Source organism: Dermacentor variabilis, chromosome 1, assembly GCF_050947875.1.
Source record: "Dermacentor variabilis isolate Ectoservices chromosome 1, ASM5094787v1, whole genome shotgun sequence".
Lineage (NCBI taxonomy): Eukaryota > Metazoa > Arthropoda > Arachnida > Ixodida > Ixodidae > Dermacentor > Dermacentor variabilis.
In genome coordinates this window covers 192,970,466-193,084,416 of record NC_134568.1, presented here as the reverse complement: position 1 = coordinate 193,084,416, position 113,951 = coordinate 192,970,466, and the positions used below count along the sequence as shown (strand labels likewise).

The 113,951-nt window shown below is 46.8% G+C and overlaps 1 protein-coding gene across 1 annotated transcript; it reads right to left on the bottom strand.

Annotated features, from left to right (window-relative positions):
- Window positions 1–9,849: 9,849 nt before the first annotated feature.
- Window positions 9,850–113,495, bottom strand: LOC142590393 (uncharacterized). The gene is made up of 10 exons (XM_075702481.1): window positions 113,392–113,495; window positions 68,193–68,318; window positions 59,451–59,652; window positions 56,544–56,647; window positions 54,302–54,504; window positions 50,731–50,899; window positions 36,807–37,079; window positions 24,692–24,836; window positions 16,643–16,900; window positions 9,850–14,326 (listed from the first exon to the last, which is right to left on the bottom strand). The coding sequence occupies exons 2-10, from the start codon at window positions 68,313–68,315 to the stop codon at window positions 14,151–14,153; spliced, it is 1,653 nt and encodes a 550-aa protein (XP_075558596.1). The 5' UTR covers window positions 68,316–68,318; window positions 113,392–113,495; the 3' UTR covers window positions 9,850–14,150.
- Between the last annotated feature and the right edge of the window lie 456 nt (window positions 113,496–113,951).

The window sequence follows — 113,951 nt, the reverse complement described above, 5'->3', positions numbered from 1 at the left end:
CTATTGCCTTCGTTTATCCATATACCAAGGTGTTTATATTCTGTTACCCGAGGTATTTCCTGGCCCTGTATCACCACTGTCCGTTCACTGTTTTCATTGAATACCATAACACCTGATTTTATAACACTAAATTTCAAACCTAAACTGTTGCCTTCCTGTCCACAGATATTAGCCAGACGTTGCAAATCACTTTGCTTGTTAGCTAGCAACACAATATCGTCCGCATAAAATAAACCTGGAAGCTGCTGCTCTACTACCATACCTGCATGTCTGTATGAGATTAAAACCGATATTATTTCCTTCTAGCGCCCTCTCCATCCTCACCATGTACTTCATAAACAGCAGTGGGGATAGAGGGCACCCCTGCCTCAGTCCCTTGTTGATATGAACTTTTTCCTCGCTCCTCATCCCTTCTCATTGAACGCAAATGGTATTTTCTAGGTAAATCTCTCTCAAAAGCTGTAAACAATCGTCACCTAAGCCTTCCCCTTCCAGAATATCCAACAAATGTTGCGGTCTACGTTGTCATAGGCTCCTGTAATGTCTAAAAAGCCCACATATAACGGTCTGCTTTCTACTTTTGATATTTCAATACATTGAGTAAGAACAAATAAGTTATCGCCTAAACGCCTATATGCCTATTCTGAAGCCATTCTGAAGTTCTCCCAAAATGCCATTATTCTCTGCCCATGCTTGAAGCTTTATTTTAGATTACCTGCATTGCTAGCCAGTATATTACAGATGTAATGCTCAACGGTCTATACGAGTTAATTCTATCTCCCCCTCCCCCCCCCACCTTACCTTTATAAATTAAAGTCATTCTACTATGTCGCCAACTGTCTGCTATTCGTCTATCTTTTAAAGTTTATTCCACTGCTTTCACCAGAGCTTCCTTACTTTTTGGTCCGAGTTCATTCATCAGCCTAACGGGAACCTCGTCTAGCCCTGTGACTGTGCGCTGAGGAATTTTCTCTTCGGCTTTCTTCCAGTTGAAATTTCTCAGCACCAGCTCCTTTTCCACCTGGGTTTCTTCCATGCTATATTATTTTTTTTTTGCTTCAAATACAACCTCGTTACTTCCTGGGAAAGATTCGGCTGTAATTTATTGCCGCTTCTCCTTCCAGTGTGTTTCCATTTTTGTGTAGGATATGTTGTTGTATTGTTGTTGACTTCCTTCCTAATAATTTTATGTGGTTCCAAAATATTCTAGGTGCGGCCTTCTTTTTCTCACGTGTTTCTGACAACCAACGTTCACTTTCACCTTTTAATTTTGCTTGCACCAGTATTTGAACCACAGACTTTTTCTCCCGGTATATTTCACATTTACTGGCTATTTCATCCTGCGGCAACTGCGCCTTCTTTGCCTGCCTGTGCTCTCGGGATGCTTTCTGTCGTTCGGCGATCGCTTCTTGTCGAACAGGGAGACGATCGCAGAAGCGATCGTCTCCCTGTTCCACCAGCTTTTCGGTTTCTTTTTTCCTTTCCAACAAACATGTTGTTTCTCTCTCCGTATTTCTGTCGTTATTACACTTAGAAGCTCAATATATTCCCACTCTTTATTTGGCAATTTGCCCAAGTTCTTCCGCGACCCTAGTGACAATATTTGTTATTTGTTCAGTGTTAAAATTTGTACTGGACATTTTGCACTCTTTGCTATCTTTTTCAACTACATATCCCATTTTCAAGATGAAGCGTTTATGTGACGTCACTACGTTCACTGTTTTCATTGAATACCATACCTTCCTCATCAGTGACCATTTCTCTGAACTTATCATGAATTCCTTCTGTCATCAGACAGTAATCAATGGTCGATTGCCGGTTTCACACTTCCCACGTGATCTGCCCTTCACACTTAGGCCCTGTGTTCACGATAACGAGGTTATGTTGCTCACAAAGGTCTAGCATTAACTTCCCGTTGTTGTCCGTATAGCCATCCAAATCCTGTATGTGGGCATTCATGTCACCTAATAGGATAATTTCAGCACCATTCCCGAATCCCTTAAAGGAGCACTGACACAAAAATTTGAAGTCGAGATAACTTGTGAGATCGATTTAGTTGGTCCTACACGCATCGTCTATAAAATATCAGCGGCGAATATCGCTTAGAACATATTTAAAATCAATTTTAAAGTACGTGCGCGCAGCCAACCGCAAGACAGAGCACCTTGCGACATTGACATCAACCGGGATTGTAAATAGCCAAGAAAACGCTCCGTCATGTGGCTACGTCCCGAATTTTCGTTGGCTGCCATGCGGCTTACATGTGGTCTTCTCCTCTGTTGTTGCTTGTTCTAGCTGTTGTAGTGGGACGCTCTCCGTATCGCTGCAACTGCAGTTTTTGTCGTGTCCATCGGGATATTTCCCGCACTATCAGCTTGACTGCGCTGCCACAACGTTCAACGCCGATTTGTTTTGTCTTACCATTGATGGTGGCCGATGCGAGGGTTTTGTTGAGGTTCGTCCTCGCCATCGCCTGCCGCAATATCTGACTCGCTAAGTGATTGGCCACGTCTAAAGCGCGAGACACATGGCGCGATTTTCCGTGCGATCTGTAGTACGGCGCGTTGTGCGCGACTTGCCGCATGCGGCGATTCGGGACACATGGTACGAATGAGCGAGCGACGGCCCAGAACCGGCGCCCCTGCGTGGAAGTTCGGAATGCTGCGTAACTTCGAACAGAAAGTGAAAGCAACCGTATTTGCGCAGCTATCTTGTTTGAAACAAACGATGACAATATAAACACGTCTATGCGAGCACTGCAGACGTGTTTTCTCTAGGCCGCGCTAGCAGTATCGGATCCGTTGACAGCCGCCGATGGCCAAGAGCCGGCAGGTATAGCTCGCTGGGCCATCGAATCCGACACCGGTTGCGCTTGTGACACGATCGCTTGCAGCTCGTAAAACGAAGCGCCTATGTTAGTCGGCACAACGTGTACACAGTTATGTCACGCTTAAATTGCAGCACATTTGATTTCATTGGCGCCGACAGAAGCGAACGAGCCTGCCAAGCGAGCTTGCGATCGCTGGGAGACTATGTAGGCCTAGCTCGCCGGCCGTCTATCCGGGGCCGAGTGTGCTTGCGATGCGTCCGCAGCTCGTAATAAAGCGCCTAAATTCGTCAGCACAATCAATGTCTGAACATTTATGTTTCTCTTAAGTGAAAATACGGTCAGTTTTCCCGGTGCCGTTAGTAGCGATGAGTAAACAGGCCAGTCAGGCGAGCCGCTTCGTATACAGACGATTGCTGGCGCGTCTGCGCTTACCGCGTCCGAGTAGAAATCACGCCAACGATTTACTATTTCGCACAACGTTTTATAACTCGCACTCTTTCGAGGTCACTTTATTCTAGAAGTTATTTCGTGTCAGAAACAAATTATAGCCCGTTTATGTGCCGCCGTCAGCGGCGAAAGAGGCCTTCGTTTCGACCAGGGAGAGAAAAAAAAAGAGACATGATCGGAGCGGCGAGGCGCCCGCTCGCCGGCCCCACCCCGCCGGGTCTACCAAGTGGCCATGACGTTCACGCTACCGGCGCTGTCATTGGCTGGGGTCGTCCGACCGATGCGTCAGTCGCACGACAATATTCAGAAAGTTGGTCGCGCACGCTGGTTGCGTGTCACAGCATACGTCATGGATTTTTGCGAACACGTGACAACTTTGTTTACATTCCCGTTGGTCCCGTCTCGTTGCTCTCTGGAACCGAAACTTCAACTGGTCGCTACGAAAAGGACTGCAAATAATTACCTGTCGCGCTCTGAAGTAAATGAGGTTTCGTGCCGTGATTACTGGGTCATTAACTACTTATTAAAGCAAAAAAAAAACACGTGGATTTTTTTGTGTCAGTACTCCTTTAATATCAGCTTTTATGCATTCCACTAGCTCTTTATTCTTCTCTGTGCAATTATTTCCGGTCTACAAATACGTAACGCCCAGCCAAGTTTTTTTCCCACTCATTGTTCCTGATAACCAAAGATGATCTTGACATTTCGAATTTAGTCTTTTCCATTTGGCTCCCTGATGGACGAGCATTCCGACTCCCCCTCCCTTTCTTTCTGACTTAGTTCTGTTGCACCCTTCCCAACATAATTCTCAATCACTGGCGGCTCTTCTGAGTCTCTTAGGTGCGTTTCTGTCACCGCATACACCTCTATTTGTTCTCTATTTAACTGCTCCTCAATCTCTGCCCACATTTCCTTTCTTCTGCTGCCCTGCATGTTTATGTAACGTATTGCATGGGGAGCTCTCCTTCTTGATTTCCTCCTTTTTCTGTTATCGACGGCGATGCGCTTCTGAGGTTCCCCTAGGCGACCTTCTTCATTGTTACCTACTCTGGCCTCCTGAGCGCCCTTGGACCCCCTAAAGAAACAGCAGCGCGACCACCAAGTCGCCAGCCCACTTCTCGTGCCAGCCTGTAATTGAAGTGGATCCCCTCTCGTTAAAAGCCCCCACACCTCCTCACTTCCCTGTTTACTTCGACAACCTCGAAGCCTTTCTCTCGGCTCATTTTCCATATCGCCTCATTTGCAGCCACTACAGCTCTTTGTACGTGACTGTCACGTACAGGCGCCTCAGGCACCGTGCACACCACAATCTGCATCTGAGGGGATAGCTCGCGCAAGTTGTCCACCCCCTTCGCCAAGCGCTGGGCTAGCCCTGTCCCTTTCCTGTTTAAGACGTCATTTAGCCCACCTGCTACTATGACAAGGTTGCGCACGTGGACATTTTCCGCGAGCTTTTCTTTTGCTCGCTCCATGACAGCACCCAGTGTCCGCCCTGGAAAGGTCCCTACCGCCACTCTTTTATCGCCTTTCACCCTCTCCACAATTGCTTCCGAGCACCCAGCCAGGTTTGAGTTGCCGGCGATAATCACCCTTTCACTCTCTCCTACCTCTCCCTGCTTCCCTTTGTCCTTTTCCGCGTGATTCGGACTTTACAAGGGGCATTGTCCCATGTGCCCCTGCTTTTTCCGCGTGGTGGCTTCAAGGTAGGTGCCGCTATTTTCAGCTAACCCCTCACCACGTTGCACGCATTCCACGTACTTTGCTGATATTCCCTCGCCTGTCACGTCGGGGGACTGCGTTCCATTGTCACGCACATACTCATTCACCGTGGCGGCCCTGTTCAGCTTTTCCTCGGCTGCTTCAAGTCTTTCTTCCGCTACCTTCCGTGCATCACGCTCCCTATTTAGCTCATTTTTGAGCTCTTGCATCTGTTTGAGAAGCTCTTCCTGGAAAGCCTCCATTTTCTGCTGCCTAGTATCGACATCAAATTGTGCGCCGATTGATTCGATGCCCTCTCCATTCTCATCCGTCCCCTCATCTGCCTTGTGGGACCCCCCGCGCACTGCCTGCTTTCCCGGCTTTCTTGCCATGTATTGCACGGCTTTTTCTCATGCAAATGTTATAATAATATAATAATGCAGAGCACGTGCCTTTTAGCAAACACCGATACGCACAGGATCCAAATCCTCAAAATGTCGCAAAGCAACTCTCACCACTGTTTCAAAAGCAATCAATGCTGCGGAGAACCAAGATATGACACGCTCTCGCACGCGCTCAACCACGCTGCCAGGCTCTCACTTTCCTACCAAAACACGCATAGTAAAACCACTAATAGCTGTTAGTCTCAACTATTAGTCAATTATTAGTAGTCTGTTATAGTAGTCAACTCAACTGTTAGTAGTCTCGACTATTACTAATAGCTATTAATCTCCCTAATAACTCAACTTCCCACTTGGCTGCATGTGTTGAAGCACGTGGTGCGAAAGAGCGCTCTAACCATCCTAAACGTACACGTAACGCGCCCGCGCACACGAAATACGAGAGTCAAAAAAAGGAAAAAAGAAAACGTGTAAACGTCAGCTCGTGTAACGTCAGCGCGTTTCCCCTCCCGGCTCCCCCGTCGGCGGCTTCAATGCACCCCTTATTGCGTTGGCTCCGTGCTGCTCGCCACACTTCCCTATTCTAACCACTGTAGTGCGAGTAACCAGTGAACTGAACAAGAGATGGCAGCGCCGGCGCTTGCGTCGCGCAAGCGGATACCTCTGGCGCGCGCAACGCTATCGATGATATTCGGCCGTTTCTCAGCCAGCCTAGTCGGGCTGAGTCACTTTCGTTTCGCGAGATAGCGATAACGTGGCCTAGAACGCGCGCTCATCACCACTGGTAGGTCACGTATGTTGTTTCAAGGAAGAAAACAAGCGCGTTGGCGCCAGCGTACGATGACTCATTCCGTTTGCCGGGTGCACGCATCATAGTTAATAAATCAGACGACGGCTTGTACGCAGCAGACGACGGAAGCGAGAAGCGTTTTCGACGGAGTAATCGTATGCTTTGAGATAGATTTTGAGATTTTGAATGCGTCGCGTCTACGTCACGCCTCAAAGAAAATGGCGGAATGTCCAGAATAGCGCCCCGTGTCGAGAATAGCACCCTAGCACCCCAGGGGCGCTATTATGGAGATTCCGCCATTTTCTTCGATGCGTGACGTAGACCCGACGCAAATAAAATGGCGCTGGTGGCCCCATTTTGCTTTCGTAACGTGACGCAAACTTGACGTTTTTCCTAAGAAACTGAAATGAAGGCGCTGAACGTAAGGTTCTCGGTAAAGCAAAACAGTTTTCCTCCGCAGTAAAAATAAAGCAGCTAGCTCAAAGCGCATGATTATTCCATCGAAAACACTTCTTGCTTCCCTCGTCTGCTGCGTACGAGCCGTCGTCTGCTTCAATAGCTAGGATGCGTGTCCCCGAGAAATGGAATGAGTCATCGTATGTTGGCGCCAACGCGCTTGTTTTCTTCCTTGAGACAACATACGCGACCTACCAGTGGTGAGGCGCGCACGTTCTAGACCACATTATCGCTATCTCGTGAAGCGCAAGTGACTCAGCACGACTCGGCTGGCTGAGAAACGGCCGACTATCACCGATAGCGTTGCGCGCGCCAAAGATATCCACTAGCGCGACGCAAGCGCCGGCGCTGCCATCTCTTATTCACTTCGCTGGCTACACCGCCGGAGGAAACTCCAAGGCGCCGCCTTACGTACGTTCGTTTCTATAAATAAAAAAAAAACGCCGTTGTCATAACTCTGTACCGACGTGGGAGCGGCCGCATCAGTCCCAGACAGATCCCTCACGACCTAAATAAAGTTCTTCATACCATACCATAACTTTTGATTGTCCGAAAAGGCATTAATCTTGATTACAATACAAACGCAGCAGTGAAGAGTGGACAACGTTGCAGAAGGTTTGCTAAGTTTAACCAATATTATTTCGTACAAACGCGTCCTTTTAAAAAACGATGGCCCCGAACACAAATGCCAACATCACCCGAAAGCGGTGCAAATACTATGAGCACGCGTTATGAATAAAAGATTTTCATTGCGCCAAACGGCGGGGAAAATGTGGCGATACGCATTCCTCTCGCCTGCCATTGCATATGGCTGCTCATTAGCATAATTCGCGCGGCTCGGCGCACCACAAATTATGGCGGAAAATCTCAGCAATGGTGGCCCAGTGCAACGTCACGCATCGTCAAAATGACGTTTGCGAAACAGCCCTTCATGTCACGCTCCTGACGGGATATTCCTTCAGACAATCAGCAAGCTGGCATGGCGTATATCTTGGATCGCCACCATATATTCGCGAAATTGCAGATGCATTGCACTGGCTTCTGTACGCTACCGCTCACATTCTTATTGAAGCGCTAACGTCGCAATATAGCTGGCAAGGACCAAAAAAATGTATTAGTCCATAAAATTTGCAGCTCGACGTCACGTTTCGTCATCTTGATGAAAACGCAAAATTGCATTTTGCAAAACTTCCGCTTCCCGGCACAAATTTCAAAGCACGTGACCTCTAGACAGCCAATCAGGGAGTTAACATGGCGGATAATGGCGGCCGTGCAGCCGCCATGCGGGTCGAGAATAGCGCTCCAGGGGCGCTAATATGACGATTATTGTTGTGGGAGAGATATACACTCCAAAGGGTGTAACTGTTTTAACCCCCTCTACACTCTTAGAAAACTCTACACCCTTTGGGACTTATCCCACAACAATAATCGTCATCTGTCTTGCTCGCGTTTCTTTCCTTTAACACTGCGAGCCCGGTACTTCCCAGTCACGAACGGCATGCGCGTTATCAGTGTGACGCAGCATTCTCGACAGGAAAGTAGCGAGCGCCGAGTTTTCGAGAAAGGAAACGCAAGCAATACAGATGACGATTATCGTTGTGGGACAAATATACACCCCAAAGGGTGCAACCGTTTTAAGAGTGTACACTCTTAGAAAAATGTACACCCTTTGGGGTGTATCTTGTCCCACAACAATAATCGTCATCCGTGCTGCCCGCGTTTCCTTTCTTTAACGCTGCGAGCCCGGTACTTTCCAGTCACGAACGGCATGCGCTTTATCAGTGTGACGCAGCATTCTCGACAGGAAAGTAGCGAGCGCCGAGTTTTCAGGAAAGGAAACGCAAGCAAGGCAGATGACGATTATTGTTGTGGGACAAATATACACCCCAAAGGGTGCGAACTGTTGTTAGAGTGTATTATCCCAGAACAATAATCGTCATCTGTCTTGCCCGCGTTTCTTTCCTTTAACGCTGCGAGCCCGGTACTTCCCAGTCACGAACGACATGCGCGTTATCAGCATGACATAGCATTCCCGACCAGAAAGTAACGGGTGCGGTGTTTTCAAGAAAGGAAACGCAAGCAAGGCAGATCACGATTATCGTTGTGTTGCAGAGATACACCCCAAAGGGTGTAACATTGTCTAAGAGTGTAAACCAAAAATTACACCCTTTGGGTCGTATCTTACCGCACAACAATAAACGTCATCTGTATTGTCGGCATTCCCTTTCTTTAACGCCGCGAGCCCCGTAATTCCCAGTAACGAACGGCATGCGCGTTATCACCATGACATAGCATTCCCGACCGGAAAGTAGCGGGCGCGGCGTTTTCAAGAAAGGATGCGGGCAAGACAGATGACGATTATCGTTGTGGGACAAATATACACTCCAAAAGATGTAATTGTTTTAAGCACTCTAAGAAAAGTTTACACCCTTTGAGCCGTACACTCTTAAAACGGTTGCACCCTTTGGAGTGTGTATTTGTCCCACAAGAATAATCGTCATCTGCCTTGCTGGCGTTTCCTTTCTTGAAAACTCGGCGCCCGCTACTTTCCTGTCGAGAATGCTGCGTCACACTGATAACGCGCATGCCGTTCGTGACTGGGAAGTACCGGGCTCGCAGCGTTAAAGAAAGGAAACGCGGGCAAGACAGATGACGATTATTGTTTTGGGACAAGATACGCCCCAAAGGGTGTAAATTTTTCTAAGAGTGTATCTTGCCACACGACAATAAACGTCATCTGTCTTGTCCGCATTTCTTCCTTTAACGCCGCGAGCCCGGTACATCCCAGTAACGAACGGCATGCGCGTTATCAGCATGACATAGCACTCCCGACCGGAATGTAGAGTGCAAGGTGTTTTCAAGAAAGGAGACGCAAGTAAGGCAGATGACGATTTTGTTGTGGGACAGATATACACTCCAAAGGGTGTACCTTTGTCTAAGAGTGCACTCTAAGAAAAGTTTACACCATTTGGGGTGCATATTGCCACGCAACAGTAATCGTCATCTGTCTTGCCCGCATTTCCTTTCTTGAAAACGCTGCGGTCGTTACTAGCTTTCCTGTCGGCAATGCTATGTCATGCTGATAACGCGGATGCCGTTCGTTACTGTAAAGTACCGGGTTCGCGGTGTTAAAGAAAGCAAATGCGAAAATCATTCCACTGCTGAGCCCATTTTACTCATGAAAGTTGACTGCCAACTGGCGTGAGACTTGACAATAAATAGTTGCAGCGAAGCAAGCGCTTTATTTCAGTTCAATAAAGAATTAGGCTTTCGCCATTCCACTATAATAGATGAGTGAAAATGTATAAAATTACGCGCTTATAATTTTATTGTTGTGGTTACTGCCTTATTTAGGTTACAGGGAAAGGTTGAAGTACGAACTATTTGCAGCCTCTCGGAGGAATAGTAACTGGCGGTTATGAGGGCGTGGGCGGGGCTTCACTGCAGACTTAGGTGGAAGCTTTAGCTCGGGCTCAACCCGTACGTGGCCTATTCAAGTACATGTAAAACGCAAAAAAAAAGTTTTTCTGATATAACCCCTGGACCGATTTTAATGAAATGTGTTGCTTTTGAGAGAGAAAGTTAAATTCTAGTGACAGTTGGAAGCATAATTTCGATTTAGGGCCTGAATATTGTTAAAAAGATTTTCGAAAATTCGAAAGTTTAAAAAAAAAGTAGAAGCATGAAGTTTACAAATTAATAGCTCTGAATCAAGAACAGATATCGCGGTTCTGTGGACGGCATCTATTAGAACATTCAAAGCGGACAAATTTGATGTACAATTTAATATCTTACGTGAATTTGTTACGTTGTGTACAACGGTTCTGCAAAAGCTATATTTCCATGTTACTAAATTTTTTCAGATTCATGTGTAACATATCAGCTTTGTTTGCTTTAGATGTACTATTATATGCAATTCACATAATTGTGATATCACTTATCATTGCTGAGTTACAGAGCTGTAAACTTGATAGTTTTGTTCTCTGAAAATTTTCAATTTTTGCCACTTTAAAAAAAATTGACGACCTAAATCGGAAATTCGAAACCGACTGCCCCTAGATTTTACGTTTTTTTTCTAACTGCAAGAAACCTCGCCAAATTTGGTGCAGTGGTTGCCGAGAAAAACGAATTCTCCTTTTACATGTATTTAGAAAGGAGCACCCGAGCTAAAGCTCCCTCTTTAGTCGTATCCGACTGTAGCAACCGTTCAGCATGCGCGAAACATGCGACAGTTGAACGGGATGCATAAAACCAACAAAATCAGTCCTTGCAAGCCTCAGCCGCTCTAACACACAACGTACAGCCGTGCACTCTAGCTAGAGCATCACGGTTAAAGAAACGACAAGTGGCATTCAGAACTTAAGCGAAATGCCTTTAACCCGAATGCAGCACTGCGGCCAAACCGAACCAAAACATGGGTAGGCCGTGATCAACTGCGTCGCTTACCCGTGGAAACATGACTGAATGCAGCAAACATCAGCATGACAAAATAAAGTGTAAGAACGAGAAAGTTCCTGCGGGACGGCGGCGGTCCATTCCTGCCGCTGCTCCTGCTAATGTGAGGTCTCGCGAGGAGTGATTGGAACTGTTTTGCCGGCAATTTTTTACATGTATTTGAGCATCCCAGAGCACAACAATTGCTCTTCGACGTGCCTTGAAGCGTTAGCCCCCACACAGATGCGATGGGTCTTGCTTATTTCGCTCCGAAAGCGCGAATCAAGCAGATAAGTACAAACAATGATTCAGGAAGCTATGGACGGCTGCCTCCTTTCCCGAGCGCACTTAGCGATGCCGCCACCAGTGCCGCGCACGTCGGCGCAGCAGAGTTGCGTATACTTCCGCCATTTTGTTCCAACGCTATGCGGTAAAGCCACTCATTGCGCGCGTAGGAGCCGAACTAGGAACGTCTGCGCGCTCCCGCCGCCATGCTATATTAATGCGAAACAATTTTGCCTTCTTTCAGCAGGTTGAGTCCGTCCGTCCCTCCATCCGTCCGTCCGTCCGTCCGTCTGTCTGTCTGTCTGTCTGTCTGTCTGTCTGTCTGTCTGTCTGTCTGTCTGTCTGTCTGTCTGTCTGTCTGTCTGTCTGTCTGTCTGTCCTCTTACGCCGTCATGATGCCGTAGTGGTTGTTTAACTAAATCACCCTTAACTGGATTTAATCGTTAAATGCGTCACATGACTGCCTGGCATGGCATATTACATCAATGACATGAATGTCATGACCAAGTTTCTTACGTCGTTGTGATGCCATCGTGGTCATTTCTTTAACAATATCATATCAAGATATGCATGACATACATGCATGACATGCATGACATCTTATGACGTCAGGCATGACATATAGCGTGCATATTATGACAGGAATGACATGAAATGCGTGTCATGACATGAATATTAAGACATGAATGACATGGGAACATGTTATAATTTTCATTAACGACGACAATAATGACATGACATGCACTTTTATCATGGTATTTCAGTCACGTCATTCATATCATGGCATGCATTGCTAGATTAGGCCCAAAATGTATGTGCTCATGACGTGTCATTCGTGTCTTGCATGTGATGTCACTCTTAATTGTCATGACATGCCATTTCATTCATGTCATGTATGCCATGCCCTGTTACGTAGCCATCACATGAATCATATGTGTATGCAATTCATGTTATGTATGTCCTGTTATGCGTGCATTACATACATGTCACGTCTACATTTAATGTCATCCATGCAATGTCGTTCTTGTCATGTCACGCGTGTCATGTGATGCATTACATTTTGTATCATTTACACCATGGCTTTCGTTATGTCATGCATGCGATTCATGATGTCATGTCACTCATGCCATGTCATGCGCGCATGCCATTCATCTCACGCCACGCGTGTTACGGAAGCAGCGCATTTTTGCGTGTGGCAGATATACACCCCAAAAGGTGTTAACTTTGTTTAGAGTGAGGGACACCATTCGGCCGCATGGCTCTATGACAGTGTCCTAGTCTTTTAGAGCGCGGCTCTCAGGCACCCGTTAAACGTTCCTACTGCGAGCGTCGGCGTCGGCGGCGTAACCGAGCGAACGAGCACAGCGAAAGATGAACGAGCGAACGCGGAGCGGAAGATGAAAGACGCGAGCCGCGAACGGCGGACCTTCATTGGCGTGCGCGCGGGAAACTGATGCCATGCGGACTCGTCCGTCCGCTCTTTAAAAAAAATTAAATTATGGGTTTTTACGTGCCAAAACCACTTCCTGATTATGAGGCACGCCGTAGTGGGGGACTCCGGAAATTTCGACCACCCGGGGTTCCTTAACGTGCACCTAAATTTAAGTACCACGGGTGTTTTTGCATTTCGCCCCCATCAAGATGCGGCCGCCGTGGCCGGGATTCGGTCCCGCGACCTCCGTGCTCAGCAGCCCAACACCATAGTTTGCTCGCGTCAGCTCTCGCTCGCGCTTGTTTGGTTTGCTTGGTTTGGTATCGTTCGAGCTTATTTTGATTGTCATGGTTCGTAATTTTTGTAATCTTATTGTATGCGCGACGCGGATTGATTGGTACTTCCTGGAAGCCACGTGGGCACCAGCGATTACACTGGAACCTTCGACGAGTCATGCATAAGAGCCGATGCGCTTGACCCGCAGATCGGATTTCCGACGATCGCCGACTCTGCTCGCCGCTATATATGGTTGTGCTTGAGTGTTACTTGTTTTGCTGGGTACAGGTTCGCCCAATGAAGCGTTAAATTTGTAACTCACACTTTCGACACTGTGTCGTTCTTCACTGTTACTACCATGGCACATGGCAATATAATCACAATACAAAATAGTGTCAGCCAGTTCTTTCTGAACAATGAGCTACGCAACCGGTGGAAGTGCTTCGTCTGCCGCAGCTGATAACTAGCTGCCAGAGCAGAGGCTCTGCGCCGCCATCGAGAGGACCCTGCCGTTCAGAATCAAATTCTTTGCGACAATATATCTCAAATTCCAAACACCTAAACAGCTGCACTCAAAATTCGCATTACTGAGCATCTACTCATCGGCGATTTTTTTTTCTCCATGCTGGCGCTTTCGGCGTTTTGAAGCATCAGCATCAGATATATATATATATTCGTTGTCCGAATGATAGCTTGAAGCACTTGGTGTCATTTCTCATCGCGTGACACGAATGTTCGTCCCGGAGGCGAGCCGTGGCGCCGCCAACGCTTAGTCCTGCCTCCCCACCCCCTCTTTTCCCGCGGAGCACTCCATCCAACATATTTGTAAGCAAGCCTGATACATTTATTTCGCGTTCCCCAAATACCCTTTCTTGCTACGGTGTCTGTCGCCTATAAGCGTAATGAAGCATGGATGCCTCAAAATGAAGCGCTAGCAGAACCAAGCATTACTTGTTTGCTATAACACTTTTAGTTCGCCAGTGCGTCATATCAGCATGTTAATTGCGTGGTTTGGGGGTCTATAGTGTCCTGGTAACTACATGCCAAGAAAATGGTCACGCAAGTCTGCGTTCCGTTCGCGGACAACGCAGTAGTCAAGTTTCATTCGGCCACAGTAGCGCAGAATGAAATCACCGGCCAGTCCATCTTGTTTCCCGTGGAGGCGGCGGTGCATATTTCACGGAGAAGTCTCTTGTCTACCTTTCCACTGGCAGCGCGGGGTATCTGGCCGAGGAAAACAACGCCGCCGTGCAGATGCATATGTGCCGGAAACCTCGCTGCAATACGGAAAGAGCAGACTTCAGTCAGTTGTACACGAGTCATGTGCAGTGGACGCACTTCGCCATCTGCAGGTAAATGTGTACGTGTGGACACTTTTAAATTAAATTCTGGAGCTTTACGTGCCAAAACTACGATATGATTATGAGGCACGCCGTAGTGGGGGCTTCGGATTAATTTTGACCGCTTGAGGCTCTTTAACGTGCACCTATACTGCACGGTACACGAGCGTTTCTGCATTCAGCCACTATCGGAACGTGGCCGTCCCGGCAGGGATCGAACCCGTGACCTCCAGCTCTGCAGCGCATTCCCATAACCATAAAGTTTCGTACAATAATTACCAGAGGGAACTCTGGCGCTGCAATCGTTCAGCCACCATGGGAATGATGGGAAGTACATAGATTTGTTTGATCTTCGTATACTTGTGAATTCAGACGTTCTTGTGACCTTGTTTATTACGCTTTATCAGTACTAAATTTCAAATCGATTTATACTTTTCTAAGTGCAGAAAGCTTTGTGAACACGCACGATCGCTACTTAATGCAGCGGCTCAACCTATCGAAGTGGCCAAATTGAAACGCATCAAGCGTCTCAACACGCTGGCTTGCCCACAATATGCAATACGCCCGGGGCGTAATAGTTTCAATATGTGGCTTCTGTGCTATATGTCCTGTGTTCGAATCCTGCCGTCGAACAATTTTAATAATGTTTATTTAGTTATTTATTAAGCACTACTTTGATAAAAATTACGAATTTACAAAGGCGCGGAGCCGTTTGAAGCCAGAAGGACGAAGTTTAGGCAAACCCATACTGGCTAAACCACCCCCATTGCAGCTCCCGTAGACACTAGAGCCAGAGCTCCTTCTAGTAATTATTGTGCGAAACTATATGCCCATAACCGCTTGGTTATCACGGCAGGTCAAAAAATACAAATAAGAAAAGAAAGAAAACGCGGACCCATTAAAGTATTCGACATCCGTTCCCGCTTCATCACTTACGGCGCTGCGCCGGATGAGGGCAAAGTAAGGTTCTGATAAGATAGCTGCCAGACTCTCCTGACATTTGGCGACTGCATTAAAAAAAAATCAAATTATGGGGTTTTACGTGCCAAAACCCAGATATGATTATGACGCACGTCACGGTGCAGGGGACTCCGGAAATTGGGACCACCTGAGGTTCTTTAGCGTTCACCTAAATCTAAGTACATGGGTGCTTTCGCCTCCACCGATAAGCGGCCGCCGTGGCCGGGATTCAATACCCCGACTTCGTGCTTAGCAGTCCAACACCATAGCCACTAAGCAACCACGGTGGGTGGCGACTGCATTCCGACGGATGTAAAGTGATGAAAGCAAGCAAATCAGATGGCGCATGGTTCGAGATTTCAGTGCGACGTTAAACAACTAAAGATTCTGTGGTAGCGGCACCCGAGTTCCGTTTCTCTGGGCTGCCTCCGCAGATTATGGCGACATATGACTTTCCCCCGTCTGTCCTGCCGCTTTTTTTTTTTTATTTAGACTATACTGAATTTTAAAAAAAAATCACCTGTCACGTATTGCTCAATTGTAATTCGTGAACTTAGTTATACAGACAGGCGGACATTAATTGCACGATAAACCAAATGCGTAATTCGCTAATTCGTAAAGTTGAATTAATTAAGCTTAACTAATTACTTTAAGGTGCATATTGCAGTTTACGAATTGGAGCGGGTGAGTTTGCAAGGCACATGGAACGAATTCTCAGGATGACACCAGTTTCGATATATTAATTGCCGCAGTTTGCGACGCAGTACAATAGCGATCCAGTTATATTTAAGCTTAAATGCACAAAACGGCCTTTTGCTTAAAAAGTAGGTGGAACAAGCGTGCATTTTTACCGCACGTTTGACGGCGCATATCTCTCTCTCATACGGTTTTCTCAGAAAGCAAGTTTCGCAGTTAAGGTATACCGTTGTTTTTTCAGGGGTAAATTTTCATTATGTTCAAGCACCGAGCAACAAGGCGGGCAGTAAAAAATACGGACCAGCGATGCTGCTTTCGCCCAATTGCTTCTTCTCTTATGTCTTGTCCTCCATGCTCCTCAGTGCTTAGCACTAGTAAACTACTTAGTGCTCAGTAGTACTAGCACCACACGGTAGTACTGTAGTATTCGGGAAAGTAACGCATTACGAACTTTTCTTGTTACCCATCCTCCTGAGAACTCCGGATGCGGTCTAAATAACTATTTCATACCTCTCGCGGACAACGGTTCCGTCGCTGCTGTAATTCAACCGACACTTCAACCACCACGGGTGAAAGAAATGTTCGGCGAACGCTTACCGGCCACCATATCCCGCAGTTGGCGAGCGTAGTCGGCGGTAGCGTCGGCGTCGTCCCTCACTACCACCGCGGCCACGGGCGACTCGCCATAGGCTGCGTGCGGCCGACCCACCACGGCTGCGTCGAGCACCCCGCAAGAGGCGCGGAGCGCTTCTTCCAGCTCCGCCGTGGCGACGTGTGTGCCGCCGCACTTGACCAGGTCCTTGAGCCGCTCCACCAGGTAAAATTGGCCTCGCTCGTCGTAGTAGCCGAGATCTCCTGCACGCATGCGGTCGCGCGCGCAGAAGGGATCACGCAGAACCACGAAAAAATAAGAACGAAACAGCTCTGAGAGTGTTTTATGTGCAAACGCACACGCTTGCTAAAGAGAGACAATGAAAATGAATTTTTTTTGTTGATTAGTTGAATATGTGTCTTTCTTTATTTCTTGCGCTAATTATGTCCGCCCCTTCGAATAATTCAGCTCAAGGACAAGAATTATGCCTCTCTGCCACCCGATACATATAAAATTTCCGTAAAACTTAAAAATTATCACCCTGTGTTTTATGGTTTCACACCTACTTACTTTCAAAAGTGCACATAATACATGCGTCTTTGGCAAATAACAACACTCATAATGCACAACTAAACGAGCGTAAATTAACTGGTAACCTAACGAAACCAAGGTGAGCCTTCACTAATTCACGAGCAGGTAGCTTTACGCTCAGCTGGCTTAAGAAACAGTAGGCTGTGCCAAGAACATTAGTCGAAAAACGGTGGTGAACGTCATTTGCAGAGCCTCGGGGAAATGCATGCATGCAATACTACGACAATACCTGCTTTGCTGCTTTTGCTCGTGCCACATAAACCGATTAATCGCGATTAAATCATTAATCGAAGAATTCGAGAGTTAGGATTGCCCCGCACAAGGCACTACTGGTAACAAAATCACCTCCAGCGCTTGTCGAATGGCTGCCGCAGTGCTTCAGTTGATCTGCCGAGGGAGGGCCCAGTCCCTCCTTAAAAACGGAGGGAGAGGGGGGCTTCAGTCTCCACCGAAGGGAGACTTTAACCCCTGGATTTAGGTGCACGGTAAAGAACTCCAGGTGGTCGAAATTAAACGGGAGTAACCCACTACGAGTAACCCACTACCCTCATAATGAAATTGTGGTTTTGGCATGTACGCGTAAAACCCCAGAATTTAATTTTTAGCACAGACGTCAGCAGGGGCGCTATAACGTAAAACTATTCCAAACTTTTCTATTCCAATTCTGTAATCAGCCCTCCGCGATTGGTCACAAACTTTCTTGGACCACCCCCCCCTTCACCTGTCTGTCACGCGACGTCACGAAAACCGCGATAGCTGCCCATCTGATATGACGTGTACACACTGATTATGCATGATTTGACCGAAAAAAGAAAAAAAAAGAGTTATTTCTTCAAAAGTTTCAAAAGTCAAACGTTTTCGGGCTGCACCTATTTCACCTTCCTGTCACGCGACGTCACAAAATCGCAAAAACTCACCGCTTCAAAGTCAGTATACTCATTAAAGGTGCATTATTACGCCGAACAAAACTGAATTTGCTTCTGAATAGTCGCAGGCTGCCCCGTTCCGAAAGGAATAAAAGATGACTGCCGCCGATCGCTCAGGCACTGGGTACTCGCACCTGCCGGAGAGCATGGGTTTATTTGCGTATTATAAAACTTCTTGCGTGGCCGTGTAACGTTTACGAGCACTTTCGGCACGTTTACGGCATCGTTCTGCCAACTCTTCTTTGCTGGGGATCCGTTTTAGCGTCATTCTTAAGCTTCCGTTGCATGCCACCGCAATTTTCGGCCAGCCACCGCAAGCTAAGTAAGGGAAAGCGGACCAATCGCAGACTCCGGCGCCGCCTTCTTCACCCAGTTATGGACATTTAGTGCAGCGGCTCGGCACCATCGAATTCCTCTCCACTTGAGCGTGCTCCTCGCCTCTTGTCAGCCAATTAGATAAGACAAGCCGCTCAGTGTAGGCAATGTTATTCGTTTTTCATGCAAACAAAAGTGACCTCCTATGAACGAGAGGAGCATTTGATTGGTTTGTTGGTTGCTTGCGTCGGCGGTTACGCAAATTTGATGTCAGGATATTGGAACAAAAACATATTGGAATAGTTTTACGTTATAGGGCCCAAGCTGCGGTGGTGGCCGCCATCTTCAATGTGGCGCGAAGCTTAGTTTAACGAATTCTTTGCACGCACTCTCAAAGAGATCTGGTGTCTGTTTACAGCAAAAGTCATTTCGCTATCGGATAAGCACATACCCCGACGTATCATCTCGGGCAGGTAGCGATCCCCCTGGTTTAACAACTCCTTAACACAACTTCTAAATAAGAAGAAGTGATTGTTTCGCAAGGTAAAGCGTAGCAGTATTGCCTACTGCTACGCTTCGGTCACTGGGTTGCTTATCATGCATGTAGCAAGCTCTATATATAAATGCGCACTGAAAAGTACTAAACACGTTTTGTTGCACAAGGCATTGCCTTCTTTACTGTTTACGGATACTAAAAAGTCCTGGAACATTATTGTAGGCTCTAAATCCAACATGATAACTTTGGCTGATAAAAACGGCGCCGTTATTCCTAGAGAGAAATGCTGTGATGCATTCAATGAGGTATTTTCAAAGAGCTTGCGAACGCATCATGTTTCCCTGCGTAATATATGCAACATGAACTTTCCTGCAATAGACGTTTATAATTATTGACTCAGTCGGTGTGCGGAACCTAATTAAAAATTTAAAACTATCATTTTGTTTAGGTGTAGACGGCATTAATTCGAAATTTTTTAAGAGCAGCGATGTGCATTCATCCGTAATTATGTCTAAACTATTTATAGAATCTTTGCATTCCTCAGTGTTAGTAAGCGATTGGAAGGTGGGCAAGGTGTTACCGTTATATAAGTCCGGTGACTCGCATTCGCTCACTAATTATAGACCAATTTCCTTAACTAGCATTCCGTGCAGACTCTTTGAGCATATAATCTATTCCAATCTGGTTAAATTTCTTGAAAATAACTTTTTCTTTACACCACATCAGCATGACTTTCGGAAATGTTTTTCATGTGAGTCACAGCTCATCTTTTTCACTGACGACCTTTTTGCCGCCATAGACTTTGGATTCTACATCGACTGCATATTCCTTGATTTCTCCAAGGCAACTGATCTTGTTAACCATCAACTACTTTGTCTGGAGCTAAGCAAATTAAACACTGATCCCAACCTTTTAGTGTGCATCAAAAACTTTCTTCTTAACAGGACACAGTTTGTATACACGAATAACTCTAACTCTTCTCCTTCCCGTGTTTACTCCGTAGTACCCCAGGTTTCTGTGCTGGGACCATTACTCTTCCTTATCTACATTAATGACTTGCCTGATCACATTAACTCATCTATTAGGTTGCTTGCCGATGACTGCATAATTTACAAAATAATCTGTTCAATCTATGACTCCGCTCAACTGTCTCGCATAAACAATATATCACAGTGGTGTAACACCTGGAAAATGCATGTTAGCCCTAATAAGTGCAAAGCATTGAGAATTTCCCGGAAAACGCCTCCTGTTTCCACTGGTGCCTTTGATTATCAGATCGAACGTCTTTCACCAGAATACGTAACATCTTATAAATACCTTGGTGTTTACATAACCAATAATATGTCCTGGTATACACATATTAACTTTGTTTTCAACAATGCCAATCGCATGTTTGGTTATTTAAGGCGCAATTTCGCCGTGGCACCATCTTTTACTCTATAAATCGCTCGTAGGCCCAAAATTGGAATATGCATGCTCGGTGTGGGATCCCGGTCTTGCGTGTCTCATTCAAACTTTGGAATCGGTGCAAAATCACAGCTCAATATTCATACTTCGCAACTACTCCCGTCTATCTAGTGTGTCCATCATGAAAGCTGCTTTGAAGCTTCCTCTTCTTTCCTTACGAAGGAAATTGTCTCAGTTATCACTCTTTCACAAAATTTATCATCATCACCATCTTACAGAAGTCTTCTGTCTGAGCCAGAGTACATTTCATCCCGTATACAGGATGAAATAGTCTGAAGGTGATCTCTATAGAGATCACCTTCATAAAGTAGGCGTCCCGTTTTCTCGAACTAACTCATTTTTTTACACAGTCATTCCTAACACAATTAACGATTGGAACCACCTGCCCGCCTCAATTGCCGCAGTTACCGACACTGACTTGTTTAAATCTGCTATTGAAGATTTTGTTTATTTTCAGTAATCTGCATTTTGCTGCAACATAGTAACTGCTGCTTCTGCTTTTGTTTTCTGTATTGCCGCATTTCTGTGTTATATACATTTGTTTTTCATGTATTCCACTCCCTTCTGTAATGCCCTCGGCCCTTGAAGGTATTCAAATAAATAAATAAATAAATAAATAAATAAATAAATAAATAAATACACAGAGCTACGACTGCACTGACCAACGGCATGTTCTTAGCAGCCGGTATAAAGCGTCCGCAGCGACGGTATCGCCAACATGCGGTTCTTTGTTTATCTTTTCTTCGACAAGAACACCCTGAGAACACGCATGGGTAGCGTAAAATCGGTCACAATGATTTGTTGCTGAACAAACGTTGCAAAACCTTGCTGCCAGCCTCGTTACCTCCACCCACGCCTCCAGTAACCCAGCACTCCGCGATTAATTGCGATTTTAGCTACTCCTTTGTTGTGACGGTCTTGCGCTTGGCGGTCACCAAGCGAACGTCAGTAGAGTACGGGAACAGCGGCGCTGTTCCCCCCCCCCCTCCCAAAAAAAAAAGCAGCTATATTTGGCTCGGCAAGCTTCCAATGAGCTATATTGCTCGGCTACATCACGGCGCATCCGTACTCCGCTCCGAACAATCATCCTGCAACAGCCGGGCTATCGCAGCGCTGAGTGTTGCAGCGTCCTGTCAGCACAGCATATGCGAAGAGAATACGAATATCCTGTGTGTCAGACGTTTCCACACACTTTTCATTTCTCTGCCAGGTTAGATTTTTGGTTTTGCGCTGACCTCGATTTCACACACTTCAAATGATATTCAGTCTCTTCGACCCGTTGAACGTTGGTATTTGTGAAGCACGTCCTGTTTTCTGCGATTTAATTTCGTTCAGATCCAGTTCGACAACATTTTCAAGTAACGCCGGACTTGTATCGTATACAGTATGCTAAATTGCGCCTTTACAAGGTTACTACATATAAACCTACCGACTAATGTTATTGCGCCTGACTCCTCGCAAAGCGAAGAGTGTGCTTATTCTCCCCAATTCTAGACTGCTCGTCTTCGCTTCGCCTTCCTGACTTTGTACCCTTCTTTCTTGCAAATAATATGACAGTAGTTCTGGCCCCCTGAAAATTAAATCAATTAGCGGATTTGAAGTCACTGTCTCTAGGCTACGCTGTCGGTATGCCAGCAGCAGGCTGCTGTAAATTGTACTTATATGGGGCTGGTCTGGCACCTACCCCACTATTGTTCATTTGTGAAGATAAAACTATAGCCCCCCTCCGACCCCTCATTTTTTTTTCTTTTTTTGTGGATGATATTATAGTTTGCAAAAAATGACCGTTGAAAGAGCGCTTCCTCGATTCGCACTTCATTTAACCATTCCTGTTCTCCTATCAATAAGAACCTTCACTCTTTGGCAAAGTAACGGAAATGGTTAGCTCAGCCATTCAACACTTTCTTTCGAGTTTCATGCAGTTTCAATGCTAAATTCAAAAGGCATTGTTTTTTTTTTTCATTTGATATGTTAGGTCTGACTTATTTCTTTCTTTAAATTTTCCATATTCATTTAATTTCGTCAGCGCTCTATTTTGTCAGCCCAGAAGTGCGGCATGTTTCCGAGGTGGGGTCCCGCCGGGCGTGGCAGGACCCCCGTTTGAATACGCCACTGCAGCGCAGAGCTTTGCCTTGATGCTGTGAAGTTGGGCAGCGCTCGATAAAAGCAGGATGCTTGCATATCGTTCTTTAGCTATTTTACTGCCATGATGCAAGTCATGCCATGGGCAAAAGCTATGCTACCGTCATTATTAATTTTTTACTTTATTTTTTCGCCAACCTTGCCAATTTTTTACATGTAAAACAAAAAAGCTGATGCGATGCCCATATGTGCGCTAGTTCATTGCGAATAAGGCTGTTAATGACACGGTGCATTTGAAGGAGAATTAATCAGTTGTGTATGCAGTGTGGCACTATTTTATTTTATTGTCTTTTTCCACCTTTCCATCACTCTATCATAACAGATGGTTTCTCTACGCCTCAGCAGGCATTCTGCCCGTCACGTTTGCAGATGACAACCAGAGTTTTGTTACTTTTTCTCCCTGGTATTGTTACAACATAACAGTTATGGCTGTTATGGAATGGGGGGGGGGGGAGCTTTAGCGGCTGGTTCATAAATCCACCCCTGCCTCAGAACAAAGCCGTGGGGCGCTCTAACGTTACGCTATTCCAATATCTTTCTGTCCCATTTCCTTCGTTAGCCCTCCGCGATTGATCAAAAATTTTCGTGGCCACATGTACTTCGCCTGTCAGTCACAAGACGTCACAAAAATCGCGAAAACTCTCCGTCTCAACATGACGCACACACACTGGTTATGTATGATTAGGCTGAAGAAAACCAAAACATTTCGATTCTACGCCTTTGTCACCATTAGTATCCCACATTTGGTCGAAATATTTTTGGGCCACGTCTACTTCGCCTGTCCGTCACGCGACGTCACAAAACTGCGTGTGCGTGTACGCACTACATGATGCATTAATATGGCGAACGAAACTGAACTTCTTTCTTGTAATCGATTATTGTTGAAGTTTGGGCTTTTTGTACGTCATTTTGTAGGTTTTTCAGTGTAGCGCTACGTGTACAAGGACGCAGAGAAGAACCTAAACACACACACACAGCGCTGACTTCCAGCTACAAATTGTTGTTGGAAGTCAGCGCTGTGTGTGTGTTTTAAATGCCTGAGCATTTCTATGCCTGCCAAACGAGGAAACCCGTCCCTCCGTCCGTTTGTCACGTAAGACAATCGCTTCCAAGATTGGGCCCACAGCAGCGAGCGAATTGACCTCAGTGCTGCCTCTCGCTTCAACGCGAACTGAGCGACGAGAACACACCGCACACGAAGCTATCAGCGCTGGGCGCACTGTGTCCCTGTCGCAGATCGCTTTCAAGACAGGGCCCGCGCGGCCGCGCCATACACAGCCTACGCCGGAGTACGGTTGATCAGGGTTGATAATGGTTCGATGCGGATGGATAAGGCGCTAAAGAGCGATAACGGCTTGTAATGATCGGAACGTCATCAGCACGCCTGGCGCCGACACCTGCAGTACTTCGCTTGCGTCATCAATTCACCTTGCGCCGCCGTCCGCAGCAGTTCGTATCGCCGAACCGCTGTCGTTTATACTGGCCGGATCAAGTTTAATAACATTGATAATGACACCGAGCTGTGTGTAGATGAGCAAGTGGCACAATGCTTGCGCATACTTAGACAACTCCCAGAGGAGTTTCTGCGTGATTTTTTATCTTCTCTACGTACTTGTACTGGTTGCGCTACACTGAAAAACCTGGCATTTCAAACGTCTAACCGTTTGAAATTGCCGCCTTGCCGGCATCGTACGCGTCGCAAATACGCGCCAAATGCGAAACGCATAAACCGCGAGAACGACGACGTTGTCAGCGCACTTGTCTTAATTACTTCGTGTGCGACGCCTTATTTACACGAACGCTATCCGCGTCTGTTCTTGACCAGCCATGCTTCCTCCCAATCACCAATCGCTCCACCCACAGAACGCCAGCAAACGCAATTAGGTTAGGTCACAGTACGGGAATAAATACTTTGGTCACTAAGCCGCTAAATCTGCAGCTATTGATGTGCTGTGGATTGCGCAGCACTGGTGTTCATTAATGTCTACATCCAGACAAGAATGCCGGCCTATATATTGCGAGCCTTGCCTGAATTAGAAGCATACCGGCGCGATTTCGTGGAGTCCCGTTCGAATACGTGTACCCTTCTGTGCACGTGTGCGGGTGTGCGTACGTACCGGTTCGAAGCCAGCCTTCCTTATCAATCGCCTCCGCAGTTCTTGTTGGCATGTTGAGGTAGCCCTTCATCATGGATGGAATCCTGACGACGATCTCGCCGGGCCGTCGAGGTGGAAGCCGCTCGTTTGACTCCAAGTCTAAGACCTGCGCGAATGCGCATTTGCTGAGCTGTCTCCGTTTCTGTCCACCAATCGCCCAGCTAGTACGATCGCTTTTGAAACATCTGCTAACAATTGAGTAATCCCGCTTCACCAGAAAACATTTACACAATTAGGTGAAAGTTCGAATCGAGGATATAACAGCTCTGTTTCAGTTCATTTATTCGAATCATCTTCGCCCTTAAGAAAGGCACAGGACACTGCCCTGCTGCCGTTAACGCCAGCGTCAGGTTAGTCAGCGCGGATGACCATAGGGATGGAATAAATCATTGTGTTATACCGACTCAGGTATCAAGAATCTTGAACATGATTGTGGCAAAATTACTAGGTTTTAAATGAATAATTTTGCAAAGTGTATAATTTTGAAGTGACAATCATATAAGTTTTTCTAAGAATATTTTAGTCATATAAGGAAATACAGAAAGTTACAGGCGCAAGCAGCATCAGAAGCAGGGGAAACTGGGGGCAACGTTTTGCGATGCTGTGTTTATAAATAAAGCTCCCAGAACTTTTACAGTATATTGACTAGCCGTATTTCATTTACCTGCTGGTGTAAACGCATCGGCAGCGTCAAAATTATCACGCATATACTTTTGTATCCGCCTGACTTCGAAGACAGAGCCGCACAGCACACGGACGTTTCTAGCTCGTTATGTCCGAGAAAATCGTCACAGAATGTCACCAGGGTTGTTGTTTCTACGTCCCGGTTAACCTCCCTGCCTTTCCCACCTCATTGCTCTCTCTCCCTCTCTACGCCTTCTACGTCCAGCGTTGGTACACATTTACATTTCAGCTATACCAAAGTTATCTATTAATCGAGTGTTTTAGAAATACTACCCGCAAACCGCTTGCGCATGTTAAAGGAAGAGCAAAAGGCGCCCTAGAAATAAAGTCGACGGCGCAGTGAATGCACAAAACGCATATCCAACCCTGGGCTTTTTGCATCATTGTATGCGGCTGATGTACATTAACTATGCGTGCGTTCTCTCTAAAGCTACCTCTCTTCCTCAAACAATAACCACATTGAACAGGTATGCAGCAATGAGCCTGATAAGCAGTACAAGAATGTTCTCAAAATTAATGGCACTTCAAGTTAGCCTTTAATATTGTTTTTCCAGGCATGCATACCTGAAATGCATAAATAAATTTGTGAGTCGACCTTCGTGCCTTTTCGTGGGTTCATGTTAGCATTCGCCCATCGCAGGGCAGTTATATTGACATATTCTAAAGGTGACTTTTTTTTTTTCCGTTTCGTGTCACCAGAAATGGGTGCTCTCACTTCACGGTGAATGCTGTCAACGCTAAGCACCACGCGGAATTTCTAAAGCAATGTAAAGGTACTGGAAAGGAAGATAAATTGTAGTATAAGTCAAATGCTCAAATTACGTACTTCTACACAGTTACAAACAGGGGGAGGAAGAGGATGTCGTCAGCTACGGGAGCACGTTGTAGAGTTCCCCGCCTAAATGTATACCTTCATAGGTTTGGTTTATCGATAACTAAACTCTGCGCTTTTCGTATTGAACCAAGAATGATTGACCATTTCTTTATTTCTTGCCGCTGTTTCTCCCCCCTCCACAGAATGTTCTTCATATTTCCACCTGGTAATCTAGGTTTAGCTCTACAACACCAAACATTTAGTCCTTTGGTGCCTGTCAATTAGCCACAAGTCATCGGTCGATGCATGATTGCTGCTCTGCACAAGTTCATTGAAGCGTCCGGAAGGTTACGCTGCTAGAGTACCGGCCGTGGGACATTTCACTTTATTTTTATTTTTTTTCTTAAGATTATATATAGGCCCTCTCAAAATTTATGTTATCATTTAGTTGCCGAATGCTTCATTTTCAACGTTTGCCTTTACCCTTTTGGTAGCTTGTTGGGTGTACTTTTCAATCAGTCTAGTGTGGTCAGTCCCCCTCGTAGGTACGAGCCATGTTTTGAGGCAACAACAACAACATAGGTCTAATTACTGAGGCATGCCAGACATATTACTGAGGCGTATTCTGTGTAGCGACGCCAGTCATATAGTGTTTTTTTAGACAATAGAGATTTTTTGTTTAATGTAATGAGCGCAGTGAGCATGGCGTCTTTGCGGACAAGTTACTAGGTGAGGCGGACATACTTTGCCGCCAATAACGTGAGCTTCAGAAGATTAATTAACAAAAATTTCTTAACTTACTTTAACTTTAACTTAACTACTTTACTTACCTTAACTTTACTTTACTTTAACTTAACTTTAACTTACTTAACTAAGTTTTATTAGTGCCTTGTGAGCAGTTGTCTGAATGGCTAATTTGGAGGCAGTGACATTTTCATGCACAGCTATCTTTCAAAAATCTTGAAAATCGCACCTAATTCGAGATATTCATCATTAAATTGCGAACCTCAAACGAGTCAATAGTCGAGCCTGAGCGCGTCCCGCTGCGCGTCAGACGGCAACGCCCCGTAAAGAAGTGTGGGGCGAAGTTTGAAGGACGGCATGCCGCGACAAATCATGACCCGACACACAGCCGCACACGCAAGCAAAGCGTGCCGCACCAGTTGTCACAGGGCGTTTCGGTCTGATATGGTAGCGGGGCCGCCTTTACTGAGCTCCCGCACCGCTCGGTTTCGATGTCGCCTAGCTTTACTGTTGATATTCGATGAGAAATATCTCGAATGAGGTACGACTTTCAAGATGTTTTAGGAAATGAGGGTACATTAAAATGTGACTGCTTTCAATTTCGCCATTTAAACAAGTGCGCCTAATTAAGGCACTAATAAAAGAAGTTTATTATTACATTTTTGCTAATTAGTCTTCTGAAGCTCACGTTATTAGCGGCAAAGTATATCCGCCTCGCCTAAGAATTCGTCTGCAAAAAAAAAAAAATACGTCACGTACACTGCGCTTACATGCTTTTTATAAAAAAAATCTGTATTATCGAAAGAAAACCACACTGTATACATACGGACAGTGAAACTAAAGGCAGCTGGCAAAGCATGCGCCCCCATACCCCCCCCCCCTCCTGATTGAGCACTGGACGCAGCTTGACGACACAAGTTGGAAGTGGTTTCCATAATGCTGCAAACCTCGCAGTCCCACAGGACGAGTGCTCAAAAGATAAGAGTGCAGAGCGCGCCGCCACTACATCCTGCGGAGCCCAGTGCGACGCCAAGAAATCGCACTCGTCGGTGTGTTTTTGAGACCGAGCCAATGGCTCGTTAACCTCAGACGTAATCCTGAAAACTAAATAACGCGGCACTTTTTCATAGAGGCTTCTCATTTGAACGAGGTGAAGTAAGTATGCAAACATGCAAACGGAACGGTCAATGTCGCTATTCCTGCCAGGAGTGTGTACAACAGCTGAACCGATCGCAAGAATGGCCTGCAAGTACACTGACATGCTGCCATTCGTACTATCTTGAAGGCGTCCGGTATACCAGCCACGACAACATTAAACAAGTGTTGCAGAATACTCTGTTGCAGCATACCCCGCGAAACTGCCAATTTGTCTCATATATAGTGTTAGGGCTCACCTCGGGACACACAGGGGTACGACGACGAAGTGTTTTTTGATACAGCGCTGTTATTTCTAGCTCCAGTTTATTTCTGTGAAAATCTAAGTTCATCCGCTTCCTCGCTCCCTATACTCGGTCGTGATGGAAGTGGACGACCCCGCACGTATGCCGGCGACGGCGGGGTCAGCGGCGCCGCCTCCAGGAAGCAGATCGGTCAGCAGAGCGACAGCGACAGCGAGGACACCCATGTCTACTCTCTCAGCAGTGAGGACACTTCCGATAACGACTTCCAGCTTGTGCAGAGCCGCAGAGCGAAGATAAGAAACACCAGGACGTCCTCATCGTCAAGCACGCAAACAGTAAGACACACGCAGAGGCCGGACGCCAATGCCATATATATTGTGCCCTTGCTTCCCACCGTCAACATGAAGCTACTCAACAGGCAATCTGTGTCGATGTCACTGGAAGCCCTGGTGCCAAATGAAATATCAGACATTTGAGTCAACACCCGAAAAAATCTACTGGCGGTTGATGTCCAGCATGCGACTGCTCTGACCACTCTACGCAGTGTAACGGACATCGATGGCATTCAGGTGCGCCCTTACATCCCTCTGGGATCTGACCTAGTCACTGGCGTTATCTACGACGTAGACGTCGCCATCCTTAATAACGACTTGCCGATTCTTATCAAGCCAGCCAATGATGAGGTCATTGTTGATGTTAAGCGGCTAGGCAGTTCACGCTGCGTGAAGACTGCGTTCAAGGGTAAATATATACACTCGCATGTTAAGGTGGGACACTTCAGACATGCAGTGCGGCCTTTCATTGCAAAACCTCTTCAGTGCCGCAAATGCATGAAACTGGGGCACGTGAGCAGCGTCTGCGAAAATCAGGCAGCATGCCCCCGTTGCGCCGAGCCCCACGCTGCAGATAAATGTGGCGCGACTGTAATGAAGTGTTCAAACTGCGGAGGGTCACACGAAGCTTCCTCGAAGAAATGCCCACATATTAAGAAGGAAATGGCTATCTTGAAAGAGATGGCGAGAGATCATTCATCTTATCGCGAAGCCACCGATAAAATCAGGAAGCGACGTTCCCGTCGCCGGCGATCCTCAAGGTAGGGTGTTGTCTCTGCGACGCGCATGCCACTTCCTACAACACCACCTCCTCCTCTGCCGCCCAGGCCAGACACTGTGGAAAGGACCGCGAAGAACAAGGCCACTGAGAAGACCACACCTGCAGAATCTTGGGCGGCTCTACCGAAACGACAGCATCAATCGACAGAATCACAGCAAAATTTTGCTGGACAACCCCCGACGTCTACTGTCAGTGATTTGTGCGACCAAGACAGGCAGGTGGCTGATATGCTGCAATCGCTAATTAATACAATGCGCATCATACTGAACAAGCTGCAAACCCCAGCAGCTCGAAGTGCTCTGCAAATACTGGATGCACTAAATCCTGTGCTTGCTAGCATCGTTTAAGCATCATGGCTCGACCAATAGTCCCCTTCCGCACTGAAGTTAAAAGAGCGTCGATCTTTCAGTGTAATGCTAGGAGTCTAAGGACCCGTATAGCAGACTTTCGCCAATTCATTTTTACAAATCGCTTTCCCATACTGGTCATTTGCGAACCAAATACATCAGCTCCACTCAGACTGTCCGGTTACGAATCTTTCGTCTCGTCCACGTGCGGTGCGAGCACGAAAGTAATCATCTACATCCGCACGGACTTTACATATGTCACTAACGCGGTAGAGCCTCATGACGACAACCAATATGTCTGCCTAAATATCCAAAAGAAGGATGTGTCATTTACACTAATTGGAGCCTACATATCCCCAGCAGGTCACTTTGACAAACGACTCAAGAAAATATTACTGATGAACAATGGCCCCTGGGTTATCACAGGTGACTTCAACGCGCATCACCAGCTATGGGGAAGCACTAAAATTGATTCCAAAGGCAGGAGTCTCGCCTCCTTTGCTGCCGACCATGATTTGTGCTGTGTGAATGACGGCAGCCCTACGTTTTTGCGAGGTACGACCTATAGTAGCTGCTTGGACTTAACTTTGGTGTCACGGCGCTTTTCCTCGAGCGTCCACTGGTTTACGGACATTGAAACACATGGAAGTGACCATATTCCAACATACATAAAGATTAGAGGAGTTGAGCAACGCTCCTCTACTGTCTTGCGTACAGTTGATTGGACAAAGTTTAAGAAGGATATGGATGACGCATGTCGGGAAGGCCTTTCACACACTATCGAAGATGCAATCGCAGAGACATTGAAAACATCCATCTGCTCGCTTACAAAATCAGCAAGGCGAACAGACTTGGATATAGAGCTAGAGAGGCTGCTTCCGGCACGCCGACAGGCGGAGAGGAGGTATCGGCGCACGAAGTGCGTCTTGGATCTGAGGGCTTCACGACGCATACAGAAGAAAGTCCAGCGTCGTATAGATAAATTGGAAGACAAGCGATGGAAAGCTTTCTGTCAGTCGTTTGATCCCTGAAAATCACTCTCGCACATATGGAGAACGGTAAGGGGTCTTCGCTCATCTCCGCATCAAAGGAAGCCCTTTGCTGCTCTGGCCCTCTACCAATTCCGCTCGGAACTTCAAGTGGCTGAAGAGTTCTGTGCACGGGTTGCTGGGTCCGTGGCCATCATTACTGACGCAGCATTGAATGACATCCCTGAGGCACGTGTACCAGAAATGAACGTGCTCTTTTCACTCGAAGAGCTCGATGCTGCGATGGCGACCTGCAGGCGTTCTTCGTCACCAGGACCTGATGGCATCACGTATACTGCCCTATGCTACCTTGGACATGACGCACGTGATGAGCTGCTCAGCTACTACAATGAGTCTTGGCAGAACGGCGCCGTTCCTAGACAATGGAAATCGAGCCGCTTGATCCCCATTCTGAAACCTGGAAAGTCTCCGCTTGAGCTCTCATCATATCGTCCGATTGCGCTTTCGAGCTGCGTCGGTAAAGTGATGGAAAGAATGATTTTTGCTCGCTTGGAATGCTACCTAGAGCGATTCAACATCTATCCGGACGCTATGACGGGCTTTCGTCGAGGTCGCTCGTCCATTGACAACGTCATTGACATCGTAACCTGGGTCCAAAATCAAAAAAAGCCTCAAGCGCCTATCAGTGGCACTTTTTCTATATATAAAAGGAGCATACGACAACGTCGCCCATGAGGCCATACTGAACTCAATTGAGGCTGTTGGAGTTGGTGGCCGGATGTATCAATGGATTCGGGACTATTTGACTGAGAGGTGCTTTTTCTTACAGACTGAAGACGGCCCAACTTCGGAACATTACATCTGCCGTGGTGTGCCGCAGGGTGGAGTGTTGAGCCCCACTCTGTTCAACCTCGTCTTGGTAGGACTAGCGGAGTACCTACCGCGGTCAGTTCACGTCTCAATATACGCCGACGACATTTGCATCTGGGCTTCTGCGGTGACTCGCCCTCAGGTAAGAGCCAGGCTTCAGCGGGCGGCAACCATGACGAGAACAAGGCATCAGCGTGTCTACTGAAAAGTGCGCATTGGTTGGCTTTACGCGCAAACAACTGTCATCGTATCCTGTTTCAATCAATGGTCAAGCTGTATCCTATGCTAAGATACATCGCATTCTGGGCGTCATCATTGACCGCAACCTCTCGTGGAGCCCTCACTGTGTTTATCTAAAGAATAAATTAGTTGCCATTGCTCAAGTCTTTAAGTTTCTCTGCAGGAAAAACAGGGGTACACCAGTCCGTTCTATGATGCAGCTCTACAGGGTACTGTTTCTCGGATTCCTACGTTACAGTCTACCAGTGTTGTCAAATGCATGCAAGACGAACTTTCGCGCTTTGGAGAGCATACAAAGTCAAGCCCTACGCACGTGTTTAGGGCTGCCTCGGTGCACGTCAATAGCAGCAACAATTGCCATCGCTGGGGACCATATGATCCAGACACACGTAGCTGTCGACTCTCTCAGAGCGCACATTCGCCATTTGTCAAGGATCCCCGACCATCATTTGGCCTCCCTACCAGCCGAGAGACCTCAACCGACCTTTTCAAGAGTGATTAACGCTCATCAAGAGTGCATACCGTCATATTTTACACCGGCGACGAAGCCTTCATCTCCCCTGTGGTGCCTACGACAGCCTCAAGTGAATTTTGCTATTCCTGGAATTGCAAAAAAGTCCAATCATCCATCGACTGCTCTGAAGCAACTTACACTCCTATTACTGCGCCAGACGTATCATGACCGCATGCATATATGTACCGATGGTTCGACCTCACATACCAGCTCAACTGCCGCATTCGTCGTTCCAGCCAAGAAGGTTACAGTTAAATTCAAATTGTCGCACACGACTACATCTACATCGGCAGAACTTGCAGCTCTCCATGCCGCTATGATGTACGTCACCGAAGAGCCAACAGAGAAATGGGTCGTATTTTGTGACTCTAAGGCAGTCCTTCACAGCATCAAGTCTGCATTACGTCATAGAACTTACGAGCAGATGACATCTGACATCAGGGAACTGCACCACCATGCTCTGGAAAGAGGACACCACATTATATTTCAGTGGATTCCTGCTCACTGTGGCATCGCCGGCAACAACCTAACTGACAAGGCTGCCCGGTGTGCCCAGGAAGATACCAAGACGCGTCCAACACCTTTGGCGAGGTCGGACGCAGCCAGAGAACTTCGCCTACTTGCACGCAAGAAGTCACAAGATCTCTGGATTTCAAGTGGGTTCAATTGCAGATTACGTAAACTGGACCCCACGCTACGGCTACAACTGCCATCTAGCCTTTCCCGCGGCGAAACAACCTTGTTGTGTCGCTTGTGGCTGGGAGTGGCGTTCACGAACTCATACTCCTATCGTTTGGGAATGGCCGAGAGCCCGATGTGCGATTCCTGTGGCTGCGAGGAGACCATCGAGCACCTATTGTGTACCTGCCCCCGCTACGATGTACAACGCCTCTCTCTGCGGAAAACTTTACGCCGACTGGACTTAAGACTGTTCACCGAGTCAAAGATACTCGGAACGTGGCCACACCCGTCACTGGCACGAAAAGTGAATCGTGCATTAGTGCAATACTTGAAGTGCACCGGCTTAAGAGACCGTTTATAGTGTCCCTATGCATAGTATCCCGCCCACATGCACTCAGTCCTCACTCAATCCCTTTTTCCTCTTTCTATTCCCCTTTCCTCCACCCCCAGTCTAGGGTAGCAAAGCGGATGCTCTTCTGGTTGACCTCCCTGCCTTTCCTGTCCTTGCTTTCTCTCTTTCTCTCTCTCGGGACACACAAACGCGTATTGGCGCCTGTGTATGCGTTTGTGCCAGTGCGGAACCAAGGAGGTTACATAAAGCTTCTGGACTGGCAATCCCTGCCGCCACTTACGGGAGCAGGTGAAGCCACTGCGGCTAAATAGGAAGACGCGAGAGAAATCGGGTCTAGCATAGGCAACCACGGAATACGCGCGGCGCTCGCTTGAGTTTGCGGTTCCACGATGAAAAATGGATAAGAAACCTCTTTAAGATCTTTATTAGTGCACAATTTTCTGCCGTTATTGCCAGAAAATTCGTCTATTCTTTCCCAAAAGCTTCGAGAAAGCCTACCGGCGGGACGCTTGGCTGATGATGCTTGCTCGCTTGGTCATCCTACGAGCGGTTTCTTCATAGAGACTATGGGCTCGTGTGATGTGACTCCGTAATCCATATTCACACCTGTCTAACTTTTCGTGGAATTGGAAGCCTTTCCGCCCCCTTAATTATGTACAGGTTGAGGGCACTTTCCGGTGTTCCCGCCCACCAACGTTTGGCTTTACGGCGCGACTACTGTCTTCCTTTATTGGTTTGTTGTATTTTTCGTTAGCAATATCTTGTGGCTGAATATATGTAGAGAAACTGCGCCTCATTTTTTTTTCTGATGGTTTTAGATAGTTCCAAAAAGACCCTCACGCCACCTATAGATCTTATTTCTTTCGCGATATTATATGAATTGCTTTTTTATTCTATATGATACAAAACATTGCCGAGCTAGTTTAATAAAGAAAGGCACCTCAGACTATGCAAGTATATTCTACAACGGAAACATATCAGTATGAAATGGTACACAGGCATGAGAACAGCAGAAAACACTTCCAAGAGACATCTGAACTTTTCAAAATGCATATTCATTCACTACAAGCTCAGTTTAGAATATACGTTTTGTGTGCGGTAAACAATCAGCTAAACAACTTTCCAACAGCGCACAATCAATAAACACGACTAACGCACTCCGTGTTCGGCTATGACGGCTACAGTGGTTCGGACTGTTTTGCCTCCAGGAACATGACGTCGACAGGCTTCACTTTTGGAGAGCTGCCTCCATTTTAGAAGTTTACGTGTATAAACTCCGTGTGCGGAACATCCTCCTCTTCGCACTGCGTGTGGGAAAGCGAGCGACTCCACGTCGCATCTGCGCCAGCTTTTGTCTGTGAAAGCACTTCGTGCCCGGACACGACTAGAGCGCCTCCTGGCGAGAGCGTTGGTTCCCACTAGTAGGGCGCGCATGTAAAGCTTCACACCTCGATGGCGGGACGGCCTTTCTTTCACGAGCAGCTCGTTCAGCTGACCGCGCTCTTAATGTAACGATGTCTAGGTCGCCTCGTCTCTGCCCGGGTTCTCCCCGCTAGTTGACCTGGTCTTGCTCCAGGCCGACACGAGAGCTCATTGAAACAACCGCCATCTCTAATTTGAGTTGCACCGACTGATCATAGAGGAACGTGTCCAGCAAGAGAAGAAAGTTATTTTTAATTACCATGTCTTGTAGACAAACGACGGTACTTCTAAATTGCGAAATCAGCAATCATATGCCTTCAGAAACGTGAAGACCACTTTCAGGAAGCCCAAGACAGGCTAATGTATATATGTGTGGAACACTATCCATAAATGAGCTGCTTGTGGAAACTATTCATACACGTTTCAAGGGCCTTCATGGTGTTCCAGCCAATATGTTAGCCTCTTTACATTCAAGTTTCTCCGTAAACATTGAAACTCAATAGATCAGGGAAACAGGTCTTTGTATCAGGTGAGATTGGTCATTTCATTTTTTTCAAAGCACTACTGCTAGTAACCCAGGACAGCTACCATAATGCGAGTACCCAGTGCGGGCCGTGGCACGTCACGCGTCGCGCGCCACGCTATAAAACTTTCTATCGCAAGACGTTTGGGGCGCTATAACGTAAAACTATTCCAAACTTTTCTATTCCAACTCTGCAATCAGCCCTCCGCGATTGGTTAAAAACTTTTTTGGACCACCCCCACTTCACCTGTCTATCACGCGACGTCACGAAAACCGCGGTAGCTCCCCATCTGATATGACGTGTACACACTGATTATGCATAATTTGACCGAACAAAACAAAAGCAGTTATTTCTGATTCGACGCCTTTTTGCCATTAGCCCTCGGCTATTGGTCAAAACTTTTCGGGCTGCACCCACTTCACCTGCCTCTCACGCAACGTCACAAAACGGCAAAATCTTACCGCGTCAAAGTGACGTGTACGCGTTAAAGATGCATTAATATGCCGAACAAAACCGAATTTTCTTCTGAATAGCCGCAGGCTGCCCCGTTCCAAAAGGAATAAAAGATGGCTGCCGCCGATCGCTCCTGCACTGGCTACTCGCCCCTGCCGGAGAGCATGGGTTGATCCGTGTTAGCATAATTCTTAAGCTTCCGTTGCATGCCGCCGCGATTGTCGACGAGCCACCGCAAGCTAAGTAAGAGAAAGCGGACCAATCGCAGACGCCGGCACCACCCTCTTCATCCGGTTATCGATATTCAGTGCAGTGGCTCGGCCCCAGCTATTTCAGCTATTAAAACTGTGAAGAGCGTGGCATGCTGCTGAGGTCCGGCGCTGCCGGCATGGCATTCTCTGCTACTTGCAGTTTGTGCGAGTTTCGCGTGCTAGCAAAACCAGCGCAGCACTACATGATAGTGAAACCACTGAAACGCGAATGCGTTGGCGGAAACGAAACCATTCGACCCCCCCGCACCGTTGTCGAAGGCAGCGTCAAAAAGTTCTCATTTTCTAAGAATAGAATAGAAGTAGGTAAGTAGCATTTTCTTCCGTCTTAGAATACAATGCAGTGCTATTTTTATTATGAATCGTTAAGTACAAGTGACAGAATTATAACGAGGGGTTTCTATGTCATCGGGCTAGTACTTGAATGGTCGGGGGAGTCTCAAATCGTGTCCTGCGTTTACTTGAATTTGTCGCTTACTAAATTTCTGCTCGCGATGATATTGACGTCTTCGACGTTTGTTAGCATTATTATATCAATTTGGCTATGTTGGCTTAATATTCGCCCTCAGTGTCCTTTTGAGCTGTTGACTGCAAAGTCAACATTACGCCCACGACGAATGAGAATCTTTCCGACCTAAAGTGCGGACGGAGAGCGCGCACCTTCATCTGCACCATGGGCCCTGGATAGCCCAGAACGTTGGAGGAGAAGTGGCCGTCGATGAAGCCGGCAACAATACCGCAGGCCTCGGTCAGCCCGTAGCACGGCCGCAGCCAGGTGGGCGTGAAGGCGCGCTGCACAGCGTCCCGTGTGCTTGCCGGAAGGCAGTAGCCCACCGAGGCTATCTTCCGCAGCGACGGCACAGCAGTGCCATTGCGATGGGCGTAGTTCGCCAGCTGCTGCAGCAGCTGCGGCGTCCCTATGACGATGGACACCTGCAGTGTACCGAAGACCGAACGCTGCGGCGTATTACGAGAACGCTACATGCATGGGTTCACACGACGGGCCGGGTATCGCCCATTGCGGCGTCCTCGTGTGTGGCGTGACTCAGCACTACTGAGCCACGTCCTGCTCGCCCGTGGAATTGGGGGTCCGTCGTGTGAACCTAGCTTTACTAACAAAGGCGAGCTCCGCATTCCGTAAGTGCAATTGTTGTTGGGCAAAATTTATAGAAGTGGCAGATGTCAGAAAATGTGTGATAGACGCATTCTTTAATTAACTCCACTATAATGAGTTCTTTAAGTAACAATATAGCTCATGTGGTTATTTCGATATCGAAAGCGATCAGTGCTGAAGGCATGCAACTCATGAGACTAAATGGCACCAGTTACGGAATATCCGTCCCCAAATTTGCGGCGCTAAGCAATGGCGCTCGTCTCGCCTCTTTCTCGCAGAGCCGCGAGCCTCCAGAGCACAGGCTCAACCGTTTTGATTCCTGTTTTCGTTTTGTAGAGCGCTGCCAAAAACCGTCGCGGTATGAAGCCTTGATTTATTCAGCGCACAAAAATTAAGGGGTACCCGAAAAACAATCGGGAGCTTTTCTCCCGCATGGACGATTTAAAGTGTTTCATACGCGACGGTAACTATAGGCGAGCGTGCTTGCGGCAGCAGTGCGCCAAGCACCGTATACCTCTACAAGAGTAGCCTGGGCTCGTTGGTACATAACGAAATAAGTTACTGAAGCGTGCACGTTCTCCCAAACTTTATAAGTGGCACTTTTTGTCGCAATAACGCAGGAGCTGCGCAGTCTTTGATGTTCTATGCCCATATTGACACAAAAAAATGCGCTAGAACTGCTCATGACACACTCTAAGAAAAAAGAGAGTAAAAAGTGAGTCACGGCAACTTGACTCTCTTTTTTCTTACGAAGACCCATTTTCGCGCGGGTAGAGTCACAAAACAAGAGTCAACATTTGTGTGTGGGTCGTTTGACTCTTAATAGCACGCGAAGAGTCGTCGTGCAAGATCGCGACTCCTCTGATATTCGAGATGAGTCTGGCGAGAGAAAGATTAAAATGCAGGAGAAGAAATACCGGAGAACGTCTTATGTTTTAGGCAGGCCCTCGGTTTCCTGTCCTGGTTGTAATGCGGTGTATCATTCTTTCGTCAAGCTTGTCATGTTCTGCAATTACATCGAACTCTAAATATCGATTTTCCTTGAACATGTTTGTTAATATCTCACACGCTGGCATCCTATGCTAAGGAATACCCAGATTTGTCAAACTGGATTCTGACCATAAGTAAATCTAAAAAATATAGCATTGGCTACTACAGAGAGCACAGCAACGAGATAACAAGTTCAGTATAGGCGCACTCAACAGTGTCGATTGTAAATGTAATTGCACTACGTAAAGTTACATTTTGAGGATTTAGGTTCCAAAATCAAGATCTTGTTATGAGGCGCACGGTAATGGAAAACTGCAGATTTATTTTCAGCAGCTCGGGTTATTTAACGCGCACGGAATGCACAATATACGCGCGTTTTCGCATTCTGCCCCCATTGGAACGCGACTGCTGCGGGTGTGATTGTTCCCGTTACCTCGAGCTCAGCAGCGCAACCCCAAAGCCACTGGGCTACCGGAGTGCGTTGCGTTCCGCGACCAGAAACAAACATTAACGAACGCAGCACTGCTTTTGAACCCCCTAGAAATTTAAAAAGAAAAATGTAGCAGTTTCCCCCCAATGCTGCATGAACCACTGCACGAACAACTGCACGAACCAAGGTTCGTAGTTTCATCACCTGAATAAACTGCAGTAAACAATCGCTTACTCCGTAAATTAGCAAGCACGGGGTCGCACGCGCACGTGCAAACATGCACAGATTTCACTCAATGACCGCGAACACTCGCTGTCACAGCCTCGGCGTGATGAAGGGCGCGAACAGAGCGGACAGAACACTGCTGCTGCCTCATCCTTTGAAGCGCCTCCGAAACTTGAAATGGCGCAATAAAAGCGCCCTTCCCCTCACCCCCCTCCCCTCGCCGCTTTGCACCCATCGGAAATTATCTCCAAGACAGAGCGAGAGTGGCGCCAGACCGGGCTAGAGCAACGGCCAGAGGAGAAGCGTGCTAAATAAGCGCCTCCTTTCCCCGGCTTGCGCGCGTTTTATCACGTGACCACCTATAGATACTTGGGGCACCCATCCAGACACTATACATCTCGGCTCGCACTCGTACACTTCTTTTAACGCGCACAGCTAACGGCGCAGGATAGGATCTTATCGCACTTGACTTTATGCGTAAGGTCACGGCAACACCGACAGATATATTTCGACGGTTGTGTCCATATAATTGTTATCGCAAAATTCGCAATAAATAGAAAATTTCACTAAGGACCAACCCCGCTGCTTCTCCATGTCGTGATATAGCGGTGAACGATAGCTCTAGAAAATGTGTTGCTAAATCTCCGCCAAATGACTACGCTCCCATTTGGTGATCGCGGCACACAGTCGCAAGAACTTGTGGAGGAAATACCGGAGTTCTGGCAGCTTCAGGTGCACTAGATCATTCAGTAACATGGGTGGCTTTGTAGTTCTACCTTACATCAGAGCAAACTGCACTCGACAGAAATCAAGGGCAGCCGCACCATTATAGCTAAGCAAATTAAGGACAATTACGCCGCGTCTTCACACTTCGAGCACGCTCCGACAGCCCAGCGATAGATATTTCAAACACAACCACACTCGGACGAGCAAATTTTGCTTCTGCCAAGTGAACGTAGCGAGTATTTCAAGACGCGTGTTAAATTCATGGCTGTTTCATTCGTGAACATTACTTAAGTAACGTAAAATTATCAGTGAGTAAAACAGTTTTTATTTCAACGCAAGGAAACAAAACCGAAACTAGCGCAACTGTTTTGCCCAGTTGTGCAGACACAAAATGATCCAAAGCCGAAGCCGTCAGTAGCATGACGCCATTTTACAGTTGCGCTGCATCACGCGCGGGTACGTTGTCGTTGAGTGGTTCTGAAATCGCTGCGTTAGGGGCGACTGCAACCAGGCGTTGCGGCAAGTTACGGTGGGAGCTTCTGTCCGTGCTGTGTGATTGCGACGAGGGGGACCGCCGCCAGTAGCAGCGTGTCGCCTATTTCGTCTTTGCCGACATCGCGCAAGTGCAGCTCGCCGGACCGTCACAAGCGCCCGAAGTGCTGCGGTTTGCACAGCATCTTTTATTGTGATATGGGAGATCGCAACGGACAGAGACGACCAGATGCATACGAACGACTACCAGCGGGGAGTGACCTGTGCCATATTTCTCTTAACGTCTCAGGTAAGCATATCAGCTTTTGTTCCGAGTTTACAAACGGCGCGTACTCGGCCCTTCCGGTAGGGCTACATTTTGCGCCACGTTTCTCTTGGCAGTTCACAGACGTTTCTTAGGCATGCGTGCGCGTATGTATGCGAAAATACTACTGACCGACGGAAGCCTCAGGAGAGCATCTGAAATTATTGCAAAGCTGTACTGCCAGGAGAAACACCGTTCTTAAGGACTTTAGTGACGAGTGGCCTGTCGCATCGAAAAATACGTAGAATATCAAGTACTGCGTAACTTGAAGTGTAGATACAATACTAGCGCCAGTGTGACTTTCGCATGGCGAAGACAGGTAGTCGAAAAGGCAGCTTGTGTATTCTGAAGATTTACTAGCGCTTTAGGTATATTACCGCGAATAATAAAAGCGCTACAACGCTGTACGGCAGTGTCAGGCGATGTGGCAGCACAGAAATTTTAAGAGCGGTAAAGCGGCTGCATGCACAAGCCAACAGACACAGCGCTTTAAAAGCGCTGAAAAAGAACAAATTTTTTGTGCATTTGGCTGTAAGTAGAAAACACATTAGCTCACAATCTAAGCCTATATATAATGTATTATTTTTACTTAATCTTTATTTTCACGGTTGTAAATATTTGAAAGCATGAATATGCTGCAACACTTATATAGTAAATCCTACTAGGCTTACAAAACCTGGCTTTGTTATGTGGTCAAATTGTAATATTGCTACTGGATTTTCTATTTTGAGTCCGGTGTTTTATGAAAAAGAGGGTCTTTTTATTTGTAGTCTTATGTTAGTGCAGATATTTGGCAAGCAGAAATGAGTTGATTGCAAAGTTGTATCTCCCGGTGAGCTGCATATGAACCCAAATTTATCCTGTCTTGGCTATTGCAATGTGCATATAACAATTTTAAGTATATACAGCCGTAGTTGGCTTAGTCGCTGTAGCGTATTTTGTAAAAGTAGAAGGCTATGATTATTTTACTGTTTTCATGCAGAAATACCTTTTTTTCTTCTACCAAGAAACGCTCACAGCATTGAATGAGATGAGGTGTGGTGTATTTTTCTACTAATTTAATAAAGGAAATTTCGTCTGCGGTGTATCAGAGATTAGTTTACTTTCTTTTACTAAACAATGCATTGTCTCTTCTGCTACTGCTGTTGTTCTGTGTATTTTTGTAATTTTGAAATGTACTTTACTTTAGGTATTCAAGAAATGCCAACATCCAGAAGAAGACGCCATCTTATCCAGCACGTTATGGGTGAGACAGATCGTAGCAGGCACTTTTGCATATCTCATTAGCATATGATGCCATTTGTTGTAATTTTTGTGTCCACTTTCCTGTCTTTATGCATTTTACTATTATTGTGCAAAGGGTAACAGTTTTACATTTAGACAGAGTAATCGCCCAAAGGGGAGACATGGCTGGAAGAGACAACACACACAAGCGTCCTTTGTCCGTATCTCTACGTTGCGCAGTTACTCTGTTGTTATCTACCAACAAGCCCAAGTTCCTTATCAGCTACATTTACTAATGATCCGTTATTACAGTTTTATTGACATAACATTGAAAGTACAGAGGTACACAGGAAGACAGAGACGTGAACTGATGAAGAGCCGTTGAACAAGAATCGCTGGAGCCAATATTTCGACAGAAGATTTTTCTTCTCAAAACGTTGGCTCCAATAAATTTTCTTGTTCTATCACTATTTACAGTTAAAAGAAAGCATCATTGCTCTTGCTGAAGTATTATGCATTATGGCATAAAAATTAGCAGGGTGAAATATCAGGAATGTCAAAATTCTTGTATATTCCAGTGCTAGAGCGAAAACCAGGAAAACAAGATGTAGAGAATCACATTGTTATTTTTCACTGCCCAGTTTGGCCAGCTTCATTCCGAGCTTGCACTTTGTTGCATTAACGACCACTGGAATTCGTTAATTGAATTACCTTGGTGATTTACTTATATTAAAAGATTTTGAACTTGTATTAATGAAGCTTAACATAATGCATGTAAAAGAATTTACAATGACATTTTAAGGTGGCAGGCTTACAGTTGACTAGCAGGTCACTTGATGGTATGAGCTCAGGTTTAAACCGAGCTTCCATGCACAAACCAGTTACACATTTTTGTTTCATTGTTTGGATTTTCATAAACATAAGTACTGTTTCTTTTTGTCGGGCTTCTAGTTGTGTCGTAGGACCTAACTGTTTATCTTTATTTGTATTGGTAGCCATGTTACACAGACAGCTCAATTTTTATTGTAAATCGTGACATGGTAGGACTAAGAACATTTGTGCAAATTTGTTGCAGGTGCACTCTGGCGGCTCCTACCCCTGCGTCCTGCCACCATCCTGTCCTGACTACGTCCACTAGGTAGTTGGGAGCCTTTGGCGGCTTCTGTTACTGCATCCTGCCGCCACCATGTCCCGACTATGTCCACTAGGGAGTTGGCAGCCTTAGTGATGATGCCAGCAGGCTGACAGCCGACAGAAAAATTCAGGTAAATACCTGTAATTAAGCGGCGTCTTTTTGAGTGAAATGGCTTGTAGTCACTCAGCAATAACAGAAGTAACTTCGAAGCAGTTTAGACTCCCTGCTATCCGTGCAGGGATGCTCAAGTCCATGCATTTTGTCTTAGCCGCCAAGAGGCTATGTGTATTAGGCGAAATGCGATGCAAATTTTGAAACTACAAGAGACCACTTGTACAATTTTTTTCTTGCTTAACACAAAAACTACTTTGATAAAGCTTTACCAATTTAAAAACAATACAATGTACTCTCATACATGGTATTTGGCATAAATTTACTAGGGCTGCCTCAATGGTAAGTAGGCCGATAAACGTACGCCAAAACTGACTTCTTTTCCAAGTTCATCCTCCTCTCTCTGCACTGCTGCATAATGTATCTTTCTGATACCATTCTTGCACATAGGCCAAGTCCTAAACACATAGATTGCATAAATTTGCAGCTTTTGCTGTAGGTCACTTCTATGAAAATAAAGTTAATAAGCCATTTTGTCCATTTTTAATCAGCCATAATAAACTGAGTCGTGGCTAATAAGCAGTCAAGTTTTTGGTGTAAGGCCTCTCTTCATTGTCGTTAAAGATTCGGCCCTCTTAATGAAGGAACCATATTTTTGGCTATGCCATTTTATGATGCATTCTTTGGGGCGTTACACAAAATTTGACATAATGTTTATGCCACTAAAAATTTTTTTTGCTTTAAGTATTGCGTGAAATTGAGATTTGTTCTATATTGAAGGGCCCTCAGTGTTCAAAATAAAATTCCAAGTGGTCGTGTGCCAGGTTGGAACAGCTGGCATGGAATAGCCTACCTGCACAAATAGGGAGGGTCATGTACACTTTATGTTAATATACTATTATTGATCCACAAAAGACAAAATGAAGGATTCCATCCTATAAGCAGCTCTTTGCATTCATTTCCACTTTTGCACATTTATATACCTTGAGTCTGGTGACTTGTGTCTGTTTTCATCATCTGCTATGTGCAGAGGGTAAACTTCAGATTTGCCCTATGGTACAGAATATTTTGGGGCTAAATATATGGATCTGTGTTTTTCAGGTTGCCTCGAAATTCTACCCAAGCCATGCCGCACACTCGGGCCAGGCCTCGTGCAAACGACGTATAACCAGGTTCAACGCATCAGGGTCGAGGGAGTCCGGAGATCATGGCAACCTGCTGTGCAACCAGCGTGCAACCTTTGGTGACCCCTCTACATGTGCTACCTATTTGACAGCTGTGCCTCACTTTCATCTATCCAAACAGCATCACCGACTGTGATCACTTATCGAACCATGGATGAGTGTTGGGGTGGAGTGATTTGAACAGACATTCTATTTGTCTCTTCAAATTCTTTGCAAATATTTCTGTTATTATAATTCATATGTGTCTTTAGTATCTAGTTTTTAATAGTTCCTTTCTCTTAGAATTCTCACCATCAGCTCCTGCTATTCTAATGTATACCTGCCTTTAAGCCCCGTTTCTCGTAGTTCTTTTGTACTTGTGGATGTAATTGATAGGTTCTTCATTCTTGTTGTACAGAAGGCTAAAATGCGAACTTACTGCATTTTTTCTTCCTTTGATAATCTACAGCACTGCAATGTGTTCAAGAAATGTAACATAACACAGGCTCTGGTGCAGGATAAATTTGAGAGCAATATAGAGCACTTATTTCAAGCACCCGTTATTTTTGAAAAACTCAAGGATATAGGAGCACAAGAAAGAATATATTGAACTAGAGAAACGTAAATTCCCCTCATGAGTCTGGTAATAATGTGACTTCCTTTCACTGCAAAGATACTGGTACTCGCATACAAGGTTTGAAACATGAAAGCTATGATACCCTTGGCATTTCTCAGTGCTTATTTGCCACACTGACGAATGTCAAAGGCAGCTGCATAGGTTTCATGCACACATTGGTTGTATTACACCTTTTGAGTATTGCATTTCTCAAAAACACGGGTTTGCAACAGTGCTTTAAATAGCAGATGTATTTCCTAATTTTCAGAATTTGTTAGTGCAAGAGTAACGCTACAGATCATGTAAAAATAATTTTACAGACTATATGTCCATGGATGCATGCTTCTTCTGATGACGTAGCAGTGCCATGTGGTCGGGGAATGAATGTCTATTTCAGATTTAAATATTGGCTTCCAGGCCTGGGTTAGTCTCCTACACTTAGTATTCTAGGTCAGAGCCCAGTTAATATAGGAAAGTGAATTAAACTAGGAATTATAAACATCAAAAGATCTTGTTCGGGACACTAATGTAACAATCGGCAAGGTTCTTCGTGCATTCATTTCCACATTTGCGAGATTATATTTTGACTGGTTTCATTAATGCGAGAACAAATATTTCTTTATTCTCATGCTAGAGTTGGCTGCCCCCATTCGCATACAACCCCTTTACAGCCTAAAGATTCAGTGTGTTAATAGGCTGTTTTTTTGGGGTTTGCGCCGTCAGTGTTAAGGGATGCAAATGGTGACATACAACAGAACGCAGAAAAATGTCTAAGGAATGCAAGCAGGGCATGGGGCTTTTTAGGCAGATGCGTGTGTGTGCTATATATAAAACTCCCTATGGTATGCCTCAAGGTATTTTGTAACCCTTTGGTAGAAACACTGACACCCACTTAAGGGGAAATGCTCCTCGAAACAACTTTTTAAATTATTTGTGCTAGAAATTTGAATGTACGGCCATTCATAGGGAGTTTTATGTAGATTTGAATTGTCATTGGTTTTTGTGTAGCTGGTGTTCTTTAGTTATGTCCTACATGGTGGCAATATATTTTTATGGGCACTTGTTTATAAAAGTTTCACAAATAGTTTCATGCTGTATCTTATTTAGCTAGTTGTATACCGCAAAGTGGCGATACCTATCCAAACAGCTTGTACAATTTCTGGAACTATGCAAAAAATATTAGGCCACTTTAAATAATTTTTGCAGATTGCAATTTCAATTAGATATTGGTGTTCTGCTTATCTTGAAGAGTATGTACGCGAAATTTAATTTGTGTAGGACAATTATAAGTGCACAAGCTCATTCTCATGCTATTGTGTGAAAAAATTATTGAAGTATTCTCAATAATTTTTTTTCAGAGTACATGAGAGGTATGCAAGATTAGTATGCAGGCCTGCCTGCCTACTAATCTTGCATACTTCTAGTAACTTTACGTGCTGTTTGAATAGATATCGGCACCTTGCAGTCTACAGGGAGTTGAGTTAACTGCAGCACACTGCTTTTTGTGAAAATTTAATACACAAGAAAGTGCCTGCAAATATGACTATATTTTGCTGTTGTGTAGGACATAACTCAAGAAGCAGCTAAACAGAAGCTAATGGAATCTATGAAATCTGCATGAAGCACTCTACAATTGGGTCTCTTTTCAAACCTCTAGTACAAATAATAAAAATATTTCGAGTAATATTCAATCAGCAAAACGTTCCCGTTGCTACAGTGACCTACAACATAGCGATGCAAAGCTTAAGGCAAGTCCTCTTGTCGAAGTGATTCTGGGCTGTCTTCCCAAGGGCTTCTGTTAAAGACGGTGAATTTTCCTGCATTTACCAGAAGTGCAATACTAAAATGTTTGTGAATGTGCGATTGGTATTGGCACACTAAGAGAAAAAAAGACAGCTCTGTGAAATGTAGACTTGAGACGTGACCTTGTTGGACATTTATATTTTGACTCCATGTATTTATGTTGTGTTTTGTACTGAGTGTTTCAGCGGTGACTGCCACTAATTATTGAACATAGCTGCTTCATGAAATTGCGACAATTTTCACTACCAGAAATTTATAGCAGTGGCAGGCATTAAAATTACAGTACTCCATAACGTCTACTTTGTAAGAACTCGGACTAGCACCAGTTCTGAGATACATATACCCAAAAAGTAATGATCAAATAGATTTGTCTTCCACACAGAATTGTCACACAAGGCTTACAGAAGGCTTTTTGGCAAAGTAATATCTGAAAGAGCAAAGCATGTTCCACCAAGTATGGTGACAAATATTTCAGAGCTGCCAGTCTGAGGACTCCTACAAGCTAACAATACCTTCAGCACTGACTAGCTTCAATAATGGGATGTCAGCGTTTTGCTGAAGTTAATGAAACTTCAAATATTGTGATCTTGTTTAAGAAGACATTTGAAATTAACGTGCAGTTCTAATCCCTGTCGCTTTTGTAAATATTTGCCAATTATTTTTTCAGGCTACAATTTTTGATAATAATGGTATTCATTGCAGAAAGAGCTATTACATGGCATTTAATCAAAAAGGTACTGGTCGTTGTAGATTTTCGGTCTTCAGCATTTGTTCTGTTCCAGAGCTGTTTCTTGAAATCTGAAATGATGTACCCATCTCTTTGTTAGCGATAAACAGGGAAATCTGTCAGTATGTTTTGTTTAAAATGGAGCTGATCAACCCAATAGTTAGGCTATTCGCTAATTATAAATTACAACGATAATAGTACAGGTCCATAAAAACAGACTGATGCTGAATAACAGCTGTGCCCAGCTACATCCACGCAGCTGTGCCACACAATGTGCATGTGTTCAGAAGAGCCAAATTCCCCAGAGAGAAAGCAGCAGTAACTCATTTTTCGTCATCTTGTACAAGCAGATTATGCGCTAGATGTAATTTATGCTCAGTAAATACATAAGTCAGTCATGTGAGGTGTCTCACTTTAGGTTGCAAGTTGGAACTTCTTGCAATCTTGCTTGTTTTTATTTTGTTTCCTTTGTGAGCATGAGTGACTTAGTTGCCTTGGCACATATTGTCAAAAGTGTTTCTTCATCAATGGGAATTACAAAATTTCAATTACACATAATATTCCCAGTTACTGATATGGTAGACTTCGAGCTTAATTCTCTTATTTTTCATATGTTTATCTACCACGTAGTTTTATCATTCATTGAAACATATCCATGCAATGCACAGTGGCAACCCAAATTATAAATATCTGTTGCTTTCTACCTTGCTCTACAACATTATGAAGATACAAAGCAAAACTAAGTTTGCAATTGTCCCCCATAACCAGAGTTTCGCTTAGAATTTGAAAAACAATATTGACATCCTGCTATGGTGTGAGAGTTGCTTTGGGCACCAAGTGAACTGCGTAGCACCTGTGCTAGAGTGCACAACAAAGCAGAAAATCGCACCAGATTGGAATGGCAGTGGTAAGTTAAGAACAGATGTTTTATTTCACGCACCATTAGTGTGGCTTATCATCTGCTCCTGTTTTGTTTTGTGGGAACGCATACATTGAGAAGACAATTTTTTGCACCAATCTTACCTTAACGGGACACCAGAGAAAGGTAGAAATCAAGAACAGGTATTCACACTTTGTTGCCCACAGTGTATTATCTGGATGTGTTTCACTCTACAAAAGACTACTGTGGTAGATAATCATAAAGACAAAAGAATTAAAAGAGGTATGTGTCAGTCATCCTTCCATGACTTCCAGTGTTTACAGAAACACTTCTTTCTGTATATGTGCCAAGCCGTAGGGAGGCTTTATGTTACTCAGTCATGCTTTCCAAGTTAAAAATCTGAATAAGGACAATCACAAGAACATTGTATGAGTGATATGTAAATGTGGCACCTAATGTAACTTATTTACGTGTGTGCTGAGGGTAGATTACAGCCAGTGCATAATCTGCTCTTACAGGATAGCTTGTGATGAGTAAAAGAAGCCTTCCTCACATCTTCCTCTTTCTTTTGGACATTGGTGCACCATGTGTATTGCTACAGCTGCATGCATGCAGCTGGGTATAGTTTGTTTATGTGTTCTGCTTCCTCCCTTGTCCTCATTATTCATGTGCAATCTTTGCCGTAACAAAATACAGCTACCTGTGCTACATATTTTGTCAGCGTGTTTGCAATATGGCAGGTTTTGTATTAGTGGGTATTGCAATCTGTGAAATTGTCTGTGTCAGCTATTATACTTCGTCTTGCAAAAGTATGTTTGTCAACATAAATAAACAATTAGTATAAATTTTGCTGTATTTATTTTTGTAATATCTGTTGTGAAGCTTTTATACACTGTTGCACGTTGTATGACAGAATAAAATTGATGCACAACTTTTTAATGTGGTATTTTTCAGATCAATTTTCAACTGCCACTAACACGCACAAGTTGTGGGGGAAAAGTGCCAACAAGAGTACCATAAGGTAAGACAGCTGTTCTTACTGTTAGATTGGATTATCAATTGCCGACCAGTTGTTTTCAGCAAGCATAGTGTAACGCATAGATTATGTAATCTAAGTTGGAATGTTGTTTATTGCACTTGATTATCTGGGTCTCCTTTGTACATAAGTGCGGCCTTTTTTATTTGTTATGTGTAGCTTACTTGCTTAATATGTTAAATCGTAAGTTCTAAATAAAAACACGTCTCGAAGAACAGTGAAATAGGTTTGACTTATAAATGTTTTGACATTAGAGACTTGTGCAGTGCTTAATTGAACTTCTACATGAGTTACCTAATATTTTGGGGTCTCATTATGGTTCTGAGTTGCATTGCAGTGTCATGCATATGCACCTGCAGGCTACATATTGGATGTTTATTTAAGGCTGTTTTGCTTGGTTGGCTATTGATTCCAGTTTAATAGTAATGAGAACTGTCTTGCTTTCATGGTGATTCTGTGCTGACTAATACATTTGAATTTTCCAGAAGACAACAAAGGGTGATGAAATGTTAACTTATTGTTGCTAACCTGCCACGTCCTTTTTGGCAAGTTTGCTATGGGTTCTTATACGTTGTCTTTTCACAGTAGTCATCTTGAGAACTAGCCGTAGTCGTGTGTACTTACAGCAAAAGTTGGTGACACATTTTGAAAAGCGGCTCGACACTGCCATCCGAGAGTCAAACGACTTACATGGATTAGTTATTTTACTCTATTTGCAAGAGTCCTGCACCACACACTAAGGGTAACTTGACACACACTGCTGGAGTCGTCAGACTCATCACGACTAGTTGCCCGAATCCTTGAGCAGTGGTCATGTGACCCTTTATCTTGACTCGTCTGACTCATGCAGAATAGTTAACGGGACTCCCTCAGCAGTAGTCGTGTAACCCTGTTGAGAAGGTTAGGAGACTACTACAAGAGAGTGTGCATGACTATTGTGTGCGGAGTCACGTAACCACCTTGTATCGAGCACAGATAGTCTCGGGACTCTCTGCCGAAAGAGAGTTCGGGTGTCTCCCACAAAGTGTGTCGTATACGTGGCGAGTCCAGACTCTCCGAAAAGAGTAAGCGGTACTCTTTTTTTTCTTAGTGTGCAGCAGATGCTAGCCCATCCTTATGAACCCAAACACGGCCAGCAGTCAATGACGAAGAATTCATAGGAACAAAAAGCTTTGTGAATTCTGGCCCCGGTTATTTTTCGTTCGGCATCGGGGGTATAAAAATGTTCCGAGGCCACATCCGCGGGCCTCTTGTTCACTCATGTAAATCTTACTGCTATCGATGTAATTCTTAGGCGTCAAATCACATTATTCAGCGCAAATTACCGTTGACCTTAAGGGCAGAGGGGGGGGGGGGCAAAGACAGGTGAGGGTGAAGGCGCGCTGCACAGCGTCACGTACACTTGCCCGAAGGTAGTAGCCAACCGAGGCCATCTTTCGCTGTTGGTTATTTGCGTTGGTTATGTGTAATAGTGCGGAAATGGGCAATTTTACAATAGCTGCCAAATTTAGAGTGTGGGCTCCGCGCCCTAAACAAGCCGGTAATCGGGCAAATCCGTGCTGCGTATACGTTTTCGGTCGGTAGTACAGAAAGAAACAACGGCCGGACCTTGTGTTGGTTGAAGGCGGAGATGAGCCAGTCCACCGACTGCTCGGGCTGTCCTATCACGGTGGTGGCTCCGAGGCACAGGCACGTGAGGGCGGTGCGAGAAGAGCTGATCAACGACAGGTGCCCTGGGATGATGGACACGTCTTTGTCGTCCAGGCATTCCGCCGCCCTGCGTGTGCGGGTGGCACTATACTCCCGCGCATGCGATTAGAGCAAGTACCCGGCAGCCAGCCCTTCCGGCGCAGCCGTATGCGGCACCATCTCTAGTAGTAGAGTGGCGCAACCCATGCTGGGCCTGCAGGTTTCGTGACGGCGCGCAGTCGACGACAAAGCCGCGATGAGCGAGCACTGGTGGCAAGGATGCGGTATGAACAAGGCTGAGCGTCGATGCGGTTGTCCTTTCGTTCTATCCGTCAGTTCCCGCAGTACCCAGCAAAAGATGGCTGCCCCCTAAGAACGCCGGAAATTCGGGGCTCTTATTTACAGCAAGCTCCCAGGATAGAATTATTCGCAAGAGAAAATTCCAGCCAATCGTGGCGCTGGACATATTAGCGAAGGCGACCGCTAAATATGAAAGAGAGCTTATGAAAGAAAAGCTTTGTGAATTCGACCCCTGGTCTATACCATCGTCATCCTTTCTTCCACTTTTATTTTCCTTTTTCTTATTACCTTTAAATTCCAATAAAACACACAGTAAGCTCTTACTGCAAGAATTTGTTTTAATGAGAAAAGACATTGTTTAGCAAGGCCAAATATGCCTAATAAAACCTAGTTTTTCTGAAGACATCCTTCTTTGTGATATTATGAGCTAAATTTGTCGCGTATAACGTATGATACACCACGAAGTTAGAGGTATATCTCAAATTATGACCATGAATAAAGACGTTTCAATTGCAGAGAACTTACAAAAAATATCAAAACCTTTGAAGAAACTTGAAACATTACTTTAAAATATGGAGTGTATTTCTGCATCTCCAGCCAGTACAAGCGTCTCTAATATTTGATGGCGACAGCATTGATTGACTAAATTATAGTTTGAAGATCTAGGCCAGGTGATTTATAGAACTTGGTTTTACATAATTTTTAATTGTCTAATTAAAGAAAGAAGAAGAGAAAACCTTCTTTCTGCCGGCACTGCCGGCATTTTTATTTTCTGAACAGTTCATCTCCAACAATTATGCTCATAAAGAGTGTAGCCCCAGCGACCGGTCGCTTTCTGAGCAGACGATCTTGGAATGCCGGCTGATACGATCTTCACACCAGAAGGCGACGAAGGCGCTACTCAGATTCATCCGGTCAAGCGACCTAGTTAAACGACTCTGACGCTCCCGCGTTATATTATGCGTGCGTGTACGTGTTTTCTCTCTATGACTTTCTTTTCATGCGTAGCATTCTTTGGCTAGGCGCCGGGGTCATTTTCTGCTTCGATCGTTCAGTTTCGTGTCCCAGGAGCCATTGAGTCATCTAGGCTTGAGCAGGTGAATCTCTGTGAACACACAAGCCTCTGTACGCTTACCGCCACATACTTGTGGGCGCACGAACATCCGTCGCGATATTTTGTCAGCCAGCATGGGAGTGGTAAGTATTACCATCGGTGTACATATATTTGCCCAAACTTAGTGCTTCTGGCTTCAAACGGCTTTGTGACTTTGGAAGCTCATCATTTTAAATAGGTACTGTTTTATGAATAATTAAATAAACACCATTAAAATTGTCCGACGGCAGGATTCGAACACGCGACGTCTAGTAACAGAAGCCCGATATTGAAACCATTAGGCCACGGACGCATGCATTAACAGACGGCATAGAACACTCTTACGAATTTCTCGCGGGCAATCGAGCGCGCTGAGACGCTTGGCGTGTTTCGGTTTGCCTTACCGAGGTGCAGTTAGAACGCAGGTGAGAGCATGGGCGGGGAACGCGCGGGAAACGCAAGTAATCAGAGAATTGCGTCTGCAACAACAGGCAGAAGCTTCTGTAGAGCACGCGATGGAATGCCGGCGAGCGTGTCGGCGGGCAAATTAGGCGAGAAAAAAAAGCTTTACAACAACATCTATTTCATTTACCAAACGCGAAATTGGTGGTAAGAACGAGTTTACTGAAGAGATCGTCAGAGTGGACGCAGTATTCAGAGGTAGAGTATAGGCTTCCTAAGTAATGTGTGCAAAGAATGCTACGCACTATACTACAGTTCCAACCGCCGTGGTTGCTAAGTGGCTATGGTGTTGTGCTGCTAAGCAGGAGCCACGGTGGCCGCATTTCGACGGGGCGAAATGCGAAAACACCCGTGCACTTACATTTAGGTGCACGTTAAAGAACCCCAGGTGATCCAAATTTCCGGAGTCCTCCACAACGGCGTGCCTCATAATCAGATCGTGGTTTTGGCCCGTAAAATCCCATAATTTATTTTAAATGACAATTCCCCAGTGTAGAGTTTCTGCCCTAATTTTTAAAAATATTTCTGTCTTCCCTTAACCCTTCCCCAATGCAGGGTTACATACTGGATGGAATTGTTGGCTGTTGGAACAGTTGGTGCATCACGTTGTGTCATTGAGCGGAACAAGGGCGGGAAGGAACCATGTGGACAGGACAAACGCTCACTTACAACTAGAGTTTAGGGAATAGTTTGTAAGAAAGCGGAGTGGGTGCACTTGCGCAGTCACAGGATAGATACGAGGCTTATGCATGTATCTATGTACGCATGTAAAACCTAACACCTGCTAAGATAACTTATCTTCTTATTCGCCAGCGTTACTGACGGGACACTAACGCGCGTGGCCGATTGTGCGCATATCTGGCCAGCCTGAATAATTTCCCTGACCAATCTGCATCAGACTTTTATGCGAAGTAAGAACATGCAAAATTACTCTCACACCATTTGCTACCCCGGCGAGATTTGTAGGCTCGTTCAAAGAGAACTGAAACAGGCATGCTGCACAAAACAATGCTTTTCGCATGTTTTCGCACTGAACGAACTCAGACGTCTCGCATTTAATGGCAATGTGTAAAATGAGTGGGTAAGGAGATGGCGACTTCAACTTAAGCACGTGAATGGATGCAGCCGCATGAATCTCTTGGAGCGTTCACCTTCGTTGGAAGCATCATGCGCAAGGCCTTTTTTTCTGAGTCAGAGAAGTAGACACGCTGACCCGTTTTTAGCTGGTTGACCTCACGGGATGTTAAAATCAGTATTTCTCTTGCTTAAGTGTCCCATCCGGATTTATGAGTTCAGATTTGGTATGTCGCGAAATCGCAGCAACAAGCTAGAAGAGATTAACCAATCTTCGGTAATTAGCGAACGGACTGCGACAGATTTTCGAGCATCAGGTGTCCGCCGTGCTGAAATACTGAATAGTGAATAAAACGTGATGGCATCGCTTAAATTATAGTTTTAAAAGATATGTTCCCATTAAAATAGATGACATGGTATAATGCTGAAAGGCTGGGCCGGCAGATACCGGTACTCCTGTGTGAGCTTACGTCAGAATACTCCAAAGGTGTCGTCCTAATAAGATTCACCCATTCTTGCATTTATGCATGCGGAACATGCACTTGCTTAGCGAGACGGCACCTGAATGTGCAGATGCTGGCAACGATGCTGTAGTGCGTGAGTACCACGCCCTTGGGGGCTCCTGTGGAGCCTGACGTGTAGCCTATGGCGGCCACAGCTTCTCTGGTGTCGCCAAGAGGCAGGGCTTCCAGATCGGCACACGGAAGGCCGAAGAAGTCCAGGATAGAGACGCAGCCATCTGCCCGGTCCGTCAAGAACACCACCTGTAAAGAGACGGCTCAAAACTTGTGGGTCGGGCCACACCACCTGACAGCAAAATTTCAAGATTGTGGCTGGGCACGACGAAAGCGGAACCCGCTTGGGGTAAACTCCTGTCGTAATTTGCTTGGTTTATATCCCGGATATTTCCCAGGTGGCGTTATTTCGAGTGGGCGTCCCAACTTCTGGTCTACGTCACTGGTACTCTTATTACGGGACCTTCGTAGATTACGAAAAGAGGTTTTATTCAGTAAAGATAACAACAGTCGTAGAAACAGTGCTTAGCTAAAGCGTCGAGAAAAAGAAATATTTAAAAAAGAACATCTAGCGGACTCCATCGCTACCATAATTCCATTCCTCACAAGTGGAAAAATTCCTATTAAAGAATGTTTACAACCATACGAAGCAAACGTACAATGAAGCCATGGAAAGCATAGTTAACTGTTATTTTAATGGGCATGTCGAAACAGTAAGGGAAATAAAAGTGGACGAACATGATCGATAAAGAAGAATATTGAAAGAAAGCTAAGTAACGAAATGGAAAATGATGGGCGTAAGGTTCAGACACACAGGGTGTTTCAGCGAATACTTTCAATTTTTTTAAAGATTGCCTGTGGCAAATAGCGCAATTTTAGTGCATGAGGTGGTCTACTCGAATAGGCGGACCTTACTTCCAAACAAAATTAATATGCATGATAGACTAATTAACAAAACTCCACGAATTAAGTTTTAGCTAATTCCATTATGGTACATATTGCAATTAACAAATTCTAGCGGGTGAGACTACAAGGCATATCCACTTCAAAAGAATTGTGTGGGTGACATCATTTACGAGATATGTGCCGTGTTATGATCGACCTGTCAAGTGTGAGAAGCATTCAAACGGGCTCCCCCATGTCAACATAATTGCCCTGTTCTCCGAAACGGCGTTACCCTTTTCACACGAGCTGATACAAAAGGGGAGACGAAGCAGGACAAAACAAAGGACAAGAAAGCCCCCCCCCCCTTGCTCTCCACAAACTGACATAAAAGGGGCGACGAAGAAAGACAAACCGAAGTGCAAGACGGCGTCACCCCGGTCGACACAAGCTGATACAAAGGATGGACGGCGAAAGCACTACCACTTCCACAGGCTCCGGAAGAAGACGGCGACGACCACAGGGCCGCCAGGGTTATTTAAGGCCGTATTGGCCCCCGTGTTAATAAGAACCGCTCGAGACTCAGATGAGAGCCACATCCATCTATTAATGAAGTGAATACAATCTTTTATGCTTTTTTTCGCCATCAAAATGCCCGTCTTCGTCGTCGTTTCCTGATTCCTGCGGTGAAGAGCCACCTCACCCGGTCGAGATTATATCAGCCGTCAAATTTGGGGCAAAAATGCACTGTCGCTCCACTTCCTTAACAAAATGTTGTTTATGCATTTCTCAGCAAAGTTAGGGAATAAATATCTCGAAACTGGTGTCATCCTGAGAATTCGTTGCAAGTGGATCTGTCATGTGAACTCCCCGGCGAGAATTTGTAAATTGCAATATGTGCCACAAGGTTGATTAGATTGATTGATTAGATTGATTAGATTAGATTAGATTGGATTGATTGATTAGATTGATTGAAACTTGATTAGATATTTCTTTAATTAGCCGATTATGCATTTTAATTTTTTTGTGCAAGTAATGGCCGCCTCTACGAGTAGACCAGCTCTCGGACTAAAGTTGTCCTACCTGTCCCAGGCAATTAAAAAAAATTGAAAAAGTTTGCTAGAACACTCGGTAGAAAGGAATGGCAGCAGCGAGTAGACACAGTTATGATATCCCATGCAGATAAGACGCAAAAGTGGAACTGGGCAGGTCACGTAATGCACATGTAACCGTTGAACTATTCTAATATACATAGAATGGATGCCAAGGGAAGGAGAAACACAGCCGAGAGCAGCAAATGATTACATTGATTTACAACGGCATTTTAATGTTTTATTCCTATCGTGCTCCGGTAATTTCTGCCATCTGTACCTGAGTAAAGAGTTAAGGAAAAAAAAGACAATTACCCTGATCTTGCCGTGTTTGTCGATGTTCCGTACTGTATTGAGGCGTGTGGAATGTGTAAGAACGTATGTTGCGCCACAGTCTTCGATTTGGTGCTGAAGTTCATCTGGGTGAAGAAGTGAAGTATTTTTATATATTTTTTCTGCATATCTACAACGGCACACCTCTCATAGCAGTCCTCGATATTAAAGAGGTTAATCCAGCGATGTCAAACGTGTAAGTTAGAAGGACGAGACTTTATCCTTGGTATACAGTCGACGTTAAGAGTTATGGGCTGTACTATACAAGGTGTCCCAACCATCATGCACCAAGATTTAAAAAATAAGCACATGCCACGTAGCTGGACAGAACCAGGGTAATCTCGTATGCCATCGCTTCAAGATACTCAGATTATTTTTTTTGCATTCCTTATAATTAGACAATTAGTCTTAATTAATTAATAAACGTCTCATATATTATAATTCAAGTAAAAGGGTCAATGAGAAAATTGTAAAGCAACATGAAAAACTCCCGACACAGCTTAGTGTTGCTCAATACGCGCTACATAAAAGTGTTTTTGCGACCTTGAAAGAACCCCGCGAATACACGCAAAATTGCCGCGCGACTGGCCGCTCCAGGCACTATAATGTCCGTCCCAAGCGCATCTTTCTCGAACTCCTACTGGGTCATCTCAATAAACTTTTTTGATGTCACAACTTTCTGCAACAATAGTCACGACTAAATTTCACAGCGAACTAACGGATATACACCAATACCTGCATTTTGACAGCTGTCATACAAGATACTGCCAAGCCAGCATTCTTTATATAGTCCGTCCATTTGATTTAAACGCATTTGCTCAGACAAAGCTAACTAATTTGTAGCTGCGGTGACCTGCGATGTTCTCTATCCGAATAAAGATACCTCGCACAAGTTACTGACGCCCTCAAGAAGGCAGGTGAACTCGACCTCATAGACTTACTTAAAAGTGAAAACCAATCAGCGAGCTCCACGCGTAAAACTTTAATTTTATCCATGCGCACTCAGTAATATGAGCCCCATTCTAAGCGATCTCTTTACAATCCTCAAAAACTACCTTCCAAGCATGTACGCCAGTTGTCGCCCCTGCAATAAACTGCGTTTTAAGGTTTGCTTACATAGGACCATCTCACAGACTGGCATTAGTACCGCTTCGAAGTGTTTCCTTAATATCAAAGGATCCTTCATTTGCGACAGTACCAATGTCGATGTTTCAATTCTCCATTGTCATGCGCAATAGATTGGTCAAAGCGAAACATCATTGAGGTTCCTTTTTAACAACCACAAGGCCCGTGCTCTTAGCTTTTCTCAGATGCTGTTTTGGAGAAATCGAAACCACAATACCGTATTCCGGTTTTCAAAATTCACCGTGGCAGAGAAGTTAGTGAATATTTCCTATATTTATTGAATTTACCGCTGCCAATTCTGGCATAAACGAGAGCGTGGGAACAGTTACTTTCCTTTCTATGCCGCAACATTGACGATGCGGTGATGTTCATACTCCCCCCCCCCTCCCTTTTTTTTATTGCGATAGCAATTAAATGAATACTCCAGGAGAATTTTTGCCGTCGTTCTCGCCGTTGCGCGATGTCCCATATATATTCTTTGGTATGCTAGGTAGGTGCTATATTAGCACGAACGCCAAAAGTGCCATCACCAGGTTTTATGGTCTTGAGTGAATTATTCCTCAAAATTTGACAATTGCAGGGCGCAAATACACACACACACACACACACACACACATACATACACACACACATACACACACACACACACACACACACGTGCGTTTATGTGTGGTTATTGTATCGAATCCCGCCGTCGGACGTGCTTGTTTTTTTTTTCTTACTGAATAAGATTGAATTTACTCGGCGAGAATTCGACCAGCGACCCACAGACCGACCAAGGTGGAACCATGGAATTGTAGACAAAGAAAGCTTCGCTTTGAAACCTGTTGCAAGTTAGCGCTGTGTGTTGTCTAATGTGCCTTCCTGTGTGTGCACAGTTGTGCCTGCGCTGCAACAAAACAGAACTTTTTTTTAAATTTCTCCGATTCTTAGCAGAATCGAACCTGAGTCATACATATTCAGAGGCGTGCCAATGTGCGGACTTCGCAGCTGCGCTGCTACGGACGCGCAAGAGTGGAGCCCGGCTGGAGTACACGCCTGATACATGACGCGTGTCGGCGGCGGCAACGCGGTGTGTCGTTACATTGCTTCGATGCTGATCGCCTTAACGTCGGCAGTCATCATGGGAAGGCTTCTGCCGGTTTTTTTTTTTTGTATATAAGAATAACGCTTCACTCCTCCACTAACTCATGCAGACGCTTAATATAACGAACCTGAACCCTACGTGGACTTCCTTCGCAGTGAATGGACCTTCCATGTTAAAGCGAAAGAGAGGGCGACCCGCTAAGAAATATCTTTTGTCTCCTGTTTGCTCGTCCGTGTCTTTACCCACCATAGAACAATGCTTAGTCCCTAATGCCCAATTTTTGCTACTTTTTGGAACATAAGATTCAGTCATCAAGTACCTGAGACGCAGTGCCGTTTCATCAATGCAAATTCCGACGGCTACATCGACATCCTTCGAACGTTCGATAATTTGGTCTATTATCTAAGCATTGCCTATATACAACAACACCTTTTCGATAAAATCTCGGAAACCGGTGCTCTGTCCGACGATGCACTGGGGCAGGTGTCGCTGATAATTTAACTGAGTTCAGAGATACTACACAGGGCTCCGGCACGCGGCCACCACTGCCCAAAAAGCGTGTGCCTACCATGTCGCAAACAGACTAAGATCCATGGCAAGCGGGGAGCGAGGACCATACATCGCACTGGCGGGGCGGGTGCGGGGGCGGTGGGGGTGAAAAATATGCGTACACTCACCATCGGTTCGCTGGGTGTTTGGGAAGACGACCGTGATGCCGCTGAAGATGAGCGCCCATGCGCCTATCAGGGCGTCGACGGTGTTTGGGATCAGTGCCAGCACGCTGTCTCCGGTGTGTACACCGTGCCGCCTGAAACCCTCCGCAAACCGACAACACGTAGACAGTACGTCGCGGAACGACTGTCGCTTCTTGCCGTCGATCTGCATAAGTACGCCGCTTTTAAAACACGCACGACACGATGCCGTAACCTGCGCAGTGTGTTGCGCTCCAAAACGTCGATGCCGAACATACAAATGCACATGTATTAAGTTGAGCTCTGAGCTTGTACACAGCCCTGTATCAGCCACCGAAGTATAGAAGGCCATGTCCAAGAGAATTTGAGTGCCAAAAAGATTAATAGGATACAAAATTTAGAAATTACAGCAAATATGAGAGATGAATGCAAAGAAAAACTTTTGAAAAGCTTTTTTGGTAACTTTAAGAGCATTTTTGTGCCAAGTGAGCAGGCCCAGGCAGAGGCAAATGTATTATTCCTAAGTTTGACTGTAAAAGAGGCAAGAATTTCTTGATTCTTCCATTGCCTCGATCCAGATATGATGTTATGACGTTGAAAATGCGCTTCATTGGTGTGCCATCGGACGATTCTCTTTGTTTAATGTGCCGCGCTGTCATTCTTGCGTTAACATATACGTATAAAGGCACACTGCATGATATAAAAGTTACTTACGAATACTCAGTTGTTGACCAATCGGTTTAACGATGAGTGTTAAATTGGTAACCCCCCACCCCTTTATTCTCCTTTGCGTACGTCCTTACTTCATCTTTTTCGGTCCTATATGCTCGCACTCAGTTACCATTTTTAGCGACAGGAATCAACAGCCATTTAAGGCGCGACGAATCAAATTACCTTTCAGTTTAGTGCAATTTCAGTTGTGGGAATAGAAGAAACTGCGACAAACTGAAAACGATCAAAAAGAGCGCCTTACTGCACTCGCTATCCTTAAAAATTAACAAAAACTTTAATTATGGTGTTTTACGTGCCAAAACCACTTTCTGATTATGAGGCACGCCGTAGTGGAGGACTCCGGAAATTTCGACCATCTGGGGTTCTGTAACGTGCACCTAAATCGAAGTACACGGGTGTTTTCGCATTTCGCCCCCATCGAAATGCAGCCGCCAGGGCCGGGATTCGATCCCGCGACCTCGTGCTCAGCAGCCCAACATCATAGCGTCTGAGCAACCACGGCGCGTATCTAAAAAAAAAAAGTCCTGCCCAAGACAATGGCAGTGAAAAAGGTAAAAATGCGCGAAGGGTCTAGGTGCCAACTCCATGCACGGTAGCTCACTCACACTGATTCGAGCACACTGGTCATATTGGCGCTAACGTTGAAGTCTCCTGTCGGCAGAAATTCACTGGAAAACGGCGCCAGAGTCACGGGGCCCTATATTACAATCGCCATACGCCGGTGCATACCTTGTATAATGTAGCCACTGCATATAGCAAGCGCTTCAACGCGCATATGCTGCAAATGTGCAGATGGGCAACAACAGATCCCTTCGCACATCTCTAACCGACCACTTTCCCCTCACTTCCCTTTCTCCAGGGCGAGATGCGTTCCCGCGAGGAGTTTATGAGGTATAAATTTGAACCCCAGCTAGCTAGCACGTAAAAAAAAAAAACTAGGGCACCTAAGCACTTATGAGTTGCAATGCGAAAGCATTGATGTCCAATTGAACGGCGCTGAGCGTTCCTTCGAGTTTTGCGCTGCGAGTAATGTACCATAGCGGTACGTCTGCACAACCCGCAGAGGTTGCTTAGTGGCTGTCATGTTGGGCTGCTAAGCACGAGGTCGCGGGTTCGAATCCGGCAACGGCTGCCGCATTTCGAAGGCGGCGAAAAATACCCGTGTGCTTAGATTTGGAGAGAGAGAGAGAGAGAGAGAGAGAGCAAATGATAAAGGAAAGATAGGGAGGTTAACCAGGACTGAGCCCGGTTGGCTACCCTACACTGGGGAAAGGGAAAAGGGGACGGAAAGATTAAAAGAAGAAAAGAAAGTCTACTGGGTATATCGTTCGGTCACTCAGTCCAGATCACAGACGCTGATTCAATCCAGTAGCCTTCAAATATCGCAGCAGAGCTTTTGTGGCCTTTTGTAGCTGCGATATGCGAGGCCATGGTCCCAAGATATTCTTCAAGGTGAACGGTGTTCTATCTAGCTGATTGAGAGCTGTGCAGAGGTCATGTCTTTCGTTTTGAAAAGATGGGCAGTAGCACAGTAGATGTTCTATAGTTTCCTCGGCACCGCAGGCATTACAGTCGGCGCTATCAGTCATTCCAATCAAAAACGTATATGCATTGGTGAATGCGACGCCCAAGCGTAAGCGGCACAGAATTGTTTCCTCATTTCGCAGAAGCCCTGGTAACAGCCGCAGTTGCATAGAGGGGTCGAGGGAATGCAATCGTTCTTGGGTGAATTCAGGTGTGTGCCAATCCTCTAATGTCATACGGTGTGCTACCTTGCTTAGGTGTTGGGCTGCGTCGGTCCGCGATAAAGGTACAGAAACAAGGGTTGCTCCTTCGTGTGCTTTCCTAGCAGCTTCGTCAGCGAGGTCGTTGCCGGAGATACCGCAATGGGCCAGGCAGCCACTGAAACACGACGTCGTGTCCTTTCGCTATCATACGATGGTGCATTTCTCGTATCTCCGACACTAGTTGTTCACACGACCCGCGACGAAGAGATGACAGAAGACATTGTAAGGCCGCCTTCGAATCGCAGAATATTGCCCACCGATTAGCGGGTTGGTTGTTAATGTAATCAACGGCAGCTCGGAGGGCAACAAGCTCCGATCCGGTCGATGTTGTCATGTGAGAAATCTTGTATCGGGCGCTAATTGATCGTGATGGTATAACCACTGCGCCGGTGGAGCTGGTCTGAGTGGAAGAGCCATCCGTATATATGTGGACTCGGTCAAAGTAGAAAGTGTTCAAACAATCCAGAGCTGCTTGCTTTAGGGCCAAGGTAGGCAGGTCGGTCTTCTTTCTTATCCCTGGAACCGTGAGACACACTTGAGGTTGTTTTAAACACCACAAAGCTGAGGTTGAACGTGCTGAGGGTGTGAAGCCCGATGGTAGACAGGCACGATGGATGCTGACCTCGTTGGAGAAGGACGCCTGTGGTCGTCGTTCTGGCAGGCAGGCAAGAGAGCTTGATTGCATGCGTGAAACATGACGAACATGGGCCCTAAGCGTGTCGATGCTAATGTAAGTCGTGATCGGATGGTCTCGAGCCATTATAATGGTTCCTGCTGTTGAGGCGCTCCGCGGAAGTCCTAGGCAAACACGTAGTGCCTGTGCTTGCACGCTCTGTAGTTCTCGAAGATTTGACTTGCATGTTTTAGCAAGCACGGGAGAACTATAACGTAGCAATCCGATAAAAAGTGCTCGATATAACTGTAGCATGGAGCCCACTGACGATCCCCATGTTTTCCCGGCGATAAACTTGAAGACATGAACAATAGATGTGAGCTTCTTCTTCAAGTGGGCAACATGAGGACTCCAAGAGAGGTCCCGGTCCACAATGACACCCAAAAACCGATGGTTTTTCTTGTAGGAGATAGGCTGGCCATTAATGCATACTGGATAACGAGACATTGGTTTTCGTGTAAAGGCGACTAACGCACATTTTTCTGTTGAGATGGTAAGGCCTTGTGTGTGAAGATAGTGAGATGCCTGTGTTGCTGCTTTCTGCAGCCTTGCGTGAACCTGCAGACGAGTGACCGCTGATGACCAGATGCAGATGTCGTCAGCGTAGATTGAGACACTCACTGTTTCCGGTAGGGATTCGGCCAGCCCAAGAAGTGCGAGGTTGAAAAGAGTAGGGCTTAGAACCCCACCTTGGGGAACTCCTCGGCATATGTAGTGGTCGGTAGTCGGACCATCTTCCGTACGTACGAACAAGGACCTTTGTGCCAAGTGCACGTTGAAGAACCCCAGGTGGTTCGAAGTCCCCCACTATGGCGGGCCTCACAATCGGAAAGTGGTTTTGGCACGTAAAACCCATAGAGAGAGAGAGATGCAAATGAGAGAAAGGCAGGGAGGTTAACCAGACTTAAAACCTCCGGTTTGCTACCCTGCACTAGGGGAAGGGAAAGGGGAAGTAAAGACGGAAAGAAGAGCGTGACAAAAATAAAAGCGTGAGAAAAAAAAATATGAAAAGGGATGAAGTGGGGTCCTTATAGTCTTTCTAATAGGCCACTGTCACGTAGAAAAGTCAACAAAGCCTTGACCGACTTTTGCTGCGACGACAGTTCACGTCGGCATTCCAAAACTGACTGTTCTGAAAGTGGCCTGTCGTCAAGGCGTGCCAACGTGGTCGCTAGTGACAGCCGGTGCGCGCTGTATTGAGGACAGTGGCAGAGCACGTGTTCGATGGTCTCCTCGCCGCCGCAGTACGTTGTACGTCTCGTACAGCAAGAGCAGTGAAAGCTGCTTGAGTGCTGGAGACGAGAGTTGGGCTTTTGTTCGTATGCCTGGTACGATAAGTCGAACCTTTGCTTGAGCCAAGCACCATGGTGGAAACGGAACTTTCGCTGGAGCTGTATAACCTGATGGAAGGTATGCACGATAGGGCAGGACAGTTTCACAAAAGGAAGCGCGTGGTCGATCCTCTGGCAGTGAGGCTAGATGATGGGCAGGGGCTCGAGCAAGGTGTCTTACGTGTGCTCTGAGTGCTTCCATGACTATATGGGTCTTGGCTGGGAAATCGTGTGCAATCGCAATGGTTTCAGCCGTTGATGAACACCGCGGCAATCCAAGACACACTCTTAGCGCCTGGGCCTGGACGCTTTCGAGTGTACGGATATTACTTCTGCAGGTGTTGGTCAGCAAAGGCAAGCTGTATCGCAAATACCCAAGAAAGAGCGTCCTGTACAGTTGCATCATTGCATGTACTGAAGTACCCCAGACATTTCCTCCAAGAAACTTAAACACATTAGAGATATCCGTCAGGCGCTTCTTTAGGTAGGCCACATGAGGACTCCAGCAGAGGTCGCGATCAATGATTACTCCTAAGAATCGGTGCGTCCTGACATAAGGAATGTTTTGACCGTCGATAGAGACATCGTATAATCTCATTGGCTTCCGGCTAAACGCGACCAATGCGCATTTTTCTGGCGAGATCTTGAGGCCTTGTTCATTTAAGTAGGCCGATGTTGACGTGGCAGCTTTTTGAAGCCTGGCGCGTACTTGCGGCCGTGTCACACCAGATGCCCACACGCAGATGTCATCGGCATACATTGAAATTTTAACTGTGTTCGGAAGCCGTTCCACGAGACCAATGAGTACAAGGTTGAAAAGCGTTGGACTCAAGACACCACCTTGTGGAACTCCATGGTGCGTATAATATTCCGAGGTTGGGCCAGCTTCAGTGTTAAGAAATAGAGACCGCCTATGTAAATAACTGCGAGTCCAACGATATAATGGACCGCCTAGGCCCACCGATTCCAATGCTTCAAGTATGGCGTCATGAAGAACGGTGTCGTAGGCTCCCTTTATATCTAAGAACATTGCGACAGATAACCTCTTACACGCCTTTTGGTGTTGAACATAGGTTACCAGATCGATAACGTTGTCGATAGAACATCGGTGACGTCGAAAACCAGCCATGGCGTCCGGGTAGATTTCGTAATGTTCAAGATACCACTCAAGTCTGGCGAGGATCATTCGCTCCATTACCTTCCCAACGCAACTTGCCAGCGCAATCGGTCGGTATGAAGTAATCTCTAAGGGAGACTTGCCAGGCTTAAGAAGCGGTACCAGGCGGCTGAGCTTCCAATCTTGAGGAACTTTGCCCTCTTGCCAGGACTCGTTATAGATATGAAGGAGTGCACTTCGTGCCCGTTCACCAAGGTGACATAGCATGCGGTAAGATATGTCATCCGGACCAGGCGACGACGACCGATTACAGAGGGCGAGCGCCGCGTCAAGCTCTTGCGTCGTGAAAGGCAGATCCATGCGTGAATCGCGTGAATCTGGAATACGGTTCAATGTAAGCGAACCTGTGCCCATAATTTTTTCGTACGTTTGCCCGAACCAGCAAGCAGCAGCAGCCTGCCGCGCAAACGCCGCATGCCACCGACGCGGCGATGCCCTCTCCCCTCACGCGACACCTAGCGCGCTGGCGCAGCAGTAGGTGTTCCCTTTTGCCCGCTCTGCCAACGAAATCAAGACCCTGGCGCCAACCTTCAGCGCGTTGTTGCTGACTAGCAGCACACACATATTCTTATACCCCACCGCGGGTCTGCTCCCTCCCCCGTCACCTTACTTACTAGGGCAGAGTAAGTAGTGCGTTTTTACACCGGCTGCTACCTGTACTTGAAGATGGCCTCACTTTCAAGTAGGTGTAGCATGTTCAAACTGTCCACTTCGAGTGACAAAAGCAGATGTCCACCACTTAATATGGACTTGTCTAGCCTTACGACAGAAATGCCCTCGTATCCCTCTAAGAGCCAGGTTTCGCTACGGTTCTACACCTATATCGCTGGGTACACAGCAGATACCACGAAACATTCGTTGATTTAAAACACAACAGCCCTTACAGTGTATCCATACAACACATATAAAACATTGCGCCTTATGGCAAGCCATCATAGAAGGTAACGAAGAAAATATCCGAGCACACCTAAGCACTTCTTATGAGTTGTGGATGCAAAAGCATTAATGTCCATTTGAACACCGCTGAGCGGCCCTTCGAGTTATGAACTCCTTGCGGGCAAGCGAGCGCGTTGAAACGCTTGGCCAACGCCTCCTAGATAGCACATTGCCGGTGCACTTCGATCAGTGACGTCATGCTCCCTTGCCCGACTGCCATAGAATCTAATGCGGATGCTCCCGAGTAAGCCGCTGTGATTTTCACGTCACCGCTTTTGTCACGCTGGGCTTGACAGTGGGATTTTGGTTCAAATAACATGATGCTGCTCGACCGAGGAGCGCTTGTGCTGAGAGCGAGAGCTAGGGTGACGTGGCCTCGCGGCGATGCCCTCTCCGCTCACGCAACACGTGGCGCGCTAACGAAGCACCAGATGTTTCGTTTCGTACGCTCTGCTCCACCGAGGCGCAGCGCGTGACGTGGCACTGCAGCCAATGGCAATGCGAGTTTAGGTGCCGTTTCACTGCTACAGACACCGGCTATTTTGCTAAATGGGCAATTTGACACTTTCGCATCAATAAATGCACCATCAGCCGCCACAAGCGCCAATGCCGAGGTACTCCTACGCCAAACGATTATGTCACTTTCGGAACAGCGTAGTTTCTGACAAATAAAGAAAAAAAAACACAATTTTATTCGGGATAATACCGTGTACCCCAGCTAACATTAGCTTGGTGTTCAACGAAAAAGAAAAGGAATATTAAAAAAAAACAGAGTACGCGACACAGTAATATCAGCCACGGGGTACGGTCGTCAGAGATCTGACGACCGAGCACCGTAGGTTTTAAAATCGTATGTTGCACCGTGTTTCCTAAATCATCATTCTTGTTGAACATCGTGGGTAACGTTAGCTGGCACACCGTATATGTATAATAATGCATGATTGGTGCGTAAACGTCACTTTGTCGGGGTGAGTCCTTGCGGTTTTTTGAAGTTGCGCGACAGGCGGAGGGGGCGTGGCCCGAAAGTTTTTGACCCGTCGCGGAGGGCTAATGGTGGAAATTTACTAGAGTCAGAATGGAATAACTTTATCGCGCCTCAGCAAACCTAGCGCATTTCATGACCTAACGGATACACTGACATGACCCTTACTAAGGCGAAAATCTTAGATGGCTCATGGATCGAAAAATCCGACGACCGTCTGGCGTTATGGCACCAAAATTCATGCGCATGCGCCAGTAAGCCATCAGTTTCTGTATCAATAAACGAGCGCGATTACCTCTGTTTGCGTTGGACGAAGACACTTCTGAAAAATCAGTGTGGCGACACAAGTGTCTGCGTGTGGTCTTCCCAGTTTTGTTCATATTTGCCGAGCAATCAACACGGGTCTTATGACGTTTTAATGGAGTATAAGTACACCTGCGAGAATTGGAAATAAATCTGTCGTTGAAAGTTAGCGCTATGTGTTTGTCTAATTTGCCTTTCCCTCTCCCTCTCATTATGCCTGCGCTAAAGGAAAATAGAAGGCACCATATATGCAAGCCCATATGTGGCTACCCCCGTCTATTAAAGTCTTAAATAAAAAAAATTCACTCAGCCAACCTGCGTATCTGTTTTAATGGTCTTCATAGATTTGACACGAGCGTTCTAACGCGCCATTAACCACGCAGAACCAGTGGCGATGTCTAGGCGATCGAATAAGAGAACAAGAGAAAACGAGTAATATGAAGAAACAACGCATCCGAATGGGAATGTAAAGGTAATTTAATGAAAGTCTCGTGAGCGCGCAGGCTTTCGCCTTCAACTTCTTCAGCGTTTGCTAAAGTGACTGTCAACATTTCTTGTAGACCACACCTATTAAACTCGGCGCTGCAGAACCTTCAGGTAGTGCGTCCCTCTGCTCAGAGGCTCAGGCTTGGCGTATAGTTAGCTCTGGCGGAGCGGGCCGCTAAACACGTTCAGTGAAAACTGCAATAATATTTCCCCTTTGCTTCTTATTTTTTTGCAGGTATAAAGGGCACTCGACAGTACGTAAAGCATAATCGAGAATTCCACCTAGCTTCGTGATGTTTTTCCGAACAGCGTGCACTTACCAGTGCTGTCTTCTCTCCATAAGGTTCCATGTTGTTCTTGACGAAAGTGAAAAGCGAGCACTCAGGAATCTCGCATTCCTGACAGGGAGAGTGGACGATGCCATCTTTGATGTGTGCTGCCATTGCCTGATAAAGGAAAACATTCAAGGGGCGACTTAGCGGTAAATGTGAGAGAAATGCGATGACGTCATGCCGCCTTCACATACATTCATATTCCTATATATATATATATATATATATATATATATATATATATATATATATATATATATATATATATATATATATATATATATATATATATATATATATATATATATATATATATAATATTAATCATATCCTAAGAAGGCAACAAAGAAACCAAGGACAGGATAGGGGAAATTACTTTTACCAGACTTCTACTTGTTAATTGATTTAAAGAAATTATAAGTTAATGGCAATGAAAGTGGATGAAAAAATAACTGCCCGCAGGTGGGATACAAACCCACGTCTTCGCATTACGCGTGCGATGCTCTTGCCAACTCACCTACCGCGGCGCCGTTTTCCCCTCCACTTTCCGAGATATTTGTGTTTATCTACTAGAACTAACCCTGCGAGTCTAAGCCAGCCGCCACTCCCATACCTTGGCGGAGGAAATGGAACATCATTTTTACCGCAGGCGTCACGTGTACGGTAATCTTTTAGGTGAAGGTAACTGGCCAATCAACCAACACGTGCTACCCTGAAGGCATTAATGCTGCCGGATTCCAGACCCTCACTGTGTAATGAACTAGAAGAAATCGAACAGAGGGGCCCGACGCTTATTAGTGAGATAATGGGAAGCCAACAAACGATTGCACGAAGGACAGCATAGGAGAAGTTACTTGTACTTAGTAATGAATTAAACATCAAATTATTTTATCATTTCTTTAATTTCATTAATAAGTAAAAGTAAATTCCTATATGCATGCTGTCCTTCGTGTAATCGTTTTTTGACTTCCTATGATATATATATATATATATATATATATATATATATATATATATATATATATATATATATATATATATATAGAGAGAGAGAGAGAGAGAGAGAGAGAGAGAGATACGGCGCATTTCCGGCCGCGCTTCTATGTCACCTGGCTCCGCGTGGCTCCGTCGCCACGTATGGTCCACGGTCCCTCACTCTCGACCTTGGCCTGCGGCGCATGTTCCGGTGGGTCTTCATCGTTGCCGACGTCAATAAGCCCATTCCTGGGCCCTGTCTTCCTGCTCCATTTCGACCTCGACGTCAGCATGCGCCGCCGTCGCCTGACTGACAGCAAGGCGCGACTCCCCATCCTTGGATTTCTGTCGGCTGCCGCTCCCACTGGCATCCGCACGCTGATTCCACCGTGCCCCTACGCTCGCATCCTCGAACCTTAAATAAAGCTTTTTTCTCCTCCTCCTCCTCGAAGACCTTTGCTGAGATGACGATGCCCTTCAAATCAAATAAGCCACCCGAGCACAGCGTAACCTACCACATTGTCACGCTTGGTCCATCCGTCGCAGCTCGCCCGCGCCGCCTCTTCGGTGAGTGTCTGGCCATTGCTAAACGGCAATTCGAGTGCATTGCTCCAGCTGGGCCCTTCGTCCATCAGTTGGGCTGCCCCACTTCATCTGGTGCCCAAGAAAGAACCGGGTGACTGGCGCCCTTGCGGCGACTGCTGAACTCTCAGCGCTCACACGGTCCACGATAGCTATCCCCTTTTACAGATTCAAGATTTCACAGGCCACTTGGAAGGATGCAAAATCTCTAGTAAAGTGGACCTTGTCACGGCATATCACCAAATCGCCGTTGAGCCTGCCGATGTCCCGAAGACGGTCATTACTACATGCTTCGGCCGGTTTAAGTATGTGCGCATGCCCTTTGGGCTACGAAACGCAGCTCAAACGTACCAACGACTCATTTCCGAGGTAACGCGCGGACTCCCGGTTGTATTTACCTACAGCGACGGCATCCTCGTCGGTGCTTCTCATCCACCCAAGAACTAACGTGCCTACTCGCATCACGGTGGTTGCTTCCAGTGTGGCCGTCAGCGCTGTTCTCCAGCAGCAAATCGACTCCGAGTGGCGCCCTTCTCTCGGAAGCCTGCCGAGACTCGCTACAGCGTGTTTGGCCGCGAGCTACTCGTTATCTACTCCGCCATCCAGCACTTCCGGCACTTCTTGGAGGGCCAACCGTTTCGTGTTCTAACGGATCGTGAGCATCTGGTGTATGTTTTCCGTGTAAACTCCTCCAAGTATACGTCGCAGGTGAACTTCGTCAACTGGCCGATACAGGGTGTCCCAGCTAACTTTAACCAGAGATTTAAAAATATGCAAATGCCACGTAGCTGGACAGAACAAGGGTAACGTTGTTTACCGTCGCTTGGAGATACATAAACTTTTTTGTTCATTCCGCCTAATTAGATAATTAGTCGATGAATTAATCAATTTTTCAAATATTATAATTAGAGGAAAAGTGTCAGAGCGACATGGAAAACTGCCGATACAGCTTTCTGTTGCTCAATATGTGCTACATAAAACTGTTTTTGAGCGTGAAAGAAGCCCGCGAATGCGCGCAATGTTGCCGCGCGACTGTCCGCTCGAGGAATTTTGCGTCTATATATATATATATATATATATATATATATATATATATATATATATATATATATATATATATATATATATATATATATATATATATATATATAGAGAGAGAGAGAGAGAGAGAGAGAGAGAGAGAGAGAAATAATAATAACGTACCTCGAAACACGTTCTTTACTGTCCAACCATTTCAAAGTTGGGCTAGTAAAATATTTGCTTCCACGAAAGTCGTTTCCATTTCTGACGCTACACCAACGGAGCCAAGCCTCATTTTTTCGCCATATATCGGGTGTCCCACGTAATAAAAAATGACGTGCAGCGCGGAGGACAAGGACTGCGAGAGACGACATACAGTGTATGTCGTCGCTCGCAGTCCTTGTCCTTCGCGCTGCACGTCATTTTTTATCGTGAATTACCAACTAGCCCAAGCAACCACCCTAGTCCCACGTAACTTCAGCCAAACATTAAATGTATGCAAATTCCACGCGGCTGGACAGAACCAAGGTAATTTTGTTTGCCGTCGCTTGGAGGTACTCATATTATTTTTTGGATTCCGCCTAAATGCATAATTAGTCAATTAATGAATAAATTTCTCTAATGTTATAATTTGATCAAAACTGTCAATGAGACAATTGTAGAGCGACATGAAAAACTCCCGATACAGCTTTCTGTTGCTCAATATGTGCTACATAAAAGTGTCTTTTCGAGCGTGAAAGAAGCCCGCAAATGCGCGCAAAATTGCTGCGCGACTGGTTGGTCGAGGCGCTTTGCGTGGATTCGTGGGCTTCTCTGATGCTTGGAAAACACTTTTATGTAGCACATATTAAGCAACAGAAAGCTGTATCGGGAGTTTTTCATGTTGCTTGACAATTTTCTCATTGAGCTTGTTTGAGGGCGCTGCTGTTTGATGCGGCGCGGCGTCCGGTTAGTCAAGTGACATTTTTCATTTTTCGCGGGCTTACTTTATCAACCGGAAAAATAAGCGGGAAAGATGTACCTGGCTGAAAACATGCCAGCTCCAAGTTTCTTTCAGTTTCCTTCAAATTCTTCATTGACAGCATGGCACTCAGAGCAGTAACTAAAATTAGCTAATTATAATTAATTATTATATTGAATGGCTTCAAGAAAAAAATTACTGGCGGCTGCTCTGTACTCGACAGTGAACAATATGCGCTTGGTTATCTTCGCGTAGAATGGTCCATCGTTTTATGAAAACGCGACGCATGATAGCTGGCACAACCTGTATGAGCACCTCTGAGGGGTCCATGCATGCCCTCCCAGACAACATTTAACATTGCCCCTAGTCCCCAGCACGCGTGTATGCGTGGCAACTTAATGCAAATAGGATAGGATTTTACCGTATATACTGATAAGTGTGACTCTGTGGAGCAAACTACTAAGCGAGGTGCATCAGCAAATACGTCTCCAAGTCAGAGACATCATCGACACCCACGTTATAGGAAGATGGGTTTGCAACTGTCCGATGAGCAAACAACGTGTATGAGAATCTCCAGCAACACGATCCACAAAAACCGGCGATATTTTGCGAACATGCAGCTAACACTCAGACGCCAGCCACTCACGGAATGCAGTCGAATGAAAGTATTGGAAGTAACGCTTTCATAGGATGGAGTTGCAGTCCTCGGTATCCAGGGAGCAATTAAGGATGTCAGCCCTGTAGACAGTACGTCTCGCGAGGAGGATTATCTGCCCTTAATGGCGGCGCACTGACAGAAGCATAGAAACGCGGCTCGTAAAAGGCGCAATGCCGTGCCTTCTACAACCTGTGCAATGCGACACATAAGGTTAACGCAGTTGCAGCACTGCAGGGGCCGAATTCACAAAGCTTTTCTCCCGTAAGTGCCCTTCGCCGTTGGCCGGTCGCCTTCGCTAATATTATGTCCAGCGTCAGGATTGGACGAAATTTTCTCTTGCGGACATTCTAGCCTAACAACTCTTTGTGAATACAGGCTCAGATTGCTGCAACATACTGACAAGGAAACTGTTCGGGCCAGTGGCAGGCCTCCCCCCCTCCCCCCCAAAAAAAAGAATAAGAAAAGCACTTGAGAACGAAAAGCTTTGTGAATTCGACCCCCCGTGGAGACTGCCTCATGGTGCACCCCCACTGGAGACATACAGCAAACTAGTAAGCAACAAATCTGCGTGGCACCGCATGCTGCAGATTGAATTGCACCAACGTGCTGGTGTTCTTTTTCAGATGCTTTTTTTTTCAGATCTGTTAACTACCCCCCCCCCAAAGAAAAAAAAAAGAAAATATACGACGGTGCATCCATCGTTTGATGATTGGCGACGTTAATGAGACGAGTAAACTTTCTTATGATGGGTGTGTAATTGGGGATGGGGGGGGAGCGGATGCGCTCTATATGTGATGATTATTACGATGCTTACTGTACCTCCGTGGCCATATCCCCATGCTGTCTGTGAATCACGAAACCTTGTAGGCACATCAGCAAACACACGAAGTGCCAATCTCCCAGCCAACCACAATACCGAATGACATCACGACGCAGTATATGTTGTGATCACTGGGCCCTAGTTGAAACCCCGTAGCAACTCCGATTATACCTAGTATCCTAGCTGTAACTTAATGGTTGCAATGGCTATCCATCAAGCAGCCGCGCTCGACGCAGGGGTGCTTGTTGCGGATGGGGCATTATCGCTTTATTATATTTAGGCCCTTGTGTCACCTTGGCACAACCACTCTGGGGGATTGACGAAGAATGAGAACGAAGAATGAGAAGAATGAGAACGAACGGACACGAATGTGTGCTACCCAAGTGCGCGCTTTGCGGAGACGCTCACCTCACCGGCGACCGAACTTGCAAAAACAGGTATCAAGTTCCTTATGTCGTGAGGAGACGACGCAGAAGAGGAAGGAAACGCGGCAACAAGAAGAACAACGCAATGAGCAACGCTGGGGGTCGAGGAACCCCAGCTCCAGCCACGACGCCAGCTACGAACGCTCCCAAGAACGCCACCGCGGAACGTTCTAGATCGAGATCCAGGAGCAGATCCCGGGTCCGGATCAACTCACAACCCACCTGGGCGGACAAGGCAGCCAAAACAGGTGAGACCCGTGCTGCCGTACAACAAGGGCAACTCCAAGAGCAAACGCTAGGCAAAATTCAATCACTCGAGCGCGAAAACGCGTCTCTTAAAAAGGAACTATCTGAAATTAAGTCATTATTGCAGGAAATGCAGCAGAGAGAACGCGCGATCGGCGGCCAAGCTGCCGCCTCTCTCAACAGAGGCGCTAAACGCAGGGCGAGCCCCGAGCCCACGGACGAGGAGACGCTTAACGTCTCGGGGATTAAGCAACTGCTTGACCAGCTAAGATCGAACATAGTTGCCGAAATTAGCCCCATCAAGCTCCAACTGAACGAGCACACAGCGAGGATCGAAATTTTAGAATCCGACAGACAGCTTGCGCTGCTCGGTACGCCCCCACTACGTACGTAAAATGGCTAACTCAAGCAATCTAGTTATCTGGCAATGGAATTGCGCCAGCTTCCGCAAAAGGAAGGCAGTCTTGCAACAACTACTTAGCTCTGCTAGCGAAAGGCCGTCAGTAATCCTCCTCCAGGAAACACTCACCGATGTGATCGCTCTTCACGACTACCATGCAGAAGCGCACTTTTCGGAGGGCAAAAGAGGGATAGCGACACTCGTCTCAAAGAGTCTCGCCTATTTACGTCACGACGTTAGGCCGAACTTAAAAGTCGAACACATCATGATCGAGCTCATCCAAAACGCTAAACTCAACCAATCCGTTTTCATTCTGAACGTGTACAGCTCGCCAGCCGACAGAAGGGAGACGTTTAACGCTCTCTTCCAGAAGGCATGTCAAATTGCAGGCGATCATCCGCTTATCATAGCAGGGGACTTTAACGCACAACACCAAGATTGGGGTTACATCAAAGATACGGCCAAGGGCAAGGCCCTCGCGGCACAGATAGCAGCCTGCGGTCTCACCTTGGTCACCGATCCAAAATACCCCACCAGAATCGGCAACTCAGTCAGCAGGGATACCACGCTAGACCTGACCATGGTTAGGAATGTGGAGGAACCGGTATGGACCAATTTACAAGAGAACCTCAGCAGTGATCACTACATCAGCAGCCTCGCGATAAGAGTGTCATCACCGCCTCTCAGAAAATTCAGAGTAACGGATTGGGACCTCTTTAGAGCTATCAGAAAGAAGGACGAGAATAAATACAGCTCGTTAGAGGAATTATTCGCCCGCCTCCGAGAAGACGTTGCTGCTTCCACAAAGGAAATAGAGACGGACAAAGAGGTAGAGCGCATGGACAGTAGATTAGCACACCTGCTAGAAGCCAAAAACGCGCTACAGGCACAATGGAAAACACAAAAGTTAAATAGACGCCTACGCAAAAAGATTGCAGAACTTAATAAGCAAATAGATGAACATAGCCAAACCCTCGCTCGGCAACAATGGGACGAAGTATGCAACGCCGTCGACGGGCAAATGAGGAGCGGAGCAAAATGGAACATCCTCAAGCATCTGCTTGGGGACAAACAATCCAAAGCCAATCAGAGGCTCACTATTGATAGGCTCATCCACAACTTAAAGAACTCTGGCATGACCGAGAAACAAATTACAGACGAGTTGGCCTCGAGGTACCTCTGTATCGAACCCGGCTCAAACAATGACTACCTCTCTGCGACGCGAGGTACCTCTGTATCGAACCCGGCTCAAACAATGACTACCTCTCTGCGACGCACGAGAACGAAACGGACCCTCTGGGCTCCCCCTTCACGTACGCGGAGGTGAGAGAGGTATTATACGAACTCAATTGCAGATCAGCACCGGGTCCCGATGGGATCACAAATAAACTCTTAAAGAATTTGGATGATGGGGCCATCGAGCTCCTCACAAATAAAATCAAGGAGGTTTGGGAGACAGGCGAGGTACCACTGGAGTGGCGTAACGCGACCGTAATCCTCATCCCGAAGCCAGGGAAACCCTTAGAGCTTGGCTCGCTCCGGCCGATTTCACTCACTTCCTGTGTGGGAAAGGTCGCCGAGCACGTCATTCTCAATAGGGCCACTAAATTCACAGAGGAAAGGAATCTATTTCCGTTTAATCAAATTGGATTCAGACCATCCATGTCCACACAGGACGTAATGCTGCTTCTAAAACACAAGATTATTGACAAGGCCTCCAGAGACACCAGAGCCGTCCTGGCACTGGACCTAGAAAAGGCCTTCGACAAGGTAACACACTCTCACATACTCGAATCGATTAAAGAAGCAGGTCTAGGAGAAAAATTCTACAAGTACATCAGCTCCTTCCTAAAGGATAGAAAAGCCACTATTCGCCTAGGAGCTCTGGGCTCGAGAACATTCGATCTCGGACCCAGAGGCACTCCGCAAGGGGCAGTCCTCTCCCCGTTTTTATTTAACTTATCCATGAGAGCTCTTTCCCAAAAGCTGGCCGAGATTGAGGGTGTCGGTCACGCCTTCTACGCCGACGACATCACAGTCTGGTGCGAGGGAGGTAGCGACGGGTACATCGAAGAAAAATTACAAAGAGCGATCACAGTCGTTCAGGAGTTTCTTGCGAAGGCAGGACTCTGCCTGTCGGCTAAGAAATCGGAACTGCTACTATACCGACCCACAATCGGTGCAAAGAAAGGGACACCTCCCAATATCTCTATCACCACCGAGACCGGATCCGTCATTCCGGTAGTACACAGAATCAGAATCCTGGGCATGTTCCTGGAGGAGGACGGCAGTAATGACTACACCTTAGAGCGCATCGCTACCAAAGCTGATTCCATGACAAAGTTAATCACGAGGGTGGCCAACAAAAAAGCGGGGCTATCGGAGGATAATCTTAGGCGACTCTTCCACGCCTTCCTAATCAGCCACATTAACTATATAGCCCTGGCCCACAAATGGAGCCGAAGGGACGCGGCTAGGGTAGAAACAATCATTCGCAAGAGCATAAAAAAGGCACTAGGTCTCCCACAGAGCACCAGTACCGAAAGGCTGTTGGAGCTAGGTGTCCACAACACCTTTGAAGAGATAGTCGAGGCGCAACAGATGGCACAAGTTGCAAGACTCGCTTCCACGGAAGCCGGCAGACAGCTACTAGCGCATATCGGTCAAGGTTCGTGCATCACCAAACAGAGGGAGCGCGCGCTCCCCGTCAAAGTCAGAGAAATGTATTCAGTATCCCAGATACCTAGAAATATGCACCCTCAGCACAATTACGGCAGACGTAAAGCGAGGGCCAGGGCCCTTCTTAGCCTAGCGGCTAAGATTGAGGACAATGTCGCCTTCGTCGACGCTGCGCAATACGCTGCTTCCAATCATTTTGTTTCAGTGGCTACATCGCTGCGGGGGGAGCTGCTGACGTCGCTTACGCATCAAAATGTGAACGCCGACAAAGCCGAACAGGTGGCTGTAGCCATCGCCATGGCCTCCACGAACCGTTCCACTATCTTCACAGACTCGCGAGCTGCCGTTAGAGCATTCATGAAAGGCTCGGTATGCAAGGAAGCCGCTCGCGTTCTCTCTGCAGCATCTTGGACAGGCAAAAAGCACTTAATCTGGTTCCCCGGTCACATGGGCAGCGATGCTCATGAAGCCGTCCCCAACGCCAATGAACTTGCTCACTCCCAGGCGCGAGATCTCACCCGCCGCGCAGGAAGTGGGCAATCGGAGGCTGGGGGATGGCAATGGCACAGGGACCCTCTCCTTACTTTTAACGAGGTCTGCAAGCACTATCAACTAGGGCGTCGGAAGTTTCCACTTCCACACCCACACCTAAACAGACCACAGGCAATCACCCTGCGAATGCTGCAGACGGAGACGTATCCGTCTCCATTTATTTGTTCAAAATTCCTAGGCGGCATCAACCCGGGCTGTCCGCGCTGTGGACATCCCAGATGCACTCTTAAGCACATGCTCTGGCAGTGCCTCGACTTGTGCGGGGGCTCAGGGTCTCCCTCTTCGGAGGAAGACTGGCTCCGGCTCGTCACCAGCTCCGCGAAGGAAGAGCAACTCAGGGCTGTCCAGAGAGCCCGCGATATCGCCGAGAGTCTCAACCTCCCGGCTCCGTCGTGGGTGCGGCCCGCAGACGCTGCCCCCTAACGGGGACACTCATCGTCTTCTCAGGACCAAAATAAAAGTTCTTTGTCTGTCTGTCTGTCCTCCAGGTGCGCCCAAGCACCGCTACGTGGCGACGGGATCGCATCCAGAGCGCCTGCGCCAGACCATTTGTGGCCCTAAAAGCTTCCGTCGGATGGACACCGGCATCAAAGCGGCAGTGGTTGCGGACCAAGTGTGCGCTTGCTAAAGCATTCTTCTACGTTTCACGGGTTGATACTTATTTCCCCTGGTGATACCATAAGAGTATTTGTGACCGCCGCCGCCGCCGCCGCCGCCGCCGCCGCTGCTGCTGCTGCTGCTGCTGCTGCTGCTGCTGCTGCTGCTGCTGCTGCCTGCTGCTGCTGCTGCTGCTGCTGCTGCTGCTGCTGCTGCTGCTGCTGCTGCTGCTGCTGCTGCTGCTGCTGCTGCTGCTGCTGCTGCTGCTGCTGCTGCTGCTGCTGCTGCTGCTGCTGCTGCTGCTGCTGCCGCTGCTGCTGCTGCTGCTGCTGCTGCTGCTGCTGCTGCCGCCGCCGCCGCCGCCGCTGCTGCTGCTGCTGCTGCTGCTGCTGCTGCTGCCGCTGCGCCTGCTGCTGCTGCGCTGCTGCTGCTGCTGCTGCTGCTGCTGCTGCTGCTGCTGCTGCTGCTGCTGCTGCTGCTGCTGCTGCTGCTGCTGCTGCTGCTGCTGCTGCTGCTGCTGCTGCTGCTGCTGCTGCTGCTGCTGCTGCTGCTGCTGCTGCTGCTGCTGCTGCTGCTGCTGCTGCTGCTGCTGCTGCTGCTGCTGCTGCTGCTGCTGCTGCTGCTGCTGCTGCTGCTGCTGCTGCTGCTGCTGCTGCTGCTGCTGCTGCTGCTGCTGCTGCTGCTGCTGCTGCTGCTGCTGCTGCTGCTGCTGCTGCTGCTGCTGCTGCTGCTGCTGCTGCTGCTGCTGCTGCTGCTGCTGCTGCTGCTGCTGCTGCTGCTGCTGCTGCTGCTGCTGCTGCTGCTGCTGCTGCTGCTGCTGCTGCTGCTGCTGCTGCTGCTGCTGCTGCTGCTGCTGCTGCTGCTGCTGCTGCTGCTGCTGCTGCTGCTGCTGCTGCTGCTGCTGCTGCTGCTGCTGCTGCTGCTGCTGCTGCTGCTGCTGCTGCTGCTGCTGCTGCTGCTGCTGCTGCTGCTGCTGCTGCTGCTGCTGCTGCTGCTGCTGCTGCTGCTGCTGCTGCTGCTGCTGCTGCTGCTGCTGCTGCTGCTGCTGCTGCTGCTGCTGCTGCTGCTGCTGCTGCTGCTGCTGCTGCTGCTGCTGCTGCTGCTGCTGCTGCTGCTGCTGCTGCTGCTGCTGCTGCTGCTGCTGCTGCTGCTGCTGCTGCTGCTGCTGCTGCTGCTGCTGCTGCTGCTGCTGCTGCTGCTGCTGCTGCTGCTGCTGCTGCTGCTGCTGCTGCTGCTGCTGCTGCTGCTGCTGCTGCTGCTGCTGCTGCTGCTGCTGCTGCTGCTGCTGCTGCTGCTGCTGCTGCTGCTGCTGCTGCTGCTGCTGCTGCTGCTGCTGCTGCTGCTGCTGCTGCTGCTGCTGCTGCTGCTGCTGCTGCTGCTGCTGCTGCTGCTGCTGCTGCTGCTGCTGCTGCTGCTGCTGCTGCTGCTGCTGCTGCTGCTGCTGCTGCTGCTGCTGCTGCTGCTGCTGCTGCTGCTGCTGCTGCTGCTGCTGCTGCTGCTGCTGCTGCTGCTGCTGCTGCTGCTGCTGCTGCTGCTGCTGCTGCTGCTGCTGCTGCTGCTGCTGCTGCTGCTGCTGCTGCTGCTGCTGCTGCTGCTGCTGCTGCTGCTGCTGCTGCTGCTGCTGCTGCTGCTGCTGCTGCTGCTGCTGCTGCTGCTGCTGCTGCTGCTGCTGCTGCTGCTGCTGCTGCTGCTGCTGCTGCTGCTGCTGCTGCTGCTGCTGCTGCTGCTGCTGCTGCTGCTGCTGCTGCTGCTGCTGCTGCTGCTGCTGCTGCTGCTGCTGCTGCTGCTGCTGCTGCTGCTGCTGCTGCTGCTGCTGCTGCTGCTGCTGCTGCTGCTGCTGCTGCTGCTGCTGCTGCTGCTGCTGCTGCTGCTGCTGCTGCTGCTGCTGCTGCTGCTGCTGCTGCTGCTGCTGCTGCTGCTGCTGCTGCTGCTGCTGCTGCTGCTGCTGCTGCTGCTGCTGCTGCTGCTGCTGCTGCTGCTGCTGCTGCTGCTGCTGCTGCTGCTGCTGCTGCTGCTGCTGCTGCTGCTGCTGCTGCTGCTGCTGCTGCTGCTGCTGCTGCTGCTGCTGCTGCTGCTGCTGCTGCTGCTGCTGCTGCTGCTGCTGCTGCTGCTGCTGCTGCTGCTGCTGCTGCTGCTGCTGCTGCTGCTGCTGCTGCTGCTGCTGCTGCTGCTGCTGCTGCTGCTGCTGCTGCTGCTGCTGCTGCTGCTGCTGCTGCTGCTGCTGCTGCTGCTGCTGCTGCTGCTGCTGCTGCTGCTGCTGCTGCTGCTGCTGCTGCTGCTGCTGCTGCTGCTGCTGCTGCTGCTGCTGCTGCTGCTGCTGCTGCTGCTGCTGCTGCTGCTGCTGCTGCTGCTGCTGCTGCTGCTGCTGCTGCTGCTGCTGCTGCTGCTGCTGCTGCTGCTGCTGCTGCTGCTGCTGCTGCTGCTGCTGCTGCTGCTGCTGCTGCTGCTGCTGCTGCTGCTGCTGCTGCTGCTGCTGCTGCTGCTGCTGCTGCTGCTGCTGCTGCTGCTGCTGCTGCTGCTGCTGCTGCTGCTGCTGCTGCTGCTGCTGCTGCTGCTGCTGCTGCTGCTGCTGCTGCTGCTGCTGCTGCTGCTGCTGCTGCTGCTGCTGCTGCTGCTGCTGCTGCTGCTGCTGCTGCTGCTGCTGCTGCTGCTGCTGCTGCTGCTGCTGCTGCTGCTGCTGCTGCTGCTGCTGCTGCTGCTGCTGCTGCTGCTGCTGCTGCTGCTGCTGCTGCTGCTGCTGCTGCTGCTGCTGCTGCTGCTGCTGCTGCTGCTGCTGCTGCTGCTGCTGCTGCTGCTGCTGCTGCTGCTGCTGCTGCTGCTGCTGCTGCTGCTGCTGCTGCTGCTGCTGCTGCTGCTGCTGCTGCTGCTGCTGCTGCTGCTGCTGCTGCTGCTGCTGCTGCTGCTGCTGCTGCTGCTGCTGCTGCTGCTGCTGCTGCTGCTGCTGCTGCTGCTGCTGCTGCTGCTGCTGCTGCTGCTGCTGCTGCTGCTGCTGCTGCTGCTGCTGCTGCTGCTGCTGCTGCTGCTGCTGCTGCTGCTGCTGCTGCTGCTGCTGCTGCTGCTGCTGCTGCTGCTGCTGCTGCTGCTGCTGCTGCTGCTGCTGCTGCTGCTGCTGCTGCTGCTGCTGCTGCTGCTGCTGCTGCTGCTGCTGCTGCTGCTGCTGCTGCTGCTGCTGCTGCTGCTGCTGCTGCTGCTGCTGCTGCTGCTGCTGCTGCTGCTGCTGCTGCTGCTGCTGCTGCTGCTGCTGCTGCTGCTGCTGCTGCTGCTGCTGCTGCTGCTGCTGCTGCTGCTGCTGCTGCTGCTGCTGCTGCTGCTGCTGCTGCTGCTGCTGCTGCTGCTGCTGCTGCTGCTGCTGCTGCTGCTGCTGCTGCTGCTGCTGCTGCTGCTGCTGCTGCTGCTGCTGCTGCTGCTGCTGCTGCTGCTGCTGCTGCTGCTGCTGCTGCTGCTGCTGCTGCTGCTGCTGCTGCTGCTGCTGCTGCTGCTGCTGCTGCTGCTGCTGCTGCTGCTGCTGCTGCTGCTGCTGCTGCTGCTGCTGCTGCTGCTGCTGCTGCTGCTGCTGCTGCTGCTGCTGCTGCTGCTGCTGCTGCTGCTGCTGCTGCTGCTGCTGCTGCTGCTGCTGCTGCTGCTGCTGCTGCTGCTGCTGCTGCTGCTGCTGCTGCTGCTGCTGCTGCTGCTGCTGCTGCTGCTGCTGCTGCTGCTGCTGCTGCTGCTGCTGCTGCTGCTGCTGCTGCTGCTGCTGCTGCTGCTGCTGCTGCTGCTGCTGCTGCTGCTGCTGCTGCTGCTGCTGCTGCTGCTGCTGCTGCTGCTGCTGCTGCTGCTGCTGCTGCTGCTGCTGCTGCTGCTGCTGCTGCTGCTGCTGCTGCTGCTGCTGCTGCTGCTGCTGCTGCTGCTGCTGCTGCTGCTGCTGCTGCTGCTGCTGCTGCTGCTGCTGCTGCTGCTGCTGCTGCTGCTGCTGCTGCTGCTGCTGCTGCTGCTGCTGCTGCTGCTGCTGCTGCTGCTGCTGCTGCTGCTGCTGCTGCTGCTGCTGCTGCTGCTGCTGCTGCTGCTGCTGCTGCTGCTGCTGCTGCTGCTGCTGCTGCTGCTGCTGCTGCTGCTGCTGCTGCTGCTGCTGCTGCTGCTGCTGCTGCTGCTGCTGCTGCTGCTGCTGCTGCTGCTGCTGCTGCTGCTGCTGCTGCTGCTGCTGCTGCTGCTGCTGCTGCTGCTGCTGCTGCTGCTGCTGCTGCTGCTGCTGCTGCTGCTGCTGCTGCTGCTGCTGCTGCTGCTGCTGCTGCTGCTGCTGCTGCTGCTGCTGCTGCTGCTGCTGCTGCTGCTGCTGCTGCTGCTGCTGCTGCTGCTGCTGCTGCTGCTGCTGCTGCTGCTGCTGCTGCTGCTGCTGCTGCTGCTGCTGCTGCTGCTGCTGCTGCTGCTGCTGCTGCTGCTGCTGCTGCTGCTGCTGCTGCTGCTGCTGCTGCTGCTGCTGCTGCTGCTGCTGCTGCTGCTGCTGCTGCTGCTGCTGCTGCTGCTGCTGCTGCTGCTGCTGCTGCTGCTGCTGCTGCTGCTGCTGCTGCTGCTGCTGCTGCTGCTGCTGCTGCTGCTGCTGCTGCTGCTGCTGCTGCTGCTGCTGCTGCTGCTGCTGCTGCTGCTGCTGCTGCTGCTGCTGCTGCTGCTGCTGCTGCTGCTGCTGCTGCTGCTGCTGCTGCTGCTGCTGCTGCTGCTGCTGCTGCTGCTGCTGCTGCTGCTGCTGCTGCTGCTGCTGCTGCTGCTGCTGCTGCTGCTGCTGCTGCTGCTGCTGCTGCTGCTGCTGCTGCTGCTGCTGCTGCTGCTGCTGCTGCTGCTGCTGCTGCTGCTGCTGCTGCTGCTGCTGCTGCTGCTGCTGCTGCTGCTGCTGCTGCTGCTGCTGCTGCTGCTGCTGCTGCTGCTGCTGCTGCTGCTGCTGCTGCTGCTGCTGCTGCTGCTGCTGCTGCTGCTGCTGCTGCTGCTGCTGCTGCTGCTGCTGCTGCTGCTGCTGCTGCTGCTGCTGCTGCTGCTGCTGCTGCTGCTGCTGCTGCTGCTGCTGCTGCTGCTGCTGCTGCTGCTGCTGCTGCTGCTGCTGCTGCTGCTGCTGCTGCTGCTGCTGCTGCTGCTGCTGCTGCTGCTGCTGCTGCTGCTGCTGCTGCTGCTGCTGCTGCTGCTGCTGCTGCTGCTGCTGCTGCTGCTGCTGCTGCTGCTGCTGCTGCTGCTGCTGCTGCTGCTGCTGCTGCTGCTGCTGCTGCTGCTGCTGCTGCTGCTGCTGCTGCTGCTGCTGCTGCTGCTGCTGCTGCTGCTGCTGCTGCTGCTGCTGCTGCTGCTGCTGCTGCTGCTGCTGCTGCTGCTGCTGCTGCTGCTGCTGCTGCTGCTGCTGCTGCTGCTGCTGCTGCTGCTGCTGCTGCTGCTGCTGCTGCTGCTGCTGCTGCTGCTGCTGCTGCTGCTGCTGCTGCTGCTGCTGCTGCTGCTGCTGCTGCTGCTGCTGCTGCTGCTGCTGCTGCTGCTGCTGCTGCTGCTGCTGCTGCTGCTGCTGCTGCTGCTGCTGCTGCTGCTGCTGCTGCTGCTGCTGCTGCTGCTGCTGCTGCTGCTGCTGCTGCTGCTGCTGCTGCTGCTGCTGCTGCTGCTGCTGCTGCTGCTGCTGCTGCTGCTGCTGCTGCTGCTGCTGCTGCTGCTGCTGCTGCTGCTGCTGCTGCTGCTGCTGCTGCTGCTGCTGCTGCTGCTGCTGCTGCTGCTGCTGCTGCTGCTGCTGCTGCTGCTGCTGCTGCTGCTGCTGCTGCTGCTGCTGCTGCTGCTGCTGCTGCTGCTGCTGCTGCTGCTGCTGCTGCTGCTGCTGCTGCTGCTGCTGCTGCTGCTGCTGCTGCTGCTGCTGCTGCTGCTGCTGCTGCTGCTGCTGCTGCTGCTGCTGCTGCTGCTGCTGCTGCTGCTGCTGCTGCTGCTGCTGCTGCTGCTGCTGCTGCTGCTGCTGCTGCTGCTGCTGCTGCTGCTGCTGCTGCTGCTGCTGCTGCTGCTGCTGCTGCTGCTGCTGCTGCTGCTGCTGCTGCTGCTGCTGCTGCTGCTGCTGCTGCTGCTGCTGCTGCTGCTGCTGCTGCTGCTGCTGCTGCTGCTGCTGCTGCTGCTGCTGCTGCTGCTGCTGCTGCTGCTGCTGCTGCTGCTGCTGCATTGGCGTTTCGTATTCTATCGTTTTTCATGTTGCTCTTCCGTTATGCCTACCAATGCTGAGTTTGCCAAGCGACTCGATGATCTCGAGGCGCAATTTCAAGATAGATTCCAAATACTGGTCGAGAAACTTGTTTCCGACGTGAAAGGGAAGCTGCAGGAAGCTGGACTGGATAACAGCACCCTGCGTACCCAAGTTTCTGGCATGAATAGCAGTCTGACCATGCTAAATGAAATTGTCGAGAACACGCGTACCAAGCAAGCTGAGCTATCGGCATCAAACAAGGCTCTGAAATCAGAAAATGAAGCCCTTAAAAAAGGCTAGCCGAGATGGAACAATATTCTAGGATCAACAATGTTGAGATCAAAGGAATACCATTTACAAAGGATGAAGACTGCATTTCTATTGTAACTGCCATTGCCGATAAGGCGGCATGCTCTCTTGCTCCGGTCGAGATCGAGATAGCGCATCGTGTGCCCACTAAATCAGGTCATCAAAATATTATTGCCAAGTTTTGCTCTCGCGCTAAAAAAAATGATTTCCTGCCAAAGGCTCCCAAGGCCAGTATGGATACTGGCAGTCTTGGTTTCTCTGGAGAGAACGCGGGGCCCATCTTCATTAACGAACACCTTACACCTGACAACAAGAGGCTGTTTGCTCAGGCGTTAGCGCTCAAGAAAGAAAAAGGATGGCGCTTCCTCTGGACTAAGAATTGCCGTATTAACGCACGCAAGTCCGAAGACAGCCGAGTTCAGCGCATTAACTGTGAAGCGGACCTTTCTGTTATCTCTTAACCTGAATCACGTGCATAATGTCAATCCGTTCCCAACAGACCCCTTATGGCTTCATACTTCACACTGTCCGAACTAGATTCTTATCTTAAACCTCCTTGCCGATCCCTCGTACATTTTAACGCACGCAGTTTACGGAAACATTTTGATGACATTTACAATTTCCTATCATCCTGTCAACACCACTTCTCGATCATATGTGTAAGTGAAACCTGGCTCAGCGAAGCCGATAACAACTTGTACTCTTTTTCATCTTATACACCAGAAATACTGTCACCGGAGTGACAGCAGTCATGGCGGCGCAGCTGTCATCATTTCATCAGAGATAGAATATTCCAGGCGTCGAGATTTAACAATTAATCAAGTAAATTGCGAAGCAGTGTGGATTGAGCTGAATGCATCATTTCTCGATATTAACGCCAAAAATTTAGTGGTTGGTTCTATTATTGATCGCCTTCGTCATCCATTAATGATCTTTGTTTAGAATTAAACCATGTTTTGCACACGCTATCGCTAGAACGTAAAAACATCATTATTATGGGTGACATCAATATTAATCTTTTAGATGTCCACAGTTCATCATACGCTGCTTATACAGATACCTTGAATGGACATGGCCTCGAATCACTTGTAACTATACCTACTCGGCGGAATATTAATGGTCCGGATACACTAATTGACCACGCATTGTCGAACCTGATGATTACTCCTGGATCTGGTGTCATTGAAGTTTCCCTAACTGATCATTATCCAATATTCGTGCGTATAAATTCCAATATGAATATTCAGGACATGCATGTTAGAAGAAAAAAATATCGACAAAACTTCATTTGTTAGGAAAATCGCCGATGTTAATTGGAACCCGGTTACGTCGCAAAATAATCCAGAAATCGCCTTCGAATTGTTTTGCAATATAATTTCTAACCCTACTTCCGAATCAACCACAGTAACCACGAGTAAGAAAAAGTTCGCTTTTCCTCGTTGTCCGTGGATGACTGATAATCTTCCCAAATGCGTGTGCAGAAAAGATAATCTTTTTAAAAAAAACAAAAAAGAAGCCATTTAATTTGACCCTGCTGACTCTTTACAAGTGCTACTCGAATATGTTGAGCAGTCGTCTTAAAAACACTAAAAAAGAGTATTATGAAAAGGAAAGTGACCGTGCTGGCAATGATTCTAAAATACAGTGGAAAATTATCAATGAGTTTTTAAATAGAACATCGCCAAATCCCGCCATAACGGCTACTCAAGTTGGTGAACAAACCCTTGATAATCCTTCAGCCATTGCTAACGCCTTTGTCGATTCATTTCGCCCCGACCAGCCACGTCTCTCACTTCACATCGACAATGCTTATCATCGTCTGCCGCACAGTTTTTTTCTTTGTCCAGTTTCCCCAGAAGAAGTGCGCATGACCATTCTGAGCTTAAAAAAACACGGGAGCTGGTTTAGATAACTTCAACTCATCTCATGTAGAGCTTATAGCTCATCTTATCAGTGACTCACTCTCACACATAATAAATCTAATTTTCAAAACTGGCGTCTTTCCCAGCTGCTTAAAAATTGCCAAAGTTATTCCTGTTTTCAAAAAGGGTAGCAAAAACTCGTTATTAAACTACCGCCCTATATCTATTTTATCATTTTTCAGCAAGGTGATTGAAAAATTATTCGTAGTACGTTTAACTAGCTATTTCGCAAAGTTCAGTATTTTGTCATCTAATCAATTTGGCTTTCGATCTGGTTACTCAACTGAATTAGCGCTCATTACTTTAACTGATCATCTTAAAACAGCCATTGACACAGGTAAATTAGCTGGTACCTTGTTTATTGATTTTTCTAAAGTTTTCGGTTCATTAAATCATGACATACTTTTTGCTAAGCTAAACGCTGTTGGCGTGTGTGGTCCAGCACTTTCCCTAATTCGCAGTTATTTACATGATCGAAAACATGTCGTCTCTATTTCTGATACTCATTCGCGTACCAAAATAACTAACATAGGGGTTCCACAAGGCTCAATACTAGGACCAATTTTATTTCTTGTGTACATCAATGACCTTCCAGAATACATTACACATTCTAGTTGTATTTTATATGCTGACGACACCATAATTTATTCTTCTAACACTTCCTTGGAATCGCTAATATCTTACCTTAATGCTGACGTGGATAAACTCGTTAATTGGTGCCGAGATAATATGCTCAATATTAATGCTACTAAATCAAAATTTTTAATTTTTTCATCTCCGCAAAAAAGTGTACAGGAGAAGCCATGCATTAACATTGGTCCGACTTCGCTTCAGGCTGTTGATCATGCAACATTTCTTGGAGTTGAACTCGACAATCATTTGAAATTTACAACTCACATATCCTTATTAACCCATAAAGCAGCATATGGTATCAGAATATTAATCAAAGTCCGTCCCTATTTGCCTGTACGTATATTAATTTCACTCTACTACCCATTTCTTCGCAGCCACATCTCTTACTGCATTTCTTCTTGGGGTAATACCTACGCAACTCACTTGGCACCCCTGCAGCACACACAAAACCAAGCTTTGAGAATAATCAGTTACAGCCATTTTTCACCTAGTGCTCTGCTATTACTCCGCACATATAATATTTTGTCAGTAGTGGATTTAAATAAATGTTCTCTTAATGTCCTGACGTATAAATTTTGTCAAGGAGGATTACCAATTTCGTTGATAACAAAAGACCAAACCCCACACTTCACTGGCACTCAATTTTCACACCATAATAACTACCTCCTACCGAAACCAAGGACTAACTACGGCAAACTTACTGCGAACTTTTTGGCAACATCAACATGGAATTCACTACCACCCTCCATTAAATCATCTCCTTCCATTCATTTATTTAAGCGGAAACTTCTTCACAACTTGTTGGGAAAGTGATTGTGTTGTATATTTTTTACGCTTCTGTATGTGGAATAATACTCCTAGGATCTGCCTTTTGTGTTCGTACTTTAATGTTATTACTATGACTCGACATTGTTTGTTAATACTTTCTGTTCCTAGGATTGCTACTGCTGTTGTTAACCGTATTAAGTGTACTTTTTCTATGTATTTATTGTTGGAGGTCCCTCCCCAGTCTTTGACTATGGGACCTCCTAGAGTTACTTTTTCTGTAAAACATCTCAAGCGCATCAATAAACTGAAACTGAAACACCAATGCCACATGCGAAGTGCCGAAGTTGTCTGCTTGAGCACATGACTAGTGTCACATACCCAGATACCCAAGTTGTCTACTATAGGCCAGACAGCAGCAAGCTGCCAATTCGGGTACATACATACCCAGTGGGCCATGTTGCCTGCTCGGCAAGGCAGCAACCAGCACATACCAAGTAACCCAAGTTATAGCGGAAAACTTGAGTTTTGGGTGGAAGAGGTTAGATGCAAACGAACAAACTGGAAAGTGGATAGTTCCCCCCACCAAAAAAAAAAAAATAATAATACCAGTCGTATGTTACAAAGACATATCACCCATCTTCATGGAAGGAAATATTTTAGGTACATCTTAACTGTATTCCACTCTCTAAAAAATATTTGAAATACAATCTTTACCAGCCACCTGGCACTGCACAGACTCGCACAGTATTGTTCGTGCGGCACTGCTGTGGGAGAGCGCATGTGTCAAGCCTCGGGTGCTTTATATGCTTGGTCCATGAGTTTGGGTTCCTGACCTGGCCGACCGTGACACCGGCGGTTTTATATATTAAAGCGCTGCTTTTCAAGCGACAGTTCATCTTTGTGCAGCTGGTACCTTCTCTCTTCACCACATGCATCTCTTTATCGGGGAGCCACATACTTTCACATTCCACTTTGCAAGGGGAAAAGCAGCAGCCTCCCTGCGTAGGCGCAAAGTAAGACATAAAGCAACATTTTCTGCAGTTCGCTGTCTGCAACGTAGACGCGCACCCGACCAGACGACGTGCATACTAATATCACGGCTTGGCTGGAGCACACAACCCACGTGCGCGTGCTCCAGGCAGGCCGTGACGATAGGAGGTCAAGTTGCGCTCCTTGACGTAAAACAGCCAGATTTGAAAAACAATAAAAACAATAACAACAACGACGATGTGGGCTGTCTATATATGGGCTGTCATGGGTATTCGATGTCATGGACGGGGCATAATAGGGGGGTCCTCGAAAGTCATAGGAGAGAGAGAGAGAGAGAGATCTTTTATGCACCTTCTGCATTCAGCGTGGCATACATGTTCAGATGTTTGGTTCACATGTTAATGACAGCATTGCCACCACGAATCGCGAACGTTTTTCCACTGTTTTCAAAAAGATGTTGCAGTGCGCCACTGATCCATTTGGCAAGGGATGTTGACACTCGGGGCCCTCAATCTCACTGATGTCATTGCATCCCTACCATAACCAGTGTAATGAACCAGATACAACCTGGTCATACTTGATAAACTAAAATCAATTCGTCATTAATTTTCCAAGATGAGCTGGGCGTGATGCGAGTTTGGGAGGACAGACTTCGCCCCTTATGGCATAATTTTTTTTCCAAGCACAGCCCTGAATCTGCTGTGCTTGGCAATCGATACTTCATAAGCTTCCTCAGAGCGTTAGAATTTCAGACATTGGTGGCGACCACTTTGTAGTGCTACTCGACATTGACAACTTAAAACAGTGACTCAGAGTGTTTCTGCTAGTGAGCACGAGCTCGTTGATTGTATTGCAGACCTCGACAATCGCTTGCATTCAGATGACAGCGGAATTAAAAATGACTGCGCACATTGAGCAACCCCAAGCGTCAAGAAATTAAGTTTAAACACTCTCTGTGGAAACTCGTAGGCAGAAGTAGGTGAGCCCGTAGGGGGTGAGCTTCGCCCGAGGCAAAAGTGATGATTATTCCCCGGGACCTGCTTCGAAAAGCGGAGAGGGGGGGGGTACGTTATTGTAAATTTGCTGGCCTGAAGCGCCGGCACTCTGAACAAGGAATGCAAGCAGTTCTGCATGGAATTTTTCGCTTTCCTTACATGCCGTGCGTTTTGAACCACTCAACAAGTGCATCCGATATTATTTACTTTTTATTTTTCTCAAGAAAAAAAAATTATGGGAGTTTTACGTGCCAAAACCACGATCTGATTATGATGCACGCCGTGGTGGGGTACTCCGGAAATTTCGACTGCCTGGGTCCTTTAACGTTATTTCTTTCGATCCAGAAACGTGCAAACAAACATGCCCCATAAAGTCCGCGAGTGACCTCCAAGACGTGTGTTTCCTCCAAAACGCAGCACAAACCGCGTTGCGGTCTCTCGCCTCGTGCTGACGGGGTCTAGACAAAGGTGCGAGGGGCTTCTTAACGCGGCTATGGGAACACGGGTGCCGCACTACTGAATATGAAGCTGCCTTTGCCCCGCCGTGTAACGAGCAGCCCATATGCAAGGAGCCTGCAAAGTATGGCATCGGGTGTTGTGGTCAGCTCAGGAGTATATCGGTTTGGTGTGATCCAGATTACGGAAATACAGAAGGGAATGCCTCCTTCACTTGCTTGCTAGTATTGTTTACCTCGTTGTCGTTCCTTTTGAAATGGATTAGCGAAGAAAGGATTCTGCAGACGCGGCGTTGCAGAAAATATAACCGGCGAGCGCGTCATCTTCGACTTACAACGGGCTAATTCCTTCCACGACTATATATATTTTGCTATGCCTTACCAGATGACAGTAGACATAATTTTCGATCCCTACACATAATTTTATCCGCAGTCACCTCTCTGGTGATGGAACCTCAGGCCGTCCACAACACCGTGCAAATCGTCATCGTCAAGCTACGTACAATCAGGCACCTGTTTTCACAGGCTCCATAGCGGTCATTCAAAATATCAGAAGAGTCCACAAGTCAATGCCAGGTAAGTCGGCGAAACCATATACACCTTTAATCGCAGCAGTGGTATCTGTGTGAAGCTACACTGAAATCAAGACCATGGTGCCAACCTTCAGCGCGTTGTTGCTGACCAGCAGGACACACACATTCTTATACTCCCCCGTGATTCTGCTATCTCCCCCGTAACTTTACTTACTAGGGCGGAGTAAGTTGTGACGGTGGCTTTTTATACCGGCTGCTACCTGTACTTGAAAATGGCCTCACTTTGATGTAGGTGTTTCATGTTCAAACTGTCCACTTCGAGTAACAAAAGCAGTTGTCTACCACTTAATATGGACTTGTCTAGCCTTACGATTGGAATGCTTTCGTCTCCGTCTAAGAGCCATGCTTCACTGCTGTTCTGCGCCTATATCGCTGGGTACACAGCAGATACCACGAAACATTCTTTGAATTAAAGCACAACAACGGAACTTACAGTGTATTCATATAGCTCATATAAAACATTGTGCCTTATGGCAAGCCATCATAGAAGAAAACGAAGAAAAAATCCGAGGACACCTAAGCCCTTCTTATGAGTTGTGAATGCAAAAGCATTAATGTCCATTTGCACGCCGCTGAGGCGTCCTTCGAGTTATGAACTCCTCACGGGCAAGTGAGCACGTTGAGACGCTTGGCCAACGCCTCCTAGATAGCACATTGCCGGTGCACTTCGATCAGTGACGTCATGCTCCCTTGCTCGACTGCCATAGAATCTAATGGGGACGCTCCCGAGTAAGCCGCGGTAATTTTGACGTCACTGCTTTCTTGACGCCGGGCTTGGCAATGGAAATTTCGGTCCAAGTGGCATGATGTCATAAAGCACAGGCACAGGCACAGGAGTGCAGAGGCCTGCTATCTAGGAGGTTTAGACCAGTGGGTAAGATACGCGACTTCTGAGCGGGGGGTCGTAAGTTCGAAACTCTCTACCGCGAATGTTTTTCCTTTCGAATTTATTCAGCTTTTATGCACTAATTTCTTTATAACAATTACCGAGGCGAAGGTAGAGCGCAGGCGAGAGCTTCGCGGGCAAGAAACGCGCGGATACCACAGGGGTTCCAAGAGCGAGAGTGACGTGGCGTCGTGGCAATGCCGTATCCTCTCACGCAACGCTTGTTGCGACAGCAGGTGTTACCTTTCGTCAGCTCTGCTACTTCGAGGAGCGCCTGTACGTCACGTGGTGTAGCAGGTAAAAGGAATTAAGGTGCCGTTTCGCTGCTACAGACGCCGGCTTTTTCACCCAATGGGCCATTTGATGCTTTCGCGTAAAAAAATTAGACATTACAAGGGAGATCAGGTTGGGTGTGACCAATAGAGATAGCCGAAGGAAAACTCGTGCTTTTATTTGTCAAAGCAATATGTTGTTGCAAGAGCTGCATGCTTTAAATGTCTCTTGTGAATGTTACAGTTGCAATCAGTTGGAATCCTAAGAATGCTTCGAGAGTCGAGACATTCATCCCCAAAATCTGCGCAAACATGCTGGTGACCCACATAGCTTTGCTCCGTAGCGTATAACGAAGTACTTCTAATACGGCCGATCCATGTAGTTCGCCAAGAATGCGAGAACGAATATTTCGAAAGTGCTGCTACAGTCTCGGGACTCCAAGACGTTTAGGAAATAGAGAAAGTAAAGCTAGGGGAAGCTATTGGCCGCGCGTGTAAACTGAGGCGAATGAAGAACAAAATAACTAAAGCGAAGTTAGCCTTTTTGCACGCTAAGGCACGTGGGAACGTTTTTCTAAAACTTCCTTATGACTAATTTGGCATGACTTGCGCATTTCCGAAAGGAATAATTTACAGGTTAATGAGTAAGTTTCCTGCTTTAATAAGATAGGTAATCAGTTATTATAACACACTTTCTTATGTCTCGGTGTCTCGATAAAAAAATAACCTCCTTTTCTTTACTACACTTTTTCAAATAATTATTTGTAGTCTTCGCTTCAAACACGCGCTATAATTTAGAAATCTTGCAACTCACCGCGGGGGCTCTGCTGTCTCAGCACCTGCAGGGTGACACGCAGTCAGGATATGAGCATTCGCTTTAACACACGCCCCTATTTTACCATATTCTCTCTTCGCCCAGTGTTCCTGTCACCTTTCGCTCTCTCATCATCCTGTTGTGCACAGCTGGTCCCCCTGTTAACAGCGGCCATAACTACCACCAGCTGTATATTCGTACAGCCCCAACATATCGATTATAGGCGTCTCGTGCGAGTTGAGTTTTTCCTATTTATTTATTCTTTGTTCATCCGAGCAGCAAACGTAAAACATTTTTTTCATAGGTATACGGAATCTCGGCACTTGCAGGAAACAGGTTTCCGGCACCTATGACGTCCTCCACTGAGCTCGCGTCCTCCTGCAACCGAGAAATGTTTTATGTTTTCGAGGCATAACCGCATTACCGCGTTCGAGGTGTCATGTATAGTTTTGTGCGGCATCAACGTCTTATAAGGCATGCGACCGTTGTTAGCGTTGTGAACTGCTACATCACAGAGTTGGATAGATAAACTGTATGAAAGCCAAAGAGCAGGAGAGCAACTATTCGGTAAAAAAAGCATGAAAAGCGCAGCAACAATTGGCTCCCGTTGGGCCAGCAGTCGTGCGTGCGGGTGCCAGAGGCTTTTATGATACATTAGTACCAGCTGTACCAGTACCAGCTGTACCCTGTTGCATCCACTGGGAAGCACAGCAAGCAACGGCATCTAGAGAATAGGCAGCTGTCGTGCGTTCGAGAAGTCATGTATCTCGGTTCTGTATAGGTGTTAGCACCCAAGCCGAGGGAGCGTGTGGCATAAGTACTGCTGCATGCAAGAGCTGGCTTTTCAATGGCAGAAACGAATGTGTAGGCCTAGTGTGCGAAATACACGGACCGTGGTCATTGCACCGCAGTGTTTTGGTCCCACCTGGCATTTCCGTCACGATTTGAAATAACCATAAACGCGCGCTGAGAATGACGTCTCGCGAAAGCACCGTTGACCTGTGACTAGACCGCAGGTGCACATGCCGGAATTCCTTCACCAAACGAACGTCAACGCGCATACGGTCGTCCCTTTCGCCAAGTGCTGCTTTTACGTGGCCACAGTGTGGTGCGCTAGTAACTGTCGGAGATCGCGCCCCCCTGTCCCTACACGCTATAATGCCACATTTTCCACGGGTCCAAACAGTGCTTGTGCAGATCTCCTTCAATTGCGTGTTCCCTTGTAGCGCACGTCCTGTTCAGCGCAAGGCTCTTTCCCTACGTCCTCTACTTGCACGTTTGAAAGCGGCATTAATACTGAGCTGGATTTATTTGAGTCGCAACGTCCTTTGTCAGCCTTATACGTGCGGTATGAGTCAAAGCAAATGAATGAAATAACCTTTGTTGCAGTGCTTTAGGGTACGGAATGACCATATCAGGTTCGTTTGGTGCGATATCAGCAAGAATTGGTTGTGAACGTCCATTGGCCTTAGTGTGGTTAGAAGAACTGGTGAGGTTTATGCAGGGCTGACTAACGACCACGTCCTCTGCTACAATAAGAAGCAATACGGGGTAGGATTCCTAATCCATAAAGACATAGTGGGCAACAGTGACGAATTCTACAACATTAAGGAGAGGGTAGCAGTAGTCGTAATAAAACTTAATAAGAGGGATAGAATAAAAGTAGTACTAGCCTAAGCTCCAACCTCCAGTCATGATGATGATGATAAAATAGATCAGTTTTATGAAGATGTTGAATAAGCGATGAGAAAAGTGCAAACTCAGTATACTGAGTTTATTGTCTGAAATAAAAAAATACTGTAGTAATGGGTGACTTCAATGTAAAAGTGGGGAAAAAGCAGACTGGTGAACAAGCAATTCACAACTACGGCGTCGATTCTAGGAACGCTAGAGGAGAGATGCTGGTAGAATTAGCGGAAAGGAATAAGCTGCGAATGATGAACACCTTCTTCAGGAAGCGTAGCAACAAAAAGTGGACCTGGAAAAGCCCTAGTGGTGAAACAAGAATGTATGTATGTATGTATGTATGTATGTATGTATGTATGTATGTATGTATGTATGTATGTATGTATGTATGTATGTATGTATGTATGTATGTATGTATGTATGTATGTATGTATGTATGTATGTATGTATGTATGTATGTATGTATGTTATGAGCGCACCCTTTGGAACGGGGCGGTGGGTTGCGCCACCAAGGTCTTGCTATTATATTGCCTAACGCCCTACCTAGGCTAAAGAAGGTAAAAAAGGAGAAAAAAAAAACACGATGAACTCCCACAACCAAATTTTCTGACCCCCTATTGCGAACTATGCTTTTGTACGTCTCCGTATTTTTGTCGTTTCCCTACTTTTCTTCCACCAATCTTCGAATCGTCTCTTACTAAACTCTATTGCGGATATGTTTCCTTTTCCCCTGCTCTCGCTGAACCCAAGGGCTTCAAGGAGGCCAGTGGTGCCTAAATAGACCGCTGGGTAGACGTCTTCACATTCTAATAAAACATGCTCCATAGTTTCCCTGGCAAGCACATGCTGCTTCTTCCTTCTTATATCTCGCTTTATAGGTGCGTGTTCTAAGGCATCCCGATCTCGCTTGGAAAGTAATCAGCTTCCCTTTAGGTTATCATAAATTGTTTCTTTCCTCATTTCGTTTTTTCCTCTTAAGTAGTTACTCATGGCAGGTTACTTTTCCATTGCCGCCACCCATGAGATTATTTCCGCCTCTCTGACTTTCCGCTTGACCTTCTTTGTTGCTGTGTTGCCCACCCTACAGGCCACATACTCGCTGGTAAGCTTCCTTGTTCTCTTCCTCCACTGTGAATCAATGTTTTTCCAGCACAGATACTTCAACACTCTCCCAGCCCATTTAATTTCTTCCATATTCCTCGGTCGTTCTTCATACTCACTTTTACTGCGAGCTTCCCTCACTTCAAAATTAGTCCAGCCCATGTCACCCTGCACAGTTTCATTTGTAGTCTTCCCGTGAGCGCCCAATGCGAGGCGACCCACTGACCTTTGGTTCCCATCGAGTCCTGATTGTACCCCTGATTTAAAGCAAACAACCGCATTTCCAAAAGTAAGTCCTGGAACCATTAGAACTTTCCACATACCTCGGAGCACCTCGTACCTATTGTATCCCCATAGCGCTCTGTGCTTCATTATGGCTGCATTTCTCTCCCCCTTCACTGTTATTGTTTTTTTTTCTGTGTTTCCATACATCTATTGCCTTCTTTTATCCATATACGAAGGCACTTATATTCTTTCACCCGAGGTATTTCCTGGCCCTGTATCGCCACTGTCTGTTCACTGTTTTCATTGAATACCATAACACCTAATTTTCTAACACTAAATTTCAAACCTAAATTGTTGCCTTCCTGTCCACAGATATTAGACAGAAGTTGCAAATCACTTTCCTTGTTAGCTAGCAACACAATGTCGCCGCATCAAATAAACCTGGAAGCTGCTGGTCTACTATTGTACCCGTCTATTTGCATGAGAGATCAAACCCGATATTACTTCCTTCTAGCGACCTCTCCATCCTCACCATGTACATCATAAACAGCAGTGGGGATAAAAGGCACCCCTGCCTCAGTCCTTTGCTGATATGAACTTTCTCCTCGCTCCTCATCCTTTCCCATTCAACGCAAACGGTATTTTTTTAGGTAAATCTCTCTCAAAAGCTGTAGACAATCGTCACCTAAGCCTTCTCCTTCCATAATATCCAACAAAATGTTGCGGTCTACGTCTTCGTCGTCGTCGGCTGCGGCGGCAGCGGCGGCGGCGGCAGTGGCAGCGGCGGCAGCGGCGGCAGCAGCAGCGGCTGCGGCGACGGCTGCAGCAGCACCAGCAGCAGCCGCCGCCGCCGCCTGGCTACGCCCACTGGAGGGCAACGGCCTCTCCCGTACTTCTCCAACTACCCCGGTCATGTGCTAATTGGGGTCACGTTGTCCCTGCAAACTTCTTAATCTCATCCGCCCACCTAACTTTCTGCCGCCCCCTGCTACGCTTCCCTTCTCTTATAATCTAGTCCGTAACCCTTAATGACCATCGGTTATCTTCCCTCCTCATTAGATGTCCTGCCCATGCCCATTTCTTGGCTCCTGTAATGTCTAAAAAGGCCATATATAACGGTCTGTTTTCTACTTTTGATATTTCAATACACTGAGTAAGAACAAATAAGTTATCGTCTGAACGCCTACCTTTTCTGAAACCATTCTGAAATTCTCCCAAAATGCTATTATTCTCTGCCCATGCTTGAAGCTTTAATTTCATTGCCTGCATTGATAGCCTGTATATTACCGATGTAATGGTCAACGGTCTATACGGGTGAATTCTATCTTTCTCCCCCTTACCTTTATAAATTAAATTCAATTTACTTTGTCGCCAACTGTCTGGTATTCGTCTATTTTTTAAAGTTTTTTCCACTGCTTTCACCAGAGCTTCCTTACTTTTTGGTCCTATTTCATTCATCAGCCTAACGGGAACCTCATCTAGCCCTGTGGCTGTGCGCTTAGGAATGTTCTCTTCGGCTTTCTTCCAGTTGAAATTTGTCAGCACCAGCTCCTTTTCCACCTGGGTCTCTCTCATGCTTTTTTTTTCTTCAAATACAACCTCGTTATTCTCTTGCAAAGATTCGGCTGTAATTTACTGACGCTTCTCCTTCCAGTGTGTTTCCATTTTCGTGTAGGATATGTTGTATTGTTGTTGACTTCCTGCCTAATAATTTTATGTGGTTCCAAAATATTCTGCACCTGAGGGAACAGCTCGCGCAAGTCGTCCACCCCCTTCGCCAAGCGCTGGGTTAGTACTGTCCCTTTCCTGTTTAAGACGTCATTTAGCCCACTTGCTACTATGACAAGGTTGCGCACGTGGATATTTTCAGCGAGCTTTGCTTTTGCTCGCTCCATGACAGAACCCGGCGTCCGCCCCGGAAATGTCCCTACCGCTGCTCTTTTATCGCCTTTCACCCTCTCCACAATTGCTTATGAGCACCTAGCCAGGTTTGGGTCGCCGGCAATAATTACCCTTTCACTTTCTCCTACCTCTCCCTGCTTCCATTTGTCCTTTTCCGCGTGATTCGGAATCGACAAGGGGCATTTTCCCCTGGGCTCCTGCTTTTCCGCGTGGCGGCTTCAAGGTGGGTGCCGCTCTTTTCAGCTAACCCCTCACCACGTTGCACGCATTCCACGTACTTTTCTGACCCTCCCTCTCCTATCAGGTCGCTGGACTGGGTTTCATTATCAAGGAATTCTCGTTGACAATGGCGGCCCTGTTCAGCTTTTCCTCGGCTGCTTCAAGTCTTTTTTCCTCTACCTTCCGTTCATCACGCTCCCTATTTAGCTCATTTTTGAGCTCTTCAACGTGTTTCAACGATCATTTAAAGGCTACGAACACTCAACGTCCCACCCGGCTGCACATGTTTAAGCACGTGGCGCGAAAGGAAGCTCTAACCATCTTGAAAAAACAAATGTACACGAAACACACCCGCGCACACGAAATACGAGAGAAAAAAAAAAGAAAACCACCCAATTACCTTTTACAGACAAAAAAATAAGCAAATCGAAAACAGAAGCAAGCTCAAAGCATGCAGAAAAACTTATGGTTTCGTCGCCACCACGAAGTCCAGAAAAGCACGTCCATTCGCCACAAAATCAGTGCCTCTAGCGGACGCCCCTGCTAACGTGCGCGGTTTCTATGGGAGAGCATCGTTTTTCGCGAATAATTAATCATAAAAGCCACCTTTTAAAATATTACCATGGAAATAGGCTCTATGCGCCTAGCCAGACATCTCATGCAAGCAGTACCTTTACTTACGGCCGAAAACTCGTTCAAAATTGCGGGCGAAGTTTGAAGTATGGGAGTCTATCGAAACGTTCAAATTTTTGAGGCTTCTTTGGCTAGTAAAAAGCGATTTGCGATGAAACCATTGCATCGTTTGGTATATTCCCGGGGACTCATCAGCTTCAACAACACAGCTTTCAGCAGGTTGCAGCAGCAGTTCTTGAAATGGCAAAAAATTCGTTCCAAAATCACAGTTTTCTAAACGAGGTCGCGGAATTCAGTGTGCTATAAACTTGGTTTTTGCCTGCAGCAGTAGGTCGAAGTGATAGCCGAGCGTTGTGAACGGCGACAGCCTAAAACCGCGAGCCCGGCAGGTTCGAAGCTGGCTGCGTCTTGCCTTTTTTTCTATTATCACTTGTCGCTGCTTAGTCTTGTAGTTTTCCGCCAGATGGGTTATTACGAAATGCAGGTCATTTAGTTACGGTTCTTGTTTTGTTTCTTTCTATCTGCACCAACATTTTCGTACAAAAGATAGGTGGTTGGTTTCGTGAACATGCGAAGGTGCTTTCATACTTCTTTTGAACTTTAATTAGAACGTATTTTTGACAATAAATCCTGATAACGTGTTATTAAAGTTCATTTTTTTCTTAAGGCGAAGATTTATGAAGATATCACTAAGAAATATTTTTGCCTGTGTAGCTGTGTCATGGGAAAGGCGTGTTTGTGCGACTCTTGTGCTGCTTGAAGCGTACAAAAAAAGAGAGAAGAATTAGCGTCCAGCGTGCGCAAATAAAAGACAGAAAAGTGGCATCGCCAGGAGCCGCATACGTAGTATTCGTATAAAGGAATATAGTTGAAGGTATCTGACCGAGTACATTTGCATTGTGTCAAAGCAAGATCTTTGCGTACCTTATCTTGGGTGCAAATGAAGGCTATCCGAATTATTGCACATGTTTGCTTGCTTAGTGCAAACCGGTACCTCGAAACCTAAAAATTATATCCTGAATATGCAGCGCACGTGTCTTATCATTTGAACCATTCCCATATAGCTTCATGAAATTTCAGAAATACTGAAGGACTTCATAGCTTTTTACCACGACGCACACAGAGGCGCACTGGAAATTTTGTGCGAAAAGACACAGGAAGGTGTAAGTGTAGTCGGTCGTGTAAGAAGAAAGAACGATCCAACCGCAGACCCTTTTTCAGTTATGACCGCAAAGTTATGTACGAGGACCTCGTCCTCGGCTACAATCACCACGGATGCTATAGCATTCTGCTGTTCAGTTCTTGACTCACTCTATTGATCAGTTAGATCATAGCACCGTGATACAATTACATGTGCCGTTCTTCCGTAATTCTGTGAGACTATTCTTCTGCCCTAAATTTAACGTGTTTGAACAATTGAAGGAACATGAGAAATGGTCGTGAGGGTTTACTGGAAAGGTTTCCATATTAGAATCGTTTACGATCCATATCGGTACGGTGGTTTTGTCATGATCACGACAGCGCCTACTGAGTACCATGTAAAATTTTCTCAGCTGCCTGTAAATAAAATCCGAAAGTGTCGTTCGTTGTGCGTGAGTAGCGCAATGGCAGCTGGATCTTTCATGTGGTCCCACTAAGCCGCACGTTCCCTCTACTGCCATGGTGCCGCAAGACACGTCAATTTCGACCTCGGATTTCGCCCTTTCAGTTTCCTAGACAGTTTGCGGAGGTACACGAGACAACAGGTAAAGTTTTGAAGTAGTCCTGACATTTCAGTTAAATTTTATGGACAATTTTATTATTCTTCATTTCTTTATGAATTTAATGCATCTTATTTGTGCTAATAATGAAATAACACGTGAGAGTTGAGTTGCTATACTTAAAATACATCATGTTTGCGATGGCTGTTCTGAAAATTAGCCAGGTGTAAACATTGTATGACGTTGACTGGAAGGCCATTCATTTAAAGATCTGTGTGCAAAATAAAGAAAATACTGGTGCTCACTGGTAGAGTCGCCGTCAAAAGTTTACGTGGCCGAGGTTCTACGATTAAGTTCGTTTTCAACGCAGCTAGGCCCGCAGCCAGTAAAACTACGCAAAACTGTTGTTTACTCTAGGCCAGCACATACTGTAAATCCGAATACCATAGTGCCTACCTCGGTGACAGAAATATAAACCTTTTCTTTTTTCAAATTCCGCAATCAGTAACTCCTGACGCTGACTATGGGTTCGGGAGGCGAGGTGCTTTTTCGGCTTATACGTGATGACAAGCACCAGGCTCTTGATCGCAGAATGGTGGAACTTGTTCAAGTTCAGGCGACTTCATGACGCAAATCTAGCGATAAAAGCTCCTCAGCTTGCTTTTGGTTTGTAACATTGATGGTGAATGAACAGTTAAATAAATGAATCTGATTCTGAACAGAATCGACTGACTGCAAAGGTTCTATATCGCTGAATATTTCATAATAATTTAATACCGCGCATTCCTAATCGAATTTTGGTCTGTCTTACGCCTACCGAGTCTTTAGCAATGAGAAGAGGTCAGGAAGTTGTTTCTTGGGATGTAGCCGAGGGCATGGTAGATGTGATTAGTAATGCTGTGCATGTGAATAAGCTGACTGGAATTATTACATGAAGTACTCCAAGGTACCTAGGTTAAGTCACGGTGGAAATTACACAGCCTGGCCTTATTGAATATATTAAAGTCATTTGAGAGTGTCTCCGTTAAAAAGTTATAGGTTTAATATATTAGGACTTCTTAGCCTTCTGTTAAGCCATTGGTAAAACACTGTGCACGAAGTTCTCTTCCGTGTCACAACGTTATCATCGCTTCCAAAAGAAAGTGACTGTATAAGTACATCTTTCTCGGGCATAGTTCATTTCGCCAGAGTACCACCGCTTGACCTTTATATCTTTAAATCTGCCCTGCCTCGCGGAGCACAAATAAACACCGTTTACGAATGAGCGGTCACAGCATCACGAGAAAGCCCGGCCCGTTGGCGCGCGTCGTTCATAAATGACTTGTCACTCCCCGTTTTTTTTTTTTTTCTGAAGGTGGCAACTAACTCGCAGAAGGGTAATTCCAACCTTCACATGAGTAAATTAAATTAAATTAAATTATGGGGTTTTACGTGCCAAATCCACTTTCTGATTATGAGGCACGCCGTAGTGGAAGACTCCGGAAATTTCGACCACCTGGGGTTCTTTAACGTGCACCTAAATTTAAGTGCACGGGTATTTTCGCATTTCGCCCCCATCGAAATGCGGCCGCCGTGGTCGGCATTCGATCCCGTGACCTCGTGCTCAGCAGCCCAACATCATAGCCACTGAGTAACCACGGCGGGTCCTTGACATGATGATAGCGACCTTTCAAGTGCCGGACGAGCGGGTTCATTGTGCATAGTTCTGGCGCAAAACACCGGATAAAAAAATAATGCAATGATTAAAAAGTGACTTTCTAATCACACAGTTTTAGCTGATAGTAAATGAAAAGAAAAAAGTTAGTCCACACCAGAAAGGCAGCTTTACAATTATACAATATTACCTGATATTGCAAAAAAAAGAAAGGAACATAGTAATTAACGAATTCAGATTACACAACGTGCGCCAGTTAATGTATGAACTTACGTTTATTAGTAGTCCTTAATATTTATTTGTGGAGGCGATTCCATTCAAGGGATGTGCGAGGCCAAAAAGAACCTAAGGAAATTATTGTGACTAGATTGGATACCTTCTTTATACAGCTGATCAATACGATGCGATATATCTAGCGATGGAGATTTCAGTTTAAGAGTTGGAAATACAAGGTTAATTTTATGTGCGGTTGGAGTACATATTCGATCATAAGTTGAACATGTAAAACGAATGGAGCAATTCCGAGAATTTCTAATGAGGTAATACGCTTAATAGAATTTCACACGGTGGATGCATACTCTAATTTTGTTCGCATTAGTGTTTTCTATAGCACTAACTTGTGATAGGATGGTGGCATTTTAAAAGTAGCGGAGCAAATAACCCAAGGTTCGATTCGCATTGTTACTAATGTAGATATAAGTTGAACATGTTCCTAGGGGTGGGCAGCGCAAATCTAGGAACATGTTCAATCACCAACTCGCCCAGCTTGCCATGTTAATATAAGTTGACCAGGGGAAACTAGCGGTAATATGAACGCGTAAATACTTTTATGAATATGGAGGCTCTAACGCAGCCTTGCTAAGAACGTCGAAGAGCTGTTTTCAATGGGAGTTGCTCAGATGATGTTGCTGCTACTTCTGGGGTGCCGCAAGGCTTCATTTTGGGGCCGATTCTGTTTACTGTGTTTATTATTATTTGTGCTGTTATGAAAACCGAGATACACTTCTTGCGGATGACTGTGCACTGTGTGAAAGGGCACCTAATGAAATGTTATATATATTGGCCACCAGCCTGAAGCGAATGAAATTGAATTTAATTATGGGGTTTTACGTGAAAAACCAAGGATTTGTTTATGAGGCACGCCATAGTGGGGGGTGTTGCATCTGGGTTGCAAGCCCCAAGGGTAGCGTTGGCCTGGCGGCCTGGGGCACAACTGGAAGCATCCGAAGGTCCTGGCAAAGCATGAGTCGACTGCTAACAGAACAACTTGTTTATTCTAGCATCGCAAAAGAGCGGCCGGTCAGGTCGACCGAAGTGGAGAGACGGGAGACCACGTTACTCGACGGAAGAAATCGGAGCCTCCTTCGGCGTCCGGGGCAGCTGCTTTTATACTCTCCGAGTCGAGGGCAAGAAGGAACGGCTTGCGAGAGGCGCCAGTGACGGCGGGGCACGGACACGCTGAGAGACACGTTGAGACAAGAAGTGACGCATCCGCCGGGTCGGCGCCAGTCAGACCTCCTCGCTTCACAGTTGGGGAGCTCCTCTCCCCGGCTGCCGCGCTTTGACAAGCGTGGGCACCAACATGCACACACACTCACACACACACACACACACACACGAAGACACGTGGCATTGAAACATGCCTGGACGCGCTTGGCAGGAAGCGTTACGGCAGCGCTGAACGGGCCAAAATGTCCGCCGCTTTGAAAGAAGCCCCGGCGTCCGTTGCATCCGCGCCGGCTATACCGCGCGTCGTATGCGAAACGTGACAGGGGACTACGGACTAATTTTGACCGCGAGAAGACCTTTAGCATGCCCGCAGTGCACGGGACACGGGCGTTTTTATATTTCGTCCGCATCGAAACGCGACCGCCGTGGCCGGGATTTGATCACGTGACTTCGTGCATACCAGCGCAATACTATAGCCGCTGAGCCACCGTGGCGGGTAACCTGATGCGCGTAGAAAATTGGTGCGTCACTAATAGCATGCCCCTGAACTTAAATACACGAGTACACGTTAGCTTTACTAGAAAAAAATCATATATTAAAAAAAAATCAGATATAAGTATTTGTTAAGTGATGAATAAAAAAAATAGCACTCAAATATTTAGCTGTGATGTCACCAGAGGATGGCTCTTGGTCGTAACATGTTAATACCGCAGTTAGAAGTGCAGGGCTTCTTGCAACAAAGTTTAAAACACGTAAGCATTAATGTAAAAGAAGCAGCGAACAAAACAAGTTTTACAAATTGTGGAGTATGCTTGTCTTGAATGGGATCCATTTTGTGGTGTGCATGTTAATGCACTAGTAAAAAAGAGCAATCCGTTACGGCAAGGTTCGTCCTGGGGAGATACAACCGCTTAAACATAGAAAAGTGTAAGAGCTAGGAAAAGAGAACTTGACTGGATCATTTTGCTTGAACAACGAAGTAGGTTACGCTTAGGCGGTTTCACTCAATCTTCCATAATAACATGGGAATCTGCTCATCAGACTATCTGAAGTAGCGTACTGCACGGGCTGGTTTTTGAGGCCCTGGCCCGGCCAGAGCGCGAAAGTACCACGCATTGGGCCCCCGAGCCTGGCCGGTGTTTTTAAACTTGGCCCGGACCCGGCCCGGGCCCGGTTCTGTTCGACCTACTAGCCCTTCAGCCTGTAGGAAGCTAGGTCAAGTTCTCTGTTACTGTGGCGATACTCCCACGTGATCAAAGGTCACTTCAAACTGCATAAAAGCAGCTTTCTGCCCTGCGTCCCCTCTTGCTGGCTATTTTAACTATATGGGGGAAATAAGCGTTTCATTTCATTTCATTACTAGCCGAACACGCACAAATTATCATGTGAATATTTGGTATGAAAATACACATATACAATGGACAGTTAGGAAAATAGGGAGGGATTAGGCTGGCAACAGCCATCTGGAGTGGCACAACGCCGGCTTAGATTTAGGGAAGAAGGCATAGAAACGTAGGTCCGTTAACCACTATACTCGTGCTTTAAAGTGTAGCATGAATGGCCGTTCTACACTTCCTAAATAGTTGTGCGGCAATAGACTATAGCGAAGGCGTAGGTGAACACACCCGTACACGTCGCCAACCATTTCATCTCACTTTTGAATCTCGTATAATCGGATGTACAGTGATGTAACACGAGCCAATGAATTTGGCGCATATGTAAATTTAAATACGATGATCTATTGGCTTTCAGGAATACCTTAATACACAGCCACTGGAAGCTTTTTTCATTAACCAGAAATTTGTGTTCCGCAAGGCTAACCCTCAAGTGCAATCATATTTTCACACGGAGCACGCCATTTTTGGTGCTTTATTCGACTTCATTATAATAATGTCACTTTTTCAGTCGACAATTCAATGCCGTGTGTATCCCTTTCTGTTGTCCGATGTCCGTTTCTAGCGCTGTTTTTTAAACATTTAGGAAAACTACCAACTCTCCCAATCTACCGTTCTTCTTTAGTTGGACTTAATATGCAAAAAACTATATATATGGCAGAATATTCAACTCGCTTGAAAAAAATATTCAAGAAAAATAATGGAAACGAGTAGTGAGTTGCCCTATGTTTTAACACACAAAAAAGTTATAAATTAACTTTCCAGAATTTATTCACTAAAACTTTATTTAGGTCCTCTATGAACTTGCTTAAAATTTATTTCATTCTTATTTTTCCATTAAAATGATCACACACAGGCAGTCGACAGCGGCGCAGCAGCGATTGCTGTCAAAAATCTACAAATTTTTGTGCCGCAACAAAATATTGCAGACGACTCTGCCTCTAGGCACTACTTCTGCTCTTGGAGAATATAACCAGCTGTACCAAAACTCATCTCATTGATTCACCTTGTGGTTACTATACGAACGATAGATTAGATACCTGAAGACAGTCTAGTGAATTCTTTTGCTGTCAGTCTCTTACCAATCAAATAGTTTCCTATCTATTTAGCGCAATTGCAATGCAGATATCTTTCTAACACTTCGTCATTTTGATTCCAATCCGTGATGTCTAGCAACTCTTGAAGTTTGCATTTCTCCGCCACCCCCGAACGCACGTTGCGCTTCCCCTCGTTGATAGGCGGGGTCGCTGTCAAAATCACAGCGCCACCTCCATCGAACGTCGGGTCGTTTGTCTCACGCCTGAGCACGATCAGCTCTGCGAATTCTAGGTTTTAATAACCTGGGAGCTACGCTGACCAGAGCTTTTTTTTAGTTTCGCGAAGACGAAAGAATTTCGGCAGAACCCATATTAATATGACTATCGAAGTTTATGCGATTAGCATTCACGCAGTGTAGCGACCAAGTTGTGGCGCACCATACCAAAAGAACTTTATTTAGAATCTGTAGTGGTCCTGCTGAGATTTCAAGTGATTAGGCTGTGTGCGATACACACTATATCCGTGAGTGGCCCGCTTTGTTATGACTATCGCTCGATCTCACGACGGTAGGACGAGGACCTCACGCCGACGGCGCACGCAGTGACGACGATGGAATTACGAAGAAGCAACGACGTCGCTGGAACGACGACGGCATTAAGAGGACGACGGCATGACGACGGTGGGATGGTTCTGACACCCGCCGTGCTTGCTCAGTGGCTTATGGTGTTGGGCTGCTGAGCACGAGGTCGCGGGATCGAATCCCGGCCACGTCGGCCGCATTTCGATGGGGGCGAAATGCGAAAACACCCGTGTACTTAGATTTAGGTGCACGCTAAAGAACCCCAGGTGGTGGAAATTTCCGGAGTCCTGAACTACGGCGTGCCTCATAATCAGAAAGTGGTTTTGGCACGCAAAACCCCATAATTTAATAAAGTTTTAATGGTTTCGACGTGATGGCGATAAATAAACACGACGCAATTACGCACAGTGCGATGACGACGGTGGCCTAATCACGATTGAATGACCATAGCACAATTATAACGGAATGAAGGAAAAAGTATGTTGTTGGAAAGATGAAGGCGGCCTGACGACTACGATATGACAATTGTATGACATTTCTGAAATGATGGCGACGCTGCTACAGCAGCGTGAAGACGGTGGCCTAGCAACAATGGAATCACCACAAGTGTACGACGATGACGGTGTGACGACGACTGCATGCCGAAAATGGCGGGACGCCGACAGCACGACGATAATCAGATGACGAAGCTGTAATGACAACGATGCAACGCCCACGATGGTATCACAACCACGGTATGACAACAAATGCATGAAGATTACCGTACGTCGATGGTGCAATGAAGACGACGGCATGACAACTGCGACATAATCACAATTGAATGACGACAGCTTGATTACGATGGAATGACGTCGATGAAACTGCGAAGGTGGTATGACGATAAGGATATGACGACAATTTCACGAGGTTTGTGAAATATGACGATAGTAATACAGCGTTACGAGAACGACGTGACTAGAATGGGATGGTCATGACTGTATGACGGCGATAAAACTATGTGTGACCGCATACGTAGTGGCTCAAGTTAGTAGGCAACAATTGGGTCACATGGTGCAAGACAGACAGACAGACAGACAGACAGACAGACAGACAGACAGACAGACAGACAGACAGACAGACAGACAGACAGACAGACAGACAGACAGATAGATAGATAGATAGATAGATAGATAGATAGATAGATAGATAGATAGATAGATAGATAGATAGATCTATATATCTTATTTGGCTGTCTCGACTATTTCTGCTGATCCCAGCATAGTGCAGGATGTAGAAGTGACGGGTAGGGTAAAGTGCAGTGATCATCAATTAGTGAGGCCTAGGATTCACCTCAATTTGGAGAGATAAAGGGAAAATTCTTCAAGAAGAAACGCGCCAACCTAGACGCAGTAAGGGTAAAAGCAGTCTAATTCAGGCTGGTACTTGCAAATAAATATGCAGCCTTAGAACAGAGAGATGAAAATGACATAGAGGTAATGAATGAAACCGTACTTAGCCTGGCTTCAGAGGTAGCAATTGACGTGGGAGGTAAGGCACCAAGACAACCTGTACGTAAGCTCTCCCAAGTAACAAAGGACCTAATAAAGAAACAACAAAGCATGAAAGTGTCTAACTCAAGAATCAGATAGAATTCGCGGAACTGTCAAAACTGATATTCAAGGAGAAAATAGGGATATTCGAAATTATAACGTCAGAAACACTGAGGAAACAGTGAAAAACGGACGCAGCCTGTAATCAGTGAGAAGAAAACTTGGCTTAGGACAAACCAAGATGTATGCACTGAAGGATAAGCAGGGTAATATCATCGGCAATCTCGAAGATACAGTAAAATCAGCGGAAGAACTCTATGCTGACCTGTATAGTACCCAGAGCAGCCACTTACTTTCATTCGAAGTAGTAATGAACAGGTTACAGAGGCTCCTTCTATAACTAGCGATAAATTAGAAGGGCCTTGCAAGACATGAAACGGGGAAAAGTGGCAGGCGAAGATGGAATACCAGTCGATCTAATCAAAGATGGAGGAGACATAATGATTGAAAAACTGCCGGCCCTTTACACGAACTGTCTTTTGACTTCAAGGGTCCCAGAGAACTGTAAGAATGCCAACATTACACTAATCCACAGAAAGGTAAACGTTAAAGGGTTGAAAAATTATAGGTCCATTAACTTATTTCCACTATTATATAAAATATTCTCCAAGATAATTTCCAGCAGAATAAGGGCAACACTGGACTTCAGTCAGCCAAAGGAACAGGCTGGTGTCAGGAAGGGATACTCTACATTGGATCACATCCATGTCATCAATCAGGTAATCGAGAAATCCGCAGAGCACAATCAGCCTCTCTATATGGCTTTCACAGATTACGAAAAGGCATTTGGTTCAGTAGATACACCAGTGATCATAGGGGCATTATGTAATCAAGGAATACAGGCCCCCTACGTAATGTCTCGGAAAGTATCTACAGAGATTTTACAGCTACTTTAATTCTACACAAGAAAAGTAGGAAGATAACTATAAAGAAAGGGGTCAGGCGAGGAGACACAATCTCTCCAACGCTACTGCGTGCTTGGAAGAAGTAGTCAAGCTATTAATCTGGGAAGGCTTAAGAGTGAGGATCAACGGCGAATATCTCATCAACCTTCAACTTGTAGACGACATTGTCCTGTTCAGCAACACTGGGGACGAGTTACAACAAATGATTGAATATAATAACAGAAAGAGTGTAAGAGTGGGGTTGAAGATTATTATGCAGAATACAAAGATAATGATCAATAGCCGGGCAAGGGAACAAGAGTTCAGGATCGTTTCAGCCTCTAGAGCCTGTAAAGGAGTACGTTCTTTTTTTTATCTAGATCAGTTACTTACAGGGAGCCATGATCATGAGAATGGAATTTACAGAAGAATAAAAATGGGTTGGAGGGCATACGGCAGACACTGTCAGCTCCTGACTGGAAGCTTACCATTATCATTGAAAAGGAAGGTGTTCAATCAGTGCAGTTTACCAGTGCTAACATATGGGGCAGAAACTTGGAGATTCGCAAAGAAACTTGAGAACAAGTTAAGGACCGCGCAAAGACTGATGGAACGAATAGTGTTAGGCGTAACGTTAAGAGACAGAAAGAGAGCGGTGTGGGTGAAAGAGCAAACGGGGATAGCCGATATTCCAATTGATATTAAGAGAACAAAATGGAGCTCGGCAGGTCATGTAATCTGTAGGTTAGATAAACGGTGGACCATTAGGGTGACAGAATGAATACCAAGAGAATGGGGGAAGCGCAGTCGAGGACGGCAGAAGTAGGTTTGGCGGTGAAATTAAGAAAGTCGCAGGCGCCATTCTGAATCGGTTGGCGCAGAACAGGGGTAATTGGAGATCGCAGGGAGAGGCCTTCGCCCTGCAGTGGACATATATAGGATGATGATGATGATGATGAATTGTCTAATTAGGCGGAATGCAAAAAAAATAATCTGAGTATCTGCAAGCTACGGCCATATCACACGCATAGCGGCCATATCACACGCTATAACACTTCAATGAGGTATTGTTTATAATGGCTGTGTTTGAGCCAACCGTATTTAGCTTCGCAAAGAGAGTTTCCGTAGCGTACAACTAATTTTCGCTAAATTTGGTCTTGGTTCTGCCAGGGGAGCGGCAGAACCAAGACCAAGTTCTCTCCGCTCGTTAGACACGCTAATAACACTCCAGAGGTCTTGCATACGTAATTTATTGCGAAAGCCCCAATTACCCATACGCAATGAAATTTACCTACACATTAACCATTACCTTGTCCTTACAGACACCAAACATAAAGAAGCTGCCTCCTCTAGTTCATACGCCAGGCAATCCTAATATATGGCGTAAAAAAGAAATGAGGGTTCAATAATTATTCGTAACGCTTCTAAATAAGCCAGAAACGTTAAAACTGCGCGACACATTGTCCTCAAAATGCTGCCTTTTCCTTGAAGTTATAAAATATGTGAAACGCAAAGTTCTCTTGGGACATTGGGAAACCTGGGTAATAACATCAGCGTGATACCTTCAAATACCTGCTTACTATTCTTTTAAATCTATATTCGGTCAACACGCATTTACCTTAGCACATAAACTTTGCGTATTGTTCCCCCTATGTTCGCAAAATTTGACCACAGTTGGAGCTGTAGTTATGCCAGCGCAGCTGCTTAAGTTTTACACCGCTCGTTAAGCAGGCTAATAAGGCTATCGACCACTTCTATACATATTCTACTAGAAAATGCACATTTAACGCATCCATTTGTAGCATTGCTTACACATTACCCATGCCATGCTCCTAATTTTCCCTCAGATATAAACGATATGCCTTGATTAGCTCATCGAGGACACCGGAGAAACAAACTGCATACAAATCTCGTAAGATGCACGTAAACACATAAAAGAACGGCGTTTACTAATTACCTGCAACACTTGCATTGAAAGCAGGAAAATGAAAGCTTCGCAACGCATCGCGTTTAAAATTATCTTTATTCTCGCGGAATTTCAATCGTCTCTTGCGCTGTTGTTTTAGGAGTCTGGGAAATATTTCGATTACCGGCAGTATGGCACCCTGCAACGCTTCAATGACTAGCTTTCTACAAATGCTGTAATAAACTGCACAAAATAAACAATTATCGCTCATCGCTCAGAATATTGCTTCGTACTTCGAATAAAGTTGGGCAGGTGTTACACCCTTGTCAGACAAGAAGGCGAAAGCGTGCTGCACATTTGCGGGTACTGGAAGTAATACAATCGAGACTAGACTTGTTGCAAGACATAGCGAGCCGCAAAGGGAAAGTGCGCGTGTGTCACCGAGGGCGACCTCCTCACTAAAAGGCGCAGCGGCGTAACTTGCGCGGCTGTCCTCGCGAGCCGCAAGAGCGCGCACGCTCCTCCATCGCTCGCCCATCGAAAGCGGGCGCGCCCGCCCGCTTTCCTGCACAGCACCTGGCGCGACTTCGATTTAAAGCAGAAAAGCGAAAGTTCCGCAACGCATCGCGTTTAAAATTCTCTTTATTTCCGTGGAATTTCAATCGTCTCTTAAGACTGCTTACGTGCGGGAATTATATGCAATATTTGCATTTAAAACAGGAAAGTGAAAGTTTCACAAGGCATTGCGCCTAAAATTTTCCCCATTTTCAGGGAATTTCAAGTCCGTGTCTTGTGCTGCTGATTTAGGAGTCTGGGAAACATGTCGATTAGCGGCAGTATGACACACTGGAATGCTTCTATGAGTAACTTTCTACGAAGGCTGCAATATACCTACACAAAGTAAACGTTTATCGCTCGTTTCGCACAACATTGCTTCGTAATTCGAATAAATATAAACACCGTACCCCGCATAGTTTACCGCGGATACCGAGGGATAGCAACCAAATGTTGTGTATAACGCATAAAAATAGGGAGAAAGTGAGAATTCAGCTACTGTTTTCAGAGCCCATAAGCAACCTACGCAGTTCAAATTTTCGGTACACGTCACCAAAAAGTGCCCCTCATAATTTCTTCAATATACGAAATATGAAACTCCTGTTTTCGCTTCTGCCGGGAGACAAGTAGTAGTGTAGCTCTTATTTAGAAACACCCTGGAAATGAAATCGAAAAAGTCAGAAGTGACACATGCCTTGAGAGAAAAAAAAAAAAAAGCCGGCAGATCACACGCCCTGTGGGAATAGATGTTATGCGAAGCAGTGTGCGGGGAGCCTACCAAGTTAAAGAAACGACCATGAGAGCACCAAGACGTAAGCGGCTGTTTCATGACCTACGTGACACGCATGTCATATCATTTATGTCATGACCGATCATTTATGTTCGTCATACACTCTTGTCATATTATGCCTATTTTGGTACATACCAAGACGTAGGCGGCTGTTTCATGACCTACGTGACATGCATGTCACGGCATTCATGTCATGATCTATCACTTATGTTCGTTATACGCTCTTGTCATACTATGTCAATTGTGGTACGTACCAAGGCCTAGGCGGCTGTTTCATGACCTACAGGACACACATGTCATGACATTCATGTCATGAGCGATCGTTTATGTTCGTCATACACTCTTGTCATATTATGCCAGTTTTGGTACCTACCAAGTTAACGAAACGGCCATGAGAGCACCAAGAGGTAGGCGGCTGCTTCAATACCTACACGACACATATGTCATGATATTTCTGTCATGGCCGATCATTTATGTTCGTCATACACTCTTGTCATGCTATGCCAATTTTGGTACGTGCCAAGTCAACGAAACGACCATGAGAGCACCAAGATGAAAGCGGCTAGATAGATATATACTGCCAAAGTGGCAAATGTTCGCCAAGAAATTCTTCGTACTTAAAGCTCAGTGTTCTATTGGTATTGAAATGGCTCTGCACGTTCGACATAGCTATTTTCACGAACATAGTTACGATATGTCGCGATTACAAATGAAATTCGACAGTTATATATGTAAGAGGCTTGCCTAGAATTTTGATGTTGATAAGATGCCGAGACTGCATCTCTGGGAGGAGATTCAATTGTTCCAGCATTGAATAATCCAACGATTTCAGGCCGTAAGGCACACCATGTCGTGAGGCGCGGCTGATTATAATACTTTATCCGGACGCCCCCCCCCCCCCCCCCCGGCCCGCATGTTCAATATAGCAGGCTGACTGTGTATTCAAATACGCATATAGCGGTCTCAAAAATCTGGGCATGTTGAAAGTGGCGCGAGCTGACATTTGTTAGGACGAGATCTGCCCAGAGCCAAGCCTACTCCGCAACACGAGCGTGTACGGCGAATCCCACGCGTCGTCTGCTACAGCGCGTCCCGAGGAGGCAGAAAAGGCAATCCTCTATGGCCAAGCAATGGAGGTACGAGTACGTAATAAATAAAGGCATTACTTACGTGGCCCTCTAGCAAGAAAATTTAGCTTCACCTATAGTATTGTTGGACTTCCCAGCGTGCAGCCGAAAGTGCCCGCTTTTAAAAGTGGGGAAGGGGGTCGGGGATGCGCAAATTGAATGTGGCACGAACTGTTATCAAGCTAGCTCCTATAGCGTGCCATCTGTGCCTGTGACAGCGCATAGCCGACGTGCGCTCGTAGCATGCAGCTACACAGGCTGCCCTCGCGTCAGGAGGCGCGCACTGATGGGCAGCAGCGCTGCCCCGTGCACTGTACCGTTTGTACCAGCTAACGTTAGGCAAGCTGTTCAACGAAAATAAAGATTTAGAAAAAACGGTGTCTTGTACAATTTTAAGACCTACACGGTGTGTTAGGTCGTCATAGTCTGGTGATATAATATTGTAATTCTTAAAATCGTATCTTGCGCTGTTTTTTAAATCTTTCTTTATTTTTTCGCTCAACAGCTTGGCTAACGTTAGCTGAGACACACGAGATGCCTATAAGCCGCAAGCATGTTCCCGCGCTCCAGTGCGACGTCATGCACTGAGCGTGAGACGATGAG

What these genes read in the sequence shown, in the direction of transcription:
- LOC142590393 (XM_075702481.1), bottom strand. Translation starts at nt 68,315, where the DNA reads ATGGCAGCACACATCAAAGATGGCATCGTCCACTCTCCCTGTCAGGAA. An exon ending in ATGGAGAGAAGACAGCACTG is followed by an intron (nt 59,653 to 68,192) that starts GTAAGTGCACGC and finishes GTACTTATGCAG; the next exon opens with ATCGACGGCAAGAAGCGACA. An exon ending in GGAAGGCTGGCTTCGAACCG is followed by an intron (nt 16,901 to 24,691) that starts GTACGTACGCAC and finishes GCATGCGTGCAG; the next exon opens with GAGATCTCGGCTACTACGAC.